The sequence below is a fragment of the Homo sapiens genome, chromosome 2 (assembly GCF_000001405.40).
Source record: "Homo sapiens chromosome 2, GRCh38.p14 Primary Assembly".
Lineage (NCBI taxonomy): Eukaryota > Metazoa > Chordata > Mammalia > Primates > Hominidae > Homo > Homo sapiens.
Genome location: NC_000002.12, coordinates 48286791 through 48402472, shown reverse-complemented (window position 1 = coordinate 48402472; position 115682 = coordinate 48286791). Strand labels below are relative to the sequence as shown.

General features: G+C 38.0%; 1 protein-coding gene, 1 long non-coding RNA gene and 1 pseudogene across 27 annotated transcripts, besides 10 other annotated features; 2 read left to right on the top strand and 1 right to left on the bottom strand.

Moving 5' to 3' along the window:
• Positions 1058-1204: a silencer, noted in NCBI's record as "fragment chr2:48628408-48628554 (GRCh37/hg19 assembly coordinates)". NCBI's record gives its function as "represses an EF-1alpha promoter that drives an FKBP-Casp9 reporter gene in an ReSE screen in HepG2 liver carcinoma cells {active_cell/tissue: HepG2}" and the evidence as "EXISTENCE:reporter gene assay evidence [ECO:0000049][PMID:32094911]".
• Positions 12166-12305: a silencer, noted in NCBI's record as "fragment chr2:48617307-48617446 (GRCh37/hg19 assembly coordinates)". NCBI's record gives its function as "represses an EF-1alpha promoter that drives an FKBP-Casp9 reporter gene in an ReSE screen in phorbol 12-myristate 13-acetate-treated (for megakaryocytic differentiation) K562 erythroleukemia cells {active_cell/tissue: K562(+PMA)}" and the evidence as "EXISTENCE:reporter gene assay evidence [ECO:0000049][PMID:32094911]".
• FOXN2 (forkhead box N2) lies at positions 23178-88814 on the bottom strand. 26 transcript variants are annotated; one of them, XM_047444110.1, is made up of 9 exons: positions 86495-87791; positions 73771-73912; positions 73351-73457; positions 67795-67979; positions 55722-56272; positions 43326-43426; positions 39766-39830; positions 29113-29181; positions 23178-27553 (listed from the first exon to the last, which is right to left on the bottom strand). In XM_047444110.1, the coding sequence occupies exons 5-9, from the start codon at positions 56256-56258 to the stop codon at positions 27030-27032; spliced, it is 1296 nt and encodes a 431-aa protein (XP_047300066.1). In that variant the 5' UTR covers positions 56259-56272; positions 67795-67979; positions 73351-73457; positions 73771-73912; positions 86495-87791; the 3' UTR covers positions 23178-27029. The 26 variants fall into 26 exon arrangements, 24 of the variants coding, with proteins under 24 accessions (XP_047300066.1, XP_047300064.1, XP_047300061.1 ...); XM_047444108.1 differs by having other exon boundaries at positions 67795-67976; positions 87384-87791; XM_047444105.1 differs by having other exon boundaries at positions 87659-87791.
• Positions 49187-49236: a silencer, noted in NCBI's record as "silent region_11479". NCBI's record gives its function as "represses an Ori minimal core promoter by ATAC-STARR-seq in GM12878 lymphoblastoid cells {active_cell/tissue: GM12878}" and the evidence as "EXISTENCE:reporter gene assay evidence [ECO:0000049][PMID:35858748]".
• Positions 58127-58186: a silencer, noted in NCBI's record as "silent region_11478". NCBI's record gives its function as "represses an Ori minimal core promoter by ATAC-STARR-seq in GM12878 lymphoblastoid cells {active_cell/tissue: GM12878}" and the evidence as "EXISTENCE:reporter gene assay evidence [ECO:0000049][PMID:35858748]".
• Positions 61647-61786, top strand: RNU4-49P (RNA, U4 small nuclear 49, pseudogene; annotated as a pseudogene).
• Positions 86854-86903: an enhancer, noted in NCBI's record as "active region_15745". NCBI's record gives its function as "activates an Ori minimal core promoter by ATAC-STARR-seq in GM12878 lymphoblastoid cells {active_cell/tissue: GM12878}" and the evidence as "EXISTENCE:reporter gene assay evidence [ECO:0000049][PMID:35858748]".
• Positions 87006-87834: an enhancer, noted in NCBI's record as "H3K27ac hESC enhancer chr2:48541778-48542606 (GRCh37/hg19 assembly coordinates)". NCBI's record gives its function as "activates a minimal SCP1, AML or CMV promoter by ChIP-STARR-seq in naive and primed H9 embryonic stem cells {active_cell/tissue: H9 hESC(naive and primed)}" and the evidence as "EXISTENCE:reporter gene assay evidence [ECO:0000049][PMID:30033119]".
• Positions 87006-88353: a biological region, named in NCBI's record as "H3K27ac hESC enhancer GRCh37_chr2:48541778-48542606".
• Positions 87074-87203: a silencer, noted in NCBI's record as "silent region_11477". NCBI's record gives its function as "represses an Ori minimal core promoter by ATAC-STARR-seq in GM12878 lymphoblastoid cells {active_cell/tissue: GM12878}" and the evidence as "EXISTENCE:reporter gene assay evidence [ECO:0000049][PMID:35858748]".
• Positions 87434-88353: a silencer, noted in NCBI's record as "silent region_11476". NCBI's record gives its function as "represses an Ori minimal core promoter by ATAC-STARR-seq in GM12878 lymphoblastoid cells {active_cell/tissue: GM12878}" and the evidence as "EXISTENCE:reporter gene assay evidence [ECO:0000049][PMID:35858748]".
• Positions 88276-90859, top strand: LOC124907766 (uncharacterized). Its single transcript, XR_007086315.1, has 2 exons — positions 88276-88359; positions 88709-90859. It is a non-coding gene; the product is annotated as an uncharacterized LOC124907766 (long non-coding RNA).
• Positions 88594-88833: an enhancer, noted in NCBI's record as "active region_15744". NCBI's record gives its function as "activates an Ori minimal core promoter by ATAC-STARR-seq in GM12878 lymphoblastoid cells {active_cell/tissue: GM12878}" and the evidence as "EXISTENCE:reporter gene assay evidence [ECO:0000049][PMID:35858748]".
• Positions 90860-115682: the final 24823 nt, after the last annotated feature.

Sequence of the window (115682 nt, the reverse complement as noted above, 5' to 3'; positions counted from 1 at the left end):
TAGTAGAGATGAGGTTTCACCATGTTAGCCAGGATGGTCTCGATCTCCTGACCTCGTGATCTGCCCGCCTCAGCCTCCCAAAATGCTGGGATTACAGGCGTGAGCCACCGCGCCCGGCCATAAACATTCTTATAACAAAACTTCTGTTGTGCCTATCATTACACTCCCTTTCCACTTCTATCATTGTATATTTGTGGTTTCTCATAATCAGACTTGTAAGAAGTTTCTCTATTTCATTGTTCTTCAAACTAACAACTCCTGGTTTTATATATGAAGCCTATTTTTCTTTTTCTAATAAATTAGATTCTGCTTTTATCCTTTCATTAATTCTTAATTTCTCCTTCATATTATTTTGTTGTTCTTTCTACTTTCTTTCAAGTATTTCAACATTTCATGTTCATTAATAAATGCATTTAACTTTATGGATTTTCCCTTGAATATGTTAATATCTTTTACCATATATTTTCATTTGTTAATGTCTAAATTATCTATAATTTCAGTTTTGATTTCCTCTTTGACTTAAATTTGTATGAATATTGCCAAGTAATGTAATTGGGTGGGAGGGAAAGTTGCCTTTTCTTATCGATTTCCTGTTTTATTTCACTGCAGTCAGAGAATGTGACAGTAAAAAAGGTGTAATTTTTACCTTTTCAAATATCTGTTTGACAAGAATATATATTTTCAAGCTTACTAAGTATATCCATAATTCAGACTCTCCTTATCTTAGTTATTTTGCTCTATGTATTCTGTAAATCCAGAGGAAGATTTATTAAAATTTCCATTCTAATTGCGATTTTGTCAAATTTTCTATGTATTTCTAACAATTTTTACTTTAATTGTTATATCTATAAATATTCACAACTATTATAACATCTTCTTCATGGACTATACTTTTGTCAAAATGAAATATCCTTCCTGGCCAGGTGCGGTGGCTCATGCCTGTAATCCAAGCACTTTGTGAGGCCTAGGTGGGCGGACCACCTGAGGTCAGGAGTTCAAGACCAGCCTGGCCAACATGGTGAAACCCTGTCTCTACTAAAAATGCAAAAAATTAGCTGGCGTGGTGGGTGTGCACCTGTAGTCCCAGCTACTCGGGAGGCTAAGGCACCAGAATCGCTTGAACCTGGGAGGCAGAGGTTGCAGTGTGCTGAGATCCAGCCTTGGAGACAGAGTGAGACACAGTCTCAAAAAAAAAAAAAAAAAGAAATACCCCTTCTTATTCTAACTTTTTGCCTTAGATGCTGTCTTGTCTGATATTAATTTTACCACCTTTATTTTTTGCAGGGGGAGGCTTGTTTGCTGTGTTTGTCTAGTCCTTTATTTTTATTTTTAGTGTTTTTAGTTTTGTTTAAATACGTCTTGTTAACGACAGCTAATTTTGTTCTTTAAAGAAATCATTTGAAAGGAGTTAGCAGGAACTTTAGCATATTCACATTTACTATGGCCACTGTGTTTCCATCACATTTTAAATTCCTGCGTGGGGATCTCCCAGCATGCAAGGATCCTTTGTCTAACTGGAGAGACAAAGAAGTAATGCAGATGATTTGAGCTCCTAGAATGTTGGCCTTCAGAATTTGTCTAATCCAATCTTCTCTTTGACTTATGAGGAAACAGAAGGATACCAGATCATGCCATTTAATGGCAAAGCTTGAACTAGCAGCTAAATTTGAACATAAGACTGTGATATCTAACATAATTTCATGAAGATCTTGTTAGGGTGAAATTAAATCAGTTATAAGTCAGTACTGGCTTTCGCCCTTTTTGGAAAATTTATGGCATTGTTTGGCACTCAATAATGTTTAATGTCATTGCACATTTAAAAGCACAGTGTAGTCTGCTGTTTCTCAAGGAGTGACCCTGTACTGCTGAAGGCACAAATAAACATTTTTAGATATATTCCTGTACGTTAGGACAAATATGTATTTGTTATACACATTAAGGAGTATTATGACTTAGAATAACACTAAGATAAAAGTGGGTCAGTCTAAAGAAAAATATTAAAGAAATAGCACAGGTGACAGTATGAAAAATATGAAGGACAAGTTTGGGAAATATTGGTTTCAGGATAAAAACGTTTTCAGAATAAGAAAACTGGTTTGATATCCTGGGTCTGCCCTTTGTGAGGATTAGATAAGACGTGAAATGCCTGGCTTAGTAAATCTTTGGCTGTATTTTCTCTAATTTATCTTATGTTAGTCCTGTCTCCTTAATTAGATTGTAAAAACTTTCAATGACAGAACAAAATACAGGTTGCAAAGCAATAATCACTATAATATGAGATGTTTATATTCCAGAAGAAAAGTGGTCACAATGAGCCAACCACAGCCTGGTTATTTCTGAACAGGATCCAATTTTTATTTTTGCAAACTCATTATAGTCATCAACTGTACTGGCACCAACATTGAATAGAGGTTTAATGATACTATAGGTAAGGCATATAGCAACGTCAATGGAAATGATCTTTGCTCTCTACATGATTACAATCTAAATTAGTCTCCATATTGTGCTAATTATAGGGACACTTGGCTATGCTTTTAACTAGATGTACGAATTGGTTAGTTATTTGGGTCTCAGTTTCCTCAACTGCATAAAAACTGTTGTACTGGATAACTTGTGAGGTTTCTTGGCCAGGTACAGTGGCTCATGTCTGTAATCCCAACATTTTGGGAGGTTGAGGCAAGAGGAAGGCTTGAGGTGAAGAGTTTGAGACTAGCCTGGACAATATAGTATGACCGCATCTCTACAAAAATTAGCTGGGCATGGTGGCACATGCCTGTAGTCCTAGATGCTTTGGAGGCTAAAGGCAAGGATTGCTCGAGCCCAGGAGTTTAAGGCTGCAGTGGGCTCTGATCATGCCGCTGAACTCCAGCCTAGGTAACAGAATGAGATCCTTTCTCAAAACCAAAAAACAAAAATCCCTGTAGGTTTTCTGACAATTCCAATGTATTATATAACTCTCCTGTTGGATTCCCCTAAGTAAATACTGTTAATTAATTAATCAATTGATTAATGCACTCATGCAAAGAGATATGTGCACTTACTCTGTGCCAGACACTGTTAGAGAAACATGGTACCCACTGTTCTCAAAGAGCCCACTTAATAAATGCCCGTCAATCACTTTTTGATCTGACTAAGAAACAGTAGGGTTTATCTTAAGAAAATCATTATATTGTGTAACTGTTTGGGGGTGGAAAATAATATTAAACAATTAGCTCTCACAAACTGACAAAATATTTGCTTCATGAGAAAAATTTTAGAGGACATTTTTTCTGGAAACAAACCAAAACAGTCTGAATGAGGCGATTCTGGAAATCCAGTTTGAAAGCAACACCACCAGTTCACACCTGGGTCTGTCCAGCCTGTGCTAAATTCTACAGCAAGAGTCAAGTGAAAGAGAAGAGACAGTCTTGCAGAGCTTTTGACTAGTGGGGGCCACAAGATGTACTTGCAGTGCCCCCCACCTAAGAGCTCACAGAGCAATTCTGTGCAAGTTAGGAAAAAGCGCCTCCTCCAGGCAGACAAATTACAAAATGGCGCCCCATCAGGGCAACCAATTAGATAAAGATACCCTTCTCCAGACTGCCCTAACAAGGGTATATCTTGGCAAGAGCGCACAGGCTGATTTCAGTCCCACTCACCCCCTTCTGTAGTGTGGCTTTGTGCAGAGCACAGACTACAAGACCTGTGCAGCAGCCTGGCTTATGGGGAGCAATTGAATAACAGTTCTAAACACACTGGGGGGATCCTCATGTGGCTTAAACTGTGACCCTGTGAAAAAGCAGTTTTAAAGATTTCTAACTCTACCAATCTTTTCAAATTGAGTAATGTTCTTAGTCTAAGAAGGAAGTTTCCTCACAGTGCCTGAAAAAACATGGCTTCAGAAACAAGCTGCCTATTCACATTAGGCTTTTGTCCAGAGATTACTGCCATTTCAGCAATGAGACACCCAGACAGTGTGGGGGTTAAATGTTTTAAGATTCTCTTCCACTGAAGGCTGGATCTTGTTGCCTAGTGACTGCTGCGTTGCTTGCTGCTGTCACTCACCTTGTCTCCGGAGTTATCCTACTCCCATACGGAAGGTTATGATTGGACAAAGGTGACATCATAGCAAATAAAAGAATGGCATCTCTTTGTCAAGACAGCACCAATAAGATGACTCAAGAGTTGGTAGCAAAGTGTTTCGGTTCCTTTGTTTCGTTTCTTTAACATAGAGCTAATAAATTTGATGAAACATTTTCTCCATTTCTTTCGGAACCAATATTGCAGGTATTAGTAGTGAATTTTTGCCCATAAAAATATTTTTTGACAGCATATGGATTGTCTTCTCATCAATTTAATCAATCCTAGCGCAGCCAAAGCCATTCTCTGCCAAGCACTTGGTCAGCACTCGAGAAGCTGAATAGATTACAGGCAGAAAATGACTAGCAGGCAGCTCATTATCACACCATTGGTTACAGAGTGGAATTTCACACAGGGGAGGTTCTGCTTGGTGCTTATCTGAGAAGTACCTAAAGTGGTTCCAAAGCATCAATTTCAAGGACAGCCTTATAATAAGACTTCAGAGTACCTACATGAGGCATCGAAAGAGTAAAAGAAAAAGAATCGATTAAAGTTGAAAACATTATCTACTTTTAATATCAAGCAGTTGGCGAAATCTCACACATGTTTAGATAATAAACAAACATAAGTTCTTTGATTACTTTTGAATTGACTTCACACATTTTGCAGTGCTTCAAAAATCAAGCCTGATAGTCTCTTATTTTATTTTTAGATTTATACCATGTACTCTTGAATATTTCAGCCATTGAAGATATTAGTTATGCAACTGCAGTGTTGGTTGCAGGTTCATTATTGCCAAGCTGCTATATTAAATCATCTGTTAACTGCTTTCTTTTCTTGGTAAATATTCAGGATACAGCATAGCCACAGCTGCTATAATTGAATAATTGCTTCCAATTAATGCTCTATTTCAAAAGCTGCAACTCCATATAGAGCTTATAGTTGAGTCGTAACAAAGGCAAACCCCCAAGGGAAACAGAAGAGAGTGAGAATTCCTTTCTGCAATTCTACTAGAAAGCAATTAGAGAGAGAGAGAGAGAATACTAATGAATTATATATGGCCATGCTTTTACCTCCACTGATAAAGAGACTGTAGTATGTCAGCTGAAATGTATCAGTACACCATTGCCTCTTCCAACAGCTGGCTGAAAGTATTTAAACATTGTAATTTCTCATTTGAATAATCAACGATTGTTCTTAAAATGAATTAAAGCTGACTATACATTTCCTGGGGAAAATTCATTTAAAAGAAGGGAAAGATAGTATTTACACAGAATCAAATTACAAGGAAACACAGAATTATCATCATATGCTTTCATTCAAGAAAAAACAATTTATATATAATTTCCTTTAAAAATTCAGATTGGTGTGCAAGTGAAGGCAGAAAGTGGGTGGCAGTCCTTTAAATTAAATCAATATGATGTCAGGTGAAGTTTTCCTACTGACATGCTTCTTGTTCATTTGACTAGAAAGATACCAAAACATCTGAGTTCTTAAAGTGTGTGCTGGCTGGCAGTTACTTGAAAGATTAGTAAGTGTTTCAGCCAAATTATGTTGTTGTAGAATTGATAGGACTATAATTTGATCAAGATTCAGCTTCTTACTTACTTTTACTCTGCTTATTAAGAGATGCAATACTGTAAGCATTCTCTTAAGGGCTTACTTGAGAATGCTTGAATTACTTAATGAAATCTATCAGGTAGGCTAATTGTAAAGTTACTCTTCTCTATTCCCTTAATGTCCTAAAAAACTTGGATGGTTTAGTTCCAATTACATTTAAAAGCAGTAAGTATATATTTTAATATACTTTTCAATAATGTAGGCTGACCTTTAAACAAATGAGAATAGGTAAGATTTTACCATATAAAACCATTTGTTAATAAAGTAAAGTAATCTTTGGGAGGACAGGGCAGGAGGATCGCTTGAGGCTAGGAGTTCAAGACCAGCCTGCACAACACAGTGAGATCCCATCGCTACAAAATAAAAAATAAAATAAAAAGAAATTAGCAGGGCATGGCGATGCATGCCTGTAGGCCTAACTACTCAGGAGACTGAGGTGGGAAGATTGCATGAGCTCAGCAGTGTGAGGTTACAGTGAGCTATGATCGTGCCCCTGAAATCCAACCTGGGTGACAGGGCAAGACTCTGTCTCTAAAAAAAAATAAGTAAATCATTAAATAAGGTGCAGTAATATGGATATCAGTTTAGAGAAACAACTCCTTCTTTCTTAACTTCCTGATTGTACGTTTCATGATTTAGGAGTTATTTTGGCTTGAAGGGTAACTATAACAGATTATAGTACATAGGATATACTGTTTTGTCAGAAGGTATTTGACTAAGAATTTGTATTTAAGATTTGCTATGAGCAGTCTTCAAATCTCATGACACAATGGTGACTTTTTAAAATGTACATTTGGTTCCCTGCTCCCCTGATCTTAGGTTCTAAGTTCTTACCACAGCACCAGCAGAGCTCCACACATGACATGGTCCTGGAACCTGAATGTTTCTCAGTTGTCATCTCCTACCAGTCTTACCATCGCAGTTTCCTCCGGGTACAGTAACTCTTACTCTTGCAGTTCCTGTAAACACATCAAAGGGCTGCACTTCCTTTATCTTCCCTGGTTCCTGCCTAGAGGCTCCTCCTGCAGATACTTGCAGTCTCCTGCACATCATTCCATGCCCTGCTCTGCTCAGATGCCCAACTTGTCTAAAATAGCAACCGTCAACCTGATTCTACTTCCTCTTCCTCACCTTATTTTTCTTCATAGCATTTATGACTTCTGATATTTTATTGCAATTTCTTATTTTATCTATTCTCCTCCCACTAGAAGATAAGCTCCATGAGGGCAGAGGCTTGTCGTTTTGTTCACTACCAACAAGGCCCAATACAGTGGTGGGGCTTTGATAAGTGCTTCATGTACTGGGCGCGGTGGCTCACACCTGTAATCCCAGCACTTTGGGAGCCGAGGCAGGCGGATCACATGAGGTCAGGAATTCGAGACCAGTCTGACCAACATGGAGAAACCCCATCTCTACTAAAAATACAAGAAAACTAGCCGGGCGTGGTGGTGCATGTCTGTAATTCCAGCTACTCGGGAGGCAGAGGCTGGAGAATTGCTTGAACCTGGGAGGCAGGAGGTTGTTGTGAGCCGAGACTGCGCCATCACACTCCAACCTGGGCAACAAGAGTGAAACTCCATCTAAAAAAAAAAAAGTGCTTCGTGTTCTGGCCCGGTGTGGTAGCTCATGCCTATAATCCCAGTGCTTTGGGAGGCCGAGGCAGCTGGATCACTTGAGGCCAGGAGTTCGAGACCAGCCTGGCCAATATGGAGAAACCCTGTCTATACTAAAAATACAAAAAAAAAAAAAAAATAGCCGGGCAAGGTGGTATGTGACTGTAGTCTCAGCTACTTGGGAGGCTGAGGCATGAGAATTGCGTGAATGTGGGAGGTGGAGGTTGCAGTGAGCCAACATTGTACCACTGCACTCCAGCCTGGAAATCCCATCTCAAAAAAAAAAAAAGTGCTTCATGCTGATTTGTTTAGCAAATGAATCAGTGGCCAAACATGTTCTTGTGCTTGCATATTCCTATAATCTAGAGGCAGTAAATCCTGGTAATTAAGGCACAAATTCTGGAATCAGACTTGGTTTTTTTAATCATTTACTAACTAGTGCAACCATGGGCAATTTAAACTCCTCAAGTCTGTGTTTCTTCATCTATAAATGGTAACATTTACCTCATTAACTTCATAGTGTTGATGTGAGGATTAAATGAAATAACAAACAATATATAAATGCTTGGCTTGGTGATTGCCATGCTTGGCAAATAGTAAATACTCAATAGGTAGTAGTTATTCCATTCCATTCCATGTATTCTCTTTCTTTTTTTTTTTTGGAGATGGAGTCTCTATCACCCAGGTTGGAGTGCTGTGGCGTGATCTTGGCTCACTGCAACCTCCATCTCTCAGGTTCAAGCGATTCTCCTGTAACAGCCTCCTGAGTAGCTGGGAGTACAGGTGCCCACCACCATGCCTGGCTAATTTTTGTATTTTTGGTAGAGATGGGGTTTTACCATGCTGGCAGGGCTGGTTTCGAACTCCTGATTTCAGGTGATCCTTCTGCCTCGACCTTTCAAAGTGCTGGAATTACAAGCGTGAGCCGCTGCACCCGGCCTACATTCCATTAATATTCTTAATGAAGTTTTTTTTCAAAAAGGCCATTGAACTTCTAGTGACTGATTCCCCACATCCACCCAACCCTCCTCAGAAACCTTTTAATATTTCTTTCTTTTTCTTATTTATTTATTTATTTATTTATTTATTTATTGAGACGGAGTCTCACTCTGTCACCCAGGCTGGAGTGCAGTGGCGCGATCTTGGCTCACCACAACCTCTGCTTCCCAGGTTCAAGCAATGCTCCTGCCTCAGCCTCCCAAGTAGCTGGGATTACAGGTGCACACCACCACGCCCAGCTAATTTTTGTATTTTTCGTAGAGACGGAGTATCACCATGTTGGCCAGGCTGGTCTTCGACTCCTGACCTCAGGAGATCCACCTGCCTTGGCCTCCCAAAGTGCCGGGATTACAGGTATGAGCCACCGCACCCAGCCGCCTTTTAATACTTCTCTCTAATCCATCTCATATTCTACATGGGAGTCATTAGTATGAGTTGAAGGTTTTTTTATTCAGCCATCAGCTCTGGAAGTAATAGAAATTGTCCAATTTATTTCAGTTTTTCATGTTAATAACAAATTTGTATTATTTCTCTTACTCTGCAGGTCAAGCAGGACAAATTATTTTTGTTTTGCAAACACTGACTTAGAATACCAAGAAGCTCTTCTCCCTTCTGCTGTATATGCATGATTCTTAATGCTCCCCACCCAAGCCCGTGTCCTAGGCAATCACTGATCTGGTTTCTGTCACTATAGAGAGGATTAGATTTGTCTTTTTAAAAATTTCATGTTAACGGAATCACATATGTGTATTCTTTTGAGATTGGTTTCATACACATTGTATCAGCAGTTTGTTTCTTTTTATTTCTGAAAAAAATTAAAAGTTTTTTGCCCCATTGTAGGAATTCAGCATAATGTGTTTATTCACCTGTTTTTATTTTTTAATTTTAATTTTGTTTTGTTTTGAGATAGGGTCTCAGTCTGTTGCCCAGGCTGCAGTGCAGTGGTGTGATCACGGCTCACTACATCCTTTGCCTCCTGAGTAGCTGGGACTACAGGTACACAACCACCATATCTGGCTAATTTTTAATTTTTAAATTTTTTTGTGTGTGCTATCTAATAAATCTTTGCCTGCCTCAAAATCAGAAGGATTTTCTCTTATGTTTTCTTCTAAAAGTGTTACACTGTTAGCTTTTTTTTACATTTACGTCTGTGATTGATTTCAAAAAAACACTTATGTGTGATGAGAGGTAGGGGTCAAGGCTCATTGTTGATATATATCTAATTGTTCTAGCACCATTTGTTGAAAAAAATTATCTTTAATCCTTTGAGTTAACTTGGTACTTGTCAAAAAACAGTTGCTTATATATATGTGAGTTTTTATTTTCTGAACTATTCTGTTCCATTGATCTATATATATAGATTTATGCCAATACCATACTGTTTAGTTATTGTAGCCTTATAGCAAATTTTAAAGTCAGGTAGTATAAGTCATCCAATTTTGTTTTTCTTTTTTTCAAAAATCTTTTGGCTATTCTAAGTCATTTGCTTTTCTGTACAAATTTTAAAATCAGCTTGCCAATTTCTTTAAAAAAAAAAAGCCAGCTAGGATTTTGATTGAGATTGAAATAAATGCATAGATCAATTTGGAAAGAATTGACATCTTGACAATATTTAAGTCTTTGAATCCATGGACACAGTGTTTATCTGTCCATTTATTTAGATCTTTTAAAGTTTTGTCAGCAATGTTTTCTGGTTTTCATTTATTGTACATGTGTTGTGCATATTTTGTTAAATTTACCCCTTTGTATTTCATTTTTTGTATGCTACTGTTAATGGTATTGCTTTTTAAAATTTAATTTTCCAACAGTTTGTTGCTAATATAAATACAATTGATTTTTAAAATACTGACCTAGTATCTTGTGGCGTTGCTAAATGTACTTATTAGTTCTAATAGCCTTTTATAGATTCCTTAGGAATTTTTACATACATAATCATGGTGTCTGTAAATAAAGATGGTTCTATCTCTTCCTTTCCATGCTGTATGCCTTTTATTTTCTCTCTTGCTCCTCTTTTTCCTCCTCTTCCTCCTTCTTTTTTTAGTTTGTGACCTTATTGCAGTGACAAAGACCCTCAGTACAATATTGAATAGAAGGGGTGAGTGTGGACATACTTGGCTTGTTCATTATTGGGAGAAGGAGAAGTCAGTCTCTCACCATTCAGTATAATGTTTGCTGTAGATTTTCAATAGATGGCCTTTATCAGGCAGAAGAATGTCCAGAACTGTGAAGAGTGTGAGCTTTTATATTACTTTCAAGCTAACAGGCTAGCCTGCAATAGTTTCATGGATGCTGGAAAGAGACATCAGACTTCTGGGTCAAAGACCAAAGAATTTATTATAGCTCAGCAAGCAACATCAGCTTTATGATCACATTGGCTCTCATCACTCCTTTGGGGTTATGCTGAGTAGCCCAGGGGGATGCTGCTTAGGAAATCTAAATATTTTATAAAGGGTACAAGCAAACTTGTCCAACCTTTGCCCCAGAGTAAGCCATTATCTTTATGATACTGGACAGCAAACAAACTTGTCCTCTTCTCTGAAGAGAGATACTATATCTACTTTTCATGGCTGCTCACTATACAAACATTCTTGAAAAGATAGTCTGGAAAAAAACACTGTCAGTGCCTCTGTTTGCAAGACATGCAAAAATGAATGACACTCTCCTTTGCACTCATTAGGATGATTATTATGAAAATAAAACACATAAAAACAGAAATTAAGTGTTAGAGAGGATACGGAGAAAGTAGAACACTTGTGCATTGCTGGTGGGAATATAAAGCGTCTAACTGCTGTGGAAAGCAGTTTGGTGGGTCCTCGGAAAGTTGGACACAGAATTCCCATATGATTCAGCAATTCTACTTCTAGGTATCCTAACAAATTGAAAGCAGGGACTCCAGCAGTCACTTATACATCAATGTTAATAGCAGCATTAGAGACAAAAGGTGAAAACAACCCAAATGTTCATCAACAGAAGAATGGATGAACAAAATATATTGTACACAAACAATGGTGTTTTATTTAGCCTAAAAAGAAATAAAATTTTGACACATGCTACCACATGGATGAAACCTGAAAACTTTATGCCAAGTGAAAATAAGCCAGACACAAAAGGGAAGTTATTGTATGATTGATTGCATGTATAATGAGGTACCTAGAATAGGCAAACTCATGGAGACAAACAATAAAAAGAGGTTACAGGAGTGGGGCAGGGAATGGAGAGTTATTGTTTAATGAATACAGTTTCTGTTTGGGATGATGAAAATGTTCTGGAAATGGGTATTTGTGATGGTTGCATTACATCATGAATGTACTTAATGTTACTGAAGTGTACACTTCAAGACGATTAAAATTTTATGTTACGTATTTTGCTAGAATTAAAAAATTGCAAAAAAAATACATCCGTAGAAAATTGTCTTCCAATAAAAGCACCTCCTTTAATTTCTGGTTTGGTTAGAATTTTTATTATGAATGATACTGAATTTTGTTAAAAGCTTTTCTATCTATTGAAATGGTCGTATTTTTTCTTCTGCCGACACCAGCTCAGTTGTGGAGACCCTAAACCAGAGGCGCTAGAGGAATTAAAGACACACACACAGAAATCCAGCATGTGGGGTGGGAAATCAGGGGTCTCACAGCCTTCAGAACTGACAGCCCCAAACAGAGATTTGCCCACATATTTATTGACAGCAAGCCAGTGATAAGCATTGTTTCTATAGATTACAGATTAACTAAAAGCATTTCTTAGGGGAAATAAAGGGATGGGCCGAAACAAAGGGATGGGTCTGGCTAGACCCATCTGCAGCAGGAACGTATCCTTAAGGCACAGATCACTCATTCTATTCTTTGTGGTTCAGGAATGCCTTTAAGTGGTTTTCTGCCCTGGGTGGCCCAGGTTTTCCTTGCCCTCATTCTGGTAAACCCACAACCTTCAGTGTGGGCGTCATGGCCATCACAAACATGTCACAGTGCTGCAGAGATTTTGTTTATGGCCAGTTTTGGGGCCAGTTTATGGCCAGATTTGGGGGCCTGTTCCCAACATGTCTCCCTTTTTTGTTTTGCAAAGCGATAAAAGCAAAGGCAGCTTTGTCAAGGTGAGCTGCTTCTCACAGGAGTCAGGATCTGCATCTGCAGACTATACAAAGACAAACAACACAGATTAAAAGCACAGTCATCATTGAAATCACAGACCTTCCAAGTGTTTTTATCCATTTCCTTTAAGCACTCCAGTTCCTGGCATTAAGGTCAGGTGTGCCTGGGATGCTTTAAATATTAGTTTTTTTAAATTTTGCAATATCCAAAGACAAGTCTGTAGAGTGTCCTTCTAGATGCTTTTTTATTCTTTCCCAAATTTTGATCTTATTAAGAGCCATTAAGAGTTTCCACAAATCCTTATGTTTAGCTCCTACAGCAGGCCGTATTATTTGAGGTTGAGGTGCCACTATACTGCCATGTTTCCACAAAATAGGAACTCTTGCCATACTTCTTACCATTTCTACCATCTGACCGTTTTGTTCAGACCCGCTGAACATAGTGTGGCCATGGCATGCAGACTGAATGGTGCAATTTAAGCTAAATATCCCCTTAGGGGACCAATCAAAAATGATACCATAGGAATCGTTGAGCAGAACCTCTGCCTGTTCTGCAATGCAATCTTCCTAAACAAGTATGTTCATTTTTTCTGGCCAGGTCCAATTCTGTTTACAAATAGGTTTTTGAGGGCAGTATGCCTCAATTATAGGAGCAGATTTATTATGATAAATGCTGAGATCAGAAAGCATGTGTAAATGTGTCATAGAGTGATTATATCCAGGCATTATTGCCAGCCAAGATTGATAAATATGCCCAATAAGTATAATTGTTCTCTGTGTCAGCTGAGGAATACTCTCAGCAATGGTGATCATCGCTATCATAGCTATCATTAAATTACTCATTGTGACTGGTTGTCCCGCTTTCCTCAGGTTTTCTTCCACCATCTGTGACAGCTTCTTGATCTGTCCCCAAGTAGGTGGCTGTGTTCAATGGGTGTTGCTCGTGACAGTTGGGGTCCTCCTCAGCATCAGTCTCAACATGGCTGCAACCAACCGGGGGGACCTCAGGATCCTCCTGGAATCTCTTCTTCAGCATCTAGTTCATGATAAGGTTTCAGGCATCTTGATGGTATCCAAATCAGCTGTTGATTCGGTCCTGGAGAAACACAAGCATAACCTCTATCCCAAGTTATTATTTTACCTATTTCCCAACTTTTTGTTATTGGATCTCTCCACCAAACAAGTTGTTCTGCTTCTGTCTTTGCAGCTGGTTTCTGTAGATGTTGTTCAGCTGCTGACAACATCTGGGCTTTAGGCAGGCTCAAAAACTTTAAAGTTAATAATGCTAGATTCAATTGTATATGGGCTGTCCCGTAATCCCTGTTTCCCCCTTTCTGTTTTTGCAACTGCTGTTTCAGGGAGAGATTCATTTGTTCTACAGTGGCTTGTCCTTGAGAATTATATGGGATGCCAGTAATGTGTTTACTATTCTTTACCATTACTAGACCCATCTGTAAAAACATTCTCAGCACCTTCAATTGGTTTAAATTTAGTTATTCTAGGGAGGATCCAATCAGTTAATTTCAAAAATTGAAACGGTTTCATTTTAGGAAAATGATTATCAAGAATATCCACAAAGTCAGCTAAATGGGTTTGCCAAGTAAGACTGTTTATAAAAGCTTACTGTATTTGTGCCCTTGTGAGAGGGACATTAATTTTTCCAGGATCATATCCATGTCATTTAACAATCCTAGTTCTCCCATTACCTATCATAGTAGCAATTTGATCCAAATAAGGAGTTAGAGTCCATGAATTAGTATGTGGAAGAAAAAGCCATTCTACTAAGTCCTGCTCTTGGACAATAACACCAGTAGGTGAATGGTGAGTTGGAAAAATTAGCAAATCTAGAGTCTTCTCTGGATCTATTCTATTTATTTGAGCCTTATGGACTTGCTTTTAAATCAGCTGTAACTCTGCCTTAGCTTCTTTTGTTAATTGCCGAGGGCTAGTGAGACTAGTATCTCCTCTAAGAATAGAAAATAGATTACTCATGGCATAGGTAGGAATGCCTACAGCAGGTTGTATCCAATTAATGTCCCCTAGTAATTTTTGAAAGTCATTTAATGTTTTCAATTGATCCCTATGTACGGTTACTTTCTGTGGCACAATGGTAGTGTCATTTACTAAGGTCCCCAAGTAGGAGTAAGGAGTAGTAGTCCGAATTTTGTCAGGAGCTATAATTAAATCAGTGCAAGAAATCGAATTTTGCAAGTGATCATAACATTGGAGTAATATTTCTAGAGTGGGGGCAGCACAAAGTATATTGTCCACATAATGAATAATGTAACACTGTGAAAATTTTTTACAAGTAGGTTCAATTGCTTGTCCTACATAAGTCTGGCAAATTGTTGGACTGTTTAACATGCCTTGTGGGACACTTTCCAATGAAAACACTTAGCAGGCTGCAGGTCGTTTACTGCAGGAATTGTAAATGCAAACCATTGACAGTCTTGCTCAGCTAAGGGGATAGTAAAGAAACAGTGTTTTAAATCTATGATGATTAAAGGCCAATTTTTTGGAATCATAGCAGGGGAAGGCAATCCTGGCTGTAATGTCCCCATAGGTTGTATAACCGAGTTAATGGCTCTAAGATCTGTCAACATTCTCCATTTACCTGATTTTTTCTTAATTACGAAAACTGGAGAATTCCAAGAGGAAAATGTTGTAGCTATGTGTCCTTTTTCTAACTGTTCAGTAATTAAGTCTTCTAAAGCCTCCAGTTTCTCTTTGCTTAGTGGCCATTGTTCTATCCAAATTGGCTTATCTGTTAACCATTTTAAAGGTATAGGTTCTGGAGGCTTAACAATGGCCACCATCAAAAATGATAACATAAACCTTAGTGGGAACTTTGTCTTTCTGCCTGAAGCAGTTCCTTCAAACCTTGCAAATTTTTTCCTAGTCCCATACCAGGGACATACCCCATTTCATGTCATATGTTGACTTTGAGGGCTGTATAATTGTTCAGGAATTAGACCTTGTGCTCCCCATTGTTGTAATAAATCTCTCCCCCATAAATTTATAGGTACAGAAGTTATAATTGGTTGAATAGTCCCAGATTGTCCATCGGGACTTTCACAACACAAAATATAACTACTTTGATATACTTCAGGGGCTTTACCAACTCCAACCATATTACATTGAGTGGATTGAATTGGCCACGTGGACAGCCAGTGCTGTAGAGAAATGATTGAAATGTCTGCTCCTGTATCTACCAAACCTTTAAATTTCTTTCCATAAATAGTTATTTCACAGGTAGGACGTTTATCAGTAATTTGATTTACCCAGTAAGCTGCTTTGCCTTGTTTATTTGTGCTTCCAAATCCTCCTGTTCATTTAATTTCACTTTTCCCCATTCCCACATATGGCACAATCAGGAGCTGTGCTATGCGCTCTCCTGGCTCTGCTTTCCAGGGAACAGAAGTAGATATCACAATTTGAATTTCCCCATTGTAATCTGAATAAATGACTCCTGTATGTATTTGTACTCCTTTTAAATTCAAACTAGACCTTCCTAGAAGTAATCCTATCGTCCCCACTGGCAAGGGTCCACAGACTCCTGGTGGGACCTTTTGTGGGGGTTCCCCAGGCAGAAGGCTCACTGCTTTTGTGTAGCATAAATCTACTGCAGCACTACCGGCTGTGTCAGGGGACAGACATTGTACAGGGGTGAGGAAATGGCCTGAGCCGGAAATGCCCCGGTTTGGAACAGGGCATGGGACGGGCCCCTCATGGCATTTCCCAAAATCAGGTTCCCTTCTTTATCAAACTTAGAATGACACTGACTAGCCCAATGTTTTCCTTTTTTACATTTTGGACATATTTCAGGCTCAGCAGTTTTCTTTTTTCCCCTATCTGGTGGCCTGACTTGCTGATTTTTTCTACATTCTTTTTTAGCATGACCATGCTTCCCACAGTTAAAACAAGCTCCAGGAAATGGAGTATTTCCTTTGTCCACTCTCAGTCCTGCCATTGCCTGGGCTAGCAGAGTGGCCTTATGCAGATTACCTCCGCTACCGTCACAGGCCTTGATATAATCAACTAAATGTGCTTTCCGTCTAATAGGTCACACAGCAGCCTGGCAATCAGGATTAGCATTGTCGAAAGCTAATAACCGCAACACTATATCCTGAGCAGCCAAATCTACAATCACCTTTTTTTTATTTTATTTTTTTGAGACGGAGTCTCACTCTGTTCCCCAGGCTGGAGTGCAGTGGCATGATCCCAGCTCACTGCAAGCTCCTGGTTTCACACCATTCTCCTGTCTCAGCCTCCCCAGTAGCTGGGACTACAGGCGCCTGCCACCACATCCGGCTAATTTTTTTGGATTTTTAGTAGAGATGGGCTTTCACCATGTTAGCCAGGATGGTCTTGATCTCCTGACCTCGTGATCCGCCCATCTCGGCCTCCCAAAGTGCTGGGATTAGGGGCGTGAGCCACTGAGCCCCCATGCTGCCTGCAATCACCTTTTTAAGAGACTCCTGTAACCGAGCTAATTTAAAAGGAAAAGGCTCAAATGTAGCTTTAATATTTCCCTGTTGATCTGGGGGGTGTATTCTAACAGGGAACTGCCAAACCTCTAAATCACCCTCTCTTCTAGCTTGCTGGATTCCTGCCTGAGTAGAACTGAGAGTGGTCGCTCAAGGTGCTGCTCGAACAGTCACTGGGGCAACTACTTTTCGCCCAGTGTCCTCTGGAAAAGAAAGATCTGGAGGGTCAGGCCACTCTTTTTCTTCAAAATAAGGAGGGGGTGCAGAAGGGTAGGGATGAACCTCTCCCTCCTTTGCCACTTTAGCTTTAGCTGGCAAACAAACCTGCTCTGTTACTTCGTTATACTCTCCTTCCTCCTCATCATCAGTGTGAAAAGGTTCCAAGGTGGAACGAACCAGAGCCCACACTTGTCCCATTGTTACCCTGATGCTTCCGAGCTCCCCTTGATGCTTCCGAGCTCCCCTTCTTACTCACCACAGGAATTGCTTTAAGAGTACTCGAGTGTCCTCCAGCTTAGTTTCACGTTCTCCAACTGTCGCTCTGGCGACCCTTCAACCTGGGTTCGAGCCCTACGTATGGGCGCCACTTGCCGAGACCAGCTCAGTCAGGGAGACCCTAACCCAGCAGCACTAGAGGAATTAAAGACACACACACAGAAATATAGCATGTGGAGTGGGAAATCAGGGGTCTCACAGCCTTCAGAGCTGAGAGCCCCAAACAAAGATTTGCCCACATATTTATTGACAGCAAGCCAGTGATAAGCATTGTTTCTATAGATTAACTAAAAGCATTTCTTAGGGGAAATAAAGGGATGGGCCAAAACAAAGGGATGGGTCTGGCTAGTTATCTGCAGCAGGAACATGTCCTTAAGGCACAGATCGCTCATTCTGTTCTTTGCGGTTCAGGAACTCCTTTAAGTGGTTTTGTGCCCTGGATGGGCCAGGTGTTCCTTGCCCTCATTCCAGTAAACCCACAACCTTCAGTGTGGGCGTCATGGCCATCACGAACATGTCACAGTGCTGCAGAGATTTTGTTTATGGCCAGTTTTGGGGGCCTGTTCCCAACATTCTTCTTCTTGCCTCTGTTGATATGATGAATTATAATGATGATTTTTAGTATTGAACCAACTTGCACTCCTAGGGCCGGCCCCATTGGTTATTGTCTCTTTTTTACACTACTGAATTTTATTTGATGATATTTTGTTAAGAATTTTTGTGTCTATATTCTTGACGAATATTGGTCTGTAGTTTTTTGGTAATGTCTTTTTTTTTTCCTGTGAGACTGTCTCACTCTATCACCCAGGCTAGAGTGCAGTGGTGTGATCTCGGCTCACTGCAGCCTCTGCCTCCCAGGTTCAAATGATTCTCCTGCCTCAGCCTCCCAAGTACCTAGGATTACAGGCACGTGCCACCACTCCCGGCTAATATTTGTATTTTTAGTAGAGACGGGGTTTCGCCATATTTGTCAGGCTAGTCTTGAACTCCTGACCTCAAGTAATCCACCCACCTCGACCTCCCAAAGTGCTGGGATCACAGGCATGAGCCACTGCACCCAGCAGGTAATGTCTTTACTCAGTTTTAATATTAGGTTAATGCTAAACCTATAGCCTCATAAAGCAAGTTATGAAATATTTTCTTGTCTTCTTTTTTTTTATTGCTTTTAAGGAGTTTGGGTATAATGGTATTATTTCTTCCTTAAATAATAAATGTAATTCATGTGAAGCCATGTGAACTTGGAGTTTGCTTTCAGTTTTTTTTTTTTTTTACTGGACTTTTTAAAGAGTCATTTTAGAGTTAAAAAAATTGAGCAAATAATACAGATACTTTCCATATACCCTCTGCCCTGCACAGTTTTCCCTGCTGCTAACCTCTTATACTAGTATGATACATTTGTTACAATTAATGAACTGCTATTGATACATTATTATTAACACAAGTTTATATTTTATTTAGGTATTCTTAGTTTTTAAACTAATACCATTTTTTCTATTCCAGGACCCCATTCAGGATGCATCCCATTAAGTTGCTGTGTCTCTTTAGGGTCCTTTTGGTTATGAAAGTTTCTCAGACTCTGATTGTTTTCAGTGATCTTGACAGCTTTGAGGAATACTGGTCAGGCTTGTTGTAGGATGCCAAACTACTAGAATTTGTCTGATTTCTTTTTAAAAATTAGGCTATGAGTTTTGGGAGGCAGATCACAGAGGGAAAGTCCATTTCTATATAATATCAAGAACACGTGCTATCAACGTCAGTCATGATTGCTGATGTTGACCTAGCATGCCTGACTGAAGTAGTGTCTGTCAGGTTTCTCCACCATGAAGGTACTACCCGCATCACTGTCCCTTCCACACTAAACTCTGGAAGGAAGCCCTTATGCAAACCCACATTTAAGAAATGGGAAGTTATGCTTCCTCCTTTAGGGTGGAGTAGCTGCATAATTTATGTGGAATTGTTCTGCATGGGAGATTTGTCTCTTTTCCCTCATGTATTAACATATTCAATCATTTATTTGTATCAGTATGGACTCATAGATATTTTATACATTAAGATATAAGACTACAATTGTTTTTTTTTGTTTGTTTTTTTTTTTTTTGAGATGGAATCTCGCTCTGGAAGGTGGAATTTAGCCCAGGCTGGAGTGCAGTGGCATGATCTCGGCTCACTGCAACCCCCAGTTCAAGCAATTCTCCTGCCTCAGCCTCCTGAGTAGCTGGGATTACAGGCACGCGCCACCATGCCCAGCTAATTTTTGTGTTTTTAGTAGAGACGGGGTTTCACCATGTTGGCCAGGATGGTCTTGAACTCCTGACCTCGTGATCTGCCCTCCTCGGCCTCCCAAAGTGCTGGGATTACAGGTGTGAGCCACCGCACCTGGCCAAGACTACATTTTTATTTTGGTGCTCATATTGTTCTAGCTTTGGCCATTGGAAGTATTTTCAAGTGCCAGTTGTTTTAGGTTTTGTTTTTTAATTAATAGACTTTATTTTTTTAGAGGAGTTTTAGGTTTACAGAAAAATTGGGTGGAAAGTACCAAGAGGTCTCTTATACCCTCCTTTGTGCCCCCACCACAGCCCCAGTTTCTCCTATTATTAATGTCTTGCATTAGTGTGGTACACTTATTACAATGGATGAGCCAATATTAATACATCACTAGTAACTAAAATCCGTAGTTTACATTAGGTTTCACTCTGTCTGGTTTTAATTTCTGTGGGTTTTGACAAATGTATAATGATATATATACACCATTACAGTATCATGAAGCATAGTTTTACTGCCCTAAAAAGCCCATGCTCCCCCACAACCCCTGGTAACTACTGATCTTTTTACTGTCTCCACAGTTTTGTTTTTTCTAGAATGTCATATACAGCCATGAGCTGCATAATGATGTTTCGGTCAAAGGCCAGGACAGACCACATAGACAACAGCAGTCCCATAAGATCATAATGAAGATGAAAAATTCCTATCACCTAGTGATGCCTTAGCCCTCATATTATCATATTATATATATTGTGTTTATGGTGATGCTGGTATAAACAAACCTACTGCACTACCAGTCATATAAAAGTATAGCACATACAATAAGGTACAGTACAGGATACTTGAAAATAAATGACTATGCTATTGGTTTATATATTTACTATACTTTTTACCATTATTTTACAGTATACTCCTATTAAAAAAAAGAAAAGCTAACTGTAAAACAAACTCAGGTCCTTCAGGAGATATTCCAGAAAAAGGCATTGCTATCATTGGAGATAATAGCGCCATACATATTTTTGCCCCTGAAGACCTTCCAGTGGGACAAGATGTGGAGGTGGAAGACAGTAATACTGATGATCTTGACCCTGTGTGGGCCTAGGATAATGTGTGTGTTTGTGTCTTAGTTTTTAAGAAAAATGTTTAAAAAGTAAAAAGAAAAATTTGAATAGAACAAAGCTTATAAGATATGAAGAATAAATATTTTGGTACAGCTGTACAACGTGTTTGTGTTTTAAGCTGTGTTATTACAAAAGAGTCAAAAAGTTAAAAAAAATTAAAGTTTATAAAGTTACAGTAAGCTAATGTTTATTGTTGAAGAAAAAATTTTAAAATGAATTTAGTATAGCCTAAGAGTACAGTGTTTAAAAAGTCTACAGTAGTGTACAGTAATGTCCTAGGCCTTCACATTCACTCACCACTCACACTCACTGACTCACCCAGAGCAACTTCCAGTCCTGCAAGCTCCATTCATGGTAAGTGCCCTATACAGGTGTAGCATTTTTTATCTTTTATACTGTGTTTTTACTGTACCTTTTCTATGTTTAGATATGGTTAAGATACACAAATACCATTGCATTACCACTGTCTACAGTATTTGGGACAGTAACATGTTGCATAGATTTGTAGCCTGAGCTATAGGCTATCTACTATATAGTCTAGTTGTGTCGTAGGCCATACCATCTAAGTTTGTGTAAGTACACCCTATGATGTTCCCACAGTAAGAAAACAGCCTGATACTTTTCTCAGAAGGTATTCCTGTTGCTAAGCGATACAAGATCGTAGTTGGAATCACAGAAATGAGCCTTCTAAGGCTCAGTAAGTGAACCTTTCAACTAAGTCAAAGATTGGCTTCTTTCACTTAGTAATATGTGTTTAAATTTCCATCATAGCTTGATATCTCATTTTTTTGTTTTTCTTATTTGTGGTAAAATATATATAACATTTACTATTTTTGTGTGTACAGTTCAATAGTGTTAAGTACATTCACACTGTTGTGAAAACAATCTCTAGAACTCTTTCATTTTGCAAAACACAAATTCCATGCCCATTAAACAACTTCTCATTCCCCTCTTCTTCCAGCCCCTGGCAAACATCTTTCTACTTTCTGTCTCTATCAGTTTGACTACTGTAAGTACCATACAGTATCCTTCTTTTTCTGACTGGCTTATTTCACTCAGAATAACGTCCTCAAGTTTCATCCATGTTGTAGCTTGCGTCAAAATTCCCTTCCCTTTTGAGGTGAAATAATAATCCATTGTCTGCATGTGCCATATTTTATTCATTCATCTATCGATGAACATTTGTGAACCTTCCACCTTTTGGCTATTGTGAATAATGCTGCTCTAAACATGGGTAGACAAACACCTCTTTGAGAACCTGCTTTCAATTCTTTTGGGTATGTGCCCAGAAGTAAATCTGCTGGTCTATTTTTAATTTCTTGAGGAACTTCCATACTGCTTTTCAGTGACTGCACTATTTTGAATTCCATACTGCTTTCCATAGTGGCTGCACAAGTGTTCCAATCCTTGCCAACACTCGTCACTTAGTTTTGGTGGCGTTTTTAACCTTTTAATAGTAGCCATTCTAATGGATACGAGGTGGTATCTCATTGTGATTTTTATTTGCATTTCCCTAGTAATTAGTGATGTCGAGGATATTTTCATGTTCTTTTTGGCCATTTGTATATCTTCTTTGGGATGTCGATAGCTTTTAAAAAAAATTGCTGTATAATAGTCTGCTGTCTGGATGTACCAGTTTATACATTTGCCTACTGACAGACATCTTATTTGCTTCCAAGTTTTGGCAATTATGAACAACGCTGCTGTAACAATTGTGTGCAGGTTTTTGTTTAGACATGTTTTCAACTCATTTGGGTAAATATCAATGAGTGTGATCTGTTTATCTTTTCTGGTGAGGTGTCCGTTCAGGTATTTAGCCCATTTTTAGATTGGGTTTTCTTATTGTTGCATTTTAATTCACCGAAGTTGTTGAACTTATTGGCATAAAGCTCTTGATGACTTTTTTTTTTTTTTTTTTTTTTTTTTTTTTTTTTGAGATGCAGTCTCACTCCGTTGTGTAGGCTGGAGTGCAGTGGTGGGATCTCAGGTCACTGCAACCTCCGCCTCCTGGGTTCAAGCATTTCTCATCCCTCAGCCTCCTGGGTAGATGGGATTACAGGCGTTCGCCACTATACCTGGCTAATTTTCGTATTTTTAGTAGAGACGGGGTTTCATTATGTTGGCCAGGCTCGTTTCATATTCTACTCCATTTTTCCCAGTTATATTTCAAAATATTTCAGATACATGTAAATTAATAGGAAAAGAAGTTTAACTTTAGGAAGATAGTAATTTAATTAATGTCATTTTAGCTTTCAGTAATTAACATCTAAAAACCATAAAAAATACTTTTAAAAAAATTGAAATTAAACTGCATTTTTCATTTCCTTGACTCCAATTTGAATGGAAAGTGTGTGTAGAAGTATAGCCATCACATCTGCCCTACCATCCTTCTCCTGTCCCACCCTATCCTACAAAAGATCAGAGAAAGCACAAAAAAAGTTATAAAACAAAATTTATTATGCAATACTTTCTCATAATGAATTGCATCTCTTTGGTAAAAATAAACTTTATAAACATTTTAATAATCAGAGATTAGATACAAAAACTAAGTATTTGTAAGTTGTTTTTAATATGAGCAAAGATTGGCAACTGAGAAGTGGTTCACTTGTGACTGGTCATCTACTGGCAGTTATAACTCAAACCGGGACAATTTTTATGCTACATCAGAAAAGAGGATAAGGAAACAGTTTGATAACAAATTTGTTGAATCAGAAAGCATTCTTACACTTTCATTTAAAAATAAATAATAGTTACAATCAATTGGCAATTATACATTTTTATACACTATATGATGGCAACATAATACTTTAAAATTAAGCACTTAGTTTAATAAGAAATGTACAACGATTTAAAAAATAAGTTTTGACAATGGCACTGGCAGTTAGATGCAAAGAATATGCTTTAAGAAAAAAAATGGCAGGTATAACATTAAAATACTCGAATTCACCTTTCAATAAATATTTTTACTACATCATTAACATACTGAAGTAAACTTGGTTTAAATCAAAGCTTACACATTTCAAACTAAAAAAAAAAAAAAATACAAAAAAACACCTGTAAGATATATGTAAACCAGAAAGCCTCACAGTTTCTTAGATAAATGCTGTGATCTTCACAAAAGGGTGTTAAGTTGTTGTAGTATTTAAGACAATGGTCTTTACAGCTTTGTGAAGTATTCACATCTGTTGCTTAAATTGCTGGCAAAGGCCTCCTGGTCTACCAAGACATATACATTCCCTCCTTAACACATTCTCTAGTTTGACTTTGTGCTAAAGTATATTTAACTGAACATCTAGTATGAGCCCTTTACATAATGCCTCAGAAAGTAGCAAAAAGAAAAAAATATATATATACTAAACTTTACTATATACAAAGGAATCCAAGTTAAAAGAAGTCATGCTGGCTATGAGGACAGGAAAGGCTTGAAGGTGGAAAAAGGGAGGTGATCCACCTTTTCCATGAATTCAGGTAATCTGTTTTCTTTCTCTGAATTTGGAAAAGTAAAATAATAACTGATTTAGTAATATATTGCACAAAAAAACTTCAAAAATATATATTCAAGAAACAGTGATTCTGTTTGGGATGTGAAGATGAACAATTGTGTTGAATCAAAGCTTTTTACTAGGGATCTATTATAAACTGGAATCAGCTGCAACAAAACATATTCTTTTGACGTAAGGCAAATTATATGTTAGCTTATATCACAGTTTTTAGGATATGTTGGAAAACATGTAACCTCCTTGGAGTTTCTAAGTTGACTTTATTACAGGAAAATTTGTATATTATAGGGAATACAATTTCCAGGCCATAGGACTTGGAATGACTCTACTTAATTGTGTGGTTATTAGTCATGTTTCTCAAAACACCTGAGGAATGAGAGCATACTCTCAGTGGAAGTAGTAAATGGAGGACCATAATTTAAAAGGTTCTTCCCTTGAAAATAACTGACTTGGTATGTTAGCAAGTGGAAGGTGATGCATTAAATTATGTTTAAGAAACTGTAAAATATTGTGTAACCTCTCCCTGTTAGCTTTCAGTGCACAAGTGTTTATCATCCTTGCTAGTGATGAATATAACTTAAACATTTAAATTCGTGGGAAGAGTGAATAAAAAGGAAGAGAAAAATCAAAAGATGTAAAGAATTACTGTTACATACATCAAGACAAAATAACTTTGAAGATCCCTATTAGAGCTGGAACTAACTCTGCTTCTCTTTCCTTTCCTTATAAAGAGTAATTATCTAATGGACAAAAACCAGGTAGCACATTTGTGATACAGAATTTCAGCAGAACAAAATAAACTGGTGCCAGATCACTGAAACACTGTTCCTAAGGTCTATACAGAGGCTATGGTAAATAACTTAAAAATAGTTATTAAGATGATGTGTATAATCTATTATTTATACTGTGGTTAAAGCATTTTTGGGTTTTTGGTGTTTTATTCACTGTCTATAATAAAAGTTAACTTGGTTTAGCCATTTTCTGTAGATGTGATCGATCTAAAAAAAAAACCCAAATACCTCATCCTGCATGCTTAAGGGTTTTCATTATTAACAAATTTAAAAATTACTATATTTTGACAGCACCAATTCATTAATGTGGCTATCCAGGTTAAATTAAATTTAACATGGAAACAGAACAGAGAACATTAATACTGTTATCCCTGACTTAAAGTCTTGTCAATTGAAAAAAAAGTTTTTAAAATCATTTTTCTCATTTGACAGTTTTGCCAAAATAAAAATTAAAAGTTAAAATTTGTCTCTTAAAAAATGCTTTATAATCACAGAAACAGCTGAAAGCAAATCAACATCATGACCTTGACTGTGCATATGTGTATATGTATGTGTACATATGTATACAATCTATCAGAATAATGAAAACAAGGTCATTGTCTATGACTTAGGATGTAGCATAAGACTGAACTTTCAGAAAGTTGCTTCCACCATTGTAAAAAAAAGATACAATGAATTAGTTTAGCATCCTATTGTTTCTGAATAATCTAATCAAATTATACAAATGATACTATGAAAAACTGTCTCATATAAGCAGACTGTTCAAATAGTTAAGATACTTAGTCAAAGCACTTTTGGAGTAGTACCAGAAAATCTTTTTCTCATGGATCAATGGCACTATAGGTTGTTACACTGCCTCCTCAAAAAGGTGTATTGCATAAGATCAAATTTTATATGAATTTTGAAATTCATGAAGGTATTGTGTCTGTAAAATTGCATTAAATCTATTAAGATTTAATTTGGTATACTTATGAATTTAATTCATACAAAGCTTGGACAGAAGTTTTTTCCTAAATGACCTACTTTATGTATGATAACATGCCATCAGTACTCAAAATGTTTCATTTCACTCCATTCCGATTATAAGATTCTCATAATACAGTACACATGGCAGGCAAATGAAAGATTCTCTTATTACAAGTGTGTCAAAATGGGTGTACTCCATAACACACTTAATTGGCTATATCCTCTCACTGGATAACTTATACTCAACAAAGGCAGCTAGTGGCTAAAACTTAATGTTTGCAAAGCACTTTGGGAAAGAATAAAAGGCCCCAATAAATGCTATGCAGGATCTCTGAAGTAAAAACACTTCAAAGCTACCATTCTAATAGGAATTGGGAGTGTTCTTGGATGAAATGACACCACAAAATTGTCTTTTCTAAGTCTTAGAACTCTTTGTTGTATTCTCTACCTACGTAACCAAAAGAAACTTTCTAAACATCAGGATGTTTTTCAATTTATGTTTGTCTTTGCTCACACGACAACAAAAAAAAAATTAGAAACAAATTAAGACAAAGTAAAAAAATTTCAATCTTATGTTACCGGATTGCGTGTCAGGAGAGAAGTATATGAAAAATACATCAGCAAAATTTTTAGCTGGTTCAGTAACTATAGTTACAGATTGGAAAAGAAAATGAAAAAAATTTATCGAGTTGCCAAATCTTACATTCTGACATATTAACAGAAGAAAGGATTTTTGTCCCACAAGTTTAAGACAGAGGCTGGGGATTTTCTTATATAAAAATTTTCAAATCTTGGACACATTTATCACAAAAATTATGCTTTTAGGACTTCACATCATGTATTTCTGATCAGGCATGATCCTAACAGCAATTGTTTAATAAAAATTTTAAAAACCAAAAACCAAAAATGTTTTGAAAGAAATAAGTAATTAGTATCCCTTCCCTACCCTAAAACTAATGAAGTCCATTATGGCTTTGATATCCCTTGTAAAGAATTAAGTGAAAGAGTATTGCCACACTTTAAGTATTTCTATTTTTTCCGTTGCTTTTGATTTTGTGTCTTTGCAGTACTTATTAGGGAACCTAAACATGTACGAATTCCAGCAAGGTGGAGCAGAGATCCAGCTGCCTCTTTGAGCTCCTCATCAATTTCTTGACATGTCTGTTTTCGCATCTTTTTGCCTGACTGCCCTTTTTCAGAGATTTTTGCACAAGGCTGTGATGCATAGCCACTGTCTCCAAGAGGATCATCTTCATAATCAACGTCTGTATCTTCTTCACTGTGAAATCCTTCACTGCCATCACTTCCCACGTGACTATTCTTTGGGATAAATTCATATACCTCATCCACAGAAGACAGGGAAGACACGCTAGACCTGGATGCACAACGCTGTGCTGCCATGCTACTTGCACTGTAATTGTGATCTTCTTTTGGATCAATGCTGGTGGCTAAAGAATCACTCTCTTGTAATCGTACAGCACTGGGATGATGAAATGCATTGCCGTAACTCCTCTTTTTTTGCAATGCTGTTTTAAGAGGAAGAGGCTTCTCACCTGTGGAAAATAAAAGTTCCATCAATAGGTCAAATGTGTTTGGTTGCAAAAACAGACCAATTTTAAACTACTACATTACTCTTGAGCAACAAATGTTTTAGATTCATGATGCTTTGTAGATTTTTTATTTTTTTTTACCCAGATCACATCATTTTGCAAGCATTAATTTGAAACATTTAAAAACCATTTAACAATGTCTTGACTTTTCTATAGCATATGTAACTATTTTGAATTGCTTACAAGGAATGCCTCAATATGAATGTACCACTGTTTAGCTAATCACTTCCGTGTTAATATTTAGGCTGTTTCCAATTTTTCATTAGTATAAATCATGCTGCAATACAAATCCTTCTGGATGCCTTTTCTTGAATATATGCAAGTAATTTTTAAAAAGAGATATGAAAAAATTGCTAAGGGATATATACATTTAAAATTATAATTGGTATTCTCAAATTGCCCTCCAAAGTGGTTGTACCAATTTACTCCCAACAGTGTATGACAAAACTTACTCCCTACTTAACACCATTCTCAATTACTTAAATTTTTTATAATTTTATGGACAAAAAAGTTACCTCAATATTATTTCATTTTGTGTTTCCCGAATTTCTAGCGAAGTTACACATCTTTTCACATGTGTATTGCCCACATATATTTCCTCTTCTAAGATCCACCTAGTCATATATTTTGCTGACTTTCCGGTTGAACTGTTTTCTTATTTCTTACTTGCAGAATCCTTTTTATGTATATACTTGATACTAATCCTTTGTTATATATGGAAAAAACATGTCTCCAGCATTTTATGTCACTTTTCTTAGATATATTTTGTTGTCAGAATGCTTTTTTTTTTTTGGAGACAGAGTCTCACTCTGTCCCTCAGACTGGAGTGCAGTGCTCTCCAGCTCACTGCAGTGCTCATGGCTCACTGCAACCCCCACCTCCCAGGTTCAAGCAATTCTCCCACCTCAGCCTCCTGAGTAGCTGGGACTACAGGCATGCACCACCACATCTGGCTAATTTTTGTATTTCTTGTAGAGATGGAGTTTTGCCATGTTGCCCAGGCTGATCTGGAACTCCTGGTCTCAAGTGATCCACCTGCCTTGTTCTCCCAAAAGTGCTAGGATTACAGACGTGAGCCACCATGCCTGACCAGAATGCTAAAATTTTGATGTTTTATTAAATTTACCCATTTTTTTCCTTCATGGATTTTGCATTTTGTATCTTAAAGAAAGCTTTTCCTAGTCCAAGTTCATAAATATACTTTACTTATTATATTTTCTTGTTTATAGTTTTCATTTTTACTTTTAGCTCTTTGAGTTCATTTTCTAAATATATTTTTCTTCATTTCTTGGTCAATGTAAGAAAAATCGAAGCATTAACTTCAATCTCTCAATTGCTCACATAAATTAATGAAAGTATAATAAAACAGAAACTGAGTTACTCAGATCAAAATACAATTTGGTTGGAAAGAAGTAATTTTTGTCTGTAATAGTTATTTTATAGTCTAGGTTAAATTTGAAAAGGCACTAAAATTTTTTTTTAAAAAAGGCATGATTACTTACATTCTAAAATTCCTTGTTCTATAGAAGTATTTAAAAGCATCATTGCAGCAGCAGCATCAATATCAGATTCTGAAAAGGGAAAAAGTAATAATATTAATGTTCTTTATAAAGGAGAGGCTATTCTAAGTATTTGCATGCCCCTGAAGATAACCAGCGTTACAATTTTGGTGTATATTCTAAGAAAGCATAAACGCACATCAAACAAAAATGAGATATTATATATTATTCTGAAGTCTGATTTTGTTCACTTAAAATCACGAAACAGTTTTGTGAACAATACAGTGTAAAAGAGATGGAGAGATACCAGAAATAATGCAAGTTCTCTTCTTTAATTATTCACAATGAAAACGAAAACTTAAACTGTATTTCAGTAAGGTTTCCCCTTAAACAGATTAAATTAGCTAAGAATGTACATCGTTACTCCTTTTTTTTTTTTTTGCATTTTTACTTGAATACTATCATTACCTATGCATATCTGCAGTTATGAAGTACTATGTTAATTACATGCCAGTTACAGGAGATAAAAATATGTAATTCGTCAGTCTAGGTCATGTAAACCTATAAATGCTAAGTGAATAATTATGCAGAAACAAAAATAATTATTATTGTTTTTAGTCATGATTATACACAAGCCTACATGTACGACAAATTTATATAATATTCATGAAGTCAAATGGATACTCCATTAAAAATGGGCTTTAAAAGACTGGCAAAATCAGCAGGTTCTACAACAGATAAAGTTATGCTCTCATACCTACTTATATTTACTGCTGTAAGTTCTTCATCTTGGTGATATACTAGTCTGAATAACTAAAGAAAAGTAAAATGGTATAATCTAAATTACACCATTAATAATTAGAAAAGTTAGAAAATGTTTATAAATTTTAGCTTACAAAAAGACATTTAAAATAAGACTCAGATATGAAATTTCTAATCTATATCTCAAAGGTGGAAATTTTTATTACCATAAAGATTTCCTATTTACTTTCAATGTCTAATTTAAAAGTTATTGTAGATAATAAAGCCATGAAGATAATGACTTGTTTTCTCTCCAACTAGACCATAAACTCTCTTAAGGTAGGAAATGCTGTTGTTATTGATAACACTAACAGGCTTAAGTAAATCAGATGCTGGCCACTATGAAACAGCACATAATACTTTACCTCTTTTTCCCCAAGTAAAATGTGACCTCATGATCCACAGCTAATATCTTACTGAATGGGGAAAAGCTGAAAGCGTTTCCCCTAAGAACTGAAACAAGAAAAGGATGCTCACTTGCACCACTCTTAGTCAACATAGTACTGGAAGCCCTAGCCAGAGCAATTAGGTAAGAGAAAGAAATAAAAGGCATCTATGTTGGAAGAGAGGAAGTCAAACGTCCCTGTTTGCAGACAACATGATCTTATATATAGAAAAAACTAAAGATTCTACCAAAAAACTCTTAGAACTGATAGTCAGTAAAGTTGCAAGATACAAAATTAATACACAAAAGTCAGTAATATCTCTACACACAAAACAACAAACTAGCTGAAAAAGAAATCAAGATGGCAATCTCATTCACAATAGCTACAAAAAATAAAATTAAAATACCTACAAAAAAATTGAAGACAATACAAACAGACATCCCATACTCATGGATAGGAAAAATTAGTATTGTTAAAATGACAATACTACCTCCAAAGCAATCTATAAATTCTATCAAAATACCAATGATATCCTTCACGGAAATATAAAATAATCCTGAAAGTTGTATGGAACTACAAAAGACCCCAAATAGGCAAAAGAATCTTGAGCAAAAAGAACAAAACTGGAGGCAAAATACAAACAGACCTCAAAATATACTACAAAGCTGTAGTAACCAAAAAAGCAAGGTACTGGCATAAAAATAAGACACATAGACCAATGGAACAGAATAGAGAACCTGGACATTAATTGACATATTTACAGCCAACTATTTTTTTTTTTGGAGACAGTCTTGCCCTGCCACCCAGGCTGGAAGGCAGAGGAGTGTTCTCGGGTCACTGCAACCTCCATCTCCCAGGTTCAAGCGATTCTTGTGCTCAGTCTCCTGAACAGCTAGGATTACAGAGGCGTGCCACCACACTCAGCTAATTTTTGTGTTTTTAGTAGAGATGGAATTTCACCATGTTGGCCAGGCTGGTCTCAAACTCCTGGCCTCAAGTGATCTGCCTGCCTCGGCCTCCCAAAGTCCTGGGATTATAGGCATGAGCCACCGCGCCCCACCCCCTCCGCCAGTGGACTGATTTTTGACAAAGGTGCCAAGAATACTAACTGGGGGAAAGACAGTTTCTTCAATAAATGATACAAAAGAAATTGGATATATATCTACAGGCAGAAGAATGAAACGAGACTCCCACTTGTCACCCTATACAAAAATCAGCTCAAAATGGATCAAAGACCTAAATGTAAGAACTGAAACGATAAAACTACCAGGAGAAAACAAAGATGAAACACTTCAGGACATTGGTCTGGGAAAAGATTTTATGAATGAGACCTCAAAAACATAGGTAACAAAAGCAAAAATAAACGTAATTATATCAAACTAAAAAGCTTCTGCACAGGAAAGAAACAACAGTGAAATGACAACCTACAGAATGAATAAAATATATGCAAACTACTCATCTGACAGGGGATTAACATCTACAATATAAAAGGAACTCAAGCATCTCAACAGGAAAACAAACAAACCAAAATCCTCTAATTTAAAAATGGGCAAATGATCAGAACAGACATTGCTCAAAAGAAGACATACAAATGGTCAAGAAATTTAAAAAAATTAAGAGGAAAGGGAAATAGAGTGTTGGGGAAAGTGGTTACAATTTTAAATATAGAGGTCAGAGAAATCCTGAAGGAGAAGGTAGGCTACAGTTGGGCAAAGACCTCAGGGAGAGAAAGAATGATATCTGAGGGAAAAGAGTACTGGGCAGAAAGAAGAGCAAGTACAAAGGATTTGAATCAATGATGCCCACATGCCACATCCAAGAGGCTAGCAAAAACAATGACCTCTCCAATTCCTGTCTTTTAGGATGAAGCCTGAGGCAATTCTTTTTGAGTTCAGTATTCTAACACGTCTGAAGAAGAAAAGTTGCAGCCGCTAGCCCATATTGTGTCTCTGTGTGAGTTGGAAAAAAGGCAAATCTTCCTCCAGGTGAATGGTTCCCTATTCAAGGCACACAGCTAGACGAATGGAATGTGGGCTGAATTTCAGGCCCCACTCACTGCCTTAAGCCAGGTGGACTTGCAGAGGGCACAACTTGCATGGCATTATGCAAAAGCCCCAACAGAGAGATTACTTCTCCATAAACTAATTTTTCTTTTTTTTTTTCTTTTCTTTTTTTGAGATACAAGGTCTCCCTCTGTCACTCAGGCTGGAGTGTAGTGACACAATTATGGCTCACTGTAGCCTCAACCTCCCAGGCTCAAACGATCCTTCAACCTTAGCTTCCCAAGTAGCTGGGACCACAGGCATGTACCACCGCACCTGGCTCATTTTTATTTTTATTTTTTGTAGAGATATGGTTTTACCGTGTTGCCTGAGCTCAAGTGATCCTCCCGCCTCAGGCTCCCAAAGTGCTGGGATTACAGGTGTGAGCCACCGTGCCCAGCCTAAATTTTCTTTTTAATAAAAAGGATCTACCTTGTTTCTAATTTTATAAAAGAGGAAGGTGACGGTAAAATAATCTAACAAGAAAATGCATTATAATGAGAAACCAATTACAGAAACTTTATCTTATAAATGAAGCACCTATAAAATATACTTACTAAAAAATTAGTATATCTCTAACTTGACTTCTTTTTTTTGAGATGGAGTTTCACTCTTGTCGTCCAGGCTGGAGTGCAATGGCACCATCTCAGCTTACTGCCACCTCTGCCTCCTGGGTTCAAGTGATTCTACTGCCTCAGCCTCCTGAGTAGCTGGGATTACAGGCACTCGCAACCACAGTCAGCTAATTTTTGTATTTTTAGTAGAGATGGGGTTTCATCATGTTGGTCAGGCTGGTCTTGAACTCCTGACCTCAGATGATCCACCCGCCTTGGCCTCCCAAAGTGCTGGGATTACAGGCGTGAGACCCCCGCCTGGCCTAACTTCACTTCTTTTAACAAACATCCATTATGATTCAAGGAACATTATTTTGAAACACAACACCTAAAACTGGTAAGAGGCTTATCCTGATAACATAAGAAAGCTACATGAATACCATTTCTGAATATTGTAAAGTGTTAACAAATTAAGTACTGTTTCTATAACAGTAGAATGGTAGGAAAAATACACCTTAAATAGATTTATTTATGGTAGATAACTTATAGCCAAATTAATTTGAAATCTCCAACATGAAATTAACTTTGTGAAACCAAACACTTCTTTGCAAAAGGATTTTGCCTGTATCTTATTTGTTTAAAACATTTATAAGTGTGCTTCCTGCAATGCCTTGCCAATTAACTGTGAAAAAAAGTTTAACTTCAACATTAAAAATAAGCAATGAATGATCCAAATCACCATCATAATAGAGAACACCTGATTATCAATGATTTGTCCAAGGTACAGTCTTGAACTTTGTGGAACAAAAGCAATAAAAATTCTCTGGGTAGAAATTACAATTTTTAATTATAGTACCCAATCTATTTTCGTTGATTCGTTCGTTATTTATCAACAGGGTCTCACTCCGTTGTCCAAGCTGGAGTGCAATGGTGCAATCATGGCTCACTGCAACCTTCACCTCCCAGGTTCAAGTGATCTGCCCACCTCAGCCTCTCGTGTAGCTGGAACCACAGGTGTGTACCACCACGCCCGGCTAATTTTCATATTTTTGGTAGAGATGGGGTTTCACCATGTTGCCCTAGAGATGGGGTTTCACCATGTTGCCCAGGCTGGTCTTGAACTCCTGAGGGATCCATCTCGGCCTCCCAAAGTGCTGGGATTACGAGCATGAACCACCGCGTTCAGCCAATTTTGCTATGAAATTTAAACTGAAGACTCATTTGTTTATTGTCACATTTGAAAATACTTCATAATGGTATTTTTTCATTGATAAAGTACTTTATTCTATTTTAAAGGTGGCTCTGTTTTTAAAAACAATAACACTATTAGCTGTATTATCTAACATATCCAGTTCAAAAGGAACCAAAATTTGATAGTTTCAAACATGCTACTGATTTCATAACTGGTTCAAACAAAACCGTGTCAACACCATGAATTTGGCTAAGCGTGGTGGCTCACACCTGTAATCCCAGCACTTTGGGAGGCCGAGGTGGGTGGATCACTTGAGGTCAGGAGCTCGAGACCAGCCTGGCCAATATGGTGAAACCCGTCTCTACTAAAAATACAAAAATTAGCCGGGTGAGGTCATACGCGTCTGCAATCCCAGCTACTTGGGAGGCTGAGGCAGGAGAATCACTTGAACCCAGGAGGTGGAGGTTACAGTGAGCGAAGATCGTGCCACTGCACTTCCAGCCTGGTTGACAGAGCGAGACACCATTTCAAAAAACAAAAAATAAACAACAATTTAAAAAACTTGTTAATTTGTGCCTGTTGGTTTTTATTTCCTTAACCTTGATGTTGGGAAATGATTAAAAATAATTAAAAACAATTCAGACACTAGTTTTAGCCATATGAGAGTAAGGTTATAAGTCGAGCATATTTCTGTTGTTTGACTCTCAGTCCATTTGTGTAAGGAATGATATGAGAACTATAGAAATAATTCAAATGGTATAAGCTTTGTAGTAATTACAAAAGGATTTATTGTCTCTATCAAAACTAATATATACATTTGCAGAGCATCCAGATGGAGAAGCTGTCTCTTGTAATTCTCTGAAGTAGAAGAATAGTTTCAATAAATTACCAACACTTTAAGCTGTCTGGACCACTGGTTTAGTTTCATTTCAGTAAGACACAAATCTTAGCTTTACATGTAGCCCTAACATCACCATCAACTACCTTAATTTTATATCTGTTTGTAGTATACCAGGTGCTTTTAGCAGTTAGTATAACTACTAAAATTTACTAACTGGAATGTGAGTTCCATTTTTGTCTGCTTTTTTCACTGATGTACCTTGGTGTCTAGAACAGCTCAGTAATATTTTTAAACAGGTGAATTTACTCTAAATACACACCAAACCAAACTATTGACCAAAAAAAATTTCGTTCTGCTATCTCAGTGTAAGAATCCTGTGTCTCCTGCTATCTATTATACAATGCCATAACATTGATACTGTCACATAAAAGTCATTGTAAGTTGATCAAGAGACAACAAACACACTGCTGCACCTGTTTAGGCTGATAACAGTTTCTGGAGTTCTAAGCCTAATCTCTCCCTTTAGTTTTCCGTGTCTAAAGGTAGCTCTAATATAATGATCAGTAAAGATGATTCTATGAAGTGTTAGATGAATATGTAAGTTTTAATATTGGAGGCCAATGATAATACCTAAGTGATCTTTATAAAACATAAAACTGACGATGTCACTTCACTATTTAAAGTTCTTCAGCAGGTCTCCCAGTGCCACTTATCTAGTAGGAGTCAGGCTTTGAAATTAGAATTATTCAATCTGAATCCTTCTTTGCCACTTACTAGTTGTGTGACCTTGAGAAGTTACTTAATCTCCCCAAACTTCAGTTTGCTTATCTGTAAAAGAGGGGCAGCAATACCTCAGAGGGTTGTTTTAAGGATTAAATTAGATAATGCATGCAAAGCATCAAGTAAGCAACTTAAGGCTTATTAATTGTTCTAGGCAGAGGAGGATGTTCAAAGTCCTTATTATGCTAAATAAGCTCTTAAACTTCTGCTACATTTGCCTTGCCCACGCAAATGACCACATCTACCTGGTCTATATCAACATGCCAGACAGATTCCTAGCAACTGCCAGACAACTCTCTCTATTGTTATGATTCTCTCTGCCAGGGAGAACTTTTGTTCCACAAAGTTTGAGGTTGTACCTTGGACAAATCGTTGATAATCAGGTGTTCTCCATCATTTTTTTTTTTTTTTTTTGGAGTCTCACTCTGTCACCTAGGCTGGAGTGCAGTGGCGCGATCTCGGCTCACTGCAATCTCCACCTCCCAAGTTCAAGTGATTCTCCTGCCTCAGCCTCCTGAGTAGCTGGAATTACAGGCGTGTGCCAACACACACCCAGCTAATTTTTGTATTTTTAGTAGAGATGGGGTTTCACCATGTTGGCCAGGCTGGTCTTGAACTCTTGATCTCATGTGATCCACCTACCTCGGCCTCCCAAAGTGCTGGGATTATAGGCGTGAGCCACTGTGCCCAGCCAAAGTATATATTTTCTAAGAGCAGGGCCTGGGTCTCTCATCTATGCATATCCCAAGGAACCTCCAACAGTGTCTGGCACAAGGAGTCTGGCTCAACAGTATTAGTTGTAATGAATGTCTAATCCACTTGGTGTTTTTTAAACTTCTCTCTAGAAATAATATAAAGAGGCAAGAGAAAATTTCCTCAGAAATATACCCCAAAACAACCAAGTTCAAAAATAAAATTCCCTAAATTTTTGTGAGGTTTTATGTTTTCTTCCCTTAAAATTCATGGAGAATTTTGTATTATATTCCAGGACAGATGTGCATTTGTTTTAACCTAGAATGCCAACGACCTCCCCACTAAGTTAATTATTACTAGAGGAACAGGCCTAAGACTCATGCATATAGGAATGGAGGTAAGGTGCTGGTAGCACTAGACAGATGATGCATAATACGTACAAGTCATTAGATGAAGAAGAAGTACCTGTGCCCTAGTAAATGAAAAACATGCAGGTGAAACTAGCAGCAAAAACTTGTGGAAATGTCTGTTCCCCAAAGAAAGAAAGAATTTGGATAGAACAGAACAAGAGCAAGAAAAGATTTAAGTAAACTCCAGAATTCACAAAGAAAATGTTCTCAAGATATGTATACGAACTGAGCTTTAGAGAATAAGTGTCAGACTTTATTGAGGCAATACAAAGATAAAGGCATTTTGGCAATACCTAAATGTAAAGAGAAACCACATTTGACTGATGTAGGTAACAGGAACACGGATATTTGTCTTATGTTAAGGCAGAACATTATTTGAAACAGATCCCCTATCCATTTAACTTCTTTGCAGGGTTCTCTAGAACTTTTTCATATTCTTTTCCTCCTTTATTTTTAAAGATATCAGCACACTGCTTCTGAGGCTCAGTTTAGTATAGTTCCAAAGAGCCAAAATATTTCTGATACACAGAAAGGTTTTCATCTGAAATTTTCTATTTTTAAAGGTTATGAAAATGTCTCCAGGCTCCAAAGCAACGCTAGGAAAACTGATTTTAATATACTACTAATCTACAAGAAAAAAACCCACTAATTCAGAATTTTGATATACTTTTAAAAAGTCAACTTATTATCTTTTAAAATTAAAGTTCTTCAGATTAAATAACCTACAGGAGAAATATCTTCAAGCATATTCTAATTTGAGGGATGACAAACTTCTTCAGTAAAGGGTCAGAAGGTAAATATTTTAGGCTTTGCATGCTAAGAGGCAAAACCCAGGATATAATATGTAGGTCTCTGTTGCAATGAATTTTCACAGTCTTGAAATTTTATTGTTATTTGATTTTGTTTTCTCCAACCATTTTACAAATGTAAAACCATCCTTAGCTCATGGGACACCCAAAAACAGATGTCAGGCCAGAAATGGCCATGGGCCATAGTTTGCCAACCCCTTTTCTAGTCTAAGATAGACCTGAAAAGGTAATAACTCTACTGATATTACTAAAAAATTCAATCCTATTTTCAATGAAAAATACCCATAAAAATAAATGGAAAAGGGATATAAAACTGTATACACAGTGTGAATCTAGTATCTGGAGAAAAAGTATGTGTGTGTTTATGTATGTGTCCCTGTACATACACGCATGCAAGTGTATCTATTCACATATGTGGCATTAAAAAAACCCCAAAGGAATTATATCAAAATGTTAACAACAAAATTAGCCAGGTGTAATGGCACCTGTAGTCCTAGCTACTTGGGAGGCTAAGGTGGGAAGATGGCTTAAGCCCAGGATTGTGAGGCTATGGTGAGTCATGACTGTGCCATTGCCCTCTGGCCTGGGTGACAGAGTGAGAACCTGTCTCAAATAAATAAATAAATAAATAAAAATAAAATATTAACAATGGGATAAATGACTTTACTTTCTCTTTAATAAATGTTTTTATTGCCCAAATTTCCTATAATAAATACATAATACTTGTTAAAATAGAAAAATGTTAAACAGCAACAACAAAATATCCCAAATTTTTATCTGAATTTTTTATGAATTAAAATACAGTCATGTGCACCTGTAGTCCCACCTATTTGGGAAGCTGAGGTAGGAGATCACTTGAGCCCAGGCATTCAGAAGATCAGTGTGGGCAACATGGCAAGACGCCATCTCTTAAAAATAAAACAAATAAATAAAAATGCAGTCATACTTTGTTTAATGACGGGAATATGTTCTGAGAAATGTACTGTTAGGTGATTTTGTCACTGTGTGAACATCATAGAGTGTGCTTAAACCTAAATGGTATAGCCTACTACACACCTAGGATTGCTCCTGAGCTACAAATCTGTACACCATGTTACTGTACTGAATACTATAGGTAATTGTATCACAAATGGTATTTGTGTATCTAAACACAGAAAAGGTACAGTAAATGATCTATTAGTTTCTGCCAGGGAACAAAAAAGGGGGTACAATAAAAACACTATACAAATATTTAAAATGGTACACCTGTATAGGGTACTTACCATGAATGAAGCTTGAAGGACCGGAATTGCTCTGGGTGAGCCAGAGAGTGTTAGTGGTGAGTGAATGTAGAGGCCTAGGATATTACTGTACACTACTGTAGACTTTATAAACAGTGTACACTTAGGCTGCACTAAATTGATTTTTTAATTTTTTCTTTCTTCAATAATACATTAACCTTAGTTTACTGTAAACTTTTACTTTATAAACTTTTTAATTTTTTAAATTTTTACTCTTTTGTAATAACAGCATAAAATACATAATACAGCTGTATAAAAATATTTTATTTATAACCTATAAGCTTTTTTCTATTTTTAAATTAACTTTTTTTAAACTTTTTAGTTAAAAACAAAGATACAAATACACACATTAACCTGAGCATACACAGGGTCAAGATCAATATCACTGTCTTCTGCCTCTACATTTTTGTCCCACTGGAAGGTCTTTAGGGACAATAAACACAGAGAGCTGTCATCTTACTGTAACAATGCCTTCTAGAATACCTCCTAAAGGACCTGTGTGAGGCTCTTTTACAGTTAACTTTTTTTAATTGGTGGAAGGAGTATACTCAAAAATAACAGTAAAAAGTATAGTAAATACATAAACTAGTGACATAGTTTATTACCATTATCAAGTATTAACATATGTACATAACTACGTGCTATACTTTTACAGGACTAGCAGTGCAGTGAGTCCGCTTGCACCAGCATCACCACAAACTTCAGTAAATGCGTTGTGCCACAATGTTACAACAAGCTACCAGGGCACCAGGCAATAGAAATTTTTCAGCTCCATTATAATCTTAGGGGACCACCATTGTTATGCACTGCCTGTTGTTGACCAAAAGATTGTTGTGTGGTGCATGACTGTACTGATATTCACACATACCTTTGAGGTTTCGCACCTGGTTCTGCTTGATTACAGAGCTTAAATAGTGAGGTGATAAAGAACCACTGAAAAACAAACAGAAAAGCAAATATGCTTATAAAAATGTTTACTTCACTTTTTCCCCCTAATTTTTGACAGGTTCTCTCTCACTCTGCTGGCCGCCCAGGCTGGAGTGCAGTGGCATGATTTCAGCCTACTGCAGCCTTGACTTTCTGAGCTCAGGTGATCCTCCCACCTTAGCTGCCTGAGTGGCTGGGACCACAAGCATGCACTACCATGTGTGGCTAATTTTTTAATTTTTTTTGGTAGAGAAAGGGTTTTACCATGTTGTACAAGCTAGTCTCAAACTCCTGGGCTCAAGCAGTCTACCTGCCTTGGCCTCCTACAGTGCTGGAATTACAGGCGTGAGCCACTTGCACCCAACTATTTCACTTTTTATAGAACTTAGTCACAAATACAGCTAATTTGTACCACCAAAAACAAACTATTTTTACCTTGTTTTCTTTGCTAATACTACTCAATTTAGAAAGTCTGCCAAAGCAGAAAGAGCATAGGAGCCAAAAGAGGTAAATCACAACTATTTGGATGTTCTTAGGCAAAATAATTAATCTCTTAGCTTCTTCATCTGTAAAATAGGAATAATTAAATCTCCCACATAGGCTGTTGTGATAATTAAATAATAATAATGCATTTAAAATGCCTGGAACTATAGATAATACATGATAGTTACTGTTTGGTTTTGCATTGGATTCTTAAGTTTGATATAATACTAATATAGGTATTACCACAAAAATAAAAGCATTTACCAAAATTCATGGTTAAGGAACACTTGGTAGTGATAGCAAACAGGTATGTTCCTGATTTTATTAATAAACATAAAATTAAACTTTCTATATTCATGGAAAGACACCAACAGTTCTTTTTTTAATCCAGGAATTAAAATATTTTTGGGAAAAACTACTTCTCTTCTTTGGAATTTATGATAGCATGAAAAAAAAATCTATTTGTTAACGAACTTAAAAGTTTATTTCCTATTCATAGTTTTACATATACTGTATCTCACTCTTTTCCTCAGACTTACAAATTCTTATATGCAAGGGCTACACAAAAGCATGTCAGATGGAACTGTTATTTTGCCAAACAACATAAAGGGCAAAATGTTTCATTTTATATTAAGGGTTTAAAGTCAAAAGGTTATATATAACCCTTATGTTGTAGTTTAATCTTTTTTTTTTTTTTTTGAGACACAGTCTCGCTCTGTCGCCCAGGCTGGAGAGCAGTGGCGCAATCTCGGCTCACTGCAACCTCTGCCTCCTGGGTTCAAGATGATTCTCTTGCCTCAGCCTCCCGAGTAGCTGGGGTTACAGGCGCGTGCCACCACACCCAGCTGACTTTTGTATTTTTGGTAGAGACGGGTTTCAACATGTTGGCCAGGCTAGTCTCAAACTCCCGACCTCAGGTGATCCACTGGCCTCGGCCTACCAAAGTGCTGGGATTACAAGCTTGAGCCACCTCACCTGACCATAGTTTTTATCTTCTTTTAAAGCCACAAGATCACTTTTAACATTTAAACTTATGATTAAGGCTAAAAGATAGAAACATGAAAATACAATATATCAAAGACAGCAAAATATATTTGTGATGGTTTACAAAAAATGGTGCCAATTCTTTCATATAATCTTTTTTTTTTTTTTGAGATGGGGTCTCAGTCTGTCACCCAGGCTGGAGTGCAGTAGCACCATCTTGGCTCATTGCAACATCTGCCTCCCAGGCTCAAACGATCCTCCCACCTCACCCTCCTGAGTAGCTGGGACCACAGGCGTGCACTACCCATGCCCAGCTAATTTTTGTATTTTTGGTAGAGACAGGGTTTCTCCATGTTGTCCAGGCTTAATCTTCAGCAAAAAAAAAAAAAAACCCAACACAGCTAAGTAAAACACATAGGTGAACATCAGTAGAACTCACCATTAGTTTCTAAATTATTATTTAAAATGCCTCATAATAACCAAAATTAATTAATAAAGATATCAATTTCCAAGTAAGAATATAAAATCTGGTAACTTCTTTTCTAGGTTTCATTTCATAAAGATAAACCACTCAGTTATTCTTTTTATAATGATCCATCTAATCTATAATATGGTAAAGAAGCTTAAAATCTCAGTGAGTGAATATATTACTGATATTTCAACTTTAGCCTTCCCAGCTATTTACTGTATTCCAGCTACAACCACTCCTCTACAAGTTATCTAACAATACTTTAAGAATTCAAATTAACCACTATATGAAACGTTGATGATTGCTGCAGCTGGGAGTTCATTATAACTTTCTCTCTACTTTTTTCCATGTTTAAAAATTTCCATTTATTACTTTATTAAAAATCTTTTTAAATTTTTCAAAAAACAAGTTAGCCATTATAAACTACCCTTAAAGTATTTTAACCAAATCTGGGATTTTCAATTCAAATGAAGGTATATAATAAATTGGAGAAGACTCTAAAGTCTTCTTTAGAAAAAGGAAACAAAAATCAGATTTAAGAAGGTCATATTATTTTCCGATTTAACTTAAAATGAGGAAGCTAGAAGATCAACAGGGGTTACTGGGATTGAAAACAAAGACAAGGAAAATTATAAGCAAATACAGTACAACTATATTTACCAGAAAAAATAAAAACAAAGTTCAAAGCATTATTTTATTTGCCAAACATTTAAAAATTTTAGACTTGAACATACTTTTCAAATATTAAGTACTACGAAAAAAACCTAAAACAGAAAAAGAAACCTACATATGTATATAAAATGTTATAATGACAAACTTAATAATCTTGTTAAAAAATTTTAAATGTATTTTTAATTTCCTTCATTTTTAGGTTAGCATTAGTATTGCAGACAATTAAAATGATCTGACCTGTTTGTAACTGAAATTATATTACAACTTTCTTTAGGGTTTACTTATACTCAGTATTGACTATATTTCCCAGAGTGTATGTTCTCAAGTCACCAATTTCCTGTATTCTAGAAACACAAATTAGACCATAAGGAAAACTAACTTAGGCTAATGTCTTATCCATAAATACTTCTTAAAAAAAGAAAAGAAAAGAAAAGAAAAGAAAAAACAGGCCGAGGATGGTGGCTCACGCCTGTAATCCCAGCACTTTGGGAGGCAGAGGTGGGAGGATCACTTGAAGTCAGGAGTTAGAGACCACCCAGGCCAACATGGTGAAACCGTGTCTCTACTAAAAAGACAAAGATTAGCTGGGAGTGGTGGTGCTTGCCTGTAGTCCTAGCTACTAGGGAGGCCGAGGTGGGAGGATCACCTGAACCCAGGAGAGGGAGGTTGCAGTGAGCCGAGATCTCGCTACTGCACTCCAGCCTAGGTGACAGAGTAAGACTGTGTCCACAAAACAAAACAAAAACAAAAACTAAAAACTAAAAACTAAATAAAACATAAATACTTCTTTATACAATAAAACAGAAACATAATACCCTGGACCTTTAAGTTTCTCCATCTCACACAGTGAAATCCTATAAATCACCACTGACAGTTATATGGAAGATCCTTACTTTTGTGAAGATGCTGAAGAAAAAGGTTGCTTCTTCAGTGCCTGGATAAGATTGGGTTTATATTCCGGATCAACACACCATAAGGAACCTTTTCCATTAACCTAGAATAAAATGCACAAGAATAACTAGGAACTTTTATACATAAACAGTCAGCGTCTAAATGTTTTAAATAAATGTGCAGGGGTAAATAATCTCTAGCACCTTTTGAGTATGAAACTAAGGTTGAAGTGAGCTTGCTATGTGTGCACTGTAGTGACTAAAAGGGATTCATCCTATGATGTACAAAACTTCCTCTAATTCACAAGATTAGTGAGGTTCAAATGTTATTAGCTTCTGGTTTTATATTATGCCTTTTCTACTTCAAAAACTCTTTCTTAAAATTTGAATTACCTTTACGACTACATTAACAATTATTTAGATAACAACAAAATTTACTTGTTTCCCATTCTCATACTCCTTTTTGCGTGTATCAAATCTTCTATGATATAAGCTATTATGATTGCTATTAAGATTTAATGTGATGATCTCCAGAGTCCTTCCATTTCCCACACTCTTTTTCAAGGTACTACTAGTCTATTATTGACGCTCTTTTATCTCTGAATATCATTTCATAATTTTTATAGCAGAATGGCAAAATGAAAGAACACCGTTCTATAGGTTCAAAAACCAAGGTCCCGATCACTACTTATTGACTGGCTATGTGATATTGGGCAAATCATTTAATTTTTGAGAGTCAGACTTCTCATTTACATTTTACCCGTAAAGTAAAACAACAATGCAGGCCACTTCACTGAATTGTAATGAGATTCAAATAAGAGGATTTATATGCAAGAGACATAGCTGCAAAATAGGTGAATATTAAGGGGCCATTCTGAAACTGACGTACGTAAGGGTTGCTGCATGTTGGTTGAATAATAGTATGTTCCTACTCCTTTACTTTCCACCGAGGAGGGAATTTTGAAAAAAAAACGACAATAAGAAAAAAATACATTAGTTCTGAATAAAAGGCAAAAGTTAGGTGGTAAAAAAAAACGGGATAAAATTAATTTAGGAGAGAATAAAACCTTTTGCCTGTGAAAAGGTGTAGCAATTGAGTGTAAGGCAGTTTTTTACTATGCTGGCAATTTATATAAATAGAAAAACCATGGTTGTCATATCACACTATCATAAAGAAAGAAATGCACTGGATTATCAGGAGAAACATTTTCCTGGTGTTTAGCAGCAAGATATCACATTAACTATACTAAAAAAGTATTTGACATTTTCTTTTTTTTTTTTTTTTTTTCAATAAAAGACAAGTTTTACAAATGTATTTTTGGATTAAATGAAACTTCTTAACTTAGCTATATGTTCAGTCACCTGGACCAAATGATAAATGTGTTTTGATGACAAGGAAAAAAATGTTAGCACCAGGCCAGGTGCGGTGGCTCACGTCTGTAATCCTAGCACTTTGGGAAGCCGGCGAAGGTGATTGCTTGTGCTCAGGAGTTCAAGAGCAGCTTAAGCAACATAGCAAAACTCTGTCTCTACAAAAATAGAAAAAATTAGCCTGGTGTGGTGGTGCGCGCCTATAGTCTCAGCTATTCAGGAGGCTGAGGCCAGCCTGGGTGACAGAGTGAAACGCTGTCTCAAAAAAAAAAAAAGGAAGAATTAAAATGTTAGCACCTACAACATCTTTTGCCCCAAAGCCAATTCAGTTTCATATAGAAAAGATACGCAGCATTACTTTTCATACACAGACCAAGACAATTATTTTAATAATGCTAGCCATGCTCTACCTTGGAATTCCTGAGATTACGCTCCTAGAAATTGTTTAGTTCAAGTCTACTTTTCAAATTCTATTGTGAGGGGACTGCAAATTGTTTTGATCACAGTAGAGTTGCTATTTCCTTGAAATAGCAAATTGGAAAAACTGGTATTGAAAACGTGCAGTTTCAGGGCAGTTAAGTATCTTGAGTATGGTCTCAAGTAACAGTCTGGTTTACGTTACCATGGCAGCACTTCCTTTCACTGGGTCTGTTCATGAACTATCATGAACAAGAGATAAAACTCTGTATTTGCTAATCTACATTTTAAAGTCTACAGCAAAAAGAAACTTATTTGTAACTAATTTTCCACTTAAAAGCTTTGGTCCTATATTATTGGGCTTAGATGAGAGAATACAAATAATAACTGTTTAAAACTAAATTTGCCTATAACAAAATAGCCTTCTGTGCTACGGAAACAGGAAATGAGCATTCTCTCATTTTATTATTTTGCGTTTTAGAACTCTAAGGCTTCTGAACTTACTTGGTAGAGAACTGCTAAAGGTTTTGAAGAAATTTTGAATATACTAAAAGGTGAACTTTAAAAAGAATTGTCTTAACAGAAGTGGTAAAGACTAGATTGGGAGAAAAGGCAACGTTCATTATTCCTAAAATGTTTTTATGAACTTGTCCTGTATATTTTAATAGAGTTGCTCACCTTGTCTACTACCAAAAAGAAGGCAAAATGGCAAGGCCTAGATAAAACTATAAAGTGGTAATGATTTTCAGTGGCTTTTAGAACCTCTGAATTAAAAATAATTAACTGATTAAAATTTTACCACACTAGGAAAAAATTTAATTCCATGTTTCCCAGCTAAAGTCTCATAGTAATAATGTTTAAGATGGGCTTTATAAAAATTTAGAAAAGTACATACAAGACTTGGATATTAACTTTTTTTTTTTTGAGACAGTCTCGCTGTGTCAATCAGGCTGGAGTGCAGTGGCGCGATCTCGGCTCACTGCAACCTCCGCCTCCCAGGTTCGGACGATTCCCTTGCCTCAGCCTCCCAAGTAGCTGGGATTACAGGTGTGCACCACCATGCCCGGCTAATTTTTGTATTTTTAGTAGAGACAGGGTTCCACCATGTTGGCCAGCCTGATCTCGAACTCCTGACCTCAAGTGATCCACCTGCCTCGGCTCCCAAAGTGTTGGGATTACAGGCGTGAGCCACCACGCCTGGCCAATTTTTATTTTTATTTTTATTTATTTTTTAAATTGGAGACAGAGTCTTGCTCTGTCATCCAGGATGGAATGCAGTGGCACGATCTTGGCTCACTGCAACCTCTGCCTCCGGGTTCAAGTGATTGTCGTGTCTCAACCTACCAGAGTGCTGGAATTACAGGTGTAAGTGCCACTGTGCCCAGCCAGATGTTAACATTTAAAACATAAAGCCCAAACCAAAGCAAGCTGAACCAAAAGACAACCATATATAATTTTAACAAATTTAAAATCCAGAGACAAATAAATACCAAACCAGGATTGTTAGACCTGTCTTTTCAGAGTAGTAAAAATGGTATGATGATAGGGAGAAAAACATCTTAATCAGCAGCTGTATCAGCTGGCTATCATTATCCCTTCATAGTTTGATCTAGACCTTGCCATTCTGCCTCCTATTGGGATTATCATCTCTAGATAACCGCCATTCATCAGAAAAGTGCTGTCAAGGTTGCCAAATGCAATGCTAACATTTAGTGCAACTAAGTATATTTGGCTTCCACAGATTGGAAGAAAAATACTGTCATTCTGTCACTGACCCAAGAAACATTTCATAAATTAAAAAAAAAAAATCCACATGCATTCCCAAATCTACTTGAATGTATCTCTTTCTGTCTAAATCTCAGACATTTAGGCAAAATAGTTAACTGATTTTTATGAGACGATTTACAAGTTCCTTCCCTCCCACCCTGACTCGTGGTGATAGCTTGCTAATTTTTATGCCAATATATTACCATTTCTATATTTATCCCTTTTTTAAAATTGTAAGATGATTTCTCTCCTTTTCGTTATCAAATTCTACCTATACTCTGGACTGCATCCTTTCCCATTCTCTAGCTCTCACTTCCTTAATTTCTTCCTTTCTCTGAACATTCAAAACACTCAGATTAATTACATTAAAAATGTATACATTTAAAAATTATAGATGTGACCAACTCCCTTTTGAGTATTATCACAAATCATACTATTGGACATATGGTTTTGTAACTTTTACTAAAAATAATACCACTGTGAATATTTTCACATACATCTTCTTGTATGCAACTATGAATGTTACTCTAGGGGAGAAATCAGAATATGATCTGCTAGATCAAAGAAGAGCCCATTTCTAATTCTAGTAACTACTGCCCTCAAGAATGGTCATATTAATGTACTCCTATCAATGATGTGAAAGTATCAATATTTACTCATGTCCTCAAATATTTAAAATTTTTGAATTCTAATAGATAAAAAAGCATTTTTTGTTCTTTTAATTTGAATGTCCCTCACACACATTACTAGTAAGATAAACATCTTTGTTTATGTTTATTGCCTATTTGTGTTTCCTCCTCTGTGAACTGCCTATTCATATACTTGCCCATTTTTCTATTAGATTTTCATTTTCTTATTAAATTATATGAGTTTCTTCTATAATGGTATACTGTTGATAGTAAACATTGCTTCTCAACTCCACATTTAGCAAAAGCTAAACAGCCTGTCCCTAGCCAGTTGTTAAACATTTATCAGCACAGCACTTTTTTTTGTTTTTGAGACGAAGTCTCGCTCTGTTGCCAGGCTGGAGTGCAGTGGCACAGTCTCGGCTCACTGCAACCTCTGCCTCCTGGGTTCAAGTGATTCTCCTGCCTCAGCCTCCCAAGTAGCTGGGATTACAGGCACACGCCACCACACCCAGCTAATTTTTGTATTTTTAGTAGAGATGGGGTTTCACTCTGTTGGCCAGGCTGGACTTGACCTCTTGACCTCGTGATCCGCCCACCTCAGCCTCCAAAAGTGCTGGGATTACAGGTGTGAGCCACCGCGCCCAGCCAGCACAGCACTTATTATATATTTTGAATCCTAATCTTTTGGCTGCTACTTTCTCAACAACTTCTTCTTAGCCAATCATTTTCAAGTGTTCTGCAACATTTGACACTGTTGGCCATTCACACTTCAGCTTAGCTTCCTTGGCTTCATTACACCATACTTTTCCTAGATTATTCCACTCAGAAGCAATGCTGATAAATTCCAAACTTAAGAGCTGTAATCTCACCACATCACCTCTATTCCTGCCTATATTTCTAAGTACCTAGTAGATGGTTACCTTTTATGTACCATCATAAGTATAAACACAATAGTTCTAAAAGTATAAAAGAATTAAGTGACACAATTCAAGAATAAAATCACTAAGGAAATTCTAAATGCATAAACAATAGCAAACAATGACACTGTTAACTATAAGGGTAAATTTAAACGGAGACTACATAAAATAATTATGAAATATGTACAGTGTTTAAAAAAAAAAGACAGAGGATAACAATACCAACACAACAGAGGAAAAAGAATAAAGGGAGATCAATTTCAAAGAAGGCAAAGAGAAGGAAGGATAGGGAGATGATTTTCACTGTAGCAGTGTTTATAACAAAAAATTAGAAACCCAAATGTTCATCCACATCACAATTAAAGAGAATTATGCATTAAGATGAAAAAAGATGCTGAGCTTTTAAAAGGTTATTGAATAATATCACTCCCCCCTTTCTCTTTCACACACACACACACACACACACACACACACACACACACACACACACACACACAGTCTTAAGTGACTATTCTACTAAGGCCTTGACCTCAGAGAGCTCTCATATCTTCCCTAGTGGGAGAAGCAAATCTATACATAACTGGGATATGTATGTTATAAAGGTAACAAACAGAATGCTATAAAAACACAAAATGAGTACAAAAAAGCAGGAAATGCTTGAGAGGTGACTTCTGAGCTGGGCTTTGAGGAAATGTTCTCTCCACTGAAAGTGAATTACGAAAATGCAGTGTAGATAGAGGAACAAAATAAACAAGGACTATTTATAGTATACTGGAATAGCAAGTAGTCTTGTGGGGGTAGATCATGGAGTAGTGAAGAAAAAAAACTGCAAAGACAGGCAGAAGCCAAACTGGGGAGGGTCTTGAAAACCATGTTAACAAGTTTGGCTTTTATTTAGTAAGTCATATTTACTAAAGGTTACTAGTTACAAAAACTGAAGTAAAAATGAGGCTCAGAGAGTCTAACTTTACCAAGTCACACATCTATCTGGATCTAGGAACATACCTGAATCCAATCCTTCATGCTGACTCCTCAACTTATATAATAGTTCAATTTGATGAGAAATGAGGGGAAGACCTGAACTAAGGCCAATGTTATGGTAGAAACTAAAAGAAATGGCCAGAATCAAAAAGCAACTTGTAGGTATTTATAGGTGCTACTAGATACTGCTTTTTCTTGAATCTAACCCCTGGCTTTGACAGGCTTTCTAGACCAGGATCAATTAATACCACGTATCTCACTTTTTTGGTTATAAAATAAGGAAGTTCATCAGGATAATGTCTATATTCCTTTCAAATTTGACATTCAAATAACTTAGGCATTGCAAAGAGCAGGTACCCAAGATGACTCAGATTTCTAGCTGAGACCCAAATAGATCCTTGGAGAAGAGAGAGGAATAAAGTCCAATTTCGGACACACTGAATTTGAGATACCTCCAGATCTAATAATTAGTTGCAAATTTACGTCTGGGCTTTAGGAGAAAGATCTAGAAGTCATAAGATCACAGACGACATATTAAGCCATGGGAATTAATGAGATTAAGAAAATACTAAATCAACAAAAAAGACAAAATAGTGAACACTAAAGTTTAAATGGCAAGTGGCAAAAGAAAAAGATGGAGAGTCCACACAGGTAAACAAAGAATTAAGCACAGTGTTATACAAATCAAAGAAAAGATGAATTCCCAGAGCTAATCATGTCATATAATGCAGTTTTAGGTTGAGTAAGACAGAAAAGAAGTCAGTGGATTTAGACATAAGGAGGGCAATGATTACAAAGTGTTCAAATCCCACATCTTCACTGAAACTATCTCTGTTTGCATGGTACTACTAACTGTAACATTCCTTTGGCAAATGAATTCAGATATTGTTTAAGGTAATATATTGCCCTATCATTCACACTGTCACAAGTCAAATACAGAGAAACTCCATCATGCTCCTGGCTTAAAAACTCTCACTGGTTTGCTCTCAAAACTGAAGTCCAAACAACTGAAGCCCAAAACTGAAGTCCAAGCATGATATTCATCACACTTCTATTCTGGATCACTCTGCTTTTCCACCCTGCTCTCGTACATTCCTCACCAACAGAGAATATGCCTACTGCCCCAAACTCCCAGCAGAATATACTATTGCCCTTTGGCATATGTTACCCTTCTAAAACCTGTTCTCTTTTTTCAAAGCACACTTCAATGGCAAACTTTTCCATAAAAATTTCCCAAATCTTTTAGTTTAGGGGTCCCCAACCCCCAAGCTGGAGACCGGTACAGGTCCATGGCCTCTTAGGAAACAGGTCACAGAGCAGGAGGAGAGTGGAAGTTGAGAAGCATTACCACCTGAGCTCTGCCTCCTGTCCGATCAGCCCATGCATTAGATTCTCACAGGAGCTCAAACCCTATTGTGAACTGTGCATGTGAGGGGATCTAGGCTGTGCGCTCCTTATGAGAATCTAATGCCTGATGATCTGAGGTGGAACAGTTTCATCCCAAAACCATATCCCATGTCCCCACCTCAGGTAGCAGAAAAACTGTCTTCCACAAAACCAGTCCCTAGCGTCAAAAGTTTGGGGACCACTGTGCTAGGTAATAATTAATCAACTTCTCTCTGACTCTGTTCATGTTGCTATTATGATATTTCTTTCTATATCGTATTATGATTAACTGTTTGCCTTCTTACTTTTTAAAACTTAAACTCCTTCACGCCAGGAACCATCTCACCACTGCACTCCAGCCTGGGCGATAGAGGGAGACTCTGTCTCACAAAACAAAACGAAAAACATTGGATTCAACTTTGGCCGAGTGCAGTGGCTCACACCTGTAATCCCAGCACTTTGGGAGGCTGAGACAGGTGGATCGCTTGAGCCCAGGAGTTAGAGACCAGCCTGGGCAGCATGGCAAAACCCTGTCTCTACTAAAATTAGAAAAAATTAGCTGGGTGTGGTGGTACATGCCTACAGTCCCAGCTACTCAGGAAACGGAGGTAACAGGATTGCTTGAACCCTCGGAGGTTGCAGTGGGCCGAGATTGAGCCACTGCACTCCAGCCTGGATGACAAAGTGAGACCCTATCTCAAAATAAAAAAAATAAAATAAATTGTAACAGAGTCCATCCTGTGAGGTGAGATGTAACATATGAACTCTTACTTTTGGCAGAGCACAGAGATGGCAGTCGTAAAAGAATGTAAGAAAAAAACAACACCCAAATTTTAAAACATTTATTAAAGACCAAATGTTAGCTAGCATGACAGCTTAGAATCCCTGACATTCCCAGAAGAAGAGTCTGCCTCCACTAGGCTAGGTCTTTTTCCACTGGCCTCCATCTGGTGCTCCAGAGGAAGACTGCAGGCAGGCCAGGAAGCCTGAGAGAGAAACCCTTATGAATGAAGACAGATGTACAGAATCTGCCAAGGTTTAGGCAAAGATCATCCATGTTCTAGACCCTGAACAAGCAAAAGGTGAAGATCAGATAGTGGTGTAGGACAGACACAAACCTGCCTATATCCTGGACTCTTCTCTAAAACAAAGCAAAAGCTGTCTGCCACTGAGGAAGAGGCAAAATACTTTGCCCACTCTAGTCCCAGGCAAAGGATGGCTGTTGCTAAAAGAGAAGTATAAAACCTAGCTATCCCCATATTTAACAAGGCAATGTGCCATGTGCCACTAGAAGAAAGGCAGAAAATCTGCTCATGCTCAAATCTGCTGATGATACAGAGAACTGCTGCCACTGGGAAAGGGAGTGGTCACTCACTTTTGTCCAAGACCTCCCACTAAGACTAGGCTGAGTTTCTCCACCATAATGGGAATGAGCAGAAAACTGGCTTGAACTCTAAAACAGCACTGTCTAAAAGGACTGTTTATGATGACAGAAATATCCTATAGCTGTTCAATATGCCAACCACTAGCCACATGTGGATAAATGGCAACTGAAGAATGCAGCTCTAGGTCTATCTTTGCCTAAATCTTGGCAGATTCTGTACATCTGTCTTCATTCATAAGGGTTTCTCTTAGGCTTCCTGGCCTGCCTGCAGTCTTCCTCTGGAGCACCAGATGGAGGCCAGTGGAAAAAGACCTAGCTAGTGGATGCAGACTCTTCTTCTTCTGGGAATGTCAGGGATTCTAAGCTGTCATGCTAGCTCACATTTGGTCTTTAATAATTTGATTTAAAATTTGGGTGGCTTCTTTTTCTTACATTCTTTTACGACTGCCATTTCTGTGCTCTGTCAAAGGTAAGAGTTCATATGTTACATCTCACGTCACAGGATGGACCCTGTCACATTTTATTTATTTATTTTTTGAGACGGAGTTTCACTCTTGTTGCCCAGGTTGGAGTGCAATGGCACGATCTAGGCTCACCACAGGTTCAAGCAATTCTCCTGCTTCAGCCTCCCGAGTAGCTGGGATTACAGGCATATGCCACCATGTCTGGCTAATTTGTTGTATTTTTCGTAGAGACAGGGCTTCTCCATGTTGGTCAGGCTGGTCTTGAACTCCCAACCTCAGGTGAACCGCCAACCTGAGCTTCCCAAAGGGCTGGGATTACAGGTATGAGCCACCACGTCCAGCTTATTTTTTTATTTTGAGACAGGGTCTCACTTTGTCATCCAGACTGGAGTGCACTGGCACAATCTCGGCCCACTGCAACCTCCGAGGGTTCAAACAATCCTCCTACCTCCATTTCCTGAGTAGCTGGGACTACATGTACCACCACGCCCAGCTAATTTTTTCTAATTTTAGTAGAGACAGGGTTTTGCCATGTTGCCCAGGCTGGTCTCTAACTCCTGGGCTCAAGCGATCCACCTGTCTCAGCCTCCCAAAGTGCTGGGATTACAGGTGTGAGCCACTGCACTCAGCCAAAGTTGAATCCAATGTTTTTCGTTTTGTTTTGTGAGACAGAGTCTCCCTCTATCTCCCAGGCTGGAATGCAGTGGTGAGATGGTTCCTGGCATTAAAGAGTACATTTTGCTACTGAAAAATGCAGCTCTAGACTCTATATTGAGTAGATGGAGAGACTGTCTGCTCCTGGGGGAGGCACAGAAAGACTCACACCTGAAGCACAGGCATGCAGAACCTGTTTAAGACTAATGCTGGAGAAGAATCAAGGATCCTACTCTGCCCCATCCAAAAGCCTTGCTCCAAGTAACAAGCAATAGCAATCTAGTGCTGTAGGAAGGGCAACAGAGAGAGCTATCTTACCTCTCTCCCAACCTCAAATGTGGCACAAGCTAGAAGATGAAGTTGTAGCAGTAATGCTGAGACAAAAAAGTCATCTATTGCTCCAGGCCTCACTTTAAACACAAAGTATTGGCAGTCCATCTCTGTAGGAGTCTGAAGAGTGTGGTGTACTGATGGTAATTACTGCAACCACAAACACTCAAAACTCTTCTCAATTACTAACTAGACTGACCAATACCTGTTCACACTAACAGCCTAACAGAGTAGAGGCATGCCTATTTCTGGGTAGAAATATTACATACTTCCGTCCCTGCCATTCTTTTGCAATGTCTGATATTCAATCCAAAATTATAAAATACATACAAAAACAAGAGATTAAAACAGTCAGCAAAACCAGATCCAGAGATGGACCAGATATTGAAACTGACAGACATTATATAATAACTATAATTAATATGTTTATGGATCTAGTGGGGAATTTTAGCAGAGACAGAAACTTTTTTAAAAGGAAAATGAAAACATTAGAAATTAAAAACATGAAGAAGTCCTTCATTGGGGCTTATCAGCAGAATGAACACAACAAAGAAAAACGGTGAACCTATAGAAAAATCAATAAAAATTATCCAAACTAAGAGAGAAAGAGTGGAGGAAAGGCAAAGCAATCAAGAGGTAAGACAAATAGCAAATGGTCTAATATATTTTTACTTGGAGTCCTAAAAGTAGGAGTGAGGCAGAAGAAATATTTGAAGAGATAATGAGCAAAAATTTCCTAAATTTAATGAAAGGCAATAAACCATATATTTAAGAACCACTGAGAACCCAAAGCAAGATAAAAATAAAGAATAACACATCTAGGCCCTCTATAGTCAAACTGCTGAAAAACAGTGATAAAGAGAGAAAGAAAAAATACTGAAGACAGCAATTAAAAAAAGAGACATTACATAAAGAGGAATAATGACAGCAGACTTCTCACCAGAAACTATGGGAGCCAGAAGACAATAAATCATCTTTAAAATACATAGAAGAAAAAAATGTCAACCTAGAATTCTAAACCTGCACCCCACAAAAAAGTTTAAAATAACCATTGCCAGCAAAACTGAATAATGAGAAATTTTAAATAAACTTCTCCAGGCAAAAGGAATTAATCCAATAGGGCATCAGGTGCCAAGCAACTTTTTCTGTAAAGAGCCAGTTACGTGAAATGGTATAATATTATTTGAAGGTGGACCAATGATAAATTAAAGATGTATACTGAAAACCATATAGCAACCACTAAAATACATAAATAATCAGGCAATAGTAGAGATAAAATTGAAGCATAAAACACACACACACACACACACACACACAACACCTCGGCTGGGCACAGTGGCTCACACTTGTAATCCCAACACTTTGGGAGGTCAAGGTGGGTGGTACTTGAGGTCAGGAGTTCCAAGACCAGTCTGGACAACATGGCAAAACCCCATCTCTATTAAAAATACGAAAATTAGCAGGGCGTGGTGGCACACACCTGTAGTCCCAGCTATTCTGGATGCTGAGGCATTAAGAATCGCTGGAACCCAGGAGACGGAGGTTGCAGTGAGCAGAGATCGCGCCACTGTACTCCAGGCTGGGTGACAGATCGAGACTGTCTCACAAAAAAAAAAAAAAAAAAAAAAAAGCACCAAAACACCAAAACCAAAAGTGAAGAACACCTCATCCCACAAAAGGCAGGAAAAGTGGAAAAGAAAATCAAATAAATAGCAAGGTGATAGATTTAAACCCAACCATATCAATTTCATTAATTTAAATGGTCTATACTTTGATTATAAGGCAGAGATTATCATATTGAATAAAGAATCAAATGCTGATAGTTATAGGAACACTACAGAAACTAGAAACAAAGAACTAAAATAATAAAAAGACTAATCTAGGTACCTATAGTGGACAAAACATAATTCTGCTAAATTTATATCAATATTTAAGAAATTTTAAAACATCTCAAGTGAAAACAAATGAATATAATTCAGTTCAGCTGAAGTAATTTGACTTGACTACTTATTGTCTCCCCGATTTCCAGATATTTTAAGGGCTCCATGTTAATTAGTCCCCCCACCTCACCAAATATAGCAATGTTCATAAACACTGACCTTGCCATGGCTTCTTTCCACTTTCTGAAAACATTTATTCAGGGACAGATTATGTCGAACAGAATTCTTCCAGCCTGTTGGTGCAGTAGCAAAATATGGAAAATGGTCCAGAATCCAGCTATAAATTTCTTTGACAGGCAAACATTTATTTGGAGAGTGCTCAATGGCCATATAAATGAGAAGACTAAAGGAGTATGGGGGCTTTGAAGTCGCTGATTTTTTTTCTGGGTTCTGGTAGCAAGCTGGTCCAAAGGATGGCACATCATCTCCCTCTATGTCATACAATGGACTAACAATTGGAAGACCCTCACTTCCGAGGCTGAAGTTTGTTAGAAGATTAGTGCTTTCATGAAGCCAGTTCAAGTTTGTGAGTTCATCATCTGCTGACTCACTGTCCACTAGAGTGGCCTTCGGCCTGGCAGCATCAACAGCTTCAGGCAAGCTTCCCATTTTGTAAATCTGGCTTAATCCTGCAATCTTTTCAGCTCCTGGGGTTTCAGCTCTCTTATCTGGAGTCATTCCAATTACTGGACCCATTTACTCTTACAGTTCTGCAACAAAGGAAACAATTATCAATGTAATACTTTAGATTCTTAAACTCTGGGAAAAAGAAAATACATATGTAAATATCCCCAAATCAGAGAAATTTTGCAATCAATTGTCCCACATAATATTTAAGCACAACATTTGTATAATGAAGATACTAATGGTTATAATACAAGGAAAATAACTTATATTAGTTGAAATGGCTGTAAATAAAGTGCAGCTTTATAGGACCAGGTGTATGGGTGATATTAACACAATTAAATAGTGTATTTTAAATACTTAGTAAAGTACCTAGCCCACACTAATCACCTAATAGGAAGTGGCTATTATTACTTAAAGTGGACAGGCTATTTCTTTGAACTATAAGACTTTATACGTATCTTAAGAATCTATGATTTTACTATATACAAATAGTTGAATCTTGAAAATAATAAATTTGAAATATTTAAGCAATATTTTAAAATAAACCCTTTCCTCAAATCTCAAATATTTACTATAAAAAGAAACTATGTATACTATTTTTACAGCACGTCATACTAAAAAGAGATAACATTTTTATTTCATTATTTATTTTGAATCGACAAATAATGATTATATATATTTATGGGGTACAATGTGATATTATGATACATGTATATATTGTGAAATGATTAGATCAGGCTAATTAATATATCCATCACCTCATATACCTATCTCTCTTTGTGGTGAGAACATTTTAAATGGTCTTTTAGGAATTTTGAAATATACATTATTATTAACTACAGTCATCATGCTATGCAATAGGTCACTAGAACTTACTCCTCTTGTGTAACCAGAACTTTGTACTCTTTGACTAACATCTCCCCCTTCCCTACACCCTCCTCCTACCCCCACCACCCATATCTGGTTACCAACCATTCTACTCTATACTTCCGTAAGTCTAACAAGATAACACTTCTTATTCACTAAATTTATCATTAGCTAAATTAAATTCACTATAAGTTATCATTTCTTTTTAAAATCCCAGTACTTTTAAACTCTGCATTCTATATCATCTCAAGTACTGACATTTCAAGGCTGGCATTCTCTTAGTAAGGTATGAACTGTCCCTGTACTTTCAAGGAGAGCGAAAAATAGCTGTTACTATTCTTTTTTCATTTCTATTTTCTCAAATTATTTTTGTTTTGCACTTTAAACACCCTTCTATTCAAAAACTTTATCATGAGACAATAACAGACCAGAGAAGAAAGCAACAGGCTAATGTGCTATTTAATTAATTTTCAATGGCTCATAAAGATAACTCATTTCTAAATTCAGTGAAAAACCGACTATTATCCTATTCAACCCACTTATGCTTGTGTAACTGAAATAATTGGGGGGGGGGGGTACCTCCAGAGTTTGTTTTGCTTAAGACATAGATGGCAGGTTACTTCAAGAATTCTGAAAACCGGCTAATTTTATTTCTACTTTTTATGTCAGTTATGTAAAAGAGAAAACTAGTTAATTTTAGATGTAGAACAGTTTATCTGGATTCTGGGAGCTACCACCAGAAGTAGTTAGCCTCAGAGCACTCCATTAGCAACAGCCTTAGATAATACTTTAGTGCCCAGGCATTGTGCTAAACAATTTACATATGATATCTCAATTAACTGTCAATTAAACCCTATAAGGTAGGCACTATTATTAATTCAACTTTATTGATGAGGAAAATTAATCAGAGAGGTTAAGCGTAAGTGGAACTGTCAGAATTTAAATCCAGGCAGACTGACTCCAGAAACAAAACTCTAACCACAATATGTGCTGGCAACAGTATGTACACAACACCCATGAGCACCAATGACTCAAATCCTATTCATTTTAAATCTTAACAGCATTCTTTCCATATCCAGTTCTTATCTCTCTCCTGTGCACCCATAACTTGAAACATCACAACACTGTAAAAAGGAAAAGATCAAACGATAACGGATTTGGTTTCTGTTTCAATCTCTTATGAAAACCACACATAAATAAACATTCACATATATGAGCACACAATGTATTTCAGAACTGATATCCTGTACTATGTAAGTGACCAAATTATTCATTTTATCAAAGTCTCTCTATTCATAGAGACTTAAAAACATGACGAATGAGAATTGAATAATGTCTTGCTTCCTTAAAAAACAAACAAAAAACCACTCTTTAGTGTACCCAGTGTTCAGTTAAAGAAGGGAGTGATTAATTTCTAATGTCTCACTTTTGCCTTGTCACTTAAATCTCCATCTATCTTCCATTACATCTAGAAATTAGAAAGTACCAAACAGCAGTGGCTAACATTTGCTGAGATTTTACTACATTACAGATTCTATGTCATAGGCTTTAAAATGCATCATCTCTACTTACTCTGAACTACTCCTTAGTTCAATAAATGCCCTTCCTTTCCAACTGTGAATTCCATGAGGAGGCAAGAGTCTTTTTTTTTTTTTAAAGAGACAGGGTCTCACTCCGTCACCCAGGCTGTAGTACAGTGGCGATATCATGGTTCACTGTAACCTCCACCTCCTGGGTTCAAGCGATCCTCCTGCCCCAGCCTCCCAAGTAGCTGGGACTACAGGCACACACCATGCCCAGCTAATTTTTAAATTTTTTTTATAGAAACAGAGTCTTGCTATGGTTGCCCAGGCTGGTCTCAAACAATTGGCCTCAAGCAATCCTCCTGCCTCAGCTTCCCAAAGTGTTGGGATTACAGGCATGAGCCACCATGCCTAGCTGGGATAAGAGTTTTTTACTTTTGCATTCCTAATGAATCTTTTCAAAATGTTGAGTATGAGTAGACACTCAAATCATAATTATTTCAGATGGAAATGAACTCATAATACAAATTATTTGTCTATTCTGCAAAAAGGTGCACTAACTGCCTTGAAGAGTTAATTTATTTTGGAAATGAATCCTTAATGGTAGGAAACATCCTAAATGGTAACAATAAAAAAAACTGAAATTCATTGTTAATAAGGAAATGGAAATGAAGTAAGCCATTTCCCTAAGGTTCTAAAGCTAATAAAAAGTGGAGCCAAAATTATAAACGAGGCTAAGTTCAATATTCAAATTTCTGGCCATTAGAGTCACTCTCAATCGCTCAAGAAACTTGAATTTTTATCAATACTACTTAAAACAGAAATAGTGAGTTTTATTAACGTAACATACTCAAAAATCAGTCTCCTGATAACTATTGACTAAATTTTCTCATAAGTAATTTAAATGGTTGCAAGTATGTTATTCCTCTGAATTACAAGTTTACAAAAAAATTTCATTAAGATGTAAAGAAATAGTATGGCAGCAAAATATGCCAAAGAGTTACAGAGTGTTAATCCAAGCAAAGTTTAAAAACCAAGTATTGACATTATTAAAAACCAAGTGCTGACATTATCTTAGTAAGGTTTGAACTGTCATTGTGTTTTCAAGAAGGAAAAAAAGCCGTTTATAAACTATCCTTATAGAACACTTTAGAGCACTATCCACTTAGATGAGATCAGGCATGTTCAGGGTGCTATGACCGTAGACAGAGCACTATCCATTTGGAACACCAAGTCCACCACAATGGATAAACAGGCAAATGATCTTTTCTCACATATTAAATACAAATAGCAAACAAATACATAAATTAAAAAATTATATAAAAAACTTATTTTAAAAAATATAAAATAAACAATTTTGGGCAAGGACCTAGGGCCATTTCGGAAAGCTAAATGGAAATGTGTATCACGAATTATTAAAAATTTCATTCTTTGACCCAACAATTCCAAATGTGTCACTTTTGTGAAATAATCTTATGTAGGGAAAAAGATATTCCCTTCCCAACCCACGATGTGTGGAGGGACACACAGATATTCATCCAAGAATTATTAAAGATAATGGAAAACTATAAACAACTTACATTTTCTATAACAGAGAAATGGTAAACTAAAGCCCAACTATTCAATCTAATATTTAGTAGCCATTAAAAATTACTGACTTGAAGAATGTGAATAAATTAAAAAGCTTATAAAAACCAGTGAAAAAGTAAAAAATACATACAAAAAAGAAAACGGTGATTTATATTACTAATTTTTGTCTTTGTTGTTCTATTTCCCAATTTTTCTTTAATGTGCTTATTATTTTTATAGTTTAAAATTAAAACAATAAGCTCAAGGGAGAAAAGGCTGTACTACATTATTTTTAGATGTAGTATTTCCATTTCACACACAAAAATCAAATCTTAAAAAGGTCATGGACTTATCAGAGAGCTCAAGTCAAAAACAGAAGCCACCTCTTATATTCTTAGTACAGCTTGTTCTGTTACAAACCTTTTCCATAACACGAATTAGCCCATTGGTAAATAAGGGAATGATTTTAGTATAATGTAAGTCATATTGGTTTGTACATGATTCTTCTCAGCCTATGTTTTTGTACTACCAAACAACAACAGCTGAACCCGAAATAGGCTAACACAGTGGAAAGCAGCAAGCTGCTGAAAAGACAGTACGGTACACAATTCTCATTCAACCCATGTTCTTCCTCTTGGCACAGCTTGGCCACATGCTCTTTCTTGGAAGTGTTTAATGAGCTCTTCTTTCCAAATCTTTATGCATTTTACCCTGGCATCCATCATCCTGTAGCTTCAACCCTTCCTTGCACAGTGTTCATGTTCTTTTTAAAATCCTAAACTGACCATATTACTTGTTTGTGACAAATTTCATATATGTTTTAATATATTCTAGTATTCTCATTAAGATTTATTTTTGTTAGCATTCTGGTTACAAAGCTGCATATTTTTCACTTTTGAGTGAGTTGGCCCATCAGCTGTGCACAATTTTAGTGTGTTCAGGAATATATAAATATGCAATATTACTACAAAAAGATCTGTATATTTCACAATAAAATCAAGAAAACTTTCTATTTTATTTATTTTAAAAATTATAGTCTTATGAGAAACTACATCTTAAAATGAAATGAAAACATTCACTAGCACAGCATTAATAATATGCATGGTCAGTTTGCTTCATAAAGCCAAATGCATAAATAAAAGGAAACCTGGGCCTATGATGTAACATTTCTTTTTATTACTCCTTTAAGAACAGTATTTCAATGAACCACATAAAATTGTGATACATAACAAATATTACTCAAAAAAAAGGCCAAAATAGTATGATGTGGGATTTAAAAAATGTATTCTAATTTTTAGGAGTATAACTAGCTTAATCCAAGTAATTAATACAACCACTAATAAACGAATTTCTAAGCCAAGACACTGCTATCCAAAAAAGTAGATAAATGTACTATACACTTTAGCAAAGTACACATTTGTGTTAAGGCTCCCATCTTCTACATTCTAAAAAAGAAAAAAAATTATTCACGAGGAGAATTTTAAAAGTGGAGAGTTCAAGCTTTGTGCAGTAGCAGTATCGTAGCCAATGAGGTTTATCTGAGTGCAATTATTGCTAATTGGAAACTTTTCCCAATACCCCACTGCAATTACTTGCGATATAGTCAGCACTGGCAATTTTTGACAGTCTCTATGGAGACATCAATAAATAAATAAATAAAATAAGAAAAATGAATAAAAATAAAAGTGGAGAGTTCAAACCAACCCAGTACAATCACTCTGGAACCCATCTAGAGCTTGACTGTGTGCCTGCCATGGCGGTATCTTGAGAAGAAGGCTTCGGATTTAAATGTACTATTTTTTTTTTCACAGTTGTGCAGCTCATGCATCTCCTAAGGTGTCTAACAGAGATTTGCACATCTGCATATTACGTTCAATGTTATAGTGATATCCTACTCTAGGATAAGAAATATAAAATTATGTATTGGAATTCTCTGATCATTTCCCAAAAGGTCATAGGAGAGCATTTTTGCTTAGGTTGGTATTAACATTGGTAAGAGAGAAATGCTTCAGAGACTACATAAGAAAAGGGAAACAAAGCCACAGAATTTTCAGCATTACCTAAAACATAATATGCTGCATTACAGAGAATTAGATGTGTCACAGTGATAGCCATTTTTGCCCAAAATAACTAAGAAACCTACTAAACACAAAATGTTGATTTAACCAATCAGAATTTTGACTTACTTTTCCACACTTTTAACTGATTAAAGACCGAGTTAACAAAAGGTTTTTTCTTTATACTTTTCCCAGATGTTAGAATCCTTAAACATTACTTAGCCTTCCACATTTAAACATCACATAAAATTAAATTATATGGAAGACATTCTGAGACTTGTTTTTTCCCCCATCGAATTCATTAACATTATTGTAGCAGTAATTCATTTTTACAGAGACTAGTATTCCATTTTATGAATATTCAATAATTTCTTATACTTTTAAGGAACATTTAATTGTTTATGTTTGGGGCTATTACAAGTACTACTGTTATAGAAGTCTTTGTTCATATCACCTGGTATACAAGTGTCAGAAATTTCTCTTGAGTATACATCTAAAAGTTGAACATATGTCAAGAAGTAGAATTATTTGGTCACAGAATAGCCTTCAACTTTAATTGATGACAAACTGCTTACCAAAAAATGCTGAATCAGTTACCACTAACCAGGAGTGTATATACCAAATGCTTCATGTACTTGCCAAAATTGTTTTTGCCAATCTGATGACTACTGTATTAGTCCGTTTCTACACTGCTAGAGGGACATATCCGAGACTGGGTAACTTATAATGGAAAGAGGTTTAATTGGCTCATAGTTTTGCATGGCTGGGGAGGCCTCAGGAAACTTACAATCATGGCAGAAGGGGAAGCAAAAATGTCCTTCTTCACATGGTGGCAGGAGAGAGAAGTGCTGAGCAAACTGGGGAAAAGCCCCTTATAAAACCACCAGATCTTGTGAGAACTCACTATCACAAGAACAGCTTGAAGGGACCACCCCCATGATCTAATCACCTCCCACAAGGCCCCTTCTCAACACTTGGGGATTACAATTCGGATTACAATTAAAGATGAGATCTGGGTGGGGACTCAGAGCCAGACCATATCAACTCTGAAACTGCATCTCCTTGCAGTTTTAATTTGCATTTCCCAGGCTAGTAACAGGGCAGAAGACCTTTTTATTCATTCATATATATCTGTATATGGATATATAGAATATGAATGTATAGATATATATGAACATATAGCTATGAATATATATCTATACATATGCCATTTGGATTTATTCTTCCATAAAGTATCTATTGAAGCCTTGTGCCCATTTTTTTATGGGTTTTCTTAATGATTTGTAATGTTTGGATACTAATAACTTATATGTGATGCAAATATCTTTCCCCAGTAGATGACTTGTCTTTTCAATCTCTTTATTGGTTGCTTTTAGTAAGAAATTTCTTTACTTTCATATGGTAGAATTTATTAACCCTTTTCTTTATGGTCTACAGTTTGTTTTATAATTTTTGCCTTTTACATTTAAATCTTCAACTCACCAAAAATGTATACATGTATTTTTTATCCAATTTCATCTTTCACATATAAACATAAAATTGTTCCAGCACCATTTATTAAAAATTTCAGGCCAGGCGCGGTGGCTCATGCCTGTAATCTCAGCACTTTGGGAGGCAGAGGCGGGCGGATCATGAGGTCAGGAGATTGAGACCATCCTGACTAGCACGGTGAAACCCCCTCTACTAAAAATACAGAAAATTAGCTGGGCCTGGTGGCGAGCGGCTGTGGTCCCGGCTGCTGGGGAGGCTGAGGCAGGAGAATGGCGTGAACCCAGGAGGCGGAGCTTGTAGTGAGCTGAGATCGCGCCACTGCACTCCAGCCTGGGCGACAGAGCAAGATTCCGAGATTCCGTCTCAAAAAAAAAAAAATGGCATCCTTCCTGTTAGGAGAACCTATCCACCATCAGTCCTTAGCATCCCTGCACACTCTCACCTGTTAAGAATGCAAGGCCTTTTATCTGGGCCATTTCTCAGTTTTTTGTTTGCTGCAAGCAAACCTGAGGTATGATTTAACATCTCCTACTAAAGAACAGGCCAACTTCCAGCATTTCTTCTCTGATCGATGAGATATCGAGAAAACTTTTTTTAGTTTCCATGTGATAAAGGAAGTTTTTTTGTGTTACCTATTTCTAACTTAACTGAGTTGGTATTATAACAGTGTATAGGGTATCAATTCTCTGAAATTTGTTGAAACTTGTTTCATGGCCCAGTACATGATTAATTTTCATAATGATTCATTTGATGTTTCTATGGTGCATGGATGAAATATATGTCCATTGGATGAAGCTTGTTAATCGCACTGTTTAAATTTTCTGTATTCCTACTAATCTTTTTTTGGGGTCTGCTTTCTATATCAAATACTAAGGCAGATATATTACAATCTCCTGCTATACTGGAAAAACTTTTCAATTTTTTCCTTGTACATCTGTTAATTTTTTGCTTTATTTTGTGGCTATGGTTATTAATTGCATGTAACTTTAAAACATATATATTCCTGCCAAATTAGCCATTTCCCATTATGTATCAATTCTTTTTGTCTTTAAGTCTATTTGAAATTATATACTAGCTTTCTTTCCATTAATATTAGTCAGGCAGCAGCCTAAGTGTCCATCAACGAAAGAAATGGATGTGGTGCATATACACACGAAAAAGAATGAGATCAGGCCAGGCGTGGTGGCTCACACCTGTAATCCCAGCACTTTGGGAGGCAGAGGTGGGCGGGTCATTTGAGATCAGGAGTTCAAAACCAGCCTGGCCAACATGGTGAAACCCCATCTGTACCAAAAAAAAACCCCACAAAAATTAGTGGGGCATGGTGGTGTGCACCTGTGGTCCCAGCTACTTTGGGAGGATGAGGCAAGAGAATTGCTTGAACCCGGGAAGTGGAGGTTACAGCGAGCTGAGATCACACCACTACACACCAGCCTAAGCAACAAAGGGAGACAACTCCGTCTCACTTTAAAAAAAAAAAAAAAAGAGATCCAATCATATGCAACAACATGGATGGAACTGGAGATCATGTTAAGTGAAATAAGCCAGACACAGAAAGACAAACGTCGCATGTTCTCACTTATTCATAGAATCTAAAAATCAAATGAATTGAAATCATGAACGTCTAAGAGTAGAAGGATAGTTACTAGAGGCTGGGAAAGGTAGTGGAGGATTAGTGGGAGGGAGGTGGGGGTGGTTAATGAGTACAAAAAAAAAAAAAAGTGAATAAGACCTACTATTTGATAGCACAATAGGGTGACTATAGTCAATAATAACTTATTTGTATATTTTTAAATAACTTAAAGAATGTAATTAGATTATCTGTAACTCAAAGGATAAATGCTTGAAATGATGGATACCCCATTTTCCAGGATGTGCTTATTTCACATTGCATACCTGTATCAAAACATCTCACGTACCCCATAAATATATACACCTACTATGTACACACTAAAATTAAAAAAAAAATTGCCAGGTGTATGTTTTTCCATCATTTTACTTTCAACATTTTCCTTTGTTTCCTTGTAGTCTCTATCCTAAACCCCATATACATGAATATTGTTTTTAAAGGCATACATGTATTTGGATTTACTTCTACCATCCTTTTTGGTATCCTGCTCTTTCCATGTTAATTTTTCTCTTTCTTTTTTTGCCTTCTTTGGAATGATTCTTTTTTCTCATTCCATTTTTTTTAATCCTCTACTAGTGTGGAAATTATATACATATTTCTATCACTGAAATGTCACCTTATAAATTTTGATATATACTTCTAAAAATCCAGTTATCTTTAGTCTGCTCGTAAATAAATAAATATATATACACACACACACACACACACACATATACATATATATATATTTTTTTTTTTGGAAACTGAGGCTTGCTCTGTCACCCAGGCTGGAGTGCAGTGGCACAATCTCAGCTCAAAGCAACCTCCCCCTCCCAGGTTCAAGCGATTCTCCTGCCTCGGCCTCCTGAGTAGCTGAGACTACAGGCGTGCACCACCACACCCGGCTTTTTTAAAAAAATATTTTTGGTAGACACTGGGTTTCACCATGTTGGCCAGGCTGGTCTTGAACTCCTGACCTCAAGTGATCTGCCCACCTCGGCCTCCCAAAGTGCTGGTATCACAGGCGTGAGCCACCGTGCCAAGCAACAATAAAAAGTCCTTTAAATGCTAGCTCCAATCACCTTCTCCTGGTTTATAATACAGCTTTTTATTTTTTATTTTATTATTTTTTTTTTTTTTGAGACAGAGTCTTGCTCTGTCGCCCAGGCTGGAGTGCGGTGGTGCGATGTTCACTCACTGCAAGCTCTGCCCCCTGGGTTCATGCCATTCTCCTGCCTCAGCCTCCCGAGGAGCTGGGACTATAGGCGCCTGCCACCACGCCTGGCTAACTTTTTTCTATTCTTAGTAGAGATGGGGTTTCGCCGTGTTCACCAGGATGGTCTCTATTTCCTGACCTCATGATCCGCCTGCCTCAGCCTCCCAAAGTGCTGGGATTACAGGCGTGAGCCACCGTGCCCAGCCAATATAGCTTTTTCTTAACTTCATAAGATGCTATTATTATTTATGGAGTCCACTTTTATTCACCTATATAATTGTCACCGTCTTTGATCATTTCTTCTTAAATCTCAGATTTTCTACTTCTGATCATTTACTTCTGCTTAAAAAATAGTCTGTCACTGAACTTTCACATTTTATTTGTATGAACATGTTTTTGCTATAGAATTCTACGCTGTTATTTTGTCTTGCATATCATTTCATAGTCCACTACTATTTCCATTACTGTTATCGAAACCTGAATATTCCTTTGGAGGTAATCTGTCTTTTCTCTTAAAAATGTTCCCTTTATTAACCTCTTTTATATTTTCCAATTTCTTGTCTATCTTGTGGTCTAAATTTCTTAAGATTTACCTTTCATTATGCTAACTTTTCAACAGCATATTTGCTTTTATACCTATCCACTGAATTTTAATTTCAATTACTATTTTCATTTCTAAAACTTCTGGTTCCTTTTCAACATGTTTGCTCTTTTCTTCATTTTTAAGCCTGTTACTGAACATATTAAACGTATTTGTTTTCTATTTTACATCTGATAATTCCAAAACGTGAACTATTTGCACATCTGACTCAAATGATTCTCTTATATTGTGCCTTTTTCCTTGGATGGCCTGTAATTTTTATTATAAGCCACTTATTTTCATTAGAACTTTACCAATGGGAATTCTTTGATAATGATGATTATATGTTAGGTTTTATCAGGCCCTTGGGAGTAGTAACAGCCCAGGATCATTTTAAATTCTTAAGGTTTAGTGTGAATTTATGCTGCAAACTAGTGTGAGAGCTGGTTTGTGGTAGCACATTTTCAGTGACATTTTTTCGATTTGCAGTAATATTCTAGAAGAAAATTTCTCTGTAGAAACCCTGGGGGCATAAAGGGAAATAATTTCTATATCACTCTTATAAAGGTACAGTACAATGGGGCTCCAAATTAATGAGGAAGACTATTTCCTGCTAAATGCTCCATCTTGACTGGGTCTAGGCTTTGCTTCCTGATCCCTGAGCCCCACAAAGCCATGAACAGAGAAGCTCACCTGATTTGGCAAATATCCTCAAAGCAATAGCCAGATTCAGAATTCAGCCTGGCCTAAGTACTCTCCCCTTTGCGCCAGAGCACTGATGCATTTAAGATTTTATTTTATCCAGCATTTTAGGTTGTTTTCAGCAGAAAGCTGAAGGTACTTGGTACCTTGATCCAGGTACGTGGTTCACCATGCTGCTGGAAACAGATGTTTACATTAGTTTCTGATGACAACGTCACTAAAGTACATTATCCTTTATTTTAGCACATAATTTCTTATGTTTTCCTTTCTCCCTCAGCACACTTGAGAAGTCTGACATACTTCTAACAAGAGTTGTCATTATGACAATGAATCTCAATTGGAAGTATCCCTGGAGGTAAAAGATTAATGGATACATTCTACAGGCCACACAAGTGTTGCAAATTTTCATTTTGTGCTTTCATTTCAATAATAAAAAATGTATTTTACCATTTTCAAAGAGAAAAGTGAGAGATATTTTTAAAGAAAACTGCCTTAAGAACTATAGTTGGAGATTCTCAAAACGAGATTTTTTTTTCTTTAAAAGAGATCCATATTATTTGAGAGGGGCACTGCTCCATACTGAAAGGTCTCAAATTGCTATATTTAAGTTACCAAAAAAACCTTACTTCCATATCTTAGTCCTCAATGGTACTGTATGTAGTCAATGTACCTGATTATTCAGGTCTGCAATCCCTTATCTAAAAACCTTAGGGCCAAATATATTTCAAAATTCAGAATATTTTGGATTTCAGAAAGGTGACATACACACACACACACACACCTCACATCCTAGTGAAGTCTGAGGCAACACCCCAAAATAACTATGTTAATATTTCTGTGGCAAAATGTATATTTACAGTAAAGAGGGGCTGTAAATAAAGACCACCAATACCCTTACATCCACTCAGATCATGTTTTGCCACTATAGGGTTAAGAAAACTTTTGGCTTCTGGAGCATTTTGGATTTCTAAATCATGGAAATGGACTTTTAGATTTATTATCTGTTACAGAATGGAAAGCCAGGTAAATTTCATTAGAATTTCATATAATATCACAGATCTGAATAAAATCTTAATAAGGGTAAAGAGCTTACCTTAAGGGACATGAATTTAATGCATAAACTTCGTGATTCCCCCCAACAAATACTTGTAAGTCTCTTTTTTGTCTATCTGTGGTTTAACAGGTGAGGATACAGAGTGAGTAACCTCCTGATAAGGAAATGTATTATGAATTACTATAATGTCAGAAGTACCTAAATGTATATAGGAATTTTAAATATAGAAATTTAAATCTATATAAAATGTATATAGGAATTTTAAATGCTAAAGCTAAAGTATTAGCTATATTGGACTATGATTATAGTATCTCTGCATCTAGTAATGTAGATAAAAGGTAGAGAAAGAGATGTATAAGAGATATACTATTCAGAAGAACCTCTGCTGGTTCTTTTCTAAGAGGCTTCAAATCAGAAACTTCTTGCTTCTACTACATGCATGGCTCTGTTGTCATGCTTAGAGTCTATCGTAAATATTATATAATTATAAAATGAAAGCCTTCTTCCTTTAGAAAGGATTAACATACATAACACTAGGAGATATTGGGCAGAAACTTGAGGAGGCAATATATTTGAAGTTGAAATTATGAAGGATAAGGAACTTCATTAATTTAAAAATTGAAAAAGGAAAATCTAAATCATTTACCTTGATATTAATCACATCTGGAGACAGTGAACCAAAGGATTACCAGCATGAGCTGTGAAGAAATATTGCTTGGCTTCAAATCCCAGCCCTGCTTTTCACTAAGCTATGAGACCTATCAACTTAGAATTATAATACTACCTACTTTCATAGGATTCTTAGTACAAATTAAACAACAAAAATAAAGCACTTAGAACAGAGGTACAGAGTAAGTATACAATGAATACTCGCTGCAGAGATGGTAATGATGATTATTACTACTATAAATTTTAAAATTATTAGCTTTCTTCCTAAAGTAGATGTATAAATATTATAACCTCCAAATATAAAAATCAGGGTACAAAATCAGTAACAATGCTTTATATTTTGAAGTTTTGAAATTAAAAACATATTTGTCTAGTGTTAAGGATAGATCTCCCTCACGACCAATGACATCCACTGACGAGGTGGCCAAATGAGATCAGGACTTCTTGGAAGAGTGCCACAATACGTCTTTCATCATTTTCTTTACGATTCGACTTTCACTTCCTTATTATATTTGTCCCCATGCACTCTGCAGATATTTTGCCAATCATGCAACATGATAGAACCCTTCTTCTAATCCTTGTAGTTTAATCCAAAAGTACTTTATTATAAACTTTTAATATTTTGTTATTAATGGCCAAGAAAGGTCTAAATTATTAACAGCTTTGTCTGATGCCAACATTCTCACACACAAAAAAAGAATTTATAAACAATAAAAATAACTATACTACCTCTGAAATAATCATGAGTTTTCACTATTAATGCCATTCTCAAAAACAAAAAGAAAAGACACAGCAACAAATGTAATGGCATCATGAAAACAGGACAGGAATATAAATATCTCCTAGTTACATTCATTGTGTCCAACTAATTTAGAATGTACTATTCTGTTTCAGAATTCTTAAGTTAAAATACTCAAAATAATAATTTTTCCATCCATTTTTGAGATAATACTTTTAACAAATGCGGTAGATCTGAGAAAAATATATAAATAACACGGTTAATTTCAGCCTAGCAGCTACAGTACATTAAAAATATGGGTATATGAATATATATTTAATGACCAAAAAAAATCCAGCTAAGTTCAGAAATTCTCATGAACATAAAGGTTCTGGGATTTTTCTTTCTTTTTTTTTTTTTTTCTGGTTCTGTCACCGAGGCCGGAGTGCAGTGGCATGATCATAGCTCACTGCAACCTCAAGCTCTTGGGCTCAAGCGATCCTCCTACCTCAGCTCCCTGAGTAGCTGGGACAACAGGTGTGTGTCACCACACTCAGCTAATTTTCTTATTTCTGTAGAGGCAGCGTCTCCTTATGTTGCTCAGGTTGGTCTCAAACTCCTGGGCTCAAGTGATCCTCTTGCCTTGGCCCCTCCCTAATTGTAAGGATTACAGGTGTGAAACAGTGTGCCTGGCCAACATAAATGATTTTTAGTGTATTCTTTAATAACTTACATAGGTCCACAGCAAATAAGGAATAGCTGCAATTAACTTGGTTCGATTAATTATGAGTTCAATACCTTTAAAAAGTGCTTTTAAAGTTTTATTATTGAATCTCTTCATGCTACATTTTCAATTTTAATTGTTTCTATCTTACCTATACTATAGTTCTTAGAGTCCTAAATCTATGTTGTTTCTAAATAATTGTTTACTTTTTTAAAATTTATATTTCATCCATTATATTGTCTAAGAATTCTTACTGGGAAATAAAATATAGCACTGAGAAAAGACTCAGATCAAAACAAAATACAATAGTCAATTCTTGATAGCCCAAAGCAAACTTAGGCAAATTAATTTTTTCCTTGTACCCTTGAGCCAGTCACTGAATATCTTTCCTTATTACCTCTTTGGGTAATGAAGAACATCAATTGTGCTGTTTCTAATAAGCTTTACTACATGGAGTGAAAAAGAACCATGCCATCTGTTATTTCTACTAGAACTGGAAAGAAGTTGAAACCAACACTTGAATAACTGTACCAAGGGGCCTGAGGAAGACTGTAGCCGGTTCCATGCTTTAAGCAAGGAATAATTAACCTCAAACTATATGGCAGCATCTAGCCTACAGATAAAATTGTTTCTCACCATTTTGACCCTACTACTCCAGCTTCCTACTTAAAATCAGTCTCATTAAATACTTAAACATGTGAATCCTGAAGCATGTAAGAATAGGATTTTTGGGTTACACTTAATTTAAGTTTACTATCTCTAATTCTTTTTAGGTGGTCTTAAGATATTTGGAAACTTTATGTTATTGACTTGCTATTTTACCACCCACCAAGAACTGCATGTCATCAGCAAATCAAGCAATTTCACAAATGTCAAAAGAGCAACCAGAAAGTAGGCATCATCTCAGATTTGTGGCTTTCTTATCCAATCACTCTCAAGTAACCAATATTAAAAAAACAAATTGACTGAGGCTAAGATAACCCTAGTAAAGAGAAAGAGGTAGTCATTCACTGAATTCAGATCACTAAACAATGTTTTTCATAGAAAAAGAAATGTCTGCTACAGAGCTATGGCAAAGCCCAGAAATCCAAATGTTTGTGAATTTTATGGAAGCTGCATAGCAATTAGTTCAATTATTCACTGCAATTTTATAAGCTTTGCCACTAAGATTTAATACATAATAAAAGAAATTTCCATTCAATTTTCCTCTCCTTTCCTCACCTCCAATATTCTTAGGAATGAATCATATTTATTAATTATAATAAGGTACCATTTCTCAAGACTGGAAGCCACAGCATTGTATTTTCCAGATTTATTCAAAAGTATTATCAGCTTATTATAATAAATGACATAATATATTTTAGCAGTTTATAGATACTAATATTTTCTAAATCTGAAGACTACCTCATTTTTAAAAAGGAAAACAATTTTTTATTTATTTATTTTTTTTTCTTGGTAATTAAGGTTGGTTCTCACTCAAAAAAGGAAAACCATTTTCTTCCTGTTAATTTGTCTAGTCAGTAGCAAAAATAAAGTCTAGCATTTACTGAACACACATTATTTGCAATGCACTGTGTAATAAACCTAACAGCCACTACAGCTTTAAAGATATTCTATAATCTCAGAATATCTAAAAACACTGGTAAACCTCATGTAAGGAAAAAAAAGGCATATAAAAGGAAGGAACTCACAACCTTTCCTATTGATTTAACAATACATTTTTTGTTTTGATTAAGATTCTCCATTATAAATAATGTCTATCCCCATAAAATCCAATACTGAGATTAGAGGGTAAAATCAAATCCCAAATGTACTGCAAAAAGATGTATATTTGATTATAATGCTACATGATGTCATGTATCCAGGAGAACTGAAGCATTATGGTCTCTTAGGGATAAAACTGCCTCTTGGTCACAGATTTAGGTGACACAGCATGTGATCCATTGTCTCTAAACAAAAAATGTGTGCAGCTGCATTTTCTAGTCAAGGGGGATGGGAGTGCAGAATACAAAAGGGTCAAAGATCTGTCTCATGGAGAAATTGCTTCTCAAATGAGAGTAAAAAATGAAATAAAAGTGAGTGGGGGGAAAACCTTCTCCAACTCATACTAAAAGCAGATACCATTAAAACTGAAAAAAAGAAAAAAAATATGTGTGGCAACTTTCCACTGAATTTACTTTTCTCCTATACTAACTTGCACAGATTCAATTTGTAAACCATGTGTTTAGATGCTACTTCTATTTAAATATTAATAATTTTCTGTCAATTGTACACAGTGTATAGACTTCCTCTACACAATGTTGCAGCATTTGTCTCAAAAATAAAAGTGTAGTCATTCGTCTCTTTCTTGGGGAAGTTAAAATGAAGCAATAACTTACAAACCTGATATTTTCTGCATAAAGACCAAATACATCAAGATGAGTCTCTAGTACACAATCCTCCTCCGTTTCACAGAAACACGGATTTCAAAAAGCAGTACCACAAAAGATCTAAATTGAGTAAAAACTGTTTTAAGAAAAATGGCTATTTTGAACAAAGGTTAAAAAAAAACTGGTGACTAAATAATTTATAAAGTTCTATTATCTCAAACATAACACTTACATACCCTACATGTTACTAAATACAATAGAAAAGAACCACTACAGCTCTTAGAGTAAATCTGACTTAGAAAACCCATCTACTTAAACTTAAGGATTGCTATCAATGCCACATCTAAACAAAACTGTTAAAAGCAGAAAAAAAAACTGACAGCACAGAAATCAAAGAGCAAAAATAATAATTAAAGGAGAAAAATATACTTACCATCTAGAATCAGAAGTAATATCACCTGTACTATAAGTCATACAGTGACCAATTATTAGCCAACCAGCAGTTTGGTTTTTTGACAGACTTGTACAGTCAGCCCTCTGCATCTGTGGGTTCTGTTATCCATGGCTTCAACCAACTGCACATCAGAAATATTTGGGGGGAAAAAAAGGTTGGTTGTGTCTGTAACGAACAGATATAGACTTTTTTTCTTGTCGTTATTCCCTAAACAATACAGTTTAACAACTATTTATATAGCATTTACATTGTATTAGGTATTATAAGTAATCTAGAGACTTAAAGTACAGTATATGGAAGGAAGTGGGTAGGTTATATGCAAATACTACACCATGTAATACAAGAAACTTGAGCATCTGTGGATTTTGGTATCTTCAGGAGGTCCCAGAATCAATCCCCCATGATATCAAGGGATGACTACATTGCACTTGAAAAACAACACTGAAAGGAACAAAGTTATAGAAACTTAAAAAGTCAACAGAGCGAAAGTCCTAAAGGACAAATCTGGTTGGCATTTGAATATAAACACGTGGTCTTGTCATCAAAATTTGTTTATGTATAATAATATTTCAATGCCTTGAATATAAGTCATAGTCATGCAGTATATCACCTATAGCCAAATAAATTGCTCCACTGAAAAGAAGCATCTTTTAAAAGTATATTCATGATCAGAAATAAATCTAATAAATGCAGACAATGATACCTTACTAATAGCCCCAATGTCAAATTTGGAAAGCAAGAGTAAAACTTAGGACTCTCTACTGATTGGTTTAATATATTGATTTTATATGTAATTCTAAAAACAAAACAAAAATACAATTAACAGAATTAAGTTGATTTTAAATAGGGCTACATTAACCTCATACGTACTCTGACTTAAAAATATATTTATGCTAAAAAATTATTAAAGATATTAATGTTATTAAAGACTATCTCCAGCTGGACACGTTGGCTCACACCTGTAATCCCAGCACTTTGGGAGGCCAAGGCAGGTGGATCACCTGAGGTAGGGAGTTCAAGACCAGCCTGACCAACACGGAGAAACACCGTCTCTACTAAAAATACAAAATTAGCTGGGCGTGGTGGCACATGCCTGTAATCCCAGCTACTTGGGAGGCTGAGGCAGGAGAATCCCTTGAACCCAGGAGGGAGAGTTTGCAGTGAGCCAAGATCGTGCCATTGCACTGCAGCCTGGGCAATAAGAGTGAAATTCCATCTCAAAAAAAAAAAGACTATCTCCAGATCATTTTAGAAAGTAATACTTTCTAAAATAAATGTTTCTAAATAAACTTATATGGAATACAACCTAAATTCTAATAAGCCATATCAACTGCAGCTACATATAGCTAAGTAGTCTAGTGGTCACTACTAGTAGACATGGTTAGCAAGTGAGTGGATGTTAGTTCTATTTGCTACTATAAATACTGGAAGAGAAAATGACTGTTTTTTTTCTTTTTGGAGACAGATTAATGTTTGCAGTGTTTTGTTTTGTTTTGTTTTAAAAACCTGTTGAATTTGAGACATTTGTGAGATATCCAAGTAGGACAGGCATTTGGGATATACGTGACGTAAAGTTCAGGAAAGAGGTCTGGTCTGGAGATAAATTTTGGAGTCATTAAATCTGAAATACCTCTGAAATCTGTCCACATTTCTCCATTTTCACTGTCACAACTATAGCCTAGGTCAACATTATCTTTCATCCAGACCACTCCAAAGGTAGTATAGGTTGAATACTCACTCCTTATCCAAAATTCTTGAGACCAGAATGCTTTGGATTGGGGATTTTTTGGGACTTTGGAATATTTACTTGTATATACATGATGAGATACTTTAGGGATGGGACCCAAGTCTAAACATAATATTCATTTATGTTTCATATATATCTTATACAAATAGCCTGAAGGTAATTTTATTTTTCCCTTGGAGATGCTGAATAAACTATGTGTTGTGCACCTGCATTTTGACTACAAACCATCACATTAGGTCAGGTGTGGAATCTTCCACTTGTGGCATGTTGGCACTCAGAAAACTTCAGATTTTGAAGCATTTCAGATTTTGGATTTTTGCATTAGTGATGCTCAACCAGTATACATGAATGGAAACCCCTATGGTGTGTTCTGCACAACCACACACAGTAGCTCCTACAGTATCTTCCTAAATTAATCTCCCTAAACTTATGCCAGACTCTCTCTTAATTTGTTCTCTGTAATACACTAATGTAATACTGCAGAATGTAAATCTAGCAATGTCCCTTACCTGCTTAATCCATCAAGGGGACCCTTAGGTCAAAATCCTTAACCTTGTATACAAGACCCTGCGTATTTTAGCCATGCTCTAACCTTTCAGGTCACATTTTTTGCCACTCTTTCCCTTGTTCTCTCCATTTCGGATATCTGAATAGACCATGCTTTCTCCTCTCTCAAAGCCTATACAAATCCTAGTCCCTCTGCCTGGAACACTCTTCATTCCACCTAACCCTGGCTAACTGCTATTTATTATTCACACCACAGCTTGGAGATCTTGGGAGAAGAAGGCCGGGCACGGTGGCTCATGTCTGTAATCCCAGCAATCTGGTAGGCCAAGGCAGGCAGATCATTTGAGGCCAGAAGTTTGAGACTGGCCTGGCCAATATGGCAAAAACCCCATCTATACTAAAAATACAAATATTAGCTGGGCGTGGTGGCATGTGCCTTTAACCCCAGCTAGTTGGGAGGCTGAGGCACAAGAATCATCTGAACCTGGGAGACACAGTTTGCAGTGAGCCAAAATCGCACCACTGCACTCCAGCCTGGGCGACTGAGGAAAACTTCGTCTCAAAAAAAAAAAAAAAAAAAAAAGAAATCTTGAGGGAAGAATTCTCTAAAATCCCAGACTATGGAGGGGCCCCAGTTCTACTCTCCCATAGTACTCGAACCTTTTGATAACATTTGTCACACCTGAGATGGTTTAATACATATCTTTCCTGACTAACTGAAAGCTTCATAAGGGCAGAGCTAGTTGTCTGTTTTGTTTACTGCTCAAATATTTGTTGTCTGGCAAATCTTGGTTCTAGTTCTGCTAGTACATAATTTTTCCATCTGTAAAATGAGATGTTAGACTTTATTATAATAATCTAAATTCTAATCAAAACTGAAATTCAAATATTACTACCTTTCCTATAGATACATACATGTGAGATCTACATTTCCTTTCGGTATTTATTCCACATACACTCACATTATATTCCATATATACTCACACATGTATGTATACATTACAAATACACACACACACATAAAATGAAAGAGCTAGTACTTTCATAAATTTAAAAAACTCATTGAATGCTTATTGGTAACAGGTATTGTTGTAAATACTTTACTAGTATTAACTCTTTTAATCTTATTCATAACAACCCTATCAAGTAGTTGCCATTATTAGTGTCTATTTTATATGCAGAAACACACATAGAGAAGGATTAAACGGTGTGCTCCAAACTGGAAGTACTGGCTCCAGAATTCACACTATTCACTGCTACACTAGCCTGACATCCTGCCTAGATTGCTTTTTAAGTACAAAAGACCAAAAACAAACAAACAAACAAAAATCAATAACTGATTCAGTATCTACATCCTCAAGCTAATGCTTCTGTATTAGAAGTCAGTCCAAACTATACTAATCCTGTTCAAATACATTTCTCTATATGCTTGCTTTTGATATTCTAACAACTGGATTGTCTACCTTCCCTCTCATCATTCAGTCAAACCCTAATATTTAAGACCTAATTTAACGACAACTCCTCCACATAATTCCCACCCCAACTTTTTTCTGTTAGAGTCTTTCAATCTCTCCGTGTTCCAACTGCATTTACATTTCCTCTTTTTTACTGTAGTTATTTATGTTAAGAGACCAAAATAAACAATAGACATGAGATCACTTCATAAACACTAAAGTTATTTTATAAGATACTTAATACACACCAAGTCAAAAGTATCGTTAACCAAAGAAAGAAAATAGAAAACAATGGACTCAATATCCCTAAGCAGAGTACTTCAAAAGCAAGCACAACCTGGCTCTAACTTGCTGCCAATTTGAATAGAAGTACAAAGGGAAAATTATACCCAAATCATACCACATCAAGTTTTGTTTTAACTAAACAAAGAAGTCATTTTAATCAAACTACATGAAACAAAAAAAAATTTGAAGGATGAAATATGATATTCATTAAAATATTTACTGGTCCAAGCACTTTGGGAGGCCAAGGCAGGCAAATCACTTGAGGTCAGGAGTTCGAGACCTGCCTGGCCAAAATGGCAAAACCCGTCTCTACTAAAAATACAAAAATTAGCCAGGCAAAGTGGTAGGTGCCTGTAATCCCAGCTACTTGGGAGGCTGGGGCAGGAGACTCACTTGAACCCAGGAGGAGGAGGTTGCAGTGAGCAAGATTGTGCCACTGTACTCCAGGCCTGGGAGACAGAGCGAAACTCTGTCACAAAAAAAAAAAAAAAAAATTACTGAGCAATTTGTCATTCACGTACAGAATACTATGCGTTATACTATGTTTTCCATTCTACTTTGTGACCTTTTCACTTTCTAAATTTCAGGTCTCTACTTAAGAGATAGTTGATGACATATGACAATAGTATAGCAAAAGAAAATTTTTAAAATATTATTTTAATTCCATCTGAACAGTATTTCAAAGTAGTAATTGAAGGAAGTCAACAGTAAATTCATTTGTATAAAAAGCACTACTAAATTGGATAGCCATATGCAGAAGAATGAAACTGGACCCATCTCTCACCATATACAAAAATTAGCTACAGAAAAGACTTAAATGTAAGACCTGAAACTATACTATAAAAATTCTAGAAGAAAACCGAGAAAAAACTCTTCTGAACATTGGCCTGAACAAGAATTTATGACTAAGAACTCAAAAGCAACTGCAACAAAACCAAAAACAGACAAATGAGACCTTAATCAGCTAAAAAGCTTCTGCACAGTAAAAGAAATAATCAATAAAGAGAACCCACATGTGGAATGGGAGAAAATATTTGCAAACTATACATGTGACAAACGACTAATATCCAGAACCTACAAGGCACTCAAACAACTCAACAAGAAAAACACAACTCTATCAAAAAGCGGGCAAAGAGCATGATCAGTAACTTTTCAAGACATAAAGGCAGCCAACCAACATGAAAAAAATGCTCAACATCACTAATCATCAGATAAATGCAAATTAAAACTACAATGAGATACCATCTTACACCAGTCAGAAGAGCTATTTAACAAAAAGACAAAAATTAACAATGCTGGCAAGGATGTGGAGAAAGGGGGAATGCGCATACACTGTTGGTGGGAATGTAAAGTAACAGCCATTATGAAAAACGGTATCGAGTTTCCTCAAAAACTAAAATCAGAACTACCATGACGTTTCAGGTGACAGATATTCTAATTATCTTAATTTGATCATTACACGTTGTAAACATGTACCAAAATATCACATGTACCCTCAAAAATATATCAGTTATAAAAAAAAAACAGAATATTTAAAAATATTGATACACCAATAAAAAACCTCCATCATGACTAAAGTCCACCTCATCCAATCCCTACACTTTGGGGAAAGTAAGCTCCTACTCTGTGTTCTCATAATACCCTTGAATGTATGTTTAGAAGAATATGTCTCATAATGCAATTATTTACTTACATGCATCTTATTCCTAGCACAGTATAAATGAAAGCATTCATACTTTTAAGAGATTGAATCCCACACAAAGTTACAACTAAAAAAAAAAAGAAACAATAAAATAACATCCCTATAAACAATAAAAGCAAGTCTGAAAGAGATGCTCAAAGAGATAAAAATGAACTCCTATTTCAAAGTAAACTTAAAAAAATTATGAGAAATACCTATATCAGATATATATATTGTATTATATATATCAAATATATCAGAAATATATATTGTATTATATATATATCAAATATATCAGAATTAGAAAAGCTCAGACATGAGGTGATAGAGCTCAAGAAAGAATTTAAAATAAAAGGGAAAAAATCATTTCAGAAATGAAGACTTAAAGGATTACGAAAAAAATGTATTGGATAAAATCTTAGAGAAACAGAAGGTGTAAAGAAAGCAAGCTTAATGAAAAAGAAAAAAAGGAGGGGGGAGTGCAAGAATCCGCGTGAGCGTGAGCATGAGCAAGAAAACAGGCTTAACTATAGCATCTAGGGACACATACTTGAGTAATAAAACCAAAAACTTAATTCATTTTCAGAAAACCCAGGACAGTGGTTACTTTTTAAAGGACAGGGTTACACAGGTGCTAGCCTTATAATTCACTAAGTTACACATTTGTTTTGTGTGGTTTTCTGCATTTGTTTCACTTTACAATTAAAAAAAAAAGAATTTAGGAAAATAAACTGCTGCTATTAATTTAAATCTACCTCTAGCCCAGGCACAGTGGCTCACACCTGTAATACCAGCACTTTGGGAGACCGGGGCAGGCAGATCACCTGAGGTCAGGAGTTCGAGACCAGCCTGGCCAACACGGTGAAACCCCATCTCTACTAAAAATACAAAAAAATTAGCTAGGCGTGGTGGCACATTCCTGTAGTCCCAGCTACTCCAGGGGCTGAGAAAGAATTGCTTGAACCTCGAAGGCGGAGATTGCAATAAGCCGAGATCACGCCACTGTGCTCCAGGCTGGGCAACAAAGCAAGACTCCATCTCAAAATAAAAAAGGAACTTACTTGCTATTCTAATTATGTATAATTATTTGCTTACAGTTCTATCTCAGCCACTAGACCTGTAGTTCTCACTTTCAATGTTATCCCACAATAAGAAATGTATTTTTTTCATAGAGACCCACAATATACATACATATTTAACTAAAACAAACATTTCATGAAATAATACTTTTACCCTTACCATGTATAATGTACTAAAATTTTTTTAGATTTTTTTTTAATAAAAGCTGGTCACAATTTCATGAAATAATACTTTTACCCTTACCACATAAAATGTACTAAATAATACTTTTACCCTTACCACATAAAATGTACTAAATAATACTTTTACCCTTACCACATAAAATGTACTAAAATTTTCATGAAATAATACTTTTACCCTTACCACATAAAATGTACTAAAATTTTTTTTTTGAGATGGAGTGTTGCTCTGTCGCCCAGGCTGGAGTGCAGTGGGGCAATCTCGGCTCACTGCAAGCTCTGCCTCCCGGGTTCAGGCCATTCTCCTGCCTCAGCCTCCCGAGTAGCTGGGACTACAGGCACTCGCCACCACGCCCGCCTAATTTTTTTTGTATTTTTAGTAGAGACGGGGTTTCACCGTGTTAGCCAGACGGTCTCGATCTCCTGACCTCGTGATCCGCCCACCCTGGCCTCCCAAAGTGCTGGGATTACAGGCATGAGCCACTGTGCCCAGCCTAGATTGTTTTTTAATAAAAGCTGGTCAAAATTTCCCACCCCAATTCAGTCACCCATTTAAGAAATACTACACTAGAATATAAATCCTTGTTGGCAGAACTCAATACATTCATTTTTATGCTCTACTACAGACCATAACATGTAGTGAACATTTAAATGTTTAAATGAATGAATAAATATAGTAGATGCTGTACTAGAAAACTGAAACAGTATCTTCATTGCTTTGGGGCAAGTTAAAAAAAAAAGGAGAGAAAAGTGAAAGAGTAAGTCTCTCAAGTCAAACTGACCCACCAGCCACCAACATACTTAGGCAATCTCTGACAAATGACTGAACCTCCTTGAGTCCCAGGAAATAATACCACTTACTTAACTTGCTATAACAATAAAGTAGCAACATTCCTGCCACAGAGTAAGCATTCTATAAATATTAGTTTCTCTCCCTACCTTGTATTCTTCCCTACTCCTTAGGAACAGATCAAGATGTAAGCATCTCATCCTAACAAATATTCATTTTTTAAAGACTTCAGATTGTAGTACAAAGATTAATGATTTTTTTCAAGTCTGAGAGATTTGGGTAAATACCCAGTATTACATTTACACAATTTCTCATTATCTGTTTATGAGACTATGACACTCCTTACGGCATTATTGAAAATTAAATTATGGCCAGGTGCAGTGGCTCACACCTGTAATTCCAGCACTTTGGGAGGCCGAGGTGGGCAGATCACTTGAGGTCAGGGTTCAAGACCAGCCTGGCCAACATGGTGAAACCTTGTCTCTACTAAAAATACAAAAATTAGCCAGGCGCGGTGGTGTGTGCCTGTAGTCCTAGCTATTCGGGAGGCTGAGGCTGGAGAACTGCTTGAACCCGGGAGACAGAGGTTGCAGTAAGCTGAGATGGAGCCACTGCACTCCAACATGGGCGACAGAGCACAACTCCATCTCAAAATAAAAAAAAAATTAAATTATACACTCATATGTCTAGTATAACTATGCCAATACATAGTAAACACAATAAAGACTGCAGTTGTTGCTATGATTATTAATAATTCTTCAATCAGCATAGAAAGAGGTAGTATATAAACTGAATTTTTAAGGTTGGAAGGGTTGGACAAAGGCATGGTGCAGTCAAAAGGACCAGTAAAATCTTAATTATAAGAAACCTCTTCCCCTTTTTTTCTGTATTTCCTCTTTTAAGAAAAAGAAACAAACTACAAAGATATAAATGTGTCAATTTCCTCAATTCTCTATCTCCAAGGTTACATATAAAACCCAGAATAACCACACTAACCCTGTATAATGCAAAATTTAATTTAAAGATTGGCCAGGTGAGGTGGCTCATGCCTAAAATCCCAGCGCTTTGGGAGGCTGAGGTAGGAGGATCCCTTGAGCCCAGGAGTTTGAGACGAGCCTGGGCAACATAGTCAGATCTCCCCTCTACCAAAAAAAAAAAAAAAAAAAAAAAAAATTAAAAAATTAGCCAGGGGTGGTGGAGCGCCCCTGTGGTCCCAGCTACTTGGTAGGTTGAGGCAGGAGGATCACTTGAGCCTAAGAGGTGGAGCTTGCAGTGCACTGTGATTGTTACCACTGCACTCCAGCAGGGTTGAGTGTGACCCTGTCTCAAAAAAAAAAAAAAAGAATTTAAATATATGAAAATTCTGTTCAGTGGGCTATACAATTTAAAGTGTATTAATGACATATTTTAGAAAGAATTTCAATTAAAAGTTCAAATTAAGAGTGTTTTGTAGTTAACCCAGTTTACCAGAAAAATATTAACTGAAATCTTTACTCAATAAGTCTTTAATAAAATTTTATTCTCCAATAAAATTGGTATTATTTGGTTAAAAACATTCCCAGTAACATTCCCAATGTTAGGATGGCAGCACTCTTCTACTCTTCTATTAAATATACAGTAAATTCCCTCCAAAAACGTTTATTATCACTTTGAAAACTTTGATTAATGTTTTTTATCTCCTCAGTCTCATTTTTTTTTCCATAAATATGTAAGCATGGCTTCTCACAGAGACCAGGGTCCCTGTTATTTTCCCCATGTATTTTCTCCAACACACCTTTCAAAGCACTTCTCAGAAAAAAAAAAAAGGCTTTTGAGTGGCAGAAGCACCAATACCTGTAAAAACACTAGCAAGAAGGCAAGAATTTTCTTCTAACACCTGTAAACATTTTTAAGATAGGAAGATAGTTAACAGTAATTAAACTATCCCAGGGATTTAACAGTAATGTATCTACTCGGGAAGAATCAAAGTAATTTTCCATTATCTGTGTTGGGAGCAAAGAGATGGCTATTTTTATGGTACATATATTTAAACTTTATGCTAATAACATATATTCTAAATGTTTACTCAAGCTTTTATTTATTATTTAGCCTTTCAGGGCTTCAGTAATTTTATGTTTATAAACTGTTAACGAAATCAAGACCTAAGGTGAGGAGATACATCCTATGTGATACTTAAATCAGGCAGACTCCAGAACAAATGTCTCTCTGGCTCACCACTGTATTCTTAGCACCTAAATACAATAGATACTAAATAAATATCTGTCCAAGTTTAAGTATTCGTTTATAGAAAGGAAAATTAGGTCGAGGGAAATTACAAATACATGAATCAAAATTAGGTTAAGGTTTTTGAGTATGGCATGTACTTAGTGACTTGCTTCCAAAAGAGTAGAGATCGGAAGGAGGCAGGAAAGTGGGCGAAACTCCACAAAGACCTCAACCACCTGATCAAGGTAAGCGTCATCAGTTTTATCATGTCGTTAGTTTGTATCCTTGATATGATGTGATGAGACTGGCAATTCATCTCTGTTATCTTCCTCCCTAAAACTCATAATCCCAGTCTAATCATCAGAAAAATACCAGATAAATCTCAATTGAGGGATATTCTATAAAATGTCTGACAAGCACTTCTTAAAATTGTCATAGTCATCAAAACAAAGAGAAGTCATAGAAAGTGAAATTCTGGAACAAAAAAAAGACATTAGGGAAAAATTAGCGAAATAGGAATAAAGTATGTAGTTAATAGTACTGTAACAATTTTGTTTCCTTAATTGTGACAAATGTACCATTGTAATGTAGGAAATTGAACAGGAGAAACTGGGTGAGGTATACTCTGTATACTAGCTTGCAACTTTTCTGTAACTATAAAACTATTCTAAAATAAAAAGTTTATTTAAATAGAAAAGTTAGGGTAAGGGAAATAAAGTATATATGGATCAAAATCCCTTAGAAGCAAATAATAATAAACATTCTTTTGATCCCTTTATATTAGTGGCAGGACAGGGATAGCCTTCTCATTTAGAGGATATAAAATTATTAATAAAACAATACTATAAGCCGGGCGTGGTGGTTCCCGCCTGTAATCCCAGCACTTTGGGAGGCTGAGGCAGGCGGATACCTGAGGTCAGGAGTTCTAGAGCAGCCTGGCCAACATGGTAAAACTCCGTCTCTACTAAAAATACAAAAATAAGCCAGGCTTGGTGGCAGGGGCCTGTAACCCCAGCTACTCCAGAGGCTGAGACAGGAGAATCACTTGAACCCGGGAGGTGGAGGTTGCAGTGAGCCAAGATAGCGCCACTGCACTCCAGCCTGGGAGAAAGGCTGCCAGACTCCACCAAAAAAAAAAAAAAAAAAAAAAAAAAAAAAGCAATACTATAGGCTATAGGCATTGTACACATCTGTAGTATTAATTTTGAAGTCACATGTGACCAAACCAAATGCTCCTTAAATGTTAGTTTCCCAAAGCATCAAATCTTTGTTCTCAACCCTTCAAAAAAAAAATTTTTTTTTTTTGAGACAGAGTTTTGCCCCGTTGCCCAGGCTGGAGTGCAGTGGCATGATCTCAACTCACTACAACCTTCACCTCCTAGGTTCAAGCGATTCTCCTGCCTCAGCCTCACGAGTAGCTGGGACTACAGGCATGCCCCACGAGGCCCAGCTAATTTTTGTATTTTTGGTAGAGATGGGGTTTTGCCACGTTGGCCAGGCTGGTCTCAAACTCCTAACCTCAGGTGATCCTCCCACCTCAGCCTCCCAAAGTGCTGGGATTACAGGCACGAGTTGAGCAATCCTTTTTTCAAGGGATGGGAGTCTGGCTACACTGCCCAGGCTGGACTTGAACTCCTGATCTCAGGAGAGCCTCCTGCCTTAGCCTTATATAAGTATTTTATGACCTCATTTACTTTTCTTTCTCAACTAAAAATTGCTCTCAGTGGTTAGCATATATACTCATTTCTCAATTGTATTGTCTTTTCTGCCCTAAGGCCTAGATACCACTTCAATATCTTTATTTAACTTTTCTGATTGAGCACCATTGTTATGGGGTAATTAAAATTCCAATAAAATGGTGTTGCTGTAACTTCTCTATACAGTTCTTGTGCAGATTTTAAATGGTTCCTGTGGTTTAACATTCTTCCAGTAAAATTGATTCAAATAAAAACATACAATACAGAAATAATTCAAACCTACCAAAGCATTCACAAAATGAAACGATGCATTAGTAAACAAGGATTGTCCTTAAATTCAAAAATTTTCCAAACTCTCCAAAAGTTCATTTTTTATCTTCAACTCTTTGACCTTCTACTTTTATATATTCTAAAAATTATATTTCATTCTCTTAAAATCTGTTCATGTTAACGTTCATATTAACTTCACATTTTTCAAAAAAAGCTTTACAAAGCACACATATACACAAATCAAATCACTACTTCATCCCTAAAAAAGTATTTTCACTGGTAATTTTATTTACGTATGTTTAGATCACAATTTTTATGTAAAAAGAAAAAAATAGATTTTTCTAAAACTATCAAAAAGAAATCCAGATAATGCAATTACTTCTGATTGCATTAGAATCTCTCATTAATGGTTTTGAAATTCAAGTAATATTTTTTCCCAAAGTTGGCAAACTCCATAATGCACTACTCTATTATTCCCCATCACTCTATGATGGTACCTAATAATGCTGAGGTTTTAAAGATGGATCAACAAAACAGCAGAGAACGGCAAAAAACGTCGGTATACACCTTAGGAGAACTGCAAGGTAACAGAGGTAAGTCTTAAGATTCGGATGGAACAGGTACAGGCATGAATGGTTCAGCTTCTCCCACCAAGATAAATGTACATGCGAGGCGACAGCACAGTTACAAAGCCCCTGGCTACCAGAGAAACCTCAGCCCCTAGTGCCGCTAGCGCACTCTATTACACTCAGCCGGCCACGTGGCTGTCACAATCAGAAAAAAGATAGGAGAAACAACTTCAACTAACCTGTAAATACTTAACTGCCCTCCTCCCCTCACCTCGGAGTTGGGGTAGGAGAAAGAAAGTCTGTGGTCATTTCTTTGCACGCTAAAACTCTTTTTTCCCAGTAGGGAGAAAATGAAGTTCAGAGACTGCTGTAAAAAGACTTTAAAGCAGAAATCCAGTGCAAGAACACTGCGAGAGTGTGGGTCGTCAGCGAAGCAGACACCCCAACTCCCGAGAGATGCAGTGGAAAAAGAGGCATTTTGCAAAGGTGCAAAAGGGGGTGGAGTTAAGTAGTGGAGGATGGAGCACGGAGCACATGGGCTGCTTTCCGCTAACTACCACCGTCCTGCCGGGTTCCACACAGGCTGCTGCTGCAGTGGGGCAAACTTGAAAGGCTGAAGGCCTCTTCCACCGCAGACCTCTCACCTTGCCAGGAAAGAGGACTAAAAGGCAAAGGTAACCACGGCCCCAAAGGAGGCGGCGAACAGGAAGTGTCCATATTGCAGCGCTGAAACAGTAGCTCCCAAGACAGCCACCCTCTGAGGCCCCCTCGAGGCGGTGGAGGGGCGAGAGGGTGCCGGGGTCGCTCCCACACACACCCGGGACCCGCCTCTGCCCACCACAACGCCCGGCCGCCCCCGGCACCTCCCCGTGCACTACTTGGCGGGGCCCAGCCAGTCCCAACTGGGGCCGGACGAGGACTCCGAGCCCGACATGTCTCGCTCCACTTCAAGCCAGAGGAGGGGGCGTTGCAAAGGCTCCGAGGTGCTTGGGGTACTTCCCTAACAGCAGATTCCAGCCCCGAGCCGAGCCCTGAGGGTCCTTGGGGCCCCCTCCACGCCTTCCCGGAGAGACGACACCCCTCGCCGCGGTTTCCGCCGCGCGACAGCCCCTCCCGGGCGGTCATTACCTCTCAGGAAAAACTCCTAACTCCTCACAAGCCACACTCCCCTCAGTTCGACATCCCCCGGAGCCCACACACCACCCGATACGCGCGCCGGGGACACCCCCGCGCCGGCGCAAATTCCTCACTGGACAAAAATGTCCGGGCGCGTCACGGGACAGCCGCCTCCGCGCCCCACGCCTGGCGCGGGTCGCTCGCGCTGCCTCCGCGCCCGGGAGCTGCGCCGCGGGCTGGGGCGGGGAGCGCCGACCCTGGAGGGGACCGCTCCGCCCGGGACTCACCGTCAGCTCGGCCGGGAGGCGAGGGACCGGCCGGGGAAGACACAATATGGCAGAGCACCGCAGCTGTTCCCTGCAGCTTCCAGCAGTCGCCTCCGGGAAGACGCGGCAACCAGCAGGCAGCAGCAGCTGCAGTGGCGGCCCCGGCAGCACCACATCCCCCTCCCGCTCGCTTCCTCCCCCTCCCTCCCCTTCCCCGCTGCCATGGCAACGCGGCGCCAAGGCGATTAGCCCCACCCCTCCCTCCAGTCCCGCCTCCCGCGACCCCGAGGAAGGGGGCTCGGCCGGCCCCTCCCGGTTCCCGCCCACCTCCTACCGAAGGGAGGGGCCTGGGTTCCGGCTGGCTGCCTGGCACGGCGGCTGGGGTGGGGGTGAAATGCAGGGTCCGGAAGGGCGGGGCTCACACGGAAAGCAGGGTGGAGGCGCTGTAGGCCGGTGCGGGTTTAGGGCTGAGCAGGGCAGGGGAAAGCGGGAAAATGCAAAGGCCTCGCATGTCCGAGGAAGGACCTATAGGAGTGCGGCGGAGGCGCGGCGCGGCCGCTGAGTGGTCGAGGAGGCGCGGGGGCGGGGCTAGGCTGCCGCAGGGCAGTACGGCCCTCGGTGCCTGTGCCCGGGCTGAGGAGACCTTCCTCGACACCCCACGTTATGTGGGTTTCCGCAAGACCTTCCGCCATTGCCTGGGCTTTGAAAGCGCTTTAGGAACGGTAAAGCATTGCTGTAACTTAAAGTAGTGTTACTCTGGCTTGACTGAAATGTTCTGTGGAAACAAGTCACTGTGTTTGCAGTAGGGAAAAAAAGACTTACGGATCAAATCCAAAATTTAATGTGCATAGGATTTACAGAAGCTAAGGACTTCACATCCATTGTCATATCCATAATAATAACATAGCTTTGCCACACGAAATACAGGAGAGCTCATTTAAACCTGAATTTCAGAAAAATGGAGATTTTTTTTAAAAATATAAGAATATCCCGTTTGGGTTATACTTCCTGTTTGTTTTGGTTCGTTTTACTAAATCTGAGAACCCTATCTAACTCATGGAAACTTTACAGATACGGAAACGGAGGCTTAGAAGTGGAAACTTTACAGATATGGAAACTGAGACTTAGAAAAATGACCCGTCAAAGGTATGAGAAGTGGCAGCACTAAGGCTCTAGTTTGCTACGAATATGATCCTGATAATTAAATCTCTGAGTTTCTCTATCAATATCTTCAAAAACTAGAGTAGTGATACCTATCTCACAAAGGTGTTGAGTAGACTAAAAGAAAAGGTATACGAAGCCCGGATACTGACTGAGCATGTTCACTGTGTGTCCAGGCTCTGAGTAGAAGGTGAGCTGTGTGTGAAACAAGCTACCTGCTGACAATAAAACAAGTCAGGCTGTGGGGCTGATAGCTGCAGAAGAATTATGGGCATCAGAATATATTTTTAAAATATAAACATTTGATCCCGTCATTCCACAGATGGAACGCTGCATTTATATAACTTGTTTAGTCATCTACCAGTTTCATTTGTCTTTCTTGCACTGTCCTGGAGGGCCTCACAGCTACATTCGGAGGCCACAAGGCAAATGTACAGTGTGCTTCAATTGGAACAGGAGTTGCTGTGACTTCTCCCTTCGGAGCAATCACTGTTGCCCACTCATATGGACATACTGAAGGAAATTCTTGGAACGAGGGTGTAGTAGAGAGGGAGCAGGGGAAAGAACGAAGGGAAGATTGAAAGAAGATGGAGCCACAAAGGAGCCATAGCCTCCTCACACCTCAGTCTTGTTTTATCTCTGCCAGCCATTGTTGTGGTGGCTACTAACATAATATATGTTAATCTTCTTACAAATTATTTTACTAATATCTTACTTGATATATTGAACTTTAATTATCTTTCTCCTCATTGCTCTTACTCCATCTATGTATTTATTTATTATTTTTATTTTTTATTTTTTTGAGACAGAGTCTCGCTCTGTCGCCCAGGCTGGAGTGCGGTGGCGCAATCTCGGCTCACTGCAACCTCCGCCACCCGGGTTCAAGTGATTCTCATGCCCCAGCGTCCGGAGTAGCTGGGATTACAGCGTGCGCCAACATGCCCAGCTAATTTTTGTAATTTTAGTAGAGATAGGATTTCACTGTATTGGCAAGGCTGGTCTCAAACTCCTGTGCTCAGGTGATCTCCCTGTCTCAGCCTCCCAAAGTGCTGGGATTACAGGCGTGAACCACCGCGCCGTGCCGTCCATCTATTTTAAAATCAGGTGGCTAAGCAGTCCTGTTTAACTGTAGAAGGATCACAGAATTTGAGAGCTGGACGATACTTCAGAGATGTATCATCCAGGAACTCAATCTATCATGAGAAAACAAATCCAGAAAAGTTATGTAATTTGTCCCAGATCAAATGATGAATCTACTGCACCCTCATTCTCTAAATTGCCTCTCCTAATCCTCTTACCGACTGATTCAACCCAGAAAGTCTGGGCATATTTAAATAAAATTTGTGAGTAAGGCTGAGGTCTCAGCAAATCTGTTATGCCCTTAGTTTACAGTCCAGGGATACCTGTATACCTGCAGGTTGTGTTAGAGGACTTTGAACATCTGCCAAGGAAAAGCCCTGATTAAAGATAATGATGATTCAGAGTGAATAGCTTTTCCCAGGAGTTTGCAACAGTAAAAAGGCTAGGAAACAAGAAGTGAACTCTAGGAAAAAGATGATCCTGGCTTTAAGATCTCTTGTGAAGCTTACTATTCTTCTGTCTCCAAAATATTTCCAAGAAACATATTCAGTGATAAACTTTACTGGAAGACACATGCATTAGAAAATATATTGTTTAAAATGCTCCCATGCTTAGGCTAAAAAGTGATAGAAGCTCAAATATTTGTTTGTGTTTTAAATGTATTTATCATTGTATAATGCTACATAAATTTAACAAAAGACTTTTTGATCATGAATTGATGATTCTAAAAATAACCAGTTTGTCAATAAGGAGTCTAGACTTCAAGCCCCTTGAGGTCAAGAACCAAGTTTTTCTATAATCTAATTTCTAAGAAGAGCTTCAGGTACAGTGGTGATGTTCAATAATGTTTGTCAATAAAATAAGTAACTAATCTCAAATTTTACAATACCAGGACTAGTATATAATATTCCTAAATACTGGTCTGCCACTTGGGCTAAAAGGTTAGAATTATGAATAAAAGTCTGATTTTTTTTTCCTGAAGGATCATTTTCAATGCATTTTTTAAAAGCAACTACCTATATTTAATGATATCTACATTTTTGTATGCCTTGGTATTAACAGTAATTTGGATCAATCTTCAACAAAATATGAAAGATATCAGCTTGAAGGCATGAGAAAGCTAAAAAGTTAATGAGGAATTACCAGGCCATGATCTGGGGAATGATGGAGGTCAATTCCGTAGAGGGCTGCTGAGAGGATGAGCAGGAATGGGGGACAGAGATTTGAGTTCAGGGCATACTAAGAGAGAAAGAGATGAACTCTGTTGAAGGCCCCTTGCTTTGGACTAGGAATTCAAAGAGCTCCATCATAAAAGTAAAAGGTCTGTAGCTCAGTTTCAGATCATCTCAACCTTGAAACTGGATTAGGATAATTCCTTTGAGCTCATGCCCACAAGCACTTGGCAGAAGCAAACTAAAATCCTTTCTGGAGTGAAACTATATCATTCTAGGCCTCAAATAATTTCTACAGATAATTTTGAAATCACAGTGCCTCGTACACAATTTTTAAAAATCAGTTACCTAAGGAAATTAGAAAAATATAGCAGAAACAACAGAGAACAAAAACAGACCCAACAGGGGTCAGGTAATGAAATTATCAGGTACAGATTTAAAAATAACAATGCCTACTATGTTCAAATAAATCAAACACAAGATTAAATATGTGGGCAGACAACTAGAAACTTGAAAAAAGAGCCAGATGAAAATTTTGGAACAAAAAAATTTACTAACTGAAAATAAAGACTCAATGATGGGTTTAAGAGCATATTAGGCACAGATAAAGATAGAATTAGTGAACTAGAAGGTAAGTCAGAAGAAACTATTCAGAATGAAGCACAAAAAGGAAAAAAGATGGAAAATATAGAACACATAGAAGATAGAGTTAGGAAGTTTAATATGAACATAAATGACATTCCAAAAGGAAGGGAAAAGGTATTCAGCTTAAATAATATTTGAACCAATGAATCTCCATCAGGATATTTTTTTAATCCACACAGCTGATATATAGACACATCATGAAAAACTTGCTAAAATCTGAAGACAAGAAGAAAAATCTTTAAGAGCAGCCAGAGAAAAGAGAGGACTTAAAAAAAAGAAAATTAGACTTGCAGTTGACTTTTTAACAGAAATAGCTGAAGCCAGAAAATGATGGAATGACAACTTTAAAGGGATGAAACAAATATTTTTTAAGAATGAAAGTAAAATTAAGGAATTTCCAAAGGAACAAAACAGTATTCACAGTGGCATTCCATAGGCAGGAAGTAAATGATCCCAGTTATATCATAGATATGGTAGGAAATAAAGATCAAGAAAAATGATAAATATATAGGTAAATCTAAATGAATATTGATACTGACTATATAAGACTATAATAGTCTTGTCTTCTGTATTTAAAAATATACAGTAGGCTAAGTGCGGTGGTTCACGGCTGTAATCCCAGCACTTTGGGAGGCTGAGGCAGGAGGACTTGAGCCCAGGAGTTAGAGACAAGCCTGGGCAACATAGTGAGACCCCATCTGTACATAAAATTAAAAAATTAGCCAGGCACGATGGCACATTCCTGTAGTGGAAAGCCTGGGAAGCTGAGGTGGGAAGATTGCTTGAGCCCCGTAAGCCATCATTGCACCACTGCACTGCACTCTAGCCTGAGCAACAGAGACCCTCTTAAGACACACACACACACACACACACACACACACACGAAATAATGGTATATGTCAGGAGAAGGTAAATGGAATCAAGTGTTCTAAAATCAGTGCATTTTCTAGAAGTATGGAAAAAGTGATAGTTAATATTAGACTCTGGTAAGTCAAGAATACATCTTATGAGCTTTAGAATAATCATTGAGAAAATAGTAAGAAACTGTATTAGTCAGGATTCTTCAGAGAAACAGAAGTGGAGGCTTAGTAGCCTAAAAGCTGTAAGGTAGAACAACAGGCTAGAGACAAAGAAGAGTTGCAGTTTGAGTCCAAAAGCAGTCGGCTAGCAGAATTCCTTCTTGCCCATGGGAGATAAATCTTTGTTCTATTAAGGCATTGGATAAGATCTACCCACCTTATGGAAGGTAATCTGCTTTATTAAAGTCTACAGATTTAAATGTTAATCTCATCCAAAAAACACCTTCACAGAAACATTTAGAATAGTGTTTGACCAAACATTTGGCCACCAGTGGCACTGGCAAGTTGATTCATAAAATAAGCCAGGACACTATGCAATTTCCAATCTAATTTGAGCATGTGAGGAAATAAAAAATAATCTAAATGCAAGATAGAAGAGAAATAAGAACATATGATAGAGCAAATAGAAAGTTGTTATAAGATGGTAGACATAAACCCAAATATATCACTAATTACACTAAATGAAAACAGATCATAATTTAATGACAAAGATTGTTTTTGTTGCCTATTGTTATATAACAAACTACCCCAAAATTTAGTAGCTTAGGCCCAGCACGGTGCCTCACACCTGTAATCCCAGCACTTTGGGAGGCTGAGCAGGTGAATCACTTGAGGTCAGGAGTTTGAGACCAGCCTAGCTAACATGGTGAAACCCCATCTCTAATAAAAATGCAAAAAAATTAGCCAAACGTGGTTGTACCCACCTGTAGTCCCAGCTACTCAGGAGGATGAGGCACAAGAATCACTTGAACCAGGAGGTGGAGGTTGCAGTGAGCCCAGATGGTGCCACTGTACTCCAGCCTGGGCAACATAGCAAGACCCTATCTCCAAAAAAAAAAATGTAGTAGCTTAAAATCAAAACCATTTTATTATTTTTCCAGATTCTGTGGGTCAGAAATTTCAACAGGGCATAATGGAGAAGGCTCTCTCTTCTCTGGGTGATGTCCGCTGGGGCTGAAATGTTCTAGATAGCTTCTTCACTCACATGTCTAGCACCTAGCTAGGATGGCTCCAATGGCCGGGGGTTAGAACAGCTTGACTGATATCATATGTGTGGGGCCTTGGTTCTCACAATTGATTGGGTTCTTTGGTTTTTCTACAAGTAGTTCTAGGACTTCTGTTCCACATGGCCAATCCATGTAGCCTCTACAGAAAGATAGCCGACTTCTTACATGCAAGCTCAGAGTTCCCAAGAAGATTAGGTTTAGAACTAACACACTGTCACTTCTGTTACATTCTATCAGATAAAGGAAATAACAGGCCTAGAGTCAAGAGGAGGAAACTACATAAGGGTGTAAATACTAGGAAGTAGGATGAACCTGGGGCCACCAATTGATGTAACCAACTACCACAGATTGTCACTGGGCAAAAATAACCACACGCTCTTTACAAGGGGCATAATCTAGAACATAAAAATACAGAAAGTTTGAAAGTAAAAAATAGAAAAAAAGTAAACCATGCAAAATTACCAAAAGGAAGCTGGAATAGCTAAATTAAGTAGATACTAAGACAAAAAGTACTGGGGCCGGGCACGTTGGCTCACGCCTGTAATCCCAGCACTTTGGGAGGCCGAGGCGGGCGGATCACGAGGTCAGGAGATCGAGACCATCCTGGCTAACACGGTGAAACCCCATCTCTACTAAAAAATACAAAAAAAATTAGCCAGGTGTGGTGGCAGGCACCTGTAATCCCAGCTGCTCGGGAGGCTGAGGCAGGAGAATGGCATGAACCCAGGAGTTGGAGCTTGCAGTGAGCCGAGATCACGCCACTGTACTCCAGCCTGGGCAACAGAGTGAGACTCCGTCTCAAAAAAAAAAAAAAAGACGAAAAGTACTGCTGGAGTGAAAGGGAGACTCTTCATAATAATGAAGACTTAATTTGCCAGGAAGATAAAAATATTCTAAATTTGTATTCCTCCAATAACATAACCTCAAAATATATAAAGCAAAAATTACAGAACTACGAGGAATAAAAAATCCAGAATTTTAGGAGGAGATGTTAACATATTCAGTTACTGATAAAACAGGCAGACAAAAAATTCAGTGACTATGGGTCTGAACAATGCTATTAGCAAAGTTAAGTATAAGGACATATGGAATACTTTTCTACAGTCCTTTACACATGAAGAAATTCATTAGTTTATGTTATTTCTGCTTTGGCTCATGAAGCTGGTAAGGATATCAGAGGATCCTGAGCCTTCAGGCTGCTTAGAATCTATCCCTATTTTACAGATAGACTGTGTACCTTTACCTCATTCATTAAATAAACATATTAACTACTGACTATGTTCCAGGCCCTGCACTTAGTACAGAGATGAAAATAGTAGTTAAAACTACAGACAAGCAAATCAGAAAATATAATTGCAGTATACAAGTGCAGTGATAGAGCTTTACATAAGTAGTAATGGGAATCAAGTCCTAACTCAGCCCTGGGAGATGTCTGAACAAAGATTGAAGAGAGAAGAATATAGAGTAGAGGTAGGAATGGGAGTGGTAGAAGGAGGGGTGGAACCATATCTAGCAAAGCCTAGTGGGGAAAGAGCATGATTATTCAAGTCAGAGAACTGCCAGTCATTTGGAATGTCTGGAATACAAAAGGTTGCTCAAGTTAGGGATTATCTGGTTGCAAGAAACAGAAACTCATGCCAGCTGGCTAAAGTAGGAGAAATGAATATAAAAATAGGCAGGGATTATGTGAGACACAACTGTGGGAAGCACAGCCAACATTAACAAGAACTCTCCCCTTTCTCTCTCTCACCATCTAGTCTTGGCTTTTCTTTGTGTGTCTGTTTCACTCTCTGCTCACTTATAGGCTTACATGTGGCCCATTATGGCTGTCCCAGATACGGGCCTTGGCTCTCCACCTCTGCTACCAACCCACTTTGTCTAACTTTCCTGCTTAGCAACCCACAGTTATTACCTAACACAGCCTCAGGGTCCCACTTCCAAATTCCCAGGAGCCGTAATCAGAGTGATGCAGCTTCTACATGCTTGTATATCAGGGGTCAGCAAACTATGGCCCTGGGGGCCAAATCTAGCCTGCCTTCCACTTTTGTAAATAAAGTTTTAATTGAACATAGCCACACACATTCATTAACATACTATTTATGGCTGCTTTGGCACTACAAAGACAGAGTTGTGCAACTGAGACAGAAAACCAATGGACCGTAAGGCTGAAAACATTTACTATGGCGACCTTTACAGAAAAAGTTTGCTGGCCAGGCACGGTGGCTCACGCCTGTAATCCCAGTACTTTGGGAGGCCTAGGCGAGTGGATCACCTGAGGTCAGCAGTTCAAGACCAGCGTGGCCAACATGGTGAAACCCCGTCTCTACTAAAAATACAAAAACTACCCGGGCATGGTGGTGCGAACCTGTAAATCCCAGCTACTTGGGAGGCTGAGGCAGGAGAATCGCTTGAACCCGGGAGGCAGAGGTTGCAGTGAGCCGAGATCACGCCACTGCGCTCCAGCCTGTGCAACAGAGTGAGACTCTGTCTCAAAAAAAAAAAAAGTTTGCTGACTTTGCAGTAAACAGGTCATGTGGAGGTATAGAGCTGTATAAAGATTTACAGGGCATCAGCTCTGGTAATGGAAGCTCTGAAAGTGGATAACCCCTTTGTGTCTTCAAAAAAAAGGATAATGGTGGGGAAAGAAACTGTGGCTGTGGAAGTATTTTGAGAAAGGAACGGGTTGCAAACTAACACAGGAAAGAAAATAATCAGTCTCAAGTGTATGCTAAATGTTTTACACAACGGGTGAAAGGGTAAAAGACTGTAACTTCTTACTCTGGAGAAATTCATTAAGATGCTAAATTTAGGAGCGCGTGTCACCTGTTGTCACCTGTAACTGCCTTTAAATAACTCACTTGTGGCAAATTTCCCAGACCCTCCAAGCATAGCTCTTGCTGAGATGAACTGGCTGAGGCATAATATTTGCTGACTGTACAAAGATTTTTAAATGCATGTCCAGAAGGTTAAATATTGTTTACCTTCCAGAGAGAGAGAGAGAGAGAGAGAGAAGGTACTGAGAGAAAGAGACGGGTAAATAGAAAGAGGCAGATAGACTGAGACTTGCTCAGGGAGGAGAAAATAAAATCTAGAATTTACCATTTTGGTAAATTTAAGATCATTGTGGGGAAATCTTTGTTAAGAAACACTTTTTCTGGGTGAGTAGAAAAAATATTAGATTTTTTAAAACCCTAAGATTCATGGCCAGGTGCGGTGGCTCATGCCTGTAATCCCAACACTTTGGGAGGCCGAGGCAGGTGGGTCACTTGAGGGCAGGAGTTCGAGACCAGCCTGGCCAACATGGTGAAACCCCGTCTCTACTAAAAATACGAAAAATTAGCTAGGTGTGGTGGCGAACACCTGTAGTCCCAGCTACTCAGGAGGCTGAGGCAAGAGAATCGCTTGAACCCGAGAGGCAGAGGTTGCAGTGAGCCGAGACTGCACTACTGCACTTCAGCCTGGGTGACAGAGCAATACTCTGTCTCAAACAAAACAAAACAAACCCCTAAGCTTCAGATCCTTACTACTCCAAGTGTGGCCCAAGCACACTCAGCGGTGTTGGCATCACCAGGAAGTTTATTAGAAATGCCAAATCCCGGCTGGGTGTGGTAACTCATGCCTGTAATCCCAAAGCTTTGGGAGGCCAAAGCGGGTGGATCATCTGAGGTCAGGAGTTCGAGATCAGCCTGACCAACATAGTGAAACCCTGTCTCTACTAAAAATACAAAAATTATCTGAGTATGGTAGTGGCACGCTCCTGTAATCCCAGAGATTAGAGAGGCTGAGGCAGGAGAATCACTCCAACCCGGGAGGCGGAGGTTGCAGTGAGCTGAGATCATGCCACTGCACTCCAGCCTGGGCAACACAGTGAGACCCTGTCTCAAAAAAAAAAAAAGAAAAGAAAAAGAAATGCAAAATCCCTGGCCCCATTCTAGACCCAGTGAATAAGAACCTGCATTTTAAAAATCCCATAAATGATTCTGTTAAGAAAAAGTTATTCAATGACACTTGTTAAAGCATGGTAAGGCAGACTTTATTCAGAACCATCATGATAGGTATAGGGACCACTGCAATGAGATTTTACAGTGGGGATGAGAGACTGGGCTCAACTCAGAATACAGCAGGACAAGTGGGAATTTATAGCCAAGGAGCAGGTAGGGGCCAGTGGATGAAAAATTACTAAGAGCAAACATCGGCAGTAAGGAGGATTCTGGCTAAACTAACCTAAGAAGGTTTCTTCTGCTATAGACATCCTCTATAATCAGACATCCTCTGGAGGATGGCAGAGGATGAAGAATCCAGTCAGATACTAAAGGTGGGGGAGGTTCTTGCTAAACTGACGTAGCAGAGTTCTTTGCTAAAAATGGACTTTACAAGACAGTGTACAAATATGCTGGAAGAAGGTTTGGTCGAGCAGAGAATTTTTGTCAATTCTAATTACATTAAAGTAAGAGAAGCAATGAATTAGTACAGTAGTTTTCAGATGGTTTAAAATGGAACAGTTGTTTTGTTTCATATTCTTTGAATGAAATCTTTCATAAAGCCCAATTCATAAAATAGATCAAAGTAGACCTGTTCTGATTGAAGATGGGAGGATACTGGAAGGCAGGGAAGGGCTGGAAAACCCAGGTATGTTTATTCGATGTTCCTCCAAGAACACAGTTTGAAAACCACTGATCTAACAGAATGAGCAGAAGTAATAGAATCCTCAGGCCCAGGGTCTGTTAAACTACCAGGCTGTTTTCCAGCTCCACCTCATTGAGAACTACTACAATGAATCCATGTTAGGGATGAGACATGTCCTGTTTTGAAAGAGTACACATTTTTAAAAACTTGGGAATCACTGATATAGATCACATTTTTCAACTCAGAAATAAAGCGGCCAGGTGCTGTGGCTCACACCTGTAATCCCAGCACTTTGGGAGGCCAAGACAAGCAGATCACTTGAGGTCAAGAGTTTGAGACCAGCCCGGCCAACATGGTGAAACACCCTCTCTACTAAAAATACAAAAAATTAGCTGGGCATGGTGGCTTATGCCTGTAATCCCAGCTACATGGGAGGCTGAGGCAGGAGAATTGTTTTAGCCTGGGAGACAGAGGTTGCAGTGAGCTGGGATTGCGACACTGCACTCCAGCCTGGGCAACAGAGCAAGACTTCGTCTCAAAATAAATAAATAAAGCATCTAGGGCTCAGAAGGTGACCATTTAAACTTCATTAAAACACAGCTACATTTAAAGCTATACTAATTGCTAACAAAAGAAACAAACCTAATATTCAATAAATCTTAGGGACGGGGACCTGCCAAGATGGCAAAATAGGAACAGCTCTGGTCTGCATCTCCCAGCGGGACCAATGCAGAAGGTGGATGATTTCTGCATTTCCAACTAAAGTACCCTGTTCATCTCACTGGGACTGGTTAGACAGTGGGTGCAACCCATGGAGGGCGAGCAGAAGCAGGGTAGGGCATCGCCTCACCTGAGAAGTGCAAGGGCTGGAACCTCCCTCCCCTAGCCAAGGAAAGCCAAGAGGGACTGTGCTATCCCGCCGAGATACTATGCTTTTCCCACGGTTTTTGCAACCTGCAGACCAGGAGATTCCCTTGTGTGCCTACACCACCAGGGCCCTGGGTTTCAAGCACAAAACTGGGCAGCTGTTTGGGCAGACACCAAGCTAGCTGCAGGAGTTTTTTTTTTTTTTTTTTTTGGACCCCAGTGGTGCTTGGAACCCCAGCGAGAGAACCATTCACTCCTCTGGAAAGGGGCCTGAAGCCAGGGAGCCAAGTGGTCTTGTTCAGCGGGTCCCACTCCCACGGAGCCCAGCAAACTAAGAACCTCTGGCTCAAAATTGTTGCTGCCAGAACAGCAGTCTGAAGTCAACCAGGGACAATCAAGCTTGGTGGGAGGAGAGGCATCCGCCATTACTGAGGCTTGAGTAGGTGGTTTTCCCCTCACACTGTTAAGGAAGCCACCCAGAAGTTTGGACTAGGCAGAACTCACTGCAGCGCAGAAAAACGGCTGTGGCCAGATTGCCTCTCTAGATTCCTCCTCACTGGGCAGGGCATCTCTGAAAGAAAGGCAGCAGCCTGAGTCGGGCTTATAGATAAAACTCCCATCTCAGTGTGACAGAGCAGCTGGGGGAAGGGGCAGCTGTGAGCACAGCTTCAGCAGACTTAAACGTTCCTGCCTGCTGGCTCTGCAGAGAGCAGCAGATCTCCCAGCACAGTGCTCGAGCTCTGCTAAGGGACAGTCTGCCTCCTCAAGTGGGTCCTTGACCCCCATGCCTCCTGACTGGGAGACACTTCCCAGCAGGGGTGGACAGGCACCTCATACAAGAGAGTTCCAGCTGGCCTCAGGTGGGTGCCCCTCTTGGATGAAGCTTCCAGAGGAAGGAGCAGGCAGCAATCTTTGCTGTTCTACAGCCTCTGCTGGTGATACCCAGGCAACAGGGTCTGGAGTAGACTTCCAGCAGACCTGCAGAAGAGGGGCCTGCCTGTTAGGAGGAAAACTAAGAAACAGAAAGCAATATCAATATCAACAAAATGGATGCCCACAAAAAAACCCCATCCAAAGGTCATCAGCATCAAAGATCAAAGGTAGATAAATCCACGAAGATGAGGAAAAACCAGCACAAAAATGCTGAAGATTCCAAAAACCAGAATGGCTTTTCTCCTCCAAATGATCGCAGCTACTCTCCAGCAAAGGCACAAAACTGGACGGAGAATGAGTTTGATGAACTGACAGAAGGAGGCCTCAGAAGGTGGGTAATAACAAACTCCTCTGAGCTAAAGGAGCGTGTTCTAACCCAATGCAAGGAAGCTAAGAACCTTGATAAAAGGTTGCAAGAACTGCTAACTAGAATAACCAGTTTAGAGAAGAATATAAATGACCTGATGGAGCTGAGAAACACAGCACGAGAACTTCGTGAAGCATATACAAGTATCAATAGCTGAATCGATCAAGTGGAAGAAAGGATATCAGAGATTGAAGATCAACTTAATGAAATAAAGCGTGAAGACAAGATTAGAGAAAAAAGAATGAAAAGGAATGAACAAAGCCTCCAAGAAATATGGGACTATGTGAAAAGACCAAAAGTACGATTGATTGGTGTACCTGAAAGCGATGGGGAGAATGGAATCAAGTTGGAAAACACACTTTAGAATATTATCCAGGAGAACTTCCCCAACCTAGCAAGGCAGGCCAACATTCAAATTCAGGAAATACAAAGAATACCACAAAGATATTCCTCGAGAAGAGCAACCCCAAGACACATAATTGTCAGATTCTCCAAGGCTGAAATGAAGGAAAAAATGTTAAGGGCAGCCAGAGACAAAGGTCAGGTACCTACAAAGGGAAGCCCATCAGACTAACAGCAGATCTCTTTGCAGAAACCCTACAAGCCAGAAGAGAGTGGGGGCCAATATTCAACATTCTTAAAGAAAAGAATTTTCAACCCAGAATTTCATATCCAGCCAAACTAAGCTTCACAAATGAAGGAAAAATAAGATCCTTACTGACAAGCAAATGCTGAGGGATTTTGTGACCACGAGGCCTGCCTTACAAGAGCTCCTGAAGGAAGCACTAAATATGGAAAGGAAAAACCGGGACCAGCCACAACAAAAACACCAAAACATAAAGAAGAAACTGCATCAACTAATGTGCAAAATAACCAGTTAGCATCATGATAACAGGATCGAATTCACACATAACAATATTAACTTTAAACGTAAATGGGCTAAATGCCCCAATTAAAAAACACAGACTGGCAAGTTGGATAAAATATACAGCACACTCCATCAGTGTGCAAAGACACACATAGGCTCAAAATAAAGGGATGGTGGAAAATTTACCAAGCAAATGGAAACAAAAAAAAAGCAGGGTTTGCAATCCTAATCTCTGATAAAACAGACTTTAAACCAACAAAGATTAAAAAAGACAAAGAAGGGCATTACATAATGGTAAAGGTATCAATGCAACAAGAAGAGCTAACTATCCTGAATATATATGCACCCAATACAGGAGCAGCCAGATTCATAAAGCAAGTTCTTAGAGACCTACGAAGAGACTTAGACTCCCACACAATAACAGTGGGAGACTTAACACCCCACTGTCAATATTAGGCAGATCAATGAGACAAAAAATTGACAAGGGTATTCAGAACTTGAACTCAGCTCTGGACCAAGTGGACCTAGTAGACATCTACAGAACTCTCCACCCCAAATCAACAGAATATACATTCTTCTCAGCAGCACATAGCACTTATTCTAAAATTGACCACATAATTGGTAGTAAAACACTCCTCAGCAAATGCAAAAGAATGGAAATCATAAAAAACAGTCTCTCAGACCACAATGCAATCAAATTAGAACTCAGGATTAAGGAACTCATTGAAAACCACACAACTACATGGAAACTGAAGATCCTACTCCTGAATGACTACTGGGTAAATAACAAAATAAAGGCAGAAATAAATAAGTTATTTGAAACCAATGAGAACAAAGACATAACATACCAGAATCTCTGGGACACACTTAAAGCAGTATTTAGAGGAAAATTTATAGCACTAAATGCACACATCAGAAAGCAGGCAAGATCTAAAATCAACACCCTACATCACAATTAAAAGAACTAGAGAAGGCCAGGCGCAGTGGCTCACGCTTGTAATCCCAGCACTTTGGGAGGCCAAGGCGGGTGGATCACCTGAGGTCAGGAGTTCAAGACCAACCTGACCAACATGGAGAAACCCTGTCTGTACTAAAAATACAAAATTAGCCAGGCATGGTGGTGCATGCCTCTAATCCCAGCTGCTTGGGAGGCTGAGGCAGGAGAATTGCTTGAACCTGGGAGGCAGAGGTTGCAGTGAGCCAAGATCGCACCACTGCACTGCAGCTGAGGAACAAGAGCAATACTCCAGCTCAAAAAAAAAAAAAAAAAAAAGAACTAGAGAAGCAAGAGCAAAAAAATTCAAAAGCTACCAGAAGACAAGAAATAACTAAGATCAGAGCAGAACTGAAGGAGATAGAGATACGAAAAACCCTTCAAAAAATCAATGAATCCAGGAACTGGTGTTTTGAAAAGATTAACAAAATAGATAGACCGCTAGTCAGACTAATAAGAGAGAAGAATCAAATAGACACAATAAAAAATGATAAAGGGGATATCACCACTGACCCCACAGAAATACAAACTACCATCAGAGAATACTATAAACACCTCTATGCAAATAAACTAGAAAATCTAGAAGTAATGGATAAATTCCTGGACACATACACCCTCCCAAGACTAAACCAGGAAGAAGTTGAATCGCTGAATAAACCAATAACAAGTCCTGAAATTGAGGCAGTAATTAATAGCCTACCAACCAAAAAAAAACTCAGGACCAGATGGATTCACAGCCAAATTCTACCAGAGGTACAAAGAGGAACTGGTACCATTCCTTCTGAAACTATTCCAAACAATACAAAAAGAGGGACTCCTTCCTAACTCATTTTATGAGGCCAGCATCATCCTGATACTGAAACCTGGCAGAGAGACAACAAAAAAAGAAAATTTCAGGTCAATATCCCTGATGAACATCAATGCAAAAATCCTCAATAAAATACTTGCAAACCGAATCCAGCAGCACATCAGAAAGCTTATCCACCACGATCAAGTTGGCTTCATCCCTGGGATGCATGGCTGGTTCAACATATGCAAATCAATAAACGTAATTGATCGCATAAACAGAACCAAAGACAAAAACCACATGATTATCTCAATAGATGCAGAAAACGCCTTCAATAAAATTCAACATCCCTTCATGTTAAAAACTCTAAATAAACTAGATATTGATGGAATTTATCTCAAAATAATAACAGCTATTTATGACAAACCCGTAGCCAATATCATACTGAATGGGCAAAAGCTGGAAGCATTCCCTTTGAAAACCGGCACGAGACTAGGATGTCCTCTCTCACCACTCCTATTTAACATAGTATTGGAAGTTCTGGCCAGGGCAATCAGGCAAGAGAAAGAAGGCATATTCAAATAGTAAGAGAGGAAGTTAAATTGTCTGTTTGCAGATGACATGATTGTATATTTAGATAACCCCATTGTCTCAGCCTCAAAACTCCTTAAGCTTGTAAGCAACTTCAGCAAAGTCTCAGGATACAAAATCAATGTGCAAAAATCACAAGCAAGCATTCCTATACACCAATAATAGACAAACAGAGTCAAATTATGAGTGAACTCCCATTCACAATTGCTACAAAGAGATTAAAATACCTAGGAATACAACTTACAACGGACTTGAAGGACCTCTTCAAAAACTACAAACCACTGCTCAAGGAGGTAAGAGAGGACACAAACAAATAGAAAAACCTTCCATGCTTATGGATAGGAAGAATCAATATCGTGAAAAAGGCCACACTGCCCAAAGTAATCCACAGATTCAGTGCTATTCCCATCAAGCTACCATTGACCTTCTTCAGAGAATTAGAAAAAATTACTTTAAATTTCATATGGAACCAAAAACGAGCCCATATAGCCAAGACAATCCTAAGCATAAACAACAAAGCTGGAGACATCATGCTACCTGACTTCAAACTATACTACAAGCTTACAGTAACCAAAACAGCGTGGTACTAGTACCAAAACAGAAATATAGACCAATGGAATAGAACAGAGGCCTCAGAAATAACACCACAGCTCTACAACCATCTGATCTTTGACAGACCTGACAAAAACAAGCAATGGGGAAAGGATTCCCTATTTAATAAATGGTGCTGGGAAAACTGGCAATCCATATGCAGAAAACTGAAACTGGACCCATTCCTTACACCTTATACAAAAATTAACTCAAGATGGATTAAAGAATTAAATGTAAAACCTAAAACCATAAAAACCCTAGAAGAAAACCTAGGCAATACCATTTAGGACATAGGCATGGGCAAAGACTTCATGACTAAAACACCAAAAGCAATGGCAACAAAAGCCAAAATTGACAAAAGGGATCTAATTAAACTAAAGAGCTTCTGCATAACAAAAGAAACTATCATTAGAATGAACAGGCAACCTACAGAGTGGGAGAAACTTTTTTCAATCTATCCATCTGGCAAGGGTCCAATATCCAGAATCTAAAAAGAACTTAAAGAAATTTACAAGAAAAAAGCAACCCCATCAAAAAGTAGGCAAAGGATATGAACAGACACTTCGCAAAAGAAGACATTTATGGGGCCAACCAACACATGAAAAATGTTGATCATCACTGGTCATTAGAGACATGCAAATCAAAACCACAGTGAGGTACCATCTCATACCAGTTACAATGGCAATCATTAAAAAGTCAGGAAACAACAGATGCTGGAGAGGATGTGAAGAAATAGGAATGCTTTTACACTGTTGGTGGGAGTGTAAATTAGTTCAACCACTGTGGAAGACAGCGTGGTGATTCCTCAAGGATCTAGAACCAGAAATACCATTTGACCCAGCAGTCTCATTACTGGGTATATACCCGAATGATTATAAATCATTCTATTATAAAGGCACATGGCCACATATGTTTATTGCAGCACTATTTACAATAGCAAAGACATGGAACCAACCAAAATGCCCATCAATGATAGACTGGATAAAGAAAATGAGGCACATATACACCATGGAATACTATGCAGCCTTAAAGAAAAATGAGTTCATGTCCTTTGCAGGGACATGGATGAAACTAGAAACCATCATTCTCAGCAAACTAACACAGGAACAGAAAACCAAACACCGCATGCTCTCACTGTTAAGTGGGAGTTGAACAATGAGAACACATGGACACAGAGAGGGGAACATCACACATGGGGGCCTGTCAGGGGGGTGAGGGGTAAGGGGAGGGAGAGCATTAGGACAAATACCTAATGCATGTGGGGCTTAAAACCTAGATGACGGGTTGATGGGTGCAGCAAACCACCATGGCACATGTATACCTATGTAACAAACCTGCACATTCTGCACATGTGTCCCAGAACTTAAAGTATATATATTTAAAATCTTAGGGACAACAAAATGCTGAAATTCCATACCTCTTCTCTGGTCCCTCCATAATTAGCAGTCAAATGGAGAGACAGTGTGTGCAGTTTTTTAAATGCCCTCGACCTAGACAGAATAGGGTTTGAATCCAGGCTAAATGTTCAGGAAAAGCAGTGAGTATTAAAGAGATTTCAAATTATAACAAATGCAACTTTTTGCTCCACAGTGGTGTTGTATTTTATTTAGAGTAAGGCATTCTTAGTAATGATGGTCAATTGCTTCAGTCTCTCTTTTTGGTTGTATAAGGCTCAAACCTGGGAGCCATCTTGGTTTTTTTCATACCTTCAAAATACATTATATCTAGAACCTGATCCTTTCTTCCTACCTCTACTGCCACCACCCTTGTCAAAGCCACAGTCATCTCTCACCTGAATAGCCTCTCACTTGAATAGCCTCCTAACTCCCTACTTCTAGTTTTGCCCCCAGGAGTATTTTCTTAACACAGCAGCCAGAGTGATCCTCTTAAAATCTGTCATTTCATGTCACTCCTCAGCTCAAAACTCCTCAATGGCTCCCATTTCACTCAGAATAATAATACCAAAGTCCTTGTAATAGCCCATAAAGTTTTACATGATCTGACTACCCCTCCCCACACCATTGGCCTCCCTGCTCTTTCTTGACAGTGCCAGGCATAACCTGCCAGATCAGCCGTGTTCTCTGCCAGGGATGTTCTTCCCCCAGATACCTGCTTAGCTAACCCTCTTATCTCTTCTAAGTCTCTGCTCAAATTTTACTTACTCAATGAGGCTTGCCTTGCCCTTCTTATTTAATACTGCAAATTATTAATACCTGCAACCACAACCCAGGAATCCCAATCCCCTTTCTTTGTTGTACTCTATTTTTCCCACAGCAATCATCTTTCAACACATTACGTAGCTTATTTATTATATTTTGGTTAATTCTGTCTCCCCTACTAAAACATAAGCCTCACAGGGGCTGCAGTGTTTATTTGCTTCACTGGTGTGTTCCAAGCATTTAGAACACTGTTTGGCTTATAATACACACCCAACAAATATTTGTTGAATCAATTAATTCGTTTTGTGTTTACTAGTTTTACATGTGTTTGTTGTACTGTCTTATTTGAGCAAAGACTAAGCCAAATTGACAATCATTTAAGAAAGCAAATAATTACATGAATTGAGGGGTTTTCCATTTTCTTTCTACTTCTGTTTTTAATTTCTTTTTGATACTAACATAAAAATTCCCATGTCCTAAATATAACTCTACTTTAAACTGATGTGCACATTTCCTCACCTAAGAGTTCATCTTCCTTATGTTGTGTGATAGTACTTATACCACTTCCACTCCCTTTCTAGTCATTAGCATTCCCCAATTTGTGAACAGAACAGAACTTTATTTCCAAATATCCATTATTTTTAGGACTGCTTCGTCTGATACATTGGCTGAGAGGCACTCATCCTGAGGCCAGTAGCCTGTGTAGGGACTATTGCAGTGAAGAAATGAGAGAAGGGAAATAGCAGCACATAGGGAACGATCTGTGAGTTGGCCCTTTATGGGAAAACATCGAAAACTCTCTACCCACCCCACTCCACTGGTGGAACAAGGGAAAGAAGAAAAATGAAGGGGGCATTAATAAAGTTGTGTGCTGTAGAGTATGGTTTATAAAGCCCTCCCTTGGCTTCTTTACAAAATCTTCAGTAAAATCTCCATTGCTTTAAATATTTGAAGGGTGGGTTTTCTTTTCTTTCTTTCTTTCTTTCTCTTTTTTTTTTTTTTTTTTTTTGAGATGGAGTCTTGCTCCATCACCCAGGCTGGAGTGCAGTGGCATGATCTTGGCTCACTGCAACCTCTGCCTCCCAGGTACAAGCGATTCTCCTGCCTCAGCCTCCCGAGTAGCTGGGACTACAGGTGTATGCCACCACACCCAGTTAATTTTGTATTTTTAGTAGAGATGGGGTTTCACCATATTGGTCAGGCTGGTCTCGAACTCCTGACCTCGCCATCCACACACCTTGGCCTCCCAAAGTGCTGGGATTACAGGTGTGAGCCACTGCACCCGGCCAAAGGGTGGGTTTTCTTTTGAAGGGATTTGAACGTATTCTGATTTTTACTTTAAGGTTGGCATGGAGCAAAAATGGAGGCTTCCCATGGCAGGGTTACATAAGAAAAATTTTAGGTGTTGGATTAGCAGAATTAATAAGGACCTGTTCAAGTATTCAAGGGAAGATGTTGGGAGAGGGACCATAAAAGTGACAAAAATTCACATAATGAGAGTGCTCCTTTTGGGTGAAGAATCTGACTCCCCAAAACATCTTTTACAAATGTATAACGTCACCTAAGAAGGGAGAAATTGGTAGGGTTTATTCCATCTTTCATTAACTCACTTATTGAGGTTAGTTTCTTTAATAAACAGTGAGCAAAGCCTTGAGAAAAGAAGACAAAAGGAAAGCATTCATAGTTAGGATGAAAGTGGAGTTTCAGAAGTGCTTGGAGGTCAAGTATATTGCCAACAGGGTTAAACAGGCATTGGCACCACAGCATGTGCTCAGGGTCGTGGGGAGGGGACAGAGTGGAAGGTGCTGGCCCTTTGTGTGAGAGACTGTATCATGTTCTCTTAGATTGCATCACATTTTTGCCTAATATGATTTTTGGCCTAAGGTTTTATGTTCACATACAGCCTCATCTCCTACTGGCCTCTTATTTCCAATGGAGAGTTTGCTGTCATTTAAGCAAGTTCTTAACAATGTAGACAATTTGGAGCCCTAATTTAAAAAAAGAATGTGATTAGGTATACACAATACAAGACAGACTCTTAAACCCTGAGTAGGGAGATAAAGAAATAAAGAACACAGAGAATACTAGAGAATCCGAATTTTCTCCTCAAAGAAAGTAAAGGTCTCGTTTGGAAACACAACACACATATTGTTGGAAGGTAATTAACAATTACCAGTGGTAAAAAAGAGACAAACAAACCAAGGATAACATTGGGATAGCTGGAGAAGGCCTTAAAGAAAAGGTGGAATTTGATTGGGCATTGAGGATTGGTGAGGATTACTATTAAATGAAATGTGGAAGAGAAACAGAAATGATGACTCCTTGTAACTGAAGGACTGACTGAGAGACTCCAAAAATTAGACACATAATCATCTGTGTTTCATGTAATAGCAAAAAATCCTTAGAAATTTTAAAGTTTTTTTGTACACAATGTTTTCCCATCTGTTTCTTTATCAAAGCTATATGTTTATGGAAGAATTACCTTCATCATTTTGACTGGTTGGCACTGTACCTTGACTTGAATCCTACCAGTAATACTATTTTCATCTAAAAAGACATTTCAGAGCAGATATAAATACATACCTGTAAATATACACAGGTATCTGTGATCTCATTTTTGTCATGCCCTGGAAGTAACTATATAGTTCGGTAGATAGGGCTGGTTTCATAGGTGTAACCAGTACAGTTCCATAGGACCTGGTGCTCAGAAGGGCCCTGCTTTTGGGGTTTAATGTCTGCAGTCTCCTTAAAAATCTTTATCTTTGATTTTGTGTTTTTAAGTGAAGTTTGATGAGACAATGGAGCATATGATGGGGCTTGGAACCTTGGCTCACACATGTCCCCCCCTTGCCATCTCCTTGCCTCCCAGGAGGGGTTCTCAGCTGCTAGCTCTACCATGTTCCAGCAGCCAAAACCCTGCCCAGCCTCCTTCTTTTTGCCCCTGCCAAGTGACCACTTCTACCCAGGGTAGCAACCAGGTCATGGAGGTGGGATTGCGGTCTGCTGGCACCCTCTGCCTCCAGCAGGGACCATGGTATGTTTGGGAAAGGTCTGAGTAGGGTACATGCACCTAGTAGCATCTTGGGCCTGGGCATGACTGTAGCATCCCTGCTCTAGGCTGTTAGCACCATGGCACATTTGATGGGTGTCTTGGCAGGGTCAAGTCTCTCGCCCACCCATGATCTGGGTACTGAATGTCTCCTGGTGTGGAGGTTATGGTCTTGAAGGAGGGTGCCTGTATCCTGTGGATTAGTGGCAGGCCATGTGAAGGGGAGGTTGACTTCCTGTTCTTTGCAGGGTGCAGCACGTTGGTCCTGCAGCTGATAAGCGGGTGAACCTGGCAGCTGGTAGACAGTGAAAACATAGCAAATCCAGGAATGGGGCCCCGGGCACCTGTGAGTGTCTCCATTTGCCCTCTAAGCATTCCCCTTGCAAGGGAGCACAACATTAAGTAGCAAATAAAAAACACCATGACAAGTTGAGAGAAAGAGAAACATCTGAAGAAAGAAAAGTTTGATATTTTAGTACCCTTAATGGCACTCCCACCTCTGCTTTTTGAACAAGGCACCCATATCTTCATTTTTCACTGGGCCCTGCAAATTACATAGCAGGTCCTGCCTGTAGGCATTCTGCTTCTTTTTTCTTTCTAGGTAACGGGACATAACATCAGAAATGGTGATATGACTTCCATTAATGAAAATAAGCCAATTTTTACAACATGTGGTATTATTAATCTTCAATTACATGTGATGGGTTTAGCAAAGAGGAAGCAATGTTTCTCATACTCATAAGACTCACTATGTCATTAAATTCACTTTATTATATGATTTAACATTAATAAGCAGGAAAGAAAATTTAGTAGTTGTCAGTAAAATTCCATTTTAAATTGCAGTAATTTCTTTTCTGGATGTTCTTGATATCCAGCAATCATGATATAAAATGTTGCTTATGTATAGATGTTATATTACATAAGATAATTTATTTTCAGTACTGAGGCAGTTAAGTTTTCTGTTTTTGTTTTTGTGTTTTTGAGACAGAGTTTTGCTCTTTTTGCCCAGGCTGGAGTGCAATGGCATGATCTCGGCTCACTGCAACCTCTGCCTCCTGGGTTCAAGTGATTCTTCTGCCTCAGCCTCCCAAGTAGCTGGGATTACAGGCACCTGCCACCATGCCTGGCTAATTTTTTTTTTTTTTTTTTTTTTTTTTGTATTTTTAGTAGAGACGGGGTTTCACCAGGTTGGCCAAGATGGTCTCGATCTCTTGACCTTGTGATCCACCCGCCTCGGCCTCCCAAAGTGCTGGGATTATAGGCATGAGCCACCACGCCCGGCCAGCAGTTAAGTTTTCTAAGAATAAAATAAGCATTAAAAATAATTTAATCTTTGAAATATGCATTTCTTGCTGATATGATTGCTGTCTCTTGTATTAGGAAAGTGATGTAGCTTGGTAGAAAAATCTCAGGATTCTGAGTTGGCTCTCAATTTTCTTTTCTTTTGTTAGACCTTGAACAAGCTAGAACATTCCTAAGGTTTATTCTAATCCTAGAGTTCAGTGAGATTTGAATAGCATGCTTTAAACACACACAGACACACACACACACTTTATTTATTTGAATGAATACCACTACTACTAAATTATCTTTAATAATGATAGGTCTTGAAATAATAATGGGTCTTGAAATATGTTTGCTTGAAAGGAATAGAAACCCACTAAATTAGCTCAAGTTAAAAATCTTTGAGAAATTGCGTCTTATGGAACAAGAGTATATGAAATATACATGTACGAATATTAAAAGTAACTCTAGAGTAACCACCATCAGGTAATGAATACAGCACAGCTGTACCTTAAAAGGCCCTTATTTGGCGTGGTGATGGGCTCCTGTAGTCCCAGCTACTCGGAAGGCTGAGGCAGGAGAATGGCGTGAACCTGGGAGGCGGAGCTTGCAGTGAGCTGAGATCGCACCACTGCACTCCAGCCCGGGCGACACAGCGAGTCTCTTGTCCAAAAAAAAAAAAAAAAAAAAGTCCATATTTGCCCCTGTCTGAAAATATCTCCCTCCCTCTCCTTCAGAGGCAACCATTATGCTGCTCTTTGAGATAATTATTCTCGTTATTCTTTATAGATTTTACCATCTGTATATGTGTCTTTAAATAATAAATTACTTTAAAAGGAGCATTATAAAAATATCACCCCATGGTCTACAAGGAAAAGGAAATGGAATAATCTCAGGAAAGACAAGAATCAATACAGTTCTGGACTGTCAGTACAAAGAGTCCAGTGCTGCATCATTAATGCAGTTCAGGTACTAAAATATTGAGTCAGAGAGTCTGATTGGCTGAAATAGCTTGTTTCTCCTTGGTCAGATATCCACCTCTGATCCAATAAACTGGGGCCGGTGAGAATGCAGTATAGCAGAAACAGGGCAGCCAGGACCAAAAAGGCCCAGGCAGGGTTTATTCAAAGGTGATAGATTGTTCAGGAAATAGCTAGATACAATATATAATTCCACCACTGATTATGTCACTTTGAGAAAGTGTAAACTACCATTGACTTTATTTCTTATTTTTATTTATTTATTTTTGAGATGGAGTTTCGCTCTTGTTGCCCAGGCTGGAGTGCAATGGCACGATCTCGGCTCACCACAACCTCTGCCTCCAGGGTTGAGGCAATTCTCCTGCCTCAGCCCCCTGAGTAGCTGGGATTACAAGCATGCGCCACCACCCCTAGCTAATTTTGTATTTTTAGTTGAAATGGGGTTTCTCCATGTTGGTCAGGCTGGTCTCGAACTCCCGATCTCAGGTGATCCGCTGGCCTAGGCCTCCCAAAGTGCTGGGATTACAGGCGTGAGCCACTGCGACTGGCCGACTTTATTTTCTTATAAGCAAATACTGCATTTCGCATTCTTTTAAAATATATCTTCAGGTCCCTAAAAGAAAAATTACCAATCTTAATTCAGTTAATCTGGCTAATGGAATGATTTATCCCTTTTATTTACTGGGCCTTTCTTTGGTGTCTGTGCTGCCATTTAACAGAAAAATGCATTGAATACCTCACCAATTGCTGTGTTGCATTGGACTTCTGATCTCTGGCCACACCTATGTCTTCCTCCTTTCCCAAACAACTTTAGAAACTCAAATGCAATATGTTAAGTAAGAAAAATGTGATGGAATAAAATACATTCTTGTCTATTTGATATTATATAACATAAAACGTAAATTGTGTATTGGAGATGAATTAATTATATCCATGCTCTATTCCAAAAGATTTTGACTCCTGCTTCCATCACAACAGAGACTTTACTGGCCCATTTGTACTATGTGACCCTACCCCCTCCCCTGGACTTCGGTAAGGCAGTCATGGATGAATAATTTGATGCCCCAAAGAGATGCACCCCACTGCACAGCTAAACAAATTAATTTCTCCTTGTTTCAACATTTGAGAGAGGAGACACACAGACCTAGGGAGTGAGTAGCTACATCATTTTTAAAGAGGAGCCCAAGAGGATGATTGCCCTGTTCCCACCCTTGCCTTTTCCTTGAATTCTGTGAGTTTAGAATTCTTAAAGTACAGATCAAGAGTATATTCAACACTTAAACTTATCTGAGTAGGAAAATTGCTCTAAAACAAATGAAAACATGTTTTTAAAAATATTTTTTCATTTAAAAAACTAAGTTATTTCCTAAAACAATAGTTCTCATCCTTTAACATGCATCGGAATCAGCTAGAGGGCTCGTTAAACACAGATTGCTAGGTCCTACCCCCAGTTTCTGATTCAATACATCTGGGATGGAGCTGGGTCATGATAGTTCAAATATCTGTCAAGCTCCCACATGATGATAATCTTCCCAGTCCAGGGACCACCGCTTGAGAAACAATGCCCTAGAAATAATCATCTAAGAAGTATATCTAACATAACCTTTTTCATTTTAGCCAAACAGTAAGATTCTATGCAAGAGCGCAGTGGTTAAGAGCTCTTACCCTGTGTATTAGATCGTTCTCATGCTGCTATGAAGAAATACCCAAGACTGGGTAATTTATAAAGAAAAGAGGTTTAATTGACTCATAGTTCCACATGGTTGGGGAGGCCTCAGGAAACTTACAATCATGGTGGAAGCGGAAGCAAACACACCTTTCTTCACATGGCAGCAGGAGAGAGAAGTGCCGAGCAAAGGGGGAAAGTCCCCTTATAAAGCCACCAGATCTCATGAAAACTCACTCACTATCATGATAACAGGATAAGGGTAAATGCCCTCGTGATTCAATTACCTCCCACCAGGTCCCTCCCACGACACATGGGGATTGTGGGAACTACAATTCAAGATGAGATTTGGGTGGGGACACAGCCAAACCATATCACCCTGGAAGACACCTGATACCCTAAATGCAAATCTTAGCTCTACCACTTACAAGCTTGGGAAGCCTGGGCAAGATACTTAACCTTTCTGTGCTTCTTCATTTGTAAAGTGGAGATTGCAATAGATAATACCAATAGGCAGCCGAGCAGTACACAATTTCAGGGATCCCATTCACAAAGATCACAATGTGAATGGCACCTCATGGAATTATGCAAAAAGGCCTTCCTGTGATGAGGATCTACCTCATGAAGTTGTGATGATTAAATAAAAGTTGTAAGGATTAAATAAAATGTAATGCATTGAAGGGTTTTATCAGGAGTTTCCCCTTTTGCAGCTTCCTCATTTTCTCTTGTGGCCACCATGCAGGAAGTGGCTTTCACCTTCCACCATGATTGTAAGGCCTCCCCAGTCATGTGGAACTATAAGTCCAATTAAACCTCTTTTTTTTTCCGCCAGTCTTGGGTATGTCTATATCAGCAGCATGAAAACAAACTAATACAATGGCTCATGTCTTGCTTATGCAAACAAAATCCTAAATTTGAATGTGTCTCCTCCAAAATTCAGGTGTTGTTAAAGTGCTAGTCTTAAAAAGTAGGGTGTTTAAGACGTAATTAGGCCATGAGGGTTCTTCCCTCATTAATGGGATTAAGGCCCTTATAAAAGAGGCCTCACGCAATGGTCAGTTAGCTTGCCCTTCTGTCAGGAAGGATGCAGCAACAAGTCCCTTTTCAGACAAGATGTCAGCGTCCAGAGCTGAGAGAAATAAATTTCTGTTTTTTATAAATTACCCGGTCAGTATTACTCTGTTATAGCAGCACAAAATAGACAAAGACACATGTCATGGTAACTGTATCCTCTGTTAAGAGTTAAAGGAATGAAGGACTACTGTGCAAGTGTAATAGATTAAACATGTTTTTTTTCTAAGAGATGTATGTTTTGTCACCACTATTCCCAAATAATATTTTAATATCCTGAAACATTAATACCCTATCAAGAAGTAGTAGGGGCTCTGTATAGATTGGACTTGAATGGCTTTTAAAATTTGGTCAATTTACTCTCCAGCATGTGTTCTTGATTTCAGATATTACCGAAGTGCATAGGTGGTAGATTGCACAATTTTACTTGACAGAATAAGAGAGTGCTTTAAACAAGGAAACAAGTTGAAAAAGAACAAAATTGTATTTGGAACAGTAGGGGTAGTACAAGCCAGGTGAGCTTGGTGCCATTTAAAAAAAAAAAATCCTTTGAGACATGTGTGTAAATGTTCATAGCAAAGTTATTCATGAGAGTCAAAACCCAGAAACAATCCAAATGTCCATCTTGCAGAGAATAGATTTTTTTAAATGTGGTATATTAATTGTCTATTGCTGTGAACAAATCACCCCAAAATGTAATGCCTAAAAACAACAGGAAATCTACCTTACTTAGCTGGGTAACTCTGACTCAGTCTCTCCTGAGGTTGAAGTCAATGTGTTGGCCAGAGCTATAGTCTCATCTGAAGACTGTACTATGGAGAAGGGGTATCTGCTTCCATGCTAACTCACGTGGTGCTAGCAGGCCTCCAGCTTTCACTGGTGGTTGCCCAGAAAAATTAGTTGCTTGCTATGTGGACCTCTCTATAGGGCTGCTCACAACATGGCTACACAGTCCAAGGGGCTTGAGAAAGTGAGAGAGAATGAGAGCTCCCAAGATGCAAGTCATAGTCTTTGTATAACCAGGTCTCAGAAGTGACATTCCATCACTTCTGCCACATCCTGTTCATT

What these genes read in the sequence shown, in the direction of transcription:
- FOXN2 (XM_047444107.1), bottom strand. Translation starts at nt 56,258, where the DNA reads ATGGGTCCAGTAATTGGAATGACTCCAGATAAGAGAGCTGAAACCCCA. An exon ending in TCTTCAGCATCTTCACAAAA is followed by an intron (nt 39,831 to 43,325) that starts GTAAGGATCTTC and finishes TTTGTTTTTCAG; the next exon opens with TGGTTCTTTATCACCTCACT. An exon ending in AGAACAAGGAATTTTAGAAT is followed by an intron (nt 27,554 to 29,112) that starts GTAAGTAATCAT and finishes TATTTTCCACAG; the next exon opens with GTGAGAAGCCTCTTCCTCTT.